A 144,179-nucleotide genomic window follows, 5' to 3' on the forward strand; every position below is an offset into this window, starting at 1 on the left:
TAAGTGAGAAGATGAGCTTAAAGGATAGCATACAATCATGGCTGGCCATGTACCCTGCAAACTAAAAAGAAAAGTGACAAGTGCTCTCTCAACAAGTTTTTTGCTTGATCTTAGTGCTTATGACAAAGAAACAGAACTGAACTGATTTTCTGTGCACTCACTGGGATATATTATCCATGGATCACATTTAAAGTGGAACTAATAATTTTAAAACAACTGTCATAACTATGTGCATGTCTGCTGCCTGTAATGAATTCGATGACATGTACCCAGGGATACAATTTGCAAGAAGCATCAAAGATATGAGTAGTTCATGGTTCAAAAATAGCTGATCTTAGACCTCAAATGGCTAAAAACCCTGACGTCACTGAGCAAAAAGAAGCAAGATAAGAAAGCAACTACATATAGAACTAACATTTATGCTTGACTACAAACAGTGAAGACGTAACAAAATTGGTTAGCTGATGAGAGACCCTACAGGAATTTTTTGCAAAAACAGGAAAACAGTGTTAAACTGACATTTACTCAGCAAGCCACCAACCAGAAGTGCTTGGGGCACCCCCTACACTGAAGGAAAATGCCAGAGCTGTATAATGAATAGACTTTGATGGATCCCACTGACGTCCCAAAGGTTGCTCTGTTTCTATTTTTTATTTCTTTCATCTGATCTTCATCCATAATTTGACAAACTATTTTAAAGTGTCTATTTCCTTGTAATTTATACATTCCAGGCTTACCAAACACATTCATTATCTTCACCCAATCACCAATCACTTTTTTTTTTTTTTTTCCTGTGGTTTAACTGACACCATAATCTGAAATCCAGTCAGTTTAGAAATATCTCATGACCTTAAAAATAGCGACAAACATATTCCTGAAGACAAGATCCCTCCAATTTTTGTGCTCTTAAAGTCATGTTCTACCATGTCTTCCTTCTTTTTGCTCCGCTGACTGAAAGAGAAAGAGACATAACACACACACACACATATATATAAGCTATATAACTAAGAAAGGTTTTGCATAATTCTCCAAAATATTTTTCCGGGCACCAAGAGATAGGTCAATGGCTGGTGTGAGTCAATGTGATGTATGTCCCACTAAACTAGGGTAGCTTGTCTTGTTATCAAGAGTGACCCAGTCTTTTTCAGGATAAAGCTACAGTACTTTATTAAAACTCATCCATGATAAAGCTCTTATGTCTTCTACCTCCAGTGAAGCACAAACAGAAAAAAAAAAAAAAAATAGAAAAAAAATGATGACCCAGACAAAATGCAGCAGTATTTGACTTCTGAGCTCCCTCACTGTCTTGCATTTTTGTGGATCATGCATTGGTAGTTACCTGGCATACTTCTGAATTTTATCAGGTCTCTGTTTAATTTGAAGAGTATTTTTATTAAATTTGTAAGTCACTTGCTGTCTAACAATAGCATTAGCAAGCCTAGTTATCTTTTATATACTCTGAAGAAAGCCAGGTTAAACCTAGTAAATTGCTAGTGACCTACTTAGCACTTACAAAGGTCTTGTGTTACAGTCTACTGCTCCCTTACTACACTATGACTTAGAGTGCCTCCAGAAGGAATAGTTTCAAAACAAATATCACTCAGTCCAAGTCAAATCACAAGGCAGAAACTTGAAAACTCTGACTGCACCATTATCCCCCGAGGAAAAAGATGGCCTCTCAGACAACCAAGGCCCAGCATATCAGAAAATATTGCTGTGAGAAGTTTGAAGGGGGCTCAGAAATGAATATCATTGAACGTTCCTCAACAGCAAAGGCACACAGGGAGCATAAATCTCAAATGTAGATGATCAGTGATGAATGCATCACCATAATAAAGCTCTTTCTCTTTAGTGGGATAGGGGATTAGGGGAGAAAAGCTTTTGTGCAGCAAATGTTTTTTTTCCTGTATTGAAAGACGTGGCCAGCTGAAGAGAATCAAACATCTGGAAGATGCCATCTATGAGGAAAGATTTTCAAGTACTTAGACCGTTGTTTCAAAGAAGAAAAGAAAAAATTGTTTTCTGTGTTTGCTATGAATAGCATAAGTAATGGGCTTAAATTGTAGCAGTAGGGACTTAGCTTTCTAATAGAATGAGTAGTCTATGGGAACTGCAGCATCCCCATCATTTAAAGGATTACAGGAACAATTGTCTGTCAGGAGCAGTTTAAGTGCAGGTGAGTTTGCTTTAGGGACAAGGAAACAAACCAGGTGAGTTTCTATAGCCTGATTTGTTATAATTCTAAATGACAAAAAGCTGTTATCTAAAATCATCTCATTTCCCAGAACCAAAATTATTTTATGAGTATCCCAAGTTAACACAGAGGTATAATCAGTGTTTTCTTCAGGTCTTTCTTCATTAAAGAGCAGACTGAACTAATGAGCAGGGTTTATATTTCTGCATGTGCACTAGGGGAAGGATTCAGTTGCTCTTTCATCAATTTAGTGCCTTCTCAGCCACTCCACAGTTCCCTTCTTTTTGCCTAGTTGCTGCAACTAGGCAAATATTATGCCATGATATGCCGTGAGAGGCATATCTCTCTCATGGATCTGTGCCCTGCTGGGACATGGACAGCATGTAACCAAGACCAAGTCCCACCCTTGGTGTCTGAGCTCTTGTGATCAGCAGCAGCCTTTGGCATTGCCTGGCATCCTCCCAGCCCCGGGCCACCACATGAGATGTGGGTTTCATTGAAATCCTGTGTGAGATACCCTGGAGCCTGACAAGTTGTTTGCTTACAGCCAAACATATGAGTTGAGCTCCTTGTGTTTAAAGCAAGAATGGAGATGTAAAATGCTGCTTGATACCTACTGTATGTAACACATTTTGAGATCACGCTCTGTTTAAACAACCTCTCACAATAAATCATACTTCAAAGAATGTGTAGTTTTGTTTTACAACAATAGGGGTATACTGCAGCAAACATAATGTGCAAAGAAAATAATAAGAAAAAACTTCACATGCAATTTTGGGAGAAAACTAAATACTTTATGAGCTGGTGTACTTATCAGTATTCTGAATTCTATTCTGTCTGCTAGTCAGAGGAGAGATGAGGAAAGGTGAGAGGGACTTAGTTTGAGACAAATCTCTTTTTGTTGCAATAACATTTGAACTTATAGGTCTGCTAAGTACTAAGGTTAACACAGATTTAACCCACTAACATTAAATATTAATGTTTTATCTTTCTTTTGCATTTTAAATCAAGAATTAAAAATCTATTTGTTCCCAGAAACTATCCACAAAGACTGGAAATCTTTTCTTTTTTTTTAATAAAACTTTTTTTTTTTTTTTTTTTTTTTTTTTTTAAATTAACAGGAAAATCTTCAACATAATAGCTTTTGGATTCCCATAGCTTCCAAAATAAAAGCAGAGATCATTCACACTGAGCTCCCATTGACCTCATTTAGAACTCTTTATTAAGGTACTACTTATTAACAACAGGACAAACAAAACTATGTTGGTGTTTTTTCCATAATGACCTATCTATCTGGAAAAAAAAAAGTGTGAAAAAAAAAATATCTAGAATTCCAGAAAAGAACAAACCTGAAGGTCTTTTACTCTTTTATGAGTCAGAAGAAATAACTATTATGACTTAAGTACTTTGAAAATATAGACTCTAAAAAGAAATTGTGACTCCTAGATTTCTTTTTCCCTACCTTCTTTTTCAAATGTTTTCCAGTCATCTCAGAAACTCTTCTGAAGCCTTCACAAACTTAAAACTTAGTGAAGAGCAAATTCTGAAATAAAAATCTGATTTTTTACTTATTAAATAAATCCAAGTTTAAGTCCATGAAAGCCAACATTTCATGTCTGTGTCATTCCACATTCAAGTGTATTTTCCTAATGACAGTGAGAGGACAATATACACAATCCACCAGAAGTCCTTTTTTTTAATAATAATAATAATAATAATAATAAATAACAACAACCTTGAGAAGGATTCTCTAGACTTTATCTGTGTCAGGAGGTTTCTGGGCCACTTTTAGTACCAAAAGCTTGATTAAGCATGTCTGAGCATGGGTTCACAATTTCAAAGCTGAGTCACAGATGCCCGTTTTGTATTGTGTTTGTAAGGCAGACATGGGTCCAAAGCACTGTTAGTATTCCAGTATATGTTCACAATTCTTTCTTCCAGATATTCCATATCAAAGAGTGTAATAATGGCTCTGATTTTCAGCTGTTTCACATTTTGTGAGCTGGTATATGGAGTCAATCCTACTAAAGATAGTTCAACTAAAAACTACTTCTGCTGCACTGTGGAACAAGTTCATCCACTTTTCTACACTTGCATTTTCCAGCTTGAATTTTGAACCCTCGGAATCAAAATTATTCCTAGATGTATGTTGAAAATACAATGAAATTTCCAAATGTAGGAGAAAGTCGAGATCACTGGAATTAAGGACAGAATTCTGTAGATGAGCTCAAGAGCTCATCTAGTCCAACTTCTTATTCAAAGAAGGTCCAACAAAAACAGGTTTAATTTAACATATCTGAATAATGGGCAGCTATTTGAAAGTGTCCAAGACACATCCATTCTACAAAAATATACCTCTTTAAGAGTGTGTTTATGAATAGCAAAGCGAGAATATATTTTAACTAGAAAGTAAAGGGTGATTTATTTTCTACAAGAGATTAATTTTGTGCCGGAATGATCCAATGTACTCTGCAGAAGGAACATGAAGACAACAAGCACAGGAAGTAATAATTGAAGATTAAAGCTTTCGTTACCTTGAGTAGGTTAGCATGCACTTGTGCAGGTTCCAGTAATACAATTATAATTACACTGCATAAAGGTGCAAGAGCTGAAGTACCGTTTTATAGTTCTTATAGGCAGTTAGCCTTTTTTAATATCCTGTTTGAAGATTAAAGCTTGGATAATAACAAATAACTCTTGTTTCCTTCCTATCATACAATGGTGAAACACAATAAAGCTTCAATAATTAAAGAAATATGTAGACATCATGGTGATGAACATGGTACAAAGAAATTAATAAATTAGACAATTTGGTAAACTTCCTTTTCCAAACCTCAGCAAAATCATACGCATGAATGTGTAAAAAAGGAATTTCCTAAAGGAAGCTCACATTATTACAAGGTAACAGTTATTGAGTAACTACAAAGTGCTGTTAAGGAAGTCATGCATCCATCAGAGAATTGAATTTATGCTTCAATAAAGCACTAAATATTCGCATTGCATTTTAGAGTCAGAGGAAAGATGCTCTTGTGGGTTCATCCTGTCTTTTTGCAAAATCCCATTTCTAAGCTGTAGTTATAGACAATGCTTAGATTTGGAATATGAACATTCCTTTGTAATATTAAACTGCTACATGAGAAGTGTTACCATAATAGGTTTTTAAATCAATCACAGAAAGAAAAAAATATCTGAATTGAGAACTATATTTCTAAAATTTAACTTTAGTTCCTCTGAAGATTCTGACTGCCGTGACTGAGGAGAATAGAGAGGGATTTGCTCTGCTACTTGAAGGATACATGACCTTCCTGAAGCTGTATTTATATTTCTCCAAAAACAATAATAGGCTTTTGCTCCTTAGAGAGAATAAAGAAAAGGTATGTCTCTCTATTGGAAAATCCTTTGAACAAATCAGTTTTACCAAATCTTTGTGGTCTGGAGGAGGTTCTGCTTCCTGAGTGATGGAGATGTGGTTTATAAACAACCTGGCATTTAGTACACTCTAAAGCACCATTGATGTAAAGTCCTGGACCTCACAGGAAAGACTGTCCTACAGCACTGAAGTCAAGCTCAGGCTTGACTTTGGGGATCAGTTTTGCTGACAAGGTGCTGAGGGTGCTGGCAGACAGGGAATTGAGCATGAGCCAGCAGTGTGCCCTGGCAGCAAATAGCCAGCCAACAACATCCAGAGCTGTGTGGCAAGGAGCACGACCACAGATGGAGCAAGGTGATCATTCCCCTTTAGTCAGCATTCATGGGAGTATCATGTTCAGATCTGGAGTGGTGTTAATGGAGGGCCACCAGGATGGTCAGATGCTGGAGAACTCACTCTGGGAGGAGGTGTTCAGGGACTAGGGTTAGTTCAGCCAAGGGCAGACATGGCTTTTTTGGTACCTAACACCAGCCCCTCAGCACCTATAAGGGAGGTCAGCAAGAAGATGGATCCAGATTCTTCAAAGCAAGGCATGGCAGGAGGATGAGAAATAATAACCAGAGATAAGCCTGAGCAACTTGGTTTGAGCACAGAAGTGACCCTGCTTTGAACAGGAGGTTGGACTAGACACCTCTTGATGTCTTTTCCAGGCTGATTTATCCTATAACCCTACCTGTTCCCAGAAAGAAACCAAATAGTAGAGAGGATTGCAGCTCAGCATGAGTCAACAATGTATTGCTGTTGCCAAAGCATCAAATATCATCCTGGCAGGTATAAAGAGGAGCAGATTTGCAAGACTAAAACAATATTTCTTCTTTTTTGTACTAGTGGTACTTCCCAAGCTGGAGCATGGTTTCCAACTTCAGGCAAAAAACGTCAAGACCAGCTCCTTGACCCTGCAAAAGTAGAGTATAATATCTGACTTTGAAGAACACATCCTGCAAAAGACAAAGATTAGGCAAAGGGAAGTAAGAATGGTCAGTTGTGTATGCAAAAAAGGATGTTAAACACACTTTGGGTGATTACTCAAAAAGGAAATGGAACGGTGGGGAAGACTCCTGTCTTCAAATGCATATGAGGCTCCTGCAGAAAAGAAACCAATAGTTTGCCCTCTTCTTGAATCACGAGTAGGAATAGCCTTAAATTGTAGCAATAGATTAAACAGCCACATATTCCCCCTTTTAAATGGTATTGTTTAGCCATACTCTACTCTGCGGTTATTTGTAAAGCCTCATTTATTGTTTGCTGACTCTTTATCTGTTCTCTAGTTAATATGTATTTTTATATAAATTGTATATATGTGCACTGTATATAATTCAAATAGCATTGCTCAGAGAAAGAATCATAGTTTTTCATTGAAGGATGTGCTGTTTCAAGAGAGAAAAAGTGACAAACCTCTTCATGGTACACATATTTCAGTATCTATAAAGAAAATAGCCACAAAAGACAAATGTCTTGTCCTCCATGACAGGGGGTGGGGGGTGGAGAGAAGTAAATCGTATGAGCTGGAAGGGACCCATAAGGATCATCAAGTCCAACTTCTGGCTCCACACAGGCACACCCGAAAATCAGACTATGTGTCTGACAGCGGGCTTGGTGCCGTGACCACTGCCCTGGGGAGCCTGTCCCAGTGCCCGACCACCCTCTGGGTGCAGAACCTTTCCCTAACCCCCGGCCTGACCCTCCCCTGTCCCAGCTCCATGCTGTTCCCTCGGGTCCTGTCGCTGTCCCCAGAGAGCAGAGCTCAGCGCCTGCCCCTCCGCTCCCCTCCTGAGGGAGCTGCAGGCCGCCATGAGGCCTCCCCTCAGCCTCCTCTGCTCTGGGCTGAAGAAACCATGGGACCTCAGCTGCAATTCTCTGCTATGTGTTGAATGAAAATCTTTCAGTTAAGCCTTAAGTCAAACCTTCAGCTGCTAGTTAGGTTTTGTTCAATCTTGATTTAAAAAAGGCTGACACACCCCCATGTCTAGAAGCAGGACAAAACCTCAGATTTTTGTATGACCCAAGTGAGCCCTTTTTTTTTTTTTTTTTTTTTTTTTTTGTCAGTGTACTGGATGAGGTACATGGTGAGGTTTTGGTAGTGGGGGGTTTCAGGGGTGGCCTCGGTGAGAATAGTCTAGAAGCTGTCCCATGTTAGATAAGGGCCAGGTCCAGTCTGCTCCAAAGGGACCTGCCAGTGGCCAGACCTGAGCCAGGGAGAGACGCTGGGTGGGCCTCTGGGAGAGCAGATTGAAAGGGTAAAAACAAAACAAAACAAAACAAAACAAAAACAAAAAACAAAAACAAACAAACAAACAAACAAAAAAACTGTGGTGTAACAGCAGCTGGAAGAGGCAGTCCTGCAGGCCCCCAGGTCAGTGCAGCAGGAGGGCAGGAGATGCTCCAGGCAGGCAGCACCAGTTCCCCTGCAGCCTGTGCAGAGGCCCCTGGTGGAGCAGGCTGTCCCCCTGCAGCCCATGGGTCTCACATGGAGCAGATCTCCACGCTGCAGCCCCCCCAGGGGTGGAGGAGCCCCCGGTGGAGCAGGTGGATGTGGCCTGGAGGAGGCTGCGGCCCATGGAGAGCCCCCGCAGGAGCAGGCCCAGGGCCGGAGCTGCAGTCCGTGGAGAGGAGCAGGGGGTCTGGGGGGAGCTGCCGCCCACCCGAGGGGGACCCATGCTGGAGCAGTTTGCTCCTGGGGGATGGACCCTGTGGGACGGAGCCGTGTGGGAGCAGTGCTTGGAGAGCTGCTGCCTGCGGGCAGCCCCAGCAGGCTCAGTTGGGGAAGGACGGCATCCCGTGGGAGGGAGTAAAAGTTGGAGCAGGGGCCGGGAATGACTGTGAAGGAGCAGGGGAGACAAAACATTAGGGACTGACCACAGCCCCTCTCCTCGTTCCCCTGTGCTGCTTGGGGGGAGGAGGTAGAGAAGGGTGGATGGGGGAAAGGTGATTTTAGTTTGATTTTAGTTTCCTACTGCTCTAGCCTGTTAGTAATAGGTAATAAATTATATTAATCTCCCTATGCTGAATCTGTTTTGCCTGTAATGATAATTGTTGAGTGATCTCCCTGTCCTTATCTCAACCCTTAAGCCCTTTTCATCATATTTTCTCCCCCTTTCCCTCTGAGAAGTGGGAGAGCAAGAGTGGTTGTGGTGGAGCTCAGCTGTCCAGCTGGTTAAAACCACCACAATCAGTTATGTCCAGAATAGAAGTCAGGGTTAGGTGGAACCAGATCCATCTTTTTTATTTATTTTTTTTTTCCACATAGCTTCCACTTGAGTTCTACCTAAAGGGAAATTATACACCTGTGGGGCTTTTCCTCTCTCCATACAGATTTCTACCATGCTGCCTGCATTGGGAAGGGGATGTTGCTTTACTCAGAACTGAGAAAACTGCTCCCATTCACTTTCTGAGTCCTCTGAATTTCCCAAGCTTTACGGGTTATTACCACTAACCACTGCAATCATTCCCATGGAACCCAAATGGCCTACTTTCCAACACAAAAGCTAAGGCATCTCTGAGGTCACAGCTAGGTGTACTGATAAGACAAGGTTGTAAAAAGAAACATCTACACTACCACTGAGTTCCTGGAGAAAAAGGACTTTGTCCCTCAGGGATGCAATGCTGTGCTACAGAGGAAGTTCTCCCACTGCAATGCTGGCAGATGGCAGCAGAGAAGACCCAGGGGCAGGAGACAAGGCAACCAGGAGAGGCTCCAAACGAAAAGCTGGATGTGGTGTTGGACACCTCAGTCATGACCTCCTCTGTTTAGTCATCTTCAGCTCAGAGGGCCATGTCTTTGAGTCTTTTATTCATTGGCATTTTCTGCTAGCTAGCTAGCTAACTAGATAGGCAACAGTTAATCACCATCTGACCCACCCTGCTTACTGGGCCAGTGAGATTGTGGCAGCTTGTTTTGCTTACTGACCAGATGAATTTGAAAAGTAAAATGTCATTGCTTGCATATTTGCTGTTGTTAACACCAAGAAGGCAAAAAGCCCTACCAGCTTTATATATCTATTACTTCTGTAGATAAACTCTAAGAAGGTGGGTTTTTTTGTTGTCGTTTTTTTTTTTTGTTTGTTTGTTTGTTTTTGTTTTTGTTTTTGTTTTTCCCCTTAACACTGGGCATTTATTGAGTTTCTGTCTAATCTTCAGCCAGGCAAATTGGAGGGCCAGGGAAGAATGTCACAATATATACCACAAACTGATCTTTGAAAAATACCAGTCTGGAGGTGGGAAAAAAAAAAAAAAAAAAAAGGTGCATACTGGTGCATTATGAAAAAGGCCCAAATTCCCATTTACTTCTTTATAAGGAATTGATCTAACTTGTGGTGAATAAAAATTGCACAACTGCATCTGAATGTTTTCTTTAATTCTAATTTGTAATGAATCCCTTTATGCTTCCTACGTTGTCATCTGTCTCAACAACATTAAATTTCAATTTGTTGACATCTGGTCCAGTCTAAATCAAATCAAAGATGTTTGACATTGCAGAGCTGTACGCAACAAGCTCCAGACAAACAGCAGAGGTTGGGCAGAATTTCTCAAACACTGCAACAGAACTCCCTCGTACTCAATTCACAATGAAAAATAATGTGATAATCAAGTATTAGAAGAGAAAGAATCAATAATTAAAAAGGGAAATCAGAGGTCTGGTTCTTTCTACTTTTTAGAACTTTTTTATAATTGTGAATTATAATAATTCCACTGAGGTCAGCAGAATTGATCTGGTAGAAAAAAAAAAAAATCACATTTTATCACTTTGAACAAAAGTTGGTTGATTTTTAATATTGATATGAATATTCTTTATTATTCACAAATGCATCATTCTAGTCCTCTTGTAAAACTGATATAAATAAGCTTCCTGTAGCCAAACTTTTCTACCTGAAATGTTGTCTTATGTAATGGATAAAACTTTCCTCAGGAAATCTGAAGCAGAGTCAGTAAAGCAAGTCAGAAACAGAAGGTTCCAAAGTAGGAAATGATCTCATGTCTTACAGATTGTCTTCTTTCTTACTAAAAATCCAAAATAGATTAGCTGAGTAATTTTTAAACCTTTAAGTCATTAAAATGACTGAAACATTTTCCAGAGTTACTTGGGAGGGAGAAGAGCTCTTTTCCACTATCAGAAGTTATTTTGTTCGTTAATGTCTGATTGAAGCTTTGTAAGGGCTTAAAGGTATGTAAATTTTTGGAGCCTGTATGAAATAATGTTTAGACTCTAGACAGGGAAGACAGAAACAAAAAGGGAGTGAAGATGTATAATGAGAAAAAATTAGGGTGGAAGTCAAGCACCCCTGCATTGTCATCTTGGCTCTGAAACATTTTGAAGTGAGCTTTCAGCTAGATATAAGTTCTTACTTCCGATTTTTCTTTTGTGAAATGTAAATAGATTATAGGTTTATGAGAATTAGTGTGCTTGTACAGTGCTTTAAAACTCATAAAGTAAATTTAAACAGAGGACATATCCATTAAAGAATGGAACAGGAAAGGTAATTGCACAGGCAAGATCTAGGAAGGGGAAGATTTAGGTGGCATTAATGTTTTCATTTCATCCAGTGCAGAGCTCCTGAGGAAAAGCTGTCTCTGTTAATTTCACTAAGGTAATTGTACCCTCCTGGCCCTGCAGACCCTTTTAGACTGTCCTTGTCCACATTAACCAGAGCACCATCCAACAGGATTTCTGGTCCCTTGTAGTATCTCCTGGGTTACATTTTGCAAAAGAATCTGCCTGCCTACACTGCATTGTAGGTTTTCCCCAGGTGGTTACAGAGGTTTAATAGGCAACATCCAAGACATCTGCAGTGAGATCTGTTCTCTCAAATAACACAGTCTTTACAGTATAATTTCATATGCAGTTTGAGCTCAGTTGTCATCATTCCCAAACTAGTGGCTGCAGTACTTCACTGAAATATCCTTTTCATTATGTGAGTTTACATTAGTCCACAATATACATAATGCTTTTTTGGGGAGTGGGGTTTGTGTCTGTTTGTTTGTTTGTTTAATTGAAGATTTCCATACCAAATTATTAGCTTTGAAAATGTAAAGATCCCCCTGAATGAAATAATAGTTATAAGAATATCACTGTAGTGCTAAATACAATCAAGAGAAAGAGTTGCATCTTTGCAAAGGCCAGTGGCATTTATCAATATGTTGTAAAAAGTATGAATGCATACCATCCTCTGGTAGAACTGACTGTGTGACTGAAAGAAAATAAAGTCCTTTTAGCAAATAGATCAACTCACAAAATGAAGTTCATGATTTTTCTCCAACACCCCAAAATGTGCTGAAAGACCCAGCTTTAGCCCAGAGGATGATACAAGCTCAGCAGCAGCTAATCTAACCTATGACCACCTACAGCTACAGGTGAAAGCTGTGGAGGGTGCATGAGGAAACATGATGATGAGCACCTACAACACTGTTAGCAATCTGATGGATAACTTTGAGCTAGCGTACAACTATTTCTGCAGAAAAGAAACATGCAGGATGGAAATGTGACCAAATCAGAAAATACTAGTATATATATGCAGAAGAGTGCTGTTCTCTACCCAATGCCACGGAGATGCCGCATGTCAAAGCCCCACAACAACCATGTACGCTACAGGCCTGTTAAGTGCAGCCGCTCTTCGCTGACCTCAGTTTCTAAAACAGAAATAAATAAATAAATAAAAAGCAACACAGACATACCTAGCAAGAAGAGCTCCACATGAAGACCCTAGGTGCAACAACCTATGTGAAGTGATTTTGTGGGCTCTAAGCAGCTGCAGACACCATCTCGCAGAAGGCCTGTGTCAAGACCAGAGCCTCTATTTGGTCTATTTTTAACTGTAAGAAGTGCACGTATGATTCAGTGTCATGAACCTCCCTACTCTCTTTACCTGTTGAAGGATGATGCCAATCCTGTATTCCCCCACCTTCCACCTCCAAGTGTGTTGAAAGATCTGCCTGTCATATTTTAAAACAGACCTCACCTTATGTTGAATAACAGCCACTAATATGATCCTAGGCCACCAGACTGTGTGGTTGGTCATAAGTGCCTGAAGCTATTGAGACTTCTTCAGTATGCCTGTTGGGGAGGAATGAACAACTCAGGCCCTTCACCCTCAAGTTATCAGCTGCCCCATAGTGGGTGATGGATGGGCAAGCATTGTCTAGAAGTGCTCCAGGCAAGGATCTGCTACCAAAAATCACTTCCCATAGAAACCTCCATGCAACCTTTGCTCCTGCAATCACCTGAGGAAGTTGCGTCTGTGAGGGAAGAGGGAAATAAAATAAAAAAAGAGTCTTGACATCCTGCTTTTCTTCCTTAGCCTCCAGGCTTCTATTTTGGGTAAAATGGGCAAATTCTTCTATTTTGGGTAGAATGGGCAAATGCTTCTTCACCGAGCATCTGCCGGGAGCTGAGGGGAAGGGGATGGATGGAAGTACGTCAGCTGGCTGCAGTCTTCTAAGGGTCAGTTCTGAGTCACCCAGTCATCATTGTTACCACTTAACAAACAGGATGACCAATGCCTTCCACAAATGACTAAGTGGCTATAACTTTTATTTTCACTTTTCTCTCTTCTTTTTATTGGGTCTGGTTTCTCGTGTCAACACTTCATAACTGTCTTTAAAGTCAAACTTTCAAAGAGTATCCTCCCAGACTCAGTTATACATGTTAAAGGGAATTGAATTTCCAACCTAACAGCCTGAAATTCAGCAGCACCAGGGCCACATCCTAGCTGAAGTATTTCTCTCTGGGCTGTCTTACTCTAGAAGCAGGTTGACTTGGTGGAGCACATGGAGGTACAGGACAACACATGCCCTCATTCCTACCTGCTCTCCCACATAAACATGTGTCAGAGGCTTGTCCTCTGCTGTGCTAGTGCACTGCTGGGTGGATTGCTAGGATTATTTGCATTACTCAAATAGCCACACTTCTGAGGAGAGGCTGAAGTGTGAGGCAGGAGTATCCTGGAGTCTAAATCCATTTTATATGTCACCTGCTGGACTGTGGTGCTTCCCAGAAAATACTTCCCAGAAAAAAAAACTAGCTGTTAACAGCATGATAGTTGCAAAAAATGGTCTGCAGAGGAACACGTGTTCTAAACACATTGTTATTAAGGAACCATGTAATTATAATATTTTGGTGATCTGATAATAATACCTCACTGAATTATCCAAAGTAATAACATCTCAATATATATATATATATATATTAGAATATTATATGTTCATCTTTTCTGCTTGAAAAATGCTGTTACTCTCAATGTTTCAGCATCATCAATTCAATTGAATAATCAATATTTTCCCTGGAAGAGCATTAAGAAGGTAGAATCAACATAATTTATTGTTCTTTAGCCACAAATCTATTGTGTGATGATCAATACTATGATAGGCTCAATTTAACATGACTATTATGGACTTACATACATGTATGTGACTGCTAGGTTTTAAACTTGACAGTAATAGCAAGAAACATAACATAAACTGGCATCTACACCTTTGCAATGTTGGAGCTAATACACCTTTCACTCAATGATCAAATGCTTCAATGTTCAATGAAATTATTGCAAAATTATGCTAATGAAAACCACAGGAAAATCAGGCCCCAAAATCATTCTTATAGCCCAGAAATTATGTAGACAGTTTGAACTGATCCTCATATTCTGTAAATCATATTGATACTTTGATTTACAGCAGCTGAAAAATCTGTCCCACCAAATATAAATTATAGGCTTCATCTGAGAGAAAAATCCCTGGGAGGCTTCAGCTGATATAGAATCTATGTTCTGTTTCAACGTGTTGAGTCTGTGTATTATCAGTGTATGTCAAAATCTTTAGTTGCTGAATAGCACACATTATACTCATGCGTAAGTAATGCATGGACAAGTTCAATAACCAAAGCTGTGGTCTCAGATCTCCCCTTTCCTTCCCAAACTGCAGCAGGGATTTCAAAATGAGTCTTTCTTTCCGCCTCCATGGCATTGCTCATATCTGCAAGCCTTTACCCCTGGCTTTCTGTCGTGGTGCACGACCCTTTTAACCTCTCTTCTTAACCTTCCAAAGTACCTTGGAAGTACAAAACTTGCTTTCCATGTTCTTGGGACAAAGCAGCACACTCAGCTCAGTTATCAGACGATGTCTATCATTCCAGTGCTTTTCTTCCTGGGTATTTTTAGGGATGTGTATCTTTCCTGAGAGATGGGTCAGATATATAAATATATGGTAATTTATTCACTCTAATTACTTTTTAAGTTCCTACAATCCATCTACCTAGAAAGTAGGTATACTATCCCTTGAGCAACTACAGAAATTGCTTACATTGCTTAAAACATTTGGAATGTGAATAATGCATTTTTACTTCTCAAACAGGCTTCAGTCACTGTAGACAGGAATAAGATGAGGCAATTCACCACAGTGTCCAGAGATGTCTTGACACCACAATCTGGGACTATGTCTGTTGTATTGCATAGCCTCCAGTGATTTCCCTTCACTTTACTGCTTTGGTTAGAGATCTGAATGTGAACCAAATATTACCCAATAAATTCTCATTGCCATAAAGGTAATTAAGATTGTGGGCCAAACTTTAATCATGTTTTAAATGTTGCAGTTTCAGGAAAGATCATTCTCTACTAAAAGTTCAACTGGTGGTGTTAGAGCAGTTTAGCCAGTTCTCTGTGGCTACCTCTACACAAGCAAATTACAAGTTACCTTAGTAGGCTCCTGGGCACTGAAATACCTTATCCTGTAGTGTTAGAGCCATTAGCCTGTACCGACTAGCTTTTTCCCAGATAATTGCTGTGTACTGTTCAAAAGTTAATACAGTTGGTGGAGATTGCCTTCAATGGGTCATGTGCACACAGCCCACCTCTTTGGGAGGTTTAGGGTGTTTGTCAGCATAGACATTGGCTGTCAGCCTCAATTACTATGAATGTTCCTGGGCATTTTCATTTTGCCATCTTAAGCACGGCTTAAAACTGTGTGTACTCTTAGCACATTAGCATATTGCAAAGCAGAATTTACCCTAAACACTACTGGATGGGCTTTAAGATAAAATAAATCATTTCCGTGAAAACTAGGACTAATATTGAGTCCAGGAACTGTTGCCACACTCAGCAGATAAACAATACTTTCTTAAACCTCTGTAACACACTCAAACATTTGATGTCTAAAAATGTAGCCTACATTATGAATACCTTAAGGCATAATACATATTACTACTACGGTGATTATTATTTCATGAAAAAAAAAAAATAATAAGCACGTATACTAGTTAGAATGCCTGGGCTGAAATGGCTGAAAGCTAAGGACATGTCCCTGTTACATAAAGCTTTAAAACTATTTCTTTTTCAAGTAAAGGGATGAGTATGCACATGTAGTCTGTCTTCAATCAATAATACAGCAATGTCATCATGGACAACCGCTTCAATAGATTAAAACACCCCCAACCTCTTTGTAATTCAACATGGTGGGAGGAGAAGGTCATGGCTTTATTCATTCCTCTATTAAAATTAAGAGGAAGATGTATTAACTTTGAATCCACATGATAATGTCTACAAGCCAGTATACTGGGCAATAGCTTTATATTTTAATTAAAAGAATAACTAGAAACTGAAAGACTCAAAGATATTTTCAGTGCAGTAATATTTAAAACTAAACAGTGATAAAACAAGATAATTCAAGGAATATGTAAGTTTGAAAAAGCACTGGTTAATACATCAATAAAAAGATAAATTCAATTATGTTTTCTCATCTTGAGCTCTAACATCTTCCTCAAATAACTTTTGGAAATTAATGATAACAACATAGGAGCACTGTGCTGGAATTTAGTGCAAACAGGAGTTAAAATCTTTATGCATGACAAATATCTGATGAAAGGTAAAAATCTACGGTACTTACATTATTTCAAGATCTTCTCTTTGCCTTCTCTTCTTTAGCAGAGGACCCTTACTTTAGATGCATGCGTGGGTACTGGTATTGTTGCTGGCATCATGAAAACTGTCAGAGTTCCTGAGATTAGATATGATTTTATACATATTTATAGCAGAGTAAAGAAAAGAACATCAATATAAAGGTAGCCAAAAGTTGGATGATTAAATTAATATGATAGCAAACTTGAAATCAGGGCCAAGTTTAGTACTCTGAATGTGAGGTGGCACCCATGACAAGAACTCTGATGTTCATTACAGCAAACCCGGCAGCAGGAATAAAAAATATCCAGAATCACTGCATAAGTGTGACTGTTTCTGAAAGGTTGTATCAGTGAGGGTTTCCACAAGGGAGGTCTGCACAGGCTTACTCTGAAATTGTGTTCAAACTGCCCTGGCCCAAGATCAAGAACCATGTGTGCATGAACAAAACTGCTGTCTGAAAAGCCTTTGCAGAGCAGGTAAGAAGACAGCTTCGTCTCTCTGCCCTGGTGGCTAAGTGCCGACTGATTTTGTGTTTTGTTTTGTTTTGTTTTAAGTAGAAAAGATTGTATGTACATGGGTTAAATGTGTGAAGGTGTAATGGTACATCTCTGGCCACCTGGGAGAAAGTGGCCAGTATGGCAAAGCACTGTGGTGATTCAGCTTCTCGGGCACTACCTGTGACAAGTTAAAAATTATATTTTAGTAAATTTATAGATTATAAATATGTTACATTTTATAAATACGTAATACAACTTGAAATTTGGGAAAGGAAACAAAAATGCCAGTTTAAAACTCTGTAAATCCAAAATAAATTCACAACTTCAGAAATTTTTATACGACCTGCCTACTTTTAGCTAGCTCCTGTCACAATAGTTGCAGAGAATAAAAACTAGTATTTTACATCTAACATACTTTGTATTAAGATTACGTAAATTCTCTATAGATAAATACAATAAATACACGTACAGAAAACCCTGGAATAGAAGTATTCTTAAACCTTATTTGCTGAATACACATTTAACTGTTTTAAAATAAAGAATGTATGTAAATGTGGCAATGAAAGCTTTCAGAAATATTTTGGAACTTTACAATTTTATTGAGAAATGTGTTGATTTCTTTGAAAGATAAATCTATTAAGTTCAAAATAAAGCAACAGTAATAAGTAATAATGTAAGTGATGGCTTTTTCTTTCCAGTTTATAATCCTTGCAAACCCATAGTAAGCTATATTTAATTTGTTCAGATAGAAGAGGAAAAGCTACAGTAACCTTCTACCATCCTCTCCACAATTAATATTTTTTACCCTCTTGTCATGTTAAAGGGAACTTACCAGAGTCCAACATTTGCCTGTTTAAGAGCCCTCCTAATGGTTTCACTGAGACAGCTTCACAACATTAAAAGTAATTAGTAGGGCAAGAGAATAGGCACTGATAAATACACTTCATGCAGTGTTACTATTGTTATTATTACTTATGGTAATAGTGCTAGCAAAATGTTATCCCAGATATTTCTCACCAAAAGGTGAAGGTGCAGAGCTTACCAGGGGGACTCCCTGTCTCAGTGGAGAAGAAGCACAGCCCATCAACTGCCTCTGTTAGGTATTAGGTATTAGGTATTAGGTATTAAGCAGTTTCAGCTTTCTTCCCCCTGCTTTTCTTTTTCCTCACTCTTTTTTTTTTTTTTTTTTTTTTTCCTAACACTAACTTTCTTAACACTAACAGTCTTTTGTATCTTAACCTTACCTTTTCCCACTCTGGGGTGATGTTTAGCATGATTTGGGTGAAGAGTTAAGTACTGTTAAGTCATATATGTCAAATATGTTTAGCATGTACTTCATTAAGCTCATTATCCTTCAAGGATGTTAATTTTAATATTCATTTAACAAATAATGAAGCAAAAGCTTTCACTCTGGGCACTGTGACCTTCAAGACTCTTCTGCCACCAGAAGTGTGCTGCCCTGCCACCACAAGATTCCTGCCTTCGGCAGCCTCTCATACCAAACTTGCAAACCTCCATCCACGAAGATTGCATAAGAGATAAACAGAAGCAAGATGCTCAACTCCCCTTTGCCCAGTGCTGGTGCTTATCAGTGATGCTAACAATTCTGACTATTCTTCATACCTCTGGAGGCTCAAGTCACAGGCATTTCTTCCACTGATTTTTTTTTTATTTTTTTTTTATTTTTTTTTCACAGTGAGTTACACTTACATACTATAAAATAACAAAACCATTTCTGCCTAGTTAGCAGTGCTTAAAGTTAATCCTGTGTTTTTACAAGAGCATAAATTTCTGTTTTCATTAGTCACATGATCAATGAATATGTGACGTATACCTGAGTGGGCTGTACAAGTGTACATAACTCACCTGCAGTAAGAAGTTACATCAATGGGTGAATCCTACATCAGAAAGAAACACTAAGATTTTGCTTCTTCTGATCTTCATCTGGTCTAAAAACTGTCTGAGGCATGAGCTGAGACTGGTTTTGTTGTTTCAGACAACCTTTTTTTTTTTTTTTTTTTTTTTGTACCTTTTATTATTTTTGGTATTATTATTGTTGTTGTTAATATGAGTTAACCACTTTAAAATATAACCAATTTAAACCAGAAATCTTTCTCCACGTTCATGTTCCCTAAAAGCTTCATTGCTTGTTTGGCACTGTGTACCGTAAAATAGAAGATGCACCTTTGATTTTCAACTTTAATTACTATGAAAAGCAGTTTGGATAGGAGAAGATAAAGCCCCAGAAATTGGAATCAGAAATTCCAGGATGTATTTGTAGCTGAAACCCTTAATGATCATGGACTAAGCATTTCATACCTCTCGGTTTCTTTACATTTAAAATAGAATAACAACACTCATCTCACTTGTGAAGTTCTTTGCAAGTTACAGATAAGAAAATTATATGTGATTTAGGTGTGGTTCTCTTATTCTATCCTTGATTTACGTTCCAATAAGAATGAAAGTGAGACACATCTCACAAAAATCAAGTTACTGCCACACTTGTTCACTTCTCATTCCTGCCTTACAAGTTAATATTTTTCATTATTATTATTGAGTACTTTGCATTTTTTTTCTCCTAGAGTAGTTCCTGAGTAAGGAGGGCATATGATCTAACTTTTTTAAATGTACACAACCAGCAGCTTTGATCTTGGTCACCAGGATTTATGAAATTAATATGTGAAATAGTAATTACTGAGATCTATTTTGCTTCAGTGTCAATATGTATAGATAGGACATTGATTTATTTATTTTTTAACATTAATCATATTCGAGACTATCATGTAAACAAAACTCAACATGCTAAATTACTGTCAATGCCAGAAATTTGGGAGAACCTAACTATAGTGAGCTGCTCTGTATGAGCTATGAAAATCTTGCTCTTGATTGAAACTACAGTGGAAGAGAGCCTTTATTCTGTCATGATATCTGATATACAGCAACGCAGTTTTCATTCCTTTGAGAAAAATACAATTCAAATTTTAATCTGTTTACAAGAGTACCAAGAACACTGCAGAACATTACTATTTCTGACGAGAAAATAAGTACTCTAACTATTAACATACTGAGAGTATAAATAGAAATATGTAAGAAGTGCACTCCTTACATCTTTCATGTCTGTTTCATAGCAGAGTGGAAGGACAATGGTAGTGGTGTAGGGCACTAAGACATATTAATAATTTATAATGTATTATATATATTTATATATTAATATACAAATATAAATACAGAAAATATAACAGCTATTTAATGAGGTGAAAAGACCAGAAAAACTATGAATTGCCTCGTTTTCCAAAACTCCCTATAAAATGTATTCAATGAGTCTGGAAGTCCTGCAGTATTTTTTTCTGATTTATTTATGTTTAATATCTGATATCTTACATGGTTTTTTACCCTACTTCAACAGGTTTTTCCCACTACAGCTTCTCATTACTTATCACATAATAGTGATTAGCCATAAAAAATTATAAAGACATGTGAGCAAGCCATAAACTTCCTGGGTTTTATTCTGGCACACATATTTATTAATTTTATTTTATTTTATTTTATTTTATTTTATTTTATTTTATTTTATTTTATTTTATTTTATTTTATTTTATTTTATTTTATTTTATTATTTTATTTTATTTTATTTTCATCTAGTAGTACATAAGTAAATGCATTGCAGAGAGTAAATGCTATTGTGCTGCCTCTTGTGAGATTGTTTTTTTGTTGTTGTTGTTGTTGCTTTTGGCAACACAAAGCTTTTTAATTTAAAAACATTATGTGTATTTTTACAAGCAGCTGGTGTTTAAAGTATGTTTGTAAGCAAATTGCAATTGATGTCTTCTCTGCTAATTTGGTACCCAGGGACAATCTTGAAAATTAGATCTACATATGACTAACAAAAATTTGTTGCACAATGTAATTAACTGAACCGAGGTAGACCCTCATAAAATGACACTAAATATGAGAGGTAAGTCTCAGAGGTCTTGTGTCATCGTGTTTGCATTATGATTCATGCCTGAGCAAGCTACCACCTAAGTAAGCCCTTTGAAGCAGCTTTCACCACTTTTGAGAAGGTGAACTGCGCACCCTGGTGGAAATACAGGAGATACAGGCAGAAAGCAAGAGTTTGAGGAAGCAGTAAATGTTGAAGCACCAGAACCATAGCTGGATCCATATAAAGGCCCTCGTGTGAAGCTGTAGCCACCGTGCATTACATCCTCCTGAAACACCCAGGAGCTTCTTCTGAGCCTGGTCCTTCTGCTGTGCTCTTCTCGGCCAGTGGTGCCGGCATGGGCCCATCCCCACACCTCTTCGAGGTCTCACAGGGGCCACTCATATAGATAAGTACGCACATAGAACATAGAGGGCTACTATGAAGAGCAGATGAAGACTGCCTGAACCTTATGTGCCCAGTGCACATGCTTTTGGTTAGATACTTTTGGTTAGAGCCAACGCTGACCTTCAGGATACTCTCGGTTTGAGCGAGTCCTTGGTGTATCTCGTGTAACTAGGCCATTTAGAGCAACATCAGCATCCAAACCTACCAGCCAGGTTTGGCTATAAGGTACCATCAAATGTCTAGAAACCCTTCCTCTGTTCCTCACTGTGCCCCAGAGGGACCAGCTATGCCACCTTGTTCCATGGTTCCCACCCCTACCCCTAGTCCTGCTCTGTGGCCCTGCTTTTCCCCTGCCCCAAGTCTCACATTAGCCTTTTTCCCTCCTCCTTTTCCCCTTGCCACGCACAGCTGTGTCAGCCAAGGTCAGCAGCACTTCTGGCACCTCCCCAGAACCAGTCCAGCAGCACTTAGGAAGCGGGAAATGGAGCAGAGGGTGTCCACAGTTCCCTCTGTGTCCTCAGTAAAGCCCCTGCCCAGCGAGGGGACATCCTTGGGACCATCTGTGAGGCCACAGGCTGGCTCTGCCACTACAGCTAACTGAGAGCTCAACTTGGCTTGTATCCCTCCCCAGCGCCAAACAAACGCCTGCAGAGTAGTCAGCAGACATGAGGAACTATGTTTTTTTGTTGTTGTTGAGTTTTGTTTTTAATTTTTACATCTTAATTTCTCAAAATACCTCCCAAGCCTTGTCTCATGTGAGTACAGTGCTGAAGTACAGTGAACACACTTCTGAACAAAAAGTGTGGAGCAAGACTAAACCTTAAGGGACAAACCCACAGCCGATGAACCATCTCAGTGGCCATTACAAAAATGTATTCTTTCGTTTGAACCTCATGAGTATTTCTGTGTGTGCCTACAAGTTCAAGGACACCCTTGTAGTTTTGTTTTCTGTTAGAAATATCAACACTTTGTTTCCCACCTCTCCTTGTGTGCCCCTGGACTTCTTCAGGGGAGAAACAACTCCAACAAGGTAATGTTAACACAAGTGGCCCTGACGTGACAAATTGTTCATCCTCAAGTAGAGACTCCCACTCTAGCAGGTCCCCACCTCTGTAACTCCTCATCCTCTATTCCAAAGATTAAATACATTAGAGGGATAACCTTTTCTGTCATGGGAAGTGTATTCCAAAATCAAGCATGTATTGCGGAAGTTGCCTGGTCCATCCTTTGATTTCAGGTAATGGCGTTTCAGCTCAAGACACCAGCTCCTCCAAAACACAAGAGAAACACTGTCTGGGAAGTTGTCTTATGTATTCCTGATAAGCCTTTTAGATATTTTGCAAATTGGCAGTGTTAGCTTCTGCTAGAAGACAAGTCCAAGTCACTCTGTAGCAGTCACACGGCTGATGCTTAAGCTGATCAGAAACCAGATATCAAATCCCTTTCTCTTCCCCAGGTGGAACAGTCCCAGCTCTCTCAGCCTTTCCTCACAGGAGAGGTGCTTCAGTCCCTTCATCATCTTTGTGGCTCTTTGCTGGACCCTTTGCTGTATGTCCACATCTCTTTTTTACAAGAGAGCCCAGAACTGGACAAAACGCCCCAGGTGTGGCCACACCAATGACGAGTAGAGGTGAAGAATCACCTCTCTCAACCTTTGTCCAGTGCAGCAAGAATACCATTAGCCTTCTCAGAAGCAAGGGCATATTACAGACATTTTTGTTCAGACCCATGCTGGTGAGATGGCTCTTAAACACTGCTTCAGAGTCATGGCTTTGCTCTCTGCTTGTCACTACATGGGCACAAGGTCGACAAAAGAAACTTTATGTTTTAGGTCAGACAATCACGTCTTGAAGAAGACATGTATTTAGCAGCAGTATAAAGCTTTTATAGAAAGTGCATATATTTGTTTAGGTGTAGCAAACAAATACATATTCTGATAAATATTTTTCAAACGAATGTCAAAATAAGTAAATAAATTCAAGGTATGGGATTTGTTCTTTTAATCACAGATTTAATGTAATCACCCTAGACCAGAGTAACTGGATGGATAGCTATAGTCAGCGGAAATGGAGGAAATATACTCTGAAGTGAGCAAGAAGGAAGTCAATGAATCTGGCCTCATGCAGTGTTTCAAGAGCACCATCTTGTGGTTTTCCCTTCCCAGAACATATTTTATATTTTTAAAATCTCTATACTACACCACAATTTCCTCAATAGGGATGTCAGCCCTTGGATTTAGGAGTATATATTCTGGGAGTTGATGAGGCAATTCTTATTGCCATCTTAATCTAGATCCTTTTTTTTTTTTTTTTTTTTTAAACTCTGTGAGTCAGGGAAGGATACACTATTTTACTATTTTTAGTCTTTACTATTAAATATTCTGAGCTTTTTTTTTTTTAAAAAAAAATTATTTTATTATTATTTATTATAGTGGTTGCTGCCAGAACTTTATGTTTTAAACATTTAATCAAACAAAACATTCAGCATTATAAAACCTAGCTTGTTTGCAGTGGAGCATTCAGCTACTGACAGAATATCAGCAGATTTGCCATGGGCTAGACATCAGTATCCCAGGAAAACAGGGAGGTTGTGTGCTAAACCAAGGTGCCAACAATTCTGCCAACAGTTGCATGGTTGAAGTAAGCTTTTATTTTTTAATTTATTTTTTTTTTTGGCTTGGTTCTTCCATGTCTCATGGTTCTCATGGCACAAAACCTGCTGCTGGAAGATAAATTACACTGATATGTGCATGCAAACTCATCCTTATTTTTAAAAGTGATTATATCATCAGTTTAATCAACATCTGACATTTCCTTAGTTTTTCTGGTTGCTGTGGTGGGACAGCTGAAAATGTCTTTAATGTTTTCCAAAAAGAAGTAAGCACCTCTTTGAACTGCTCAATAGCAACAGATGACCTCCTTGGGTTCTTCAGATTAACATCATCAGTGCAGGAGAGAAGAGTTGTCAAATGTGGATACTTACTGTTGATTTTCAAGTCCTAAATCCCTGCCTCTACCTCCCCCACAGGGAGAGGCAATCGGGGTGAAGGTAAGAACCATTCTGGAATCAAAGCTTTTCAGGCTGGGGGAATGGCTACTAACTGGGGTAATTTACAAAGCAGAAAAATGCCCTGCCCTTTCTTTCCATATAGATCCATGCCCAGAGATAAGCAAGTAACTTGGAGGAATTTGCATTGCACCAACCAGCTAAGGAACTCTTTCATCCTGCACTGGTAACACACACATTATGGGTTTCCTATGCTGTTCATAGTAGTCCTTGAATTTCCTGTAAAATTTTCCAAGCTTCCAGGAGTCACAGAATCGTTTAGGTTGGAAAAGACCCTGAAGATTATCAAGCCCATCAACCAGGTATTTATCACCCTTTGTAGATCTGAAAGGTGCAAGTACTCTGGCTAAGAAGCTTACCTTGCTCCTGCCATATCACTGGGGCCATGAGTTGGCAAGTCTGAAAGCATTTTTGACAACACAGCTGTAGTAATTGGACACTTATTGCGGTATTGTAGTAATTGGACACTTATTGCGGTATTGTAGTAATTGGACACTTATTATCTCTGTGTGGCAACTGCCATGCCATTCTCCTATGTTAGTTATTAATCTTGTTTTGATTACATATCAAAGGCAGGTTCAGGAAGAGCTCGGCACAGACATTAAGAATAATTTGCATATGCTACTGTGTTCCCACTTTTGGCACTTAATTCTTCAGCATTCGTGAGATCACAAGCTAGTACTAACGTGTAATGTCTCTAAAAATAGCAGCTTCCTCACTCAGCAGTAGATGCTGGTATGGAGATGGAGACTGACTGTCTACTCTGTTTTTTGTTTGTTTGTTTGTTTGTTTTACACCATTGACTGAACTGGAGCTATTTGTGAGGAGACCAAACATTATGTGGCATTCAAGAAGATGCATATGGTTTTCATATGGTTCCAATGCTATGCATCATTGGGAAAGATTTCAACTACTGGGCAAGATTATCATTAAGGAAGAAATAGCAGTGTGACCACCATAGATTCTCATGCTTCTGTTTAAAAATTTTGCATAGTTTTTTAACAGGTCCAGATCCTTAAGAAGCTATCACAAATGGACTCCTCTGGGATATGAAGCTCCCTGCTCTTAGCAGAAAGTAATTTATGATAAGGTTTTCCTAGTTTCTATGAACACATATTTGCTTGCTACACTTAAAAAAATATAGGTGCTTTCTATAAAAGCTACTAAATACAGATTCCTTCTTCAAGCAGTGATTGGCTGCACTAAAACATAAAGTTTCTTTTGCTCACCTTGTGCCCATGTAATGACAGGCAGAGAGCAAAGCCATGTCTCCAAAAGAGTGGTTAAGAATGCTGGTTAAAGTGGACTCTCATCAGTGTGTATAAATACCTGAAGAAGCAGTGAAGATAGAAGCAGGCTCTTTTCAGTGGTACACAGTGACAAACAGGACAAGAAGCAATGGACACTCACTGGAATATAAGAAGTTCCCTTTGGACAACAGAAGTCAATAATTCTTTACTGTGAGAGTGATGGAGCACTGGCATAGGTTTCTCATAGAGGTCGTGGACTCCCTCCTTGGAGATCTTCAAAAGCTGCTTGGACATGGCCCTGTGTTTCCTGTACTGTTCATGAACTTCCTATAAGATTTTCATAATTTCTAAAAATGGACCAACAGTCACAGAACCCACAGGTTGGAAAAGACCCGTAAGGTTATCAAGTCCAACTATTAACCTGACATACTGAGTGCCATCACCAAATCACGTCCCTAAGTGCCATGTTCACATGTCACTGAACTACTTTCAGGGATGGGGATTCCACCAGTTCCCTGGGCAGCCTGTTCCACTACCTAACCACCCTCCCTTTAAAGAAATTCTTCTTGACATTCAACCTAAACCTCTTCTGGCATGACTTGAGGCCATTTCCTTGCATCCTAACACTTGTCACCTGAGAAAAGGGACCAACACCCTCCTTGCTGCAATTTCCTTTCAGGTAACTAGCTGTAGAGTGTTATGATGTCTCCCCTCAACCTTCTCTGGTCCCACTTCCCTTGGGTGCCCTGAAATACCTCGTTTTCTAGTCTTTTCATCTGTTTTGTTGCTCTTCTTGAAACTCAATCCAGATATTCAATAACTTTCTCGTACTGATGGGCCCAAAAGTGCACACAATATTTCAGGTGCTGTATCACCAGTCACACTTTGCATTTCATTTCTTTTCAAACTCAGGTTGTTATTCAAAGCAGTTTATTGATTACTTTCCAGATTATCAGTTTATGCTTTTGGCTTAGGACTCATAGTTTCATATTTTGTAATAGATTTAACATAGGGTTCATATTTTTTTTTCCAGTAGACTATCCCTCCCACCCCACCCTGAAGTTAGGGAAAAATGTCCGTTTCTTCATATTGTTCATATCCCCATGATCACTGAAGCCACATAGCCTAATTCCTTCCCCTTAGCTGCAAGTAACAAGGAATTTTTCTCAAAATTCTGCATAAGCAAGCAGAATGCTTAAACAGATAAGTTTCTACAGGAGGGAAAAATAAAAAGCTGTCCTTCACTTTCTCTGTGTACAAGTTATTAGGCTTATTGGAAAGTAGATACAGCCTACATTAGTAAGTTCAAAACCTGAAAATCTATTAAGTTTGTAACATCCACATTCAGCTTCAAAACAGACAAACTTTAGAATCATAAAGCTTGGAAAAAACCTCCAAGATCATCTGGTCCAACCATCGCCCTAACACCAATGTCACCCACAAAACTGCATCCCTAAGCACCACGTCCAACCTTTCCTTGAACACCCCCAGGGACCGTGATGCCACCACCTCCCTGGGCAACCCGTCCCAGTGCCTGACTGCTCTTTCTGAGCAGAAATGTCTCCTAATTTCTAACCTGAACTTCCCCTGGCACAACTTGAGGACATTCCCTCTGGTCCTATCACTGGTTATCTGCGAGAACAGGCCAACTCCCAGCTCCCCACAGCTTCCTTTCAGGCAGTTGCATAGAGCAATAAGGTCTCCCCTGAACCTCCTCTTCCCCAGACTAAACCACCCCAGCTCCCTCAGCTGCTCCTCACAGGACTTGTGTTCCAGGCTCTTCACCAGCTTTGTAACCCTTCTCTGGTTCAGGGCTTTTCTTGAAAAACTTGCCTTTTTCTTTTACTGTGGAATAAGTATGAGTTTACCGGCAGCAAGCTACTTCTATAACAGCATCATAAATTCAGTCAATGCAACATCTGCTACAATGTGTTAGAACAGAAATTACCAGCAGTTACACTAACACACTTTAGGTGAGCTGCAGAAACACAGCATGAGAATGGATTTCAGAGGTTTTACACAAAAACAGGAGATTTGGTCATTATAAATATCAGAAATTTTAAGCAGCACTACTAGCAAAGATGAGAAATGAGTACATATGAATATGTATATAAATGAATATAAAGTTATCTGTTAAGACAACAAACAGAAAGCTCGGAGTTACTAACCAGATTGTTGAAAACAGCAATTTATTTTCACATTTACAAGACAAACAAAAAAATATTTAAAGTATTTACAAATATACACAAATATTAAAAATGTATATATAATTTGGAAAATATTGGCAGGTTTTTTTAGCAGTATTGCCATGATACAGTACTTTCTTTTTTTAAAGAAAAAAAAAAAGCTAGAAAGAGTAGAGTATCATCACAGTTCGAGGAAAAAATGTAGTTCCTGAATGAAGAATGAAGGAAGAAAAACAACATTTAAGTTTCAAATAAACCATCAGAGAAAATGGTATTACAAACATTCACATTTTAAAATTAAGGCAAAATCTTGAACAATAAAATCTAGAGTCCCACATAATTTTATTTTAAAAGGGATTTTTCTTAACGTTTAAAAGGGACCTCTCTTGACATTTTCACTATCAATGCTTTTAAAAGACTTTTGGAACAACAAAAGTAAACATTTAAATAAAACACAGCTTAGCTTTTTTCCTGTTGGCATCCAAGAATTGCCAAGATTACTTGCCAAAAGCTTTTTGTTTGATATTTTTGTGGTGAAGTTTTTGGAGACTGGAACATGGTAGACAAAAATTGTCAAAACAGTATTTAAAATGTTTCTAGAATCCATGCCCTGTATTTTTTTTTTTTTAACTTGGAAATCAGTAAGACATTTTAAAATGGTTATTTGTGACTATTCCTAGGAATGACTAAATGGAGCTGTAATATTAACTTTTTTTTTTTAAATATAGAATAATGTCAGAATTACATTTAGCATCTTTAGGCTTTGTTTTCTTTGCTGAAAAATTTACGTCCTAGAAATCTTTTATGGCACATCTGACAAAGTGTATCAGGATGGATCATAATCGCCGCAGATTCTGTTTGCTTTTCTTAGTCCCGGGAAGTGGCCCCATCTTAGAGTTTGATTTTACTGGCTTGCCGCTCACACAGTCACTGGAGCTGTGGTAGCAACACATGCATCTTGTGCAGAAGTCAAAGCCACAGCCTTCATAATTGCACGTTGCTCTTTGCAGGTAGGAGTCATACTTTGCAGGTGAGCCACAGCGATGGCAGACTTTAAGGCTTTCAGTGTTTTTCAAAGTCTTGGCAGCCTATTGAAAAAAAAATACACAAAAAGTCATAAGTGGGAGGTAAACACATTGCAAACACCCTCCAATATTAACCACGTGTGACAAAACAAATTGTAACTTCTCTCACTCTAGAAACTACAAATTTAGCTTAGTTATGGTTGCATCAAGTTCTGAAGGAGATTGAACAGAAGTTACCAGTTTTCAGTTACTTTGGACTGGTTTGGAGATAAGTAATTTATAATTCTTAAAGGACAGTCAGACTAAATGCAAACCAATAAGAAAAATAGCCAATCAAACTTCTGAATCCTTCAAATCTCATCCAAGGATGGTGATTTAGTCAACTTTAAAAAATAAAACAATCTGAATTCGACCGAATTAACATTTGCAAAGATAACAATTGAGTCCAGATATCTCAGCTGTGGGGTACTCACCTTGAGACACCAAATGGAAACAATTCCTACATTTACCCAAAGAATTTGTTTTTGACACAAAAATAGATCCACTGTTCAAAATAGCTCAACATTAGAGATTATGTCACTCAACTATTAAAAACAAAATGCTTTTATAATGTGTGTACTTATACCAAGTGTATACTTATACCAAGGCAAAATAAATTTAGATTGTTTTAGTGTACAGTTGCACTTTCAGATTTCTAATGCTACTAAGTGCTGTATATTAGTATTAGAGCACTTTGATCATATTTTTCAATACCATTATATCTTGTCTGTTTTATAAAAAAATAAAAGGTGAATGGAAATCTGTTAGCAGTTGTTGACCAAGTAAGTATCTTAATCAAAACTCCAAACATGGGACACACTACAAATGTGTAACTAAAAAGGTAATTGTTACTAGAATCCACGTGTCAGATCAGTGTCAGATAATTCTTTCAAAAAGAAGCACAGAATGAAGAGAATTATTAATTTGTTTCTTTTTTTTTTTTTTTAATAAGAACTAGTTTTATTATTTATTTATTTATTTTAAATAAAATGCCAATTGGTGTTGAAGCAAATTAACAGTTTTTGTGGGACTGTATAACTGGAAAACACGTGATTCATCATAAGTCCATGGGAAGTAAAAGGAAATGACTTAAAGTTTTCATGTCTGATCAAAGCCAAAATTTAAGCAAAAAAAAAAAAGTACTAAGCAATTGTGATGGTACCTAGACACCGAGAGAAAAAAAGATGCACAACTTCACAGTATGTGTTCTCCACTTTGTTTCTACCATTGTGTTAAAATAGAGTCAATAAGCAAAAGCTGGAAGCTATATTTAAGAGTTACAAGCACTTCAAATTGGAGATACTACTTTTAGAAATACACTTTACAACCTGATGGTGTGCCAGACAACATGTGAGAAATTAAAGATGAATGAAATACACCAGTTACCTCTGAAAACTCCATGAGCCTACTGTGATTCTTAGATGCTTTGGATCTGCTGCCTTTTTTACTTAGGCTGTTTGGCAGAGTTGCTCTCTGAACTGAAGCTAAAGCCGCCCGGTAGAGAACGTAGTCCCTTGTTGCAGCATGTTCTGATGTCTTAGTACCATCCTAACAAAGAGAAAACAAGAATCAAATTTGAGAATAGACTTATCTGGCAACAGTTTAGAGGATACAAAGTGACTTTTTGTCTAGCAGAAATCAAGAACTTATTTTTGTGATCTCTCCTCTGGCTAGGTTTCCAATAATAAAGTGTCATAGCAGGTAGTATGCTAACAATTTTACCTTAGCTTTCTTAGTTATTACTGTTAGAAACAAATAGAGTTGACCCCTATTTCTGACCACCATTTGCAACCATTTTATATTACTCAATGCAATTTAACTTCATAATGACACATTATTATTTAAGCAGATAACACACTGCAATGTTTTAAAGCACAAAGCAGTATGTCTAAATCTTTAGAGAGAATAGGAATGCTTGTACATTTTATTTCTAGGAAGTAAACTCCACCCTCCCCTCCACTGATTTTCTGTTTGCAATTCAGGTTAAAAAAGTGATACAATGCTAGGTGAAAATCAAACTTTATGGCATAAATTTTTATATTGGTGGCATCCAATGTTTTCATTACAACAACCTAGTATCATGAAGTACTAATGAAAACTCAGACTAATTAACTACCTCATTCTGTGACAGATGCCAAGCCTCGCTTCATTGTCTTCCCTTCTCTCAAAGAACAAAAGTACTCCTAATGTTCTGAGAGAGTCCTGCCTTGATAAGGTGAAAACACCAGTGTGGCTGGATCTTGTGTTTATTGTTTCATATGGCAAATAAGCAATAGGAGTAGCTTATAGTGCAAAAAGCTTTTTGGATGTCTGTAGCTAACATGTTGGACTTCAGAGACTGTTGACAGAAAGTATATGCAAAAAATCTGAGTCTCACAGTCAACCACTTAGTATCTTTGAGTATCTCTCCCTTCTGGATGAGTGGGGATGCTGAAGTAAACAAGCCTCTGCTGAGAGGATCTAGGGCTTGCTTAGTGGGCAGCGCTGGAACTGACACTGTCCTTTCTTCCTCTTTAAACAGGACATATGGAAGCTCTTAAGAACATCTGTATCTTGTATGATAATCTTCTCAGCTCTAATCTTCCTTGGGCTCCAAAGTCTGTTTATGGAACTACCATGAATTGACTAGCAACGCTTGAGATAAGGCATCCTAACAGGACAAACTCATACACTCAGTGACTAACTCTTCCCAACCTAAGAATCTCTTCTGTGAGGCTGGGAAGAGATATGGCTTAAAATATCCTACAAGCGCAGAAACTTACAGAAAGGTTTTTCACAGCTTTACTGTACATTTGGAAAGCCCATTTATCTTCTTGCAGAATCTTCTTCCACATTGTGCTGACTTTGGCAAAACTGTAATGACAATACAAACATGTCAGTTACCTTTTTAAGAAAGCTGGAAAGCTTGTTATTTAGCAGTGGAAATAGCTATTTATGCATTTTTTTCTTTCATACAGAAATGGGAAATGTTCACAATTACTGCCTTTACTTTCTAGGGAAAAGACATATTGCCCACAAATATTATGGATTACATCACCAGTTCTTGTTTTAGTATATTAACACATAATACTAACCCCTAAGAAAATGTCAAAAGTCACATCTAAAACATTAGGCCATCTGATTAGGTAATTTGCTTTCACCATGAAATACCTGAAGATCAAAATACTTACTTTATTAAGTCCATGTCACTGAGATGCCTTAAGATGTTTGCTAATATATGCTTCAGGTTCTTTTGAAAGAGTTCATCAAGAATGTCTATTCTATCTAACCCCATTTTCTTTCCAATTAGGTTGTGAAATTCAAACTTTCCCCTAAAACAAATTCTGTCTACAGCAGTCCAAGATTTGAGATTTCTTTTACCACTTTTTTTCAAAGTTGAGCAAATCATTTCTTCATAATGGATTACTGGCAACAAAGTCTTCTTTGAAAACTGTACTTGGTTTTGGTTCTTCAAAAGACAATGCTCTGGTGTGCCACAGAGATTTCCAGCCAAGGGTATACTATCTTCATGTTCTATTGTATCACTAAATTGATTACTTAACATAGAGGAATAACCACTGTCCTCGTTAAGTTTACTATTTTCCAGTGCCTCCACTTCACAGATCCCTTCATCGAGTCTTTGGTTTATTTGTTTGTTTTCTTTGTTATGTACAGGCCTTCCTTCATCTTCAACATCTAGATTTCTGGGGGCTGCAGGATATGATTCACTAAGGAGTATTTTCTGATGCTCTTCAGCACAGCTTTTACACAATCCTTCCTCATAATTTGAGGGGCAGGACTCTTCCAGTCTTGTTTTTCCAGCAGACTTTGATGGCACGAACCCAGTGCGAAGAGATGTACAACCAAAATCGCATTTCATTTTGAAAGAGTGGCTAATATTCGATTTCATTGCTTTGTTTGTATCCTGCAAGTGACAGTAAGGAAATTATTACAACATATTACAAACTGCAGCACAAACTGTTTTTGTTTCAAAGTGATCATGCCTTCCTTCTGAAAGTAGGGATTTTAATCTATTATCTAACTGCACCTCTAGCGGCTAAACACACAAAACCAGTGGAACTAAGGATTTGATCAGCCACACATTAAGTCTACCTGAGATCTTCTCTTAGAGTTTGACCTTGACACTGCACATAGGATGAGAAAAGTGAGTGGATGATTTACACTGCCGCCATTCCACCAGTACAGATTGGTTTCAGACACACCAATGCCTCCACTTCCTGCCCTTGATGCAATGATATGATGAGGACATTTGCAGTCCCTGCGAGGGACACTGGTGGCAGAGAGTCTAAAGGCCTCTGCCACAGTGAGTGACAGCAGAGTGCCCAGGCAAGGGGCAGAGCTAGGCTGGAGCTGCCCAAAGGGTTTGCATCCATGCCCAGAGGCAATGCTACTGGTGCAGGGCAGGTACCTGGCATTTTTAAAGGCGAGGAGGGTAGGTGGCACAGGAAAAACTTGGGTGCACTCACAGGCCCCGGTGAGTTCCGGGGTAGTGCAAGGAGCCTTAGACAATGGTCAAGGTGAAGCAGACAATGGTCAAGGTGAAGCGGGGTCCTGCTTACAAGCAGGATTAAGCGGGTGCAAGGGAAAGGCATGGGGACTGGTAGCTGATATAAGGAAATGGAGCCCTTCTTGCCCTGCTCCGCTCCCCTCCCCCCGAGCGTGGTGCTATCTATATTCGCGACCGCGGGGGATGGGCGAGGGCTGGAGGGGAGAGGGAAGCCATCGCTGCCGCCTTAGCCCTAAGGAGCGGGGATTATTGCCAATATACTGTGCAATCGGCACCGAAAAAAAAAAAAAAAAAAAAAAAGGTCTGAGCAGGTATTTTGGGAAGGGGATTTTAGCACTCCCAGTGGCGTGGAGCAAAGTAGGGGAGGACTGAGGATGTTTCATGATATTCCAGGGAAATACCCGCTTCTTCGTGCCCACGTTTGGGGGAGGATGGGGGGAAAGAGAGGACGGAACGCGCCCACGGCTTTGTACACCCGGAGCGAGGCGGGGGGCAGCGGAGCCCCCCAGAGCCCCCTCCCCGCCGCGGTGCGGCCGATTGTCCCCCCTCAGCCCGGCCCCGGGGGCTCCCAGGCCAGCCCCGACCCCCCTCCGGGCGGGCTCTGCGGCGGCCCCCTCAGGGCTGTCAGGGGTCCCGTTGGTGGCGGGTTTCCCCCCAAAATGGTGGCGGCGGGGCGGGCAGGGCTGGATGCCCCCCTCCGGCGGCACGGTCCCGCGGGCGGGAGAGAGGCAGCACGGTGCGCTGCGGCCCCTCCCCGCCCGCCCGCTGCCCGCCGGCGGGATCAGCGCTCCCCGGACCGGCGCGGGGCCGGCAGCGCCCCGCATGCGGCTCGGCTCCGGCGGCCGCCATCCAGCCCGGCGGGGGGATGCCCATCCGCGATGCCCCTGCCCGCCTCCCATCGCAGCGCGCCCGGAGCCCCGGACCCCTGAAGCCCCGCCGGAGCCCCGCACAGCCCCGGCGCAACCCCTCGGAGCCCCGCAGCAGCCCCGAGCCCCCGGCGGCGGCGGGGATGCCCCTCGCGGCGCGTCCCGGCGGGCGCTCACCTGCAGGGCTGCAGCCACCGCGTCCCGCGGGCAGTGAGTGCGCGGCCGCCCTCGCCGTGTACTTTTAAAAACTTTGAATTTGGTATCCAAAACCGCGCCGGCCAATCGGGGCCGGCGGCCCTGCCGACGCGGCCAATGGGGAAGGCCGGCAGGAGGCGGGGGCCAATCCGGGCCGCGGCGGGCGGGGCCGGCCCCGCTCCCGTTTTCCCTCCTTGGCAGGCGAGGAGCGAGCCGAGTGGCGGGGCGGTGGCGCGCGCGCGCCGAGGGCGGGGCCAAGGGCATCTCCCGCCCGGCCGCGGCTCCCGCCCGGCACCCGCCGCCACCCGGCACGGTCCGGCGCGGGCACCGCCACCGCCACCGGCCCCGCGCCCTGCCCCGCACCCTGCCCGCACTGCTCGCCCCTCACAGAGCGCCCGGCGGCGGGATGAGGACGGGGAGGCAGGAGAGCGCCTCCCGGCTCCGGTCCTGCCCGCCCTGCCCCGCAGGACCGTTCCCTCCCCGGTGGTCACAAAGAGCGAGAGGTTTCTGCGTTCCCGGGGAGCATCGGGCTCCCTGATGCTGCCCTCCTGCAGCCACGCTTATGGGCGAAGGGACGCGTCTGGGGCGTTCGCTTCAGCTCGGCAAGCACCAAGTGTGGATTCGGCCCCCCGGGAATTGCGCCTGGTGGCGGGGCTGACATCTCCCTGCCTCCCCCTGGCTGACAAGCTGCCGCTAGCACGTGGATGAAATGAAGTGAAATGCCTGCGTTTCCTCTAAAGTATGATGAACATCAGTAGCTGGCAGCAGACTGAGGTACAGGCTGTAAAGGACAGGATCCTACCACTGAAAATATCATCTCACGGCTCAGGAAGGCTGCATTTGCACCAAGACTACAAACAAGTCTCCCATTAAAATGAATACAGGGCCAAAAAGAGACTTCCAGGCTTTACGGTGTAAAGCCTGCCATGGCAGAGCAAGGAGGTGCAACACAGGGTATGGAAGTCCACCTCGTACAACACCGTCAGTTCAACATCCATTTTCAGACACCTCTGCCAGGACCACAAGATGTCTGGGTTTTCTCACACAGATCCAAGGGTGGCCACTCACAAGGCAGCTCACGGCTGTTGAGGAGGCAGACTAGAACAGGGAGGCTGTGAGCATGGTAGGATCTGGCCAGCAAGGCCACCAGCTGGAACATCACGGAAGGTTTTGAGGTGACAAAGACCCAAGCACTCCTGGGTTTTATGCAGTAGGCCAGTGGTTAGACCAGGTTAATGTCCTTTTATTTGCTTACAAAACGAGGAAGCTAGAGAGAAGAAATCTCAAACTCCTTCTATCATTTGGTATAAAATAACCTGGCTTTAAGTCAGAGAGAGTGTGACAATTGCTCTGTAGTTTCCAGTTTGCAGCACAGATCTGGTAGGAATAAAGACCTCAGTCCTGGACTCTGAGCTTCATGTGTAAAAAGGTATTGATTGGAGCAATGTTTATTTTTACTTTCTTAGGTACCAGCTGGAGTTGTACACCTTCTAGTAAATCTAGACAATGGTAAGGTCTCAAAGGAAAAACATACCTCACCTCATGCATACAGACACTCCAACATCTTAATGTAATGTATGCATCTTTAATTTGAAGATTTGGAATTTAATCGTTACCACGCAGTATTTCCTAGAAAATAAAGCTGACCAAGGTAATAAGTAATTCTCTCTACATGTATTTTTATGTGCTTGTGTTCCAACTGAAGTCTTATATGTAATAAAAGAAGATAAACCGGTAACAACCGGTTTTGTTTTTTCATTCCTCACTAAATTTTATCTAGCGTCCTCAAACAATGAGTTTCAATTAGCTCCTTGCAGCAAAGTGCTGCACTTACTTTGTTCCTACTCTGATTTCCTATAGTAATTTTAATTAGAAGTCTCAAAATAAATATCTGTATTCATGGTTCCACTCTTTCCTTGGGTTCTGATTTCTTGTCTGCTGGAATGCTTTCAAATACATTCCATGTGTATAAACACATGCATGCATATGATGCATGACGGGATAACATGGCATGGAGGCAGGTTTTGTGTTAGTATATTGATATTTGGGATTGGAAAATGTAGTCTTATTTACCCACAGATATAAGTATGTGCACATGTATCAGTAGATTAAAAAGGCAAGTGTTATTTTGCTTTCACAGAACACGTGTTTTAAGCTGCTGTTAAACTGAATAGGTCAAAACAATAAGATGCCACTCATGTTACGTAAACTTCAGAAAAATCAATAAAATAAGAGAAAAAAGAGAAAATAAGAAAAATCAATAAAATAAAACAAGAGTTGGACTTGATGATCCTTGAGGGTCCCTTCCAACTCAGATATTCTATGATTCTATGATTCTAAATAGAGAGCCAATTAAAACGAAGGAGAAATTGTACTCCAGAAATGGAGACTGAAGTCATACCAGCCTTCAAGATAACCAATTTGTAATGTTTCTTTTCAATTTTGACTAAAGAACAGAACCATTCTTTTCAAAAAGATTCCACATATCTTGTCATTTTGCTTCCAGAGCTCTTGTAGAACAAGGAACAATATTCGTAAACAGTTCTTCATGCCTGATTAATAAGGGCCAAAGGGCCATGAACACGTGAAGAGATACACTTTGAAGAATTTCCTCTCCCGTGTCACTTTTAAGTCATTAATGAGTCTTCAGATTAGTAGTATTTTCATTTATTTATCACTTTCTTCCTGTCACTCAAACAAAAAGGGATTTTTTGTTATTTCAGGTAAACTACTTGACACCATCAATGTTCAACTACTGTTTAAATAAAACCTGGAACTAGAAATAGCTTGTTTTCAATGCATACCTTTTCAGAGTGGTGTATCAACATCTTCTCAGTGGAGAAGGTTAAAAACTGCAGTTACTTCTGGACCAGTCAAATTTACTTGTGTACTTCTGCAGCGATAAAGTCTTTTACTCAGCAAGTAAGAAAATTGTTTATCAGTCATGAGGAAACAAGCTGTGGTGTCTTTCATGATCTGAAAAGTAGTTCTATTTTCTGGATGATACTCCAAAAAGTTCCTTTGGCAGACAAGCATCTACATCTGTTGAAATGGCTTGACAAAGAGCAAGGTTCATTTTTCATTTTCTGAAATAATTTCCATCAAAGATTCATAATCAGCGTGTTCCCTCAGAGTTTGTATCATTTCATCTAGCATTTCTTCCCCTAACATGAAACTCTCAACATGATGCACTGATCTGCTTATCCTGTGGTCAGTAATCCGGTCCTGTGGAAAGTTGTATGTTCTGATCTTCTCTGATCTTCCTTTAGTCCCAATCTATGAAACAAGAAGCAGCAGTTTATAAAACTGATTAAAAGCCTTCTTAGAAAAAGGATGAAATGTTGATTAAGCATTTAAAGCAAATGCTTTCTCCTCTTTTCATAAATATGTAATATATAGTACATAGACGAGTTCAGTACTCACACTTATTACACTTAAACACGTAAAAGATGGATTTTACTGTATTTTTTTCTAATACCATTCTAGTTCTTCACACTCTAATCCAGTTTGTTTCATTAGGTCTCTAGAATTTACACACCACTGAAACGTTAAGTCTGGCTAATACACAACCTTTATTGCTGAACGAAAAGGTAATTTTTTCCCCTCATGTAAGTCCTTAATGGATTCCTGTTCCTCTATAGTTCCGTTTACTATTTTTGGTTGAGCATAGAATAAAACATCCCAAAAAATATACATATGTAGAGTTCTATCTTTATAAAGTGAAACTTACTTGAATCTTTCGAACACTATTTCTCTTTTTGGTTTCTTCTTCCAGTTTAATGTTGTATAGTTTAGCACAAAGCATTTGCATAGCCTTTTCTTTGTTTCTAATTTGAGATCTTTCTTGCTGACATTCAGACGCAACCCCTGCCAAAAATATCATGAGATTTAACACTTAACTGTAACACAAGCTAGAAATGCCAAAACTCTTTTTCTTAATATTTTTATTATTTTAAAAATTAATATATATATATATATATATAAATTTTATCTTCCAACACCTATTTTGGAGTAGGAATGTGAAAGCCCAGCCTCATTAGTGTCTTATGATACATTTTGGGAGAGTGCAAACTTTGAGCCAGAAGACAAGAAATTTGATTTGTTGAACAACAAAATTTGTTGTACAACAGGTAGAAATGAAATAAGACACACAATGTGATCTGACTTATAGAAGATTCCTTTAGTACCTGTAGTTTTTGGCCTCAGTTCCAGAATATTTAGGATTTAAATAGCAGTAATATACACTAGGTAGTGAGTATACAGAATAGACCAAAGTGGGCACTGTTTTCTTAAAATAAAATTTTAAAAGTGTGGTTTTCCTCATCAAAATATATATACAATTTGACTTAAAACAAGAAGCAAACAGCCTTAAAAAAAAACACATAAAGGGAAGAAATATAGGAAGAAGATAAGAAGATAGTACAAGCTACATTTTTAACTGGATTTATTTTAAGCAACTCTAGTAAGATTATTTATATATGATATATGAAAGAGTTGTTTAACAACAACTTTTGGGGTCAAAATGAAGGCTTGTAAACAGAATTAGGAGGAGAGACACATAAGAAGGAGAAGAACTTTTGTAAGAGAAGAAAGATCAAGAAGAACAAAGATTCAAAAGATGGAACAAGACAAGTTCAGGAGATAAGGTGAAATCCAAAAAAAACCAAAAAAAAAACTATGAACCATCTCTATTGTATAATCACAAAAAAAGCAATATATCTTAAGATTTCTGTAACAAAAACTAATTGCCACCAGCAAAAACTAAGGTCTTTTTTTTTTTTTTTCTCCCCCAAACATGGAGACAATACAAAACTCTTGTAATCTGAAGCAACTTTTTGTCACCATATCTTAATCAGAATTCTACCATCTCCACTATTTACCTTCTACTTTACTGAGGTGATGCAACAAGTGTAGAATGGATTTACGTCTTCAATAAATATGAAGAAATGGGTGGCAAATATATGAATATGTGAAGATAAGCACGCTCAGGATTACCCTGAGGTTGTAAAACTTGACTAATGTTTGTGGTAGAGAAGAGGAAAAGTTAAAAAGCAATGAAAGTCAAGGCAGCTGTTGTGGATTGCTTAAAAGGAAGTAAAAAGCTTAGAAATGGCAATAAAAAAAGATATGATGGCTAAAATCAGGTAGTCGTTGAGGGCGTATCTTATCCGTCCTCTTACATTCCCTAACCTGAGCCCTGGGGGTGGACTTTCTAATTATGTCTGTAATCTATGGGAAAGGAGCCAGAAGACAAATGAAAGCTGGCATCCTAATGCAATAGATCATATTTAAGCCAACATTTTAATAAAGAAAAAGAGCCAACCTCTCTTTCATGGAATAGAAAAGAAAAGGCAAATCATCAGATTTAAACCTTTGTCTTTTTCATTAGTTAAAAGCTTAAATATAGCTTTTTTTTTCATGGAAATTGATTTGAATACTTCACGAGTGTCATGCTTAATGGCAAAATGGGTAGTTACCTACTAAAGCTTTCACTATTACAAACAGGTGGGTGCAAGACTTCTTATTTATTTTTTTTTTTTTACACAGTATTAGTGATATTTTTGCACACATAAAGCCTTTACAAAAACTCTACTGTTAGCCATGTTTGAAACTGTTGTTTCAAAATTCAAAAATCTGTTTGAAATTCAAATTTCAAACAGAAATTACAACAGTAGTTTTACAATGTAGATCTTATGGTAAGGAAAAAGTGAAGCACCTGTTGGAATATGAACTATCCGTACAGCACTATCTGTGGTATTGACATGCTGCCCTCCAGCTCCACTAGCTCTCTTTGTTTCTATTCGCAGATCTTTCGGATTAATTTTCAGCTTCATCTGTCATAGGAGAAAAAAAAAAAGTCAAATATGCATAGTTGTTTTATTTTATAAGTCACATTCAGGCAAGATCAAACTGTTTTTCTAGTTCATGAGTGGTAGCTCAGATTCACTTACTAAATGCTGGGAAATCAGAAAAGATAGTTTAAGATTTAACATTAATCTCTGCACCCTCTCCCAAACAACTTAATAAATATCTGAACTTGACTAGATTGGTTTCAGATAATACAGAACACAGTGATTTTCTGGTTCTGGAATGGGGTGGTGATCTCTATGAGGAAGGAATGAGACAACTTAGGGAGTGCAGGAAGGAATAACATTTTTTGACAGTTTGATAGGCCAACATGAAATAAAGATCCAAACAATGTTTTAATTCTTAGCCTGTTGGTTTTTAGCCAAGCAAATACAGTAAGAAAAGATTGTCACCCACACATTTTGGAAGGGAAAAGTGAGGATACTATAAAATTGTGGAAGAGGAAGTGCTAAAACAAATCTCTTTGAGCTCTCTAAACTAATTCAGTCCTTTTTAACTGTGTCAAGTTTTCCATTGAACATGCAAGGCACCATTACAGTAAATTAGTGACATAAACTGCTAGTGAGTTTTTTTGAGATTAAGATTTTGAGGAAAAAACAGAAATTCTTTATTTCCCTAGACAAAAATAAAAAAAATATGATATAAAATTTTAAGATTCAAAAACAAAAAAAAAAAACAAAAAAAAACAACAGTAATTAAGAGAGAATAGTAAGACCAACAGAAAAGATGTGGATATCAGCAACATGGCATTGCTTATGGTAACGTCTGTTATATTAAAATACCATTACCTCACTGGGTTGGGGTAATATTGCAACAGTCATTGTGCTGGTGTGAATGCGCCCTTGTTTTTCTGTCTTTGGCACACGCTGTACGCGATGCACTCCTCCTTCAAATTTCATGTACTTGTAAGCCTCAATACCTGCTATACTGGCAACTGCATGTCTTAGGCCACCTTAAATAAAAAAGAAAAACAGTTGTAAAACTAAGAAAAACTGTTTGTTCTATGCTTTTCTGTTTCAGGCTTTCTATTTAGCATCATTGTTGATTTATTATTTCTTAAATTTTATTAAGTTGTTTGTTTCTTAAAATTATGAATTCACCATTTAAATGCTTAGGCAGAATTAAACCCAAAATGTAAGGAAACTCTAAAACCAGACATACATACTCGCACAAAATGTTAAGTAAAGGACTGCCAAGTTCTTTGTAAAAAGTCCATTTTATTTTTTATATACATAAAAAGGTTGAGTCATGCACGCATGCAATCCTCCAACCATAGGAGAAGTCTAACACACACCAATATTAAGTTTATATAAAGATCAAATTTTGAAAGACACCTTCAGAAACTACATCCAACTCTTTTGACTGGTATTTGAGAACCTTACCATTTACTGGAAAAAAAAAACAAACTCAAAGTCTTTAACTTAGTGATGACTGATGTTACTCTTTCTTCCTCCCCTGTCTTTTTTTTTGCATCCTACCCACATCCCATCCTTGCTCTTTCATTTCATTTTACTCTTTTAATCTTTCAGAACGAGCAGAACTCTAGTTCCTGTCCCCCTTACCCACATGTCAAATGTTTTGCTGGATAGCAGTGTACTAAAAGCTAGCACCTACCCATCAGAATTGGAACTTGGAAGTAAGACCCAATATAATCATGGCTTCAAGACAAAGTTAGTTGCAATACTAGCTGATGGCATTCTATCTCTTTGTTTGACAGCGTGCAATCCCTTCAATTTTGCTAGTAAAACTGTTTGAAGGATTAGAGAACTGATGGCACTACAAATGAATATATTTTTTTCTTTGACACCTGCTTTGTTTTTTACTCTAAAAATCTTATATAACCTAAAATAACACCTTAAATAATTCACAGAGGTTGACTGCAGAGCTAGCATCAAAGCATACTTCCTCTGATATATATAAAAACAAGTACTAAAAAAAATATAATAAACAATTTCTGCACATGAGGAAGAAACCAAGCCACATCAGGAGTAAAAATAACTTGAATGTCCACAGTTCTATGTCACTCCTGACAAGCATTAATAATGTAATAAGCAGTTCATAGCAAAAGCTGATGTTCTCTCTTTTCTCCCTCACATGTAGTGGGATTGGTACATCTATCATGGGTATCATGTCTATTTGTCTATCTATTTATCAATCTGTCTATTTGAGCTGCATATGTGACTTATTCAGGAGAGTTTATGTTTGTGGAGATGATCACGTGACTGTGACAACGTTGGGCTTTACACAAGACTAAGTAACTGGCTTGAAAGACAGGCATTTATTTAGGTCATACTGCCTTACTGTTGATAATTAACTATTACCAACACATGGTAAACTCAGGTTTAATGTGAAACACAGTCAAATCCAATGAAAATTCAGCAAACCATTTACCCCAAAATCTTCAATATGGCAGATACCGCACAGGCCTGTCAAACACAGCTAGCTCTTACTAGCTCTGTGTTTGCCTCTTTTTTTAGTTAGAAGCGTCCCCCGCTGTTCTGAAAAGGTGAGATGCACAGGAAGGTGCATGTTTGCACTCCCTCATTTTTTTGTATGTCACCTTATACCCAGACTGAGACAAAGTCTGATACCTGTTTCCACATGCCACTAGCAAGCAGCAGCAGATAAACAATGACATGTGGGTTTATGCTTTAATGTATGCGTTAAACCTCAAAGGTACTATTTTGCAGTGTCATTCTTTGAGGGTAGGTCAATAATGTCAGTTAAGAGTGGATTCAGACAAATTCTTACTTGCAGCTTTGCTTAACATTCACCGTATTTACACATGCTCACATTCAAACTTCAGACAAATCCTGGAACTCTTTGAAAAGGAGAACTTGAAAAGGAAACTTGATGTTTTAACATAGGACCTTGCTTTTGCTCATGCAGTCTTTAAGAATTAAGCATGGATGAGATGCAACCCACTAGTATACCAGCAAATACCCTTAGCTCAGTTCTTACTCAACACAGTATGGACAAAGGGAAACTGAGGACTGGGAAAGTAGTGGCAATGCCATCTACAATGCTACTTACTACTTATTCCCAGCCTCTCAAGCTTTGAAAGATGCGTGTTCATACAAACGAGTAAGATCTGAAAATTCACTGCAAGAGGCAAACAAAGGATAGGGCTGCCTTTATTTTTCCTGTAAATTTACATCCCACCTTCCTAAATATTAATCTCATCACACAGGCAAGACAAAACACTTCAAATATATATATATGCATATATATATATAATAATGGATATATATATATATATCCATTAAAGACTAGCAGCTTCAAAAAGGAAAAATGGCTAGATATTTGTTAGATTTATATATGACTGATTTCCTGTATAAGGCATTAAAAAGAATGTCTCTGATGGTGTGGGTTCAATGTCTAAGATCTGTGCTTTCAGTTCTTGCCCCTCCCATGGCCACCGTGCAAATGGCCTCTTGACCATAAGAAAATGTATTAATAATAACATGTCTAGATAATAGACAATATTTAATTCAAGTCCCATGAAATTCAAGGTTGTATATTAACTGAATTAGCAGTAGCCACTCTAGGAGATTCTGAAACAGAAAAACTGAGTTAATGTGCTTGAACTTCAAGTAAGTGACTTAAGAACTCTAGAACAGAAGTTCCCATTTGAACATATTTACCAAAATAACACTTTTTAAAATTGAATTGTTAATGATTTTAAGAACTCGGAAATGCAAGTGAAATCCCGTAACAAATTATATCAGCATTATCTGACAGGTGAAAATATGGGTCTTCCTCTTTGGAAGTATTACAGACAACAAAATGAAGCCTGTGGCTAGACTTTCACGTTCCCAATTTATGATATTTGACTATATTCCTCCACGCAGTCCAATTTTAGTAATCTATTCACTACATTAACAGTGAATCAAGAACTACACTTCAGCAACAAAAGTTTTAAGGCACAGAAAGTCTCTCATTAGAAGAGCAAAGTTGTTCACCGACATGAGAAGTTCAATTAGGAGAGTCATGGATATTTATTTTTTGTAAATTTCTACGAGAACAGAAAAGATTCAAAGTACTTGAAAATACTACTTATGTAGTATCTTGTACTCTGTGAACAGAAGAGTTGGAAGATGCTATACATTCCTCAAAGTTTGCTAAAAGTACTTCTGCAACTAAATGTTGATTGAAAAGGCACGCGTTCTTACACTTTGCATACTCTGACATCCTGGCTTCTCCCATCTTCAAAGTTCCACAAGCAAACTGTATTCTTCATGTTTTTTCCAATGAAACCCAATTTTTAAAGAATTACTTTTCATTTTACCCATTACTTTTTATTGACACCTATTCATTAGAACTGTTAAGAACAAAAGTATAATTAAAACTATGAATTAACTGTCCATCATTATAAAAAAGAAAAGGATGCTGATGAAAGTACAAACACAGTTAAAGTTTCACAGCCATTCTGAGCTACAACTTGTAAACTGCACAAGTACCCACAGCACGATGTAGGTTACCAGAATGTGCTAGCTTTACTCACCACAGCATGTATGACAGCAAGCTTGCAGATCTGTTAACACAGAGTCAGCAGATCTGGCCTTCTGAGAACTGTGGCTAGCAATTTGTCAGTCAAAAAAACCTTACTCCCTGCCATCACTTGAGCACATCTCCATGTTTCAGACTGCTGTTTCGCAGTTAGCTTGAGCTGACTGAATCTTTTGCTGCCGGATGGAAAGGTCTTGATTTTCTAACTACCACCACTGGCAGCCACACATTTCTGCTTCCATTCTCCCCATAAGCATTTTTCCTCTTCTCCTGTGTTGGATAACCTGAAAATGAATTGGGTTTTTATGTGCTACTTGTCCATTGAATTAACTTGGTAATGAGACTTTCTGCACAGATGAAAGCGTCAGTGCAGAAAAGTTAGCAGCAGCACAGAGGCAGAAACCTGATTTCTGTAAAACAGCCTTACACACCAGCTGGATTACACTATAACGAATAAATAAATATCACTGCTTCTGTTTGTTATGTAAACCTATCAATCCCATCTCTGTAACACACTGCTACCTGAGATGACCAGCTTAACAGCTCATCATCATCAAAAGAACCAGTTTTCCATCTCCTTTCATTCAAACACATTGTTCCTTATTTTATGCTAGCTGAGAATTTGACTCAACTCAAACTAGGCAAAAGACAATTCCAGTCTGAGAAAGCACAGTCTTTGCCAGTTTAAGGGAAAGAACATCAGAAGAGGACTTTTTAAGGTAGGACTTAATGGAGTATGATTGCTTAGACAGGCACAAAGACAGTAAGTGAGAGAACAGAGAAAAATTTCTTTTCACAAGCATCATTAAGCTGCTAAACTTGACTACTTGTGAAATTTTACTCAAAGGCTTTCTTAAATAATTAGATGCCTTAGCTGTCTGCTGTCTCAACAGTTCCTCCACTTTGCAGATCCATTAGCTGTTATACAAGCACACATGCCTTATCCAAACATCCAATTTCCTTATATAAACCCTCAGTTGACATTTCAAAAAAATCAAGATGTTTTGGATTAAACACCAAGTCTAGTTTTAATTATACTGTTTGCTTCTCTGCCAAGAAATAATAAACAGACTTTCAGCCTGCCTCTAAACTGATCTATAAACACAAGAAGTATGTAACCTGTATTTGTAAAATTAATATAAAGCTAAAACACATCTACTCGACTTTCTGCATTTCCTTCCTCCAAACACTTAGTTTTATTTATGTTTTTGAAACTACTGAATGACAGTTTTTTTCCTCCATATTTTATCAGTACTTCTCAAATGTAATTTCACTCTCAAATACAGAAGCTAAGGAAAATTGTACCGTGACATCCTACTTCTGCTTCTAAAAATAAGTTACACAAATTAGTTTCCTGCACTTATGAAATTCCAATGGCCTAGGAATAAACATTTCAGCTTAAATTAAGAAGTTACACACTTTTTTTTATTGTTACTGACCTATTTCACTGGGAAAGTATTCTAATATTTCAAATTTCCACTTTTTATAGGCAGCGTATCGTTGATACATATTGAATATCTCTGACGTGAACAGCATGGCTTCCTGTCCTCCAACTCCAGCGGTTACTTCCATGACAAGATCACTGTTGTCTGTTTCTTCTGAAGGAATCAAAAGCAATACTATCTGTGAATGCAAAAACACCCATCTAAGATTTCCCTCTGGCAGTTCAGTCCAGAACTGAGATTATATAAAATGCCATGCAAGTCTGTAATTGATCTACTCTGCATTCTCCTGTATTAACTCACGGATTCTCCAAAGGGCTGGCCTCTCAGTGCTTTCTCACAACCCTTGCACTAATACAGTGAGGAAGAGGGAGGGGAGGATGCTGCACTGCAGAAAGGCTCCCTGTGTCTCTTTGTAGTAACAAAAGATTTCTTTTGAGACCCACAAAGCTTCAAAGAACTTTCTGTAAGTCAGAAGCTTTCATAAATTAGAAGCACCGCACCATTTGGACACCATAGGATACACAATGATTCTTGCAAGGAAATTAAGCATTTCCCTTCCCACCAAATTCTCTTTTAACCAAACATCCAGTTCAGAACTAAGAAGGTATGGATGCTCTGGAGTACATTCCTTCAACAGTAATTCTGCTCCATTATTTTTATGTATTTAAAGGAAAGATGGCTTTATTAACCCATAAAAAAAAATAGTAATTTTGCAGTCTGGATCAAAATTCTGGATGATTTATGAATGCTTTTCAATCGTCCTTCTTTACTAGCATCAGGTAATGCTTCTTTCTACTTCAGCCTTCTTTTACTTCCTTTAGTATATATATGTTATAAGATGACTGTTGTATTGATGTCAAAGGAATAAAAAACGTGACAATACCAGCTTCTACTTCATCTGTAAAATTAGGAGTATGTAACGGTTTGTTTACTTAAAGATGCGTATTTTATACAAAATACCATAGATACTATGTAGAAACTATATAAGGTAGCAGGCTACAGCAGTTACATAGTATTAAACTATTTTTTACAGAAAGACTAGTGTGGGGTACCATATAAGTTCATTTTTTTTTTTAAAGATAAAAGATGAACACCCACAAAGGCACACCCAGACCAGACAAAGCATAGCACCTACTTACTGAGATGTATTGATTTAAAGAATTTCAGATATAAAGTAGGCACTTACAGACCTATACACCATCTACAGATGGTATATAAGTCTATTTGCCATTTGCATTTTTCTTAGATTAACAGACACTGGTCAAGGATTATAGTTAGTGGAGGAGGGTGGGAATGGAAGTAAAAGAAGAGTTCATCACATACATCTTCTTTCAATTATGGCTATTTGGCTTATTTTAAGAATGGCAAAGAAATCGAGGCTTTTAAAGGGAATCTAACCTGGTGTTTCAGTTCAGCTATTTCTTCTTCACAGGAAATGATTTCACTTTCTGCAAGCTTCCGCAGATCTTCACTTTCATCTGGAATATTTGAGCATGGTTAATCCTCAGACTTAAATCAGTGCCACTCTCAGAAAATCTTCTGAAAAATAACCATACGAAGAACTTACTCTACTAAACAAACAAACAAAAAAACAAAACAAAACACAATAAACCTATCAGAAAATGAGATTAATCTGTAATTAATCAGAAAATGAGATGATCTGTAATGGAGATAAACAGTATGTACCAGTTTTCTGGTATTGTTCAAGTGGGAGATGCAGGAACATCTGAAGTACAGGTAGTTCCACTTCGACACAAGAAAAAAAATGTGTATGGTGGAGTTGGTCAAACACTGGAGCAGGTTGCCCAGAAAAGTTCTGGAGTCTCTACCCTTGGAGATATCCAAACCCTGGCCAGATACAACCCTGAGCAACACACAGTGCATGACCCTGCTCTGGGTTGGACTGGATGATCTCCAGAAAGGTCTTCCCATCTCTGCTGCTCTGAGATTCTAAGGAACTGCTTCCTGTATTTCCCTGCGATAGGAACATCAAGGATTTAGAAGGCATAAAAGTCCCACAATTAACACTCTTCATTAAAAGGACCATTACCCTATTACCATTTGTAAAAATCTCAAGTCAGTAGCAGTAACTTTAAGCATTCCATCTCCACCTAGTTATTCCAAAACAGCTTCAAAGCTTCTAACTTATCACTAAGAAGAAAAAAGGTATGAAAGAATCCTTGCATAATAAGAGGAACTTGAAATATTTAAAATGTCACTTGACTGATCACCACTACAGTTTAGAATTAGACTTGTTTTTCTATACCAAAGTTTCAATAAATTCTCTTTTCTCTCTCTTTTTTTTTTTTCCTGGTCAGGATCAATCTTCACATGGAAAAATAAAAATTCAGTTTAAGCTACCTCTGATCTGCACTGACTCACCTCATGTGCCCAGAAACAAACAAACAAACAAAAAAACTTCTCTGAAAATAAGAAAATGGCACTCGTATTGAAAGAGTGAGTGGAGGGACACGGGGACACATAACTGCAGCAGAAGAAAAGGAAAGACGCTAACCATTTCTTCTTTGTGCACAGTGAGCTTTTATATGAATTCAGCCAGGACTAGAGGTACGCTCTTACTGTAAATCCATACCTTTTATCACTGTAATTGCATTTAGTCACTAACACAAATTTAAAATAATTTTTTTTTTGAATTTACAGATCAAGTTTAATATCTGTTGTTTTTTTTCCCCAAATCACCTCTGCAAGAAGGAAACTGAAAAAAAAAAATAAGCACGTGTAAGTTGTTTATATAACAAGAATGCTTTACCTACAGCTGGTGTGAAGCATGTATGGTTGACTAGCTAACTGTAACACTTTAAACATGCAAACTCGATCACCTGCAACTACTTTTTTACTGACTGATCAAGGGCTAGACATTAAAGCTAACAGAAAAGAGGACAAGAATTAAAGAATTCTATGTCTAGTACTGTTAGACTAGAAATTTATTATGTGAGTATTAAGAAATAATCTATTTAATACCAGTTGCATTTTTTAATATGTAAAAGCAATATAAGCTTTAAAATCATTTAAGAGTAAAATGTAAAAATATTTTTAAGGATGAGCTAAAGAAATGCTCATAGTTACTGCCTAAAATTTTATGATCACTTCACTTTGATGAAGTTCTACATCAGGTTTTAATGACACCATCACCTTCAGCAGGTTCTGAAAGGGGATAAAAATCCTTCATTTCATTTCATTTCATGGGAATGGAAACTAACGGGTTCAGGTCAAGCGTGAGCTTGTTCAAAGGATGCATTTCCTATTTGAACAGCGGGATGGAAGAAAATAAGAAATACGATTTGTTTTCCAACAGCGTTTTAAAATTCTCGCTCCCAGGGGAGCCGCGCTGCTGCCACCTGCAGCCAGCGCGGAACCCAGCCCGCACCCCGGGGCGCGCCCCCGCGCCGGCACGTGCCCTCCCGTGTGCACGCGCAGAGATGCCAGCCAATCGCGCCGGGCTATGCAAATCGCCCCTCAGGCTATGCAAATCACCCCCCCCGCCCGCCCAGGAGGCCCAATGGCCCGCCCCCTCCCACCGCCCCCCCCCCCCCCTGCGGCGGCCTCTGGGGCGGGCCGGGGCCGGGCCGCTGGGCTCCGGTCCCCCCGCCTAGGCTCACCTTGCCCCGCCAGCTGCCGCGTGTCGCGCAGCTCCTGCTCCTTGTCGCGCAGCCGCTGGATCCGCGCCGCCAGCGCCGGCCCCGCCTCGCCGCTCGCCCGCGCCTCCAGGAGGCGGCTCAAGGCGTCGGTGGCGAACAGGCCGTCCAAGCAGGGCCGGCCGCTCAGGCTGCGCCGCGGCTGCGGCTGGCACGGCCCCGCCGCCGCGTTGCCCGCGGCGGGCGCTGCGCGGTAGCTCCGGGCGGACAGCGCCGCTGCCCGGCAGCCGTGCGCCGCGCGGAGGGCTCGCGACAGCAGCCGCATGCTGGCCCCCAGCCGCCGGACGGTGGCCCCGGCCGTCCTCCCTCGCCGGCCCCGGCCCTGCCGGAGACAGCCGAAGGCGCTCGGCCGTCTCCTTTCCGGACTTCCGGAAGCTGCCGAAGAGGCTCGGCCCCGAGCCCAAGCGTCGGCGCTCCGCTGGCGGAAACGGCCGAAGGGCTTCGGCTCCTTTCGGCTCCCTTCGGCTCGCGGGGCCGAGTCCCGGGGAGGGGAGGGCGCGCTCTGATTGGTCGGAGAGCCGCGGGGGCGGGGCCACGAGCTCCTGAGGGCGGAGGGGCTGGGGCGGGACGGGGCGGTTGTTCTGAGCAAAACAAAATTAAAAAAAATAAACAAAATATAAAAATAAAAACTCGCCGAATGTCCCGCACTGTATCGCGACTTTATAAAGGGATCCTGGGAAGAGAGCCCAAGGGGGTGCTGAGGGGGTTCGGCAAACGGGGCGGGGAGGGGGGGGTCTGGTTGGTGGGGGCCGCCTGGTGGTGAGGGGCAGCCTGGTGAGGGGCTGGGGCTGGGCTGCCTGTCCGCGGGGACCTTGGTTTGGGTAATGCCATCAATGAGAGCCTTAGCTAAACTCAGAGCGTGGTTTGAAGAATATACTTTATTATAAAAATGTGCAACTATCCATAAAAGTTTATTAGGCCTTTTATATTACAGTAACTGAAGGGATCAAAGTCAGGTCTTTGCCATTCTCTTGTTCCTGCTCATGTCTTAACAGAAGGAGGCAATCGGACTTTACAGCTAAGTTACACTGATGGAATAACAGCAACTTCAACATGTTAAATCAGCAAATTGTTATCTTCATGAGATAATACCAATGGTGCAATATCAAAAGTAAGGGCAGTGCTTGTGCGCCCAAGTGATTCCAGTAGTCAGAAATAAAAGCCTGAAGTCTTGTTCCACTGCAGGCATCCCAAAGCAATATAGACAACATGAACACTTGTGATTTGGAATATCAAACATTAAAATAAATGGTAGGATAAAAATATTTTCCTGTGATGCAAATGCACTGCTTTTGAGTAAGGTTCTGACAAATTATGCTGTAACAATATTTTATAAGTAAAATTACACTTGAAGACCTCTGTGGAGGATGTGCAGTGTTGGTAGCTAGCCTGGCATAAATAAATAGCCTGGACTGCTGCTCATGAACCTTTCTTACTGACAGCTTCCCTTATGCTCACTGCCACCAGCCTGTGACATTCCCTGTACGCCTTCTTTTCAGAGGGATGAAAATAAAAATGATTGAATTTTCACCCTTTCATACACCAAACACGTTGGTGTTCCGAGAACAATGAAAGAAATCATGAGAGTTTTAACTGCTGTAGAGATCACTGCCTGTGAAAGAAGTACACAGAGCTTGGGAAATTCAGAATAAAAAGTGATTTAATGTAAAGCTTCTGGGAATAATAATAATAATAAAAAAGTTTTGTGAGTAAATGACTGATTGTCAGCCTTTGAATCACCTTTATTGTATTTCTGTGTTAAATTGGAAGGATGGATTTCCAGAGAGTGATAGTTTATGGATAAAGGCAGGGGCAAAATCTGGCTTTTGGCATGACGTTAAGGTAATTGTTTCCCAAAAGTGCAGACAATGTTCATGTCAGTTCTTTTTTCAGCTGATGTTGGCACCATGATCGCATTGTCCTTTCATCCCGCAAAGGTCACATCTTCTGGCAGAAGTATTGAGGACCAAGGTGAATGGGGCTGAAGTTCTGTCACTGCAGTGTGTGCTCATGACAGAGGTGGACAGGGCTGAGAGTTTGTCACTGCAGCCACATCCTAGGCTGCTGTCAAGTGCTGCTTTTGGGTATCTCCAGAAATAGCAACTCAATGGGTTGAGAAAAATCCCATTTTGAAGTTGGTAGTTAGACTTGGTTCCAATCAGCTTGGGGCAGACACTGCAGCTGTGTATGTGCAGCCACAGCTCTTTGCTTTGTTGAATTTGATGAGGATTCAGGCTGCTGCAGACTGTGTTAAGGCTGTCAGGAGCAGGCTCACCTGCATTGTATACCTGTGACCTTTACTCCTGGTGGTGCAGGGAGCCGCTGAAGTTAGGAGGCTTTCTTGTATGAGCTTTGGTTTTGAGTCAGCACCGTGCAATACATATGCTAAATGGGTTTTGCAACACTCACTGGATATGGAAACTACCTGTTCCTTAGTGGGCTCATAGTGTGTTCAGTCCAGCAAGCTGCTCTCACAGAATGAGCTTCCTACCTCTTTTAGATGCTATTTCCGTGCTCAAGTGCTCCTTATGTTCGCATCTGATGCTAAGGGGAGTGAGTCTGGCATCAAGTGACTGTTCAAACCTGCTTAGTTATAGGGTGGGTCTGCCGTATATTGTTGGTTTAGACCACAAACTAGCAGACATGTTGCACGCTTGTAATTTAAGAGAGGGTATTATTAGCTTAAGTGTGATTTCAGCTCTCGGTGATCCTGTGATGGCTCAAGTGGATTCCGCAGGTGCACGGGCACGCTGTGTACCGCCAGGGGCACTGGACACCATACCGCCACACTTCCAGGGGATGCTGCCTGGGCTGAGCTGGCTGACGGGCACTGCAGTCACCTCTGTCAATGACTTCTCTTTTCTCCATCATACCTTCACTCTCCTCCATACCATATTTACCTTCAAGCTTGAACTTATCTGTGTTTTTGTTTTATCCTGGGTGTCCCAAATTATTTTTAGCTCAGTTACTTGAAATTTCACTGCAAACGGCTAAGTTGAACACGTGCGTAATACAACATAGACTGAGTTTCTTCGAAACCTAAGGGTCTCAGGAGTGTAACCAAGTGCTTATTTGTGGCTATTTGGTATTAGGCTCTGTTTGACAGAAAAGATTAAACACCAGGAAAAAAAATGAGAAAAAACATATCTCGCTTTCTGTAGTGCGCTTGCTATATACATTCTCATGAAAAACTGAAATACAAGGTAAATACATACATATTTTATTCCAGGCTATAGAATAAGTGTATTTAGGCAGTCTTTCAAAGTGTATTGTACACTGCATGCACAGTAAATCAGTTTAATAACTTGACTGTTTTACATTTTGTGTTCAAAGAACTGTATGACAGGCAATGAGATCATGTTATGGCACGATTTGTTGTCCATTTGGACTATATCCATTTTTTGCAGAAAATTTTGGGAAATCCAAACTAGTAGATGAAATGTCTATTAATCATTTTAATATGAGCATTTGCTCCAAGAAAGAAACTTCATACAAGTTATGGTCAATTTACAAATCCCTCCAACTAGAGGATTTAAGACAAGAAATTTTGAGCATGATTTCATTGCAGTATTACACTGAAGACTGGTGTAATATTTATCAAAATAATGAAACAGTTTCCAAATACAGGTTTTGGAATCCTTTGCTATAAATCAATATAATATTTTAGGGCCCACATGGTTAACTTTAAAAATGTCCTTGAAAGGATGACTTGTCTGTGTTGACAAGAACTTCTACCTATGTGAAGTATCTTATAAAGATAGGTTATGACTAGCAGGTCACCATCAAATAGTAACATTAAGAATATTCAAGTCTACATTTGTAAAGACTTTTGCATGCAGTTTTGTCTCTTACACATTGTTTAGATGTGTGAACTAAATGTTTTGTGCCTCAAACACCAACAAACTTGAAATTACACTGTATAAATATATACATATATGATGCTGTATATGTTTAGTACCACAGTAAATACAACTGTAATCAAATGATACTAGACATATGTAGACCATAGTTAAATTCCAGTTAAGAAAAGAAGCCAGAAAAAATCTTTTTTTTTCTAACAGTATTTCACAGTAGAAGGAGGCAGTCCTTTCTCACTGACTTCCCCCCTCCCTCAGGATTTGTAAACATCGTAGCTATTATTCTATCAGTATAATAATTGAATATTTTATTCATAATGGTAAGTAGCTAACCAACATGAATAAAGTTGTCATAACACAATAACACTTTCAGACAAAACAGTTATTTATTAAAAGAAACATTTATAAATATTTTGTCTTGCATTTTAAACTACATTTTCATAAATAACAATATTTAAAAGTGCTGAATATGGTAGGATAGTCAGCAACGCCACTGTAAACAGATTTGTTTTCCACTTTGCAGATTTTTTTTTAGATCCCATTTTGTCAAACACTACAACAGTTAAAATATTTGCATAGGGAATAGAGAATAGCCCTTTTAATCATCTCCTGAAGTCTATATAAATTACAAAACCAAATGAGTTTAAGAAACAGTTCGTTAAATTGTTCATATATATCCAAAAAAAGCACATAGGTTTCAAGTAAAAAGAATGATTAAAAAATTCCCCGAATTTGCTATTTGAAGCATGTTCAATAAATTAAAAAAAAAAAAAAAAAAAAAAAAAGAGAGAGAGAGAGAGAAAGAGGTAGTAAAATAAAGGGAAAAAAAAGGGAAAAAAAAAAAGCCCCAGGAAATATACTAAGACCTGCATCCTACCAGCTACTGTATAGAGCCAGAGCAGCCTCGGTAGCAGCGGCTTCATCAAGAGCTGGCACCAAGGGCTGCCTGCACGAAGCAGCTTGCTGGTTGGAGCCAAGTTTGTTGGGGCCAGATTCCACTCAGTTACACAACTGTAAAACCTTTCAGTCCCATCAAAAGCAATAGGATTATGCTGTGTTTAGTCCTAGGAAAGTGAGAAGAACTTTGCCTCTTAAGTCTTAGTACAAGACCAGAGTTATCAGTGTTAAATATATATATACAAACACACATGCATATATATATATTTAACAAGCATTCAAAGCAATCTCATGGTATATTATTAGCAGTTTGTGAGGGATGCTAATGCTCATTTGTCATGTATAAGGTAGGTATGAAGATGTTGGGATTTTTAAGTTCCAAGTCACTGTCTCTTTAAACATCAAAATGCATCCTAAAATTGGACATTTTTTGATAAAAAGGCCAAGCAAACATCTATTAAAAACACCATAGCAGCAAAGTGATTGAGTACTGTGCTGCCATAGCTCTGATTTAGGGCTTACTACAGGATTCTTTACCCAGGAAAGACACCCACTGAGTTTCGGTAGGCATTTTGCCTGGCTAAGGACTGCAGATTTAGGAGCCCTTGAAGTTTGGTTTAATATCACTCTCCAAACCCCTTGTTTTCAAGGAGTACTCAAACTCAATGAGGCTAGAAGTTAAGATAAATCTTCTTTAACCCACCACCTTGTAAAACATTACTTTGTTTAAAAACATTTTTTTGACTGGATTTAGCTCTCAAAAAGAATCTTACAGGACAGATGCAATTCATCAAAATGTTCTAAAATGCTCTAAAATGCTACATGTAGGCAGTCTTTTATTAAATTTCTTTATTCAAAAAACTAAATTATCAAGATTTTGTTTGTTTTTCTTTTTCTTTTTTTTTTTTTTTCTTCTTTTCTGAAGTACATAACATTATACAACAGTGTTAGAACTGGATAGCCAGTCTTTAATAAATCAATTACAGTATCTGACATCTGAAATGTACATTGAAAATCTTTGTTCTTTTAACAATTAAACAATATCAGCGCATAGATTGTGTCACCCAGATACGGATCCCTTTAAGTGGTTTGTGCTTTTTTTTTTCTCTCTTTCTTTTTGACATTGCAAACTCTGTAATGAAAATGCCACAGTTTTGGCAGTGAACAACCAGAGGAATCCTCCGCTTGAATTAATTTTAAATAAACAGTGATAAATAGCTCTTCTTTTTTTTTTTTTTTTTTTTTTTTTTTGTCTGTACAGAAATATTGGCTTCAAAAAGTCAGTGTATTGTACTCAGTAGAGCATATTGAGTAATGCTACACCTTAAAAATTGGCTTTTTTTCAGTTAGTGATGTTAAAAAATGCAAGCCTCTTTCTGGTTTGCTGCAGTTGTTTCTATGTACCATTAGACTGTATTGCACAAAAAAGTTCTTAAATACAGATATAATTTATGTTATTGGATTAAATATTGCAACAACTAAGTGGTAAGTGAAGCAGTTTTACCTTGCACATGCAGTGTGAGGATACACAAGGAGACTGTTCATAAAACTACAAATACATCATTGCAATCTTGACTGCAGTTGGGTGAAAGGAGTGTGAAACAAATGTATTTTGGCAAATCCATTGTTTCCCTCCCATGCCATCTCAAGCAAGGAGGACCTTGGTAAAAATGTAGACATAGACCATAATATGTATTTGTTTCTTCACAGTAGCCTGAGTAGAGCTAAACTGTAGTTCTCCAGGAACCCAGCTCCAGATGTTATTAAACTACTTTTCTTCCATCCCGCCCACCCAAAAAAAATCAAGTAATTTTATTTGAAAATTAAAACTAAGTTTCAGAAGTAGAGCCTGTAATACTTTCAACAAGAGACTTATAAATTTGAGAGTTCAAAAACCTTGGAAAAGAGTCTCTGTGCATTAGGGTGTATATCTGGAGTTGAGCATCTTCATACATATGAGGACTGGGATCCAGCAAGTTTCTGTTGATCACTTCTCTCACCCGGGAATCAAGACTAACCTGAAGAAGATGAGAATAGACTGATATTAAACAATAATGCTGGAAAGGATGTATACATCTCATCATTGCATAGGGCTCCACAGAACACCCAGAGGTTATCAGTTTCATAGTTTATTCAAGTTATGCTGTTTGTCTTTCACAGCCATCATTCTAAAATGACCACACACAACTACAAAGTCAGACAACTAACTCAATTTTGGTTCTGACCTGTTCTTTTCATCCATATTAAGAGCTGTAAAATTAAATTCCTCTCTTTAACAGAATACAGTGCTGCTAAATAAAGCTCTGTTATTATATCTTAATATGTTATTATATCTTAAAATGTTTTATCTTTTTACATATTTAGAAATATTTCTCACAAAGGCTTTTTTTTCTTTCTTTTTTTTTTTTTTTTCTTTTATAATTTGTGGTTGGATCTTTAGAAATTTCCCATTCAACATTTCCTATTCTGATTCATTTTTCTCTTAAAGACCTGTTAATATCTGGCAATTTATACTTTCGGGGTATCATGTGACCATATTGAAGTTGTTAGGGAGCTTCAACTTTAGCTTCTGAAGGTGACACATTGTCTTCCAGGCAATTTCTCACCCAGGTATTTTTTAGATTGACTTTGGTGCCTAGCTGACATACGGATGAATGGGCAGGCCCGCTGGGCTATGTGGCCAAGCTTAACAAGCTGGAGGGGTTACTCTGATTAAATGCTTTGAGACACAACAGCATGTGGGGGTATAGCTTATGTAGTTCTGAGCAGCAGTGTTGCAGCCTTGTCTTAGGAGTTTATTAAAATAATTTTAAATCCTAGACCAGTGCCTATCTGTAGCATGGAAATGACATGCTAAGATTGAAGCAATTGCTCCCCCCATGACACACACACATGCGCACACACAGGCACTTATTTTAGCAAGACCAGTTTATGCAGCTAGCTAATTGACTCCTCATTACCAAATAAAAGGGCTGGGACAAAAAAGCTCAAATTTGGCAGAATGGCAGTGTCATTTTGCCATTGAATATTGTAAAAGTTAATTGCAGTTATAGAGTGAAACAAAAATTAATTAGGAATCTGTTAATTCACATTGTAGTTTTTCTGTGACTCACTAGAGCCAGATGGCAAGAGTAGTTGCAATTATTAAAGTTATCTCCTTGGTAAACAGATGTACACAAGGTATTTGTTTAGTATACTAGGACTTTCTGCCTCAATGACTTCATCACTGAGCAAGTTCCTATGTCAAAGTCCTACTTTCAGTTCCTATGTCAAAAGGTTTCATCTGGAAGGGGATGCTGTGATGAACAAGAACTTTAAAGCTCCTATGCTGATCTAAAGCATTGCAAACTCTTCTTATTTGCCTCATGGAGCAAATAAGTAGCAATTGGGATGATGACATCCTCACACATCCAGAGGATGAAGTTTGTGAGCAGTTTTTTTTAAACCTTAAGTCAAGCAAAACTACTTTAGTGCTTAAATTGTATCTGCTGGTTCATGGAGGCTTAGAAAGACAACTGAGTGTTTAGTACATATATGTGTACTAGAGACACATATATATGATCAGGAATGCACATTATTTGCTTGCTATACTGGTAGTTGTCTCATTCCAAAGGCAAAATACACATGGTATCACAAGAGAAGGGAATGGAGTTATAAATGGCTGGTCGCTCCCTTCATAGTAATGAATTTTCAATTTATTACTAAAAGGTAAAATGTAGCAAGCCAAGTCCACAAGTGAGCATAAATTAGCATAATGCCATTGAGGAGAAAGTCAGATGTAAGACAAGACAGAGTTGCTAAAGGTACACGACATGGCCTAAGAAACTCTTCTACAATGCCTGTATATTTATTTATTATTCCAAACTGTGATTTGATAGGGGATGCTTTTACTCAACTTCAGGTGAAGATCATTTCAGTTTGAATATCGGAGGAAGTTATATATAATTTCCTAGATGTTATCATACCTTTCATTAGAGAAAATATGTGATCTCACTTCTTAGAGATCAACTTAGACTAGTTGATCCCACATAGGAATAACCAGAACAAGTTTTATTTTTTTTTTCCCGGCCAGATGTTGCAGCAGATAAATCTGTTCTGATTATGATTTAAATTCCTTTATGTTGTACAAGACACAAACTGTGAATTTATTTCATGACTGATTTGTTTCCTGTTAAATATTGAGTATTTTATTTGTCATATGATGCTGAAAATTTTGGTGCTGTTTCTCCATAAATCCATTTCTATGATGTATTTCTTGTTTTTGGCAGACACACTGCATTGTTAAAGTAGTATTCTCATTTCTCATCCTGCTTCTGGAATTTCCCTTTTATTCCTCTCATATGGAGAGCTTTGAGGAGTTGTGGCCAGTGATGGTAAATGGCTCAGCACCTGTCAGCACTTGTTCTATCCCTTGCTTTCATGATCTAAACTTCCATAATAAGTATTGCTCTCATCTGACAGATGAAGCAGACTTTCTGACCCTCCCTCTGGCAATCCAGGGTATAGCATATCTGCTCTGGAACATCAGGAAATGCAAATCTAACATTTACAGCTTTACCTCTTTTGGTGAAAGTATAGAAATGTAATCTTCATAAATAAGTCTTGCTTTTTCTTCAATAACTTTCTTGTTCTGTTCCTTCTTTAGATCTTCACATGCAAGCCAGAAAAGCAGGTTCTCTTCACTATACTCTGTTCGAAGAAACTCTCTAAAAAGGTTCCTCCCAGCTGGTGTTTTCATCATCTTGTCAAAATTCTGAGCCCAAGACAAAATTTCATCTGCAGTAGGGTTTTGGCTGCAAAAGCAAAGTATCATTACAAACATGCTTCTATTTTTGTAACAGTGTTTTCATACATTCATCCAAAATTCTCCTTTCAATTGCACTTTAGTCCAGCGTGAAAACTGGAAGCAACAAGGCTTCAGCAGTGACAAGAGAATTTTGTTCACTCTTCACTTGTGCATTCATTATCTCAATAGCCCACTAAAATATGTTTAATATTAAGAGATGTGCACTTGGCTTTCTGCAAGGTTTCTACTGGTATTGTTCACTATCAGACTCAAAGAAAATTCCAGCAACAGGACTGAATTTCTGCTTCTGCATTTAAAGGAGATGTGAATTGAGGCAGCTGACAATAGGTTCTTTTTCATGATGGGCTTGGAAGACACCTGATGTCCCTGCCTGCTTCTGATAGGGTTTGGCCAATCACTGCCTGCCACACGATTTGGTTCAGCAAGGACAAGAAAAACAAAAGGCTCTTGGCAGCCAAGAGCATACTAATGAGCCCCAACAAAATAGTAATTCAGAGAGCTTTTAAATTAGCATATTTCTCTGTGCTTGTACCTAAGGGTTGCTAAGCTTCTCTCTGTTTGGTGCTATTGACCTGAATGATGATCTATTGGCATGGGATGTGATGAATGTTTCTGGCAAAATTGAAGAGAGAAGAAATGGGAAAAAATCCCCATTCCCATTTTCTGAAAGAAGCTATTTGCAGAGCGGATGCATGGGATAAGTGAACAGAAGACTAATTCGGGTTACTAATCCACTAATGTACAAATCAACAGCCTGAGAAGGTCATACTCCAAGTTACTTAAAAACAATTAAAATTACTTAGCTCTGAGCGCTCATCCTCCCCTTCCTGATAGGATACAATGCAAGAGTTTTACTGGATGTTGTTAACAGTGTCTGTGCAATCATGTTGCACAATAAGTGACATTTGTCCATACGATTTCAAGTCCATTTGTCAACTCCTAGTCTGCATGCAAGGCAGACTGGATGACAGGAAGCTATTCATGGTAGTTAAGATCTAATAAATGAGAAAGTGTTCAACATTGAAACTATCCAGCAAAATAGTTGCAATCTGAATCAAAAATTATAAACATACAGATTTAAAGTTAAAAAGTCCTCTCTCTGAGGAGAATGAAGCAAGCCTGCTGAAGTAGATGGAGCTGGCAAGCAACTTGTGTTTGGAAAGCATCTTTACTACAGTTGGAAGTAAAAACAATATGAAGAAAAGTACACAATAAGACCATTTTGATAAGGTTTTGCTTATAAAGATATTTTTCCCCACTATATTGTATGTCATTTCGTTAAAAACTGCTTTCCTGTTCCTTCTCCAAAATGCTAGTTTCCTGAGGAGATTTGTGAAGAATACTCTTGTACTATACCACTATATCAGTTTAAGGAAAGATTTATGTGCAGAATCTCCAGTTTGATAAACTAAGGCTCATTTCTGTCTAAATAACTCATCCTGATATTGGGAAATAGAACAACTCCCTTTCTGAAGCCTTGAATTTAGTAGACATTGAAACCAACCAATACACTGCAGTAGGGCAGTGTCTGAATGCTCCCTGTTCCCAGGAAACAAAAGGTTGATACTTACATGGGATATTTGAACCTCTGGATGTTCACTCATCTCCTGCTCAGATGTAGCCCTAACATACAGCACATTCTAAGGCCTGATGTATGCTGGGAGAAGCACCATTAAGTTAAAAAGGAAGCATCATGTGTGGGGGACACAATGGACAGAATGAGACAAGGGCCATCCTGCAGCCATTGTGACCTTTGGCTCTCATCTCCCGCATTTTTGCAACAGCAACTGTCTGGCAGTTTCTGCAGAATCCACTAATTTAGTGGGTGGTGTAGACTGAAAGAGGTATAAACATGACAGTTTACCCAACAAGCCTTTCAAATGAATGGATCTATCAGCAACTGAACTGTGGAAGCTAGGATGTGCCTAGGAAGAGGCAGGAAAGGTGAGCACCCTCCCCATCAGCCAAGTAACTATTTTGCTCCATCATGCATGAGTTGATGAACTTGCAAAGCTGGTGAATTTGTGAGTTAATGAATTCATGAATAAATGAAGTTGTGAATCAGAATCTTAATGAGTTAGACCAGTCTCTTAAAAGGCTACTGAGATCCTTTTTTTTTTTTTTTTTTTTTTTAAACCTAACAAGCTCATGCAATGAAGTTTGATTCACAGAGTACCTTGTCCTGTAAATTTTACAAGTTCAGACAAACCAAGATACTAACCTTAGCTGATGGATGTTATCTGACATAAGTTTCACTAGAAGTGAATGCAAAAATATGTTTTGCCATGGGCTAAATTCAGGTGCTCTGAGTATGATCTGGAGTTACTGGTCCCCACTGGATTGCAGAAGGATCTTAAGTTATGTAGGATGCATTTTTATGTCATGGTTGAGCTGAATTAAAAATTTTGGAATTAATATTTAACTAAGTAATCTCTTTACCTGCTACCCCTGTGCATTTTCCTTGAGTTGAAGCACCTCAGATGAATACCAGCTTCAGTGTAGTTTGTGGTGGGGGAGAACTGGAGGCAAAAGAGGAGGGAGCAGAGAGATGGCATGGGTGGCAAACCTCTTTCTCCCAAAAGGCAAGGAGCTGTTAATTCATAGTTTTGAATTAACCACGTCCTTGTTTTGTGAAGCCACGCCCTTACTTTCTGTTAATATTCCTCTGACAGACATTTCAGGCTTCCTGTCCTCTGCCTACCACAGACAATGATGTTGAGAACACAGGATCTCAGCCATGCAGGCTGAGCTCCCTGACTAAACTCTGTTCTTCCTTTGCACGGCAAAGCTACAAGGCTGAGTGTTAAACCCTATGAAACATATAATCCTAGATGGAAATGTCACAAAGTACCATAGATATGTTGTGATGGAGGGCTCCTGTAAGTTCTCTGTAAGTAACTTGAATTCTGCGGTGCTCAGCATAATATAACTGAAGGAAATAAATAGTTAAACCATACTCCTATAAACCTAAAAAAAAAAATCTGTCAAATCAATTCACTAGATGTTCTTTGTCAGTAAGAACAACAACAAAGAAGTCTATACTACTTATAACTTGTGGAAATTTTTTGATTTTGACCTCTCAAAAATGACTGCGAGTAGCAATGGATAGCCTGAGATGATTGGATTGCTTTTAAAATCGGTCATATTCTCTAGAGTTAAGTTTTAATTCACCTTTTATGGGATTAGAGAAGTCAAGACCACTGATAGTTCAGCATATTTCCCAACAGAATAAATACAGGCCCAACCTTCAGACACAAACAGAAGCTCAGACTTTTAATGCACATTTGCCCAGCTTTCAGAGTATGTGTTTCCTTGGTTAATTCAGATGAAGCCATAGTCCAAGCTGTTCTACAAAAAGTAGCCATGTTAAAAATCTGACTATAAAGTACACTTTTGCCCAAGTTAGTTTTATTTCTTGTCTGGGTAAGCAGAAAAAAATGATCCCACAAATAGCATACACTTCCTATAGAGTCCCATAGATCAATGGAACCATTCTTGCACCTCCCATTTCTTCCCATCATTCTTTACCGACAAATGTGAAACTGTAAGTAAGCCTGAATGTCTCTGTTGGCATTTCATGTCAGGCCTAATTTTGCTTCCTTTTTTCTAGAAATTTTAGGAGGAAAAGTCATTAAAAGAATATTTCAGAAGCCTACAAAACCAAAACAAATTAGTTACAGGCAAATTAAAAAACATTTACTGGACAACAGTTTGACCAACTTACCATTCTTCTATGACTTGGATGCTCTCCATTTTGGTTGTATGTGTTGGCCTTCCTGCATTGTCTCCTCTATCTTCATTCCTAACAGTGAGGCTGCAATGTAGTACAACACTTTATTTTGTCTAGAGAAAGTTAATTTAAAACAATGACTACAGAAATGCAAACTTTCAAAAGATATAGATGTATGTAAAATGTCATTTTTCACTCTTACCCCTAGAATTTACACTCAGATTTTGGAGAGAACTTTTTTATGACATTTTTTTTCCCTGTAATAACTATGAATGTTAATTAACAGTTGGTATTAACATATGTGATTTTTATTTATTTATTTACAAGCTGAAAGACAGACAAAAACTTAGAGGTCACTGTTGGAGTGATTTCTCTTGGGAAATTTTGGATAATATTAGTAGCAATAAGGATAAGGAGGATAAGAATATCTGAGTCATTGATCAGGGATTGGTGCCCCAGCAGCTTTGGATGGTTGTTCATTCTTTACGAACATCCCCCTTTTTTACTCCAGGATATAGTGGCAGTAGATGGCTTGGAAACAGATCTCAGCTGTGGCTGCTGCTTATGATTTCCTCCTCTAACCCAAATTTCTTTTTCATTCCAAAAAGTTAAAGTTACTGACCTCTAAACAGAAAGGCCTCCATTAAAGTCATATTACTAGAAGCAATGAAAATAAAAACTTCCTTTAGGTAAAGATCTAGTTAATTGTATTTATTATCATTATTATTTGATTTTTTATTTTTGATTTTTCTTTCAAGCTGGTAACTTGCATCACTATTCTGTAAATCTCTTTTTAATTGGATTTGGTTCAGTAGTAGTGGCTTCCCCTGTGTGTGCTCCCTATGAGTGTTCTGGACCATGGTATTGCCAGCAAAAACAAAGTCCCTGATAACTTCTGAAATAAAGTGCATTTTGAAATAACATCAGTATTCATATTAGAAACCTGGTTCCAATAATTAAGCTTATGAAGTGAAACATAGAAAATGGAAATTTCCCTTCACTGTGTGTTTCCTGCATATTCAACTGAGGGAAAACAAGCAACCAAGCAAAAAATTCCCCCGTCCTAGTCCCAACAAAGCTCATATTTTGAATTTAGTATTCATTGTACAATGATGTTCTCAATCATTCCAAGTGGAGGTATGCAAATATATGTTGATAGCATAAGTGTCTCCCTCCCCCACTAATCGTAGTAACTTCCACTCAGTTCTAAGAAGAAATGCCAACTTTGAGACATTTTTAGCACAAATAACCTTTCTTCCTAGCCCTTCTGCATTGATGAGTTTCATCAACATGTTTTCAAGCATTTGGCAGAGTGAATAGGGGATCTCAACTACTCTTCTGAAAATTGGCAGTTTAAACTTGCATGTAAAGCAGAGCACATATTAAGACTTAAACATTACAAAGACATACACTTTCAAACAAAGCTGTTTGATGCTGATTGCTCCTTCACTTACCTGCCAAGACCTTAGTTCAGGCCCTTGGTCCTGCTTCCCCTGTTACAGCGTAGGAATGCAGCTCCAGTGCTGCTAAGGTGTTATGGTGTCATCAACTGCTGCAGGAGAAACAACACATCCTGAACTCTGGGGTTGGCAGGTAAAAAGCCTTTCCATCTCCTCTGACCTGTTGCTTGTCAGTCTATAGAGGGAACACCCATGAAAACCAATGGGAGTTCCATATATAGAAGGAGAAAAAAAGGGACCATCCACTTTCTGTCTTGTAATCTTTAAGTCCGCACATGTAACTGCTTAGGGTTTACTTTGCATCTGGTTGGAGCACAAAGTGACGGTGAAGGAGAAGCAGGAGAGGCACAAAGCTGCTCTCCCTCCTCCTCTTCAGTCCTCCACTAGAACAGCATTAATTTGTGCTCTCCTCTGGGTTCAGAGAACTAAACCATGGGGGCCATGGGGGCATGACACAGCAGAAGCAGCAAACAGTGTCAGCTGGGAATGCAGCATGGTGTTCACCTGAATTCTTCTAACAAAGGCTGCCCTTTTCTTTCCTCTATCACGTGAGCAGCAGCTAAACCATACTGAGATAATTTACTTATTGGACAGTAGACTTATTGCAAGGTTTGGATGCAGAGTCTTACTGGAAGTGGAAGGTGACTCATCTGAGAGCAGCTAATCTGCCCTGCTAATTTAATTTGATGTCTGGGGTCAGATATTGATGGCTGTGCTCATGCAAAATCTCTGCTAAACTTCAGAAAACCAATATGGGCTGATGAAAGGGGAATACAAGTAGTGAGTAGGGAATGAGAAAGAGAAATAGAGAAATGGACAAGAAATCCATGTTGGCCTCAATGCCTTTTTTTTTTTTTTTTTTTTTTTTTTTTTTTATCAGAGGAGTAATGGATAGGCCCTATGCATTTTGATTTTCTGCAAGACTACATGTTGGTAAAAGTTTGGGTTGTGGGCCAAGAATGCAACGTACAGTTTCTGATATTTATACCACTGTGTGATAGTGCAAAGGGCACACTTGGCCCTGATACCTTCATTTCAGCAGTCATAGCTGAAGTTCAGTGGCTGAAGTTAGTCATCACTGCAAAACAGGGAGGACTCTAAAAGAGGTGTTAGATGTGGTTGGAACAATTTCTCAAGTTTGGGTATTGTATTCAAAACTGTGCTAAATTTATAATATATCTTGGCACAGATTCTACATTATGTTTCTAGCGACAACAACTAGCCCTACATTTCAACTTTGATTTATATACATCTGTCAAGACTGGAGTTACATCGGATACATTATTTTTGCTATGTTTTTCCTGTGAAAGAAACCATCCTTTTTATACAGAAGTACATTCAATTCAGACATGTCTGTTTTCAGTCAAGGAACTGTTTCATGTTAAGTTAGAAAAAAAAAATTAAATATTTACACATTTGTGGCTGTAAAACTAATTTAAAAGCAGCCTTTAAATAACACTGATCACAATAACAGACTGCTACCTTTTACATCAAAATGACAACACTACATTGTTATTTGCTAAGTTGCTATCTTCATTTGAAAATACCCTATCTGCTCACATTTCTCTGTGGAATTCAAGCATACCCTTCATATACTACTCCATCATGGAAACTAGCTGATTATGGCAGAAGAATTATTTAGTGTAAAACTAAACTAAATAAAAGCTACAGGATAAAGATCAACAAATGGCCTTACATATTTAAGGCTCTCAGAAAAAGGAAATCGCTGAGAAGCCTTATTAAAAATAAAATAAAATAAAATAAAATAAAATAAAATAAAATAAAAGAGAGGTGTTCTAAGGAGATAGAAATTAACATCTATGGTACCAACCAACAGAGATCTTTAAAATGTAGGGACATAAATTATCTATAATAAAACTGCAACAAAACTACTAAAGGATTAAAAAGAGAGAGTTTGGGCTGCCTAATGGAAGAGTTAAGTGCAAAGCACAAGCAGTGTTTTGTTTTCTGTTCTTTTGGAAGATTTGTTCTACCCATATTTGTGCTGACTTTATTTATAAGTATAAATAAGTATAAGTACTTCAGTAAGCCCAAGTACTTGACCTTGATGTTGCTTTCAAATATATCTTGGGTTCTTGACACTTATAAAAATAATAGTTGCTTTAACTACTGCAACAATATTATTATGAGTAATTTATATTTGAAGTCAGTACAATTCTATTTTGCTACTTCACAAACTTTATAAGTAAAAATGTTAATGTCCAGGGATTGCTTAAAGAAGTATACGAATTGAAAATATTACCATATATAATGTTAAACTGGTCCGGGTTCCTAGCTGATGTGTTTTTAGAGAAAATAGTGGGATTCAGAAGACCAACATTTATTTATTTAGCTATATTAATCACCTGTTAATATCCGTGTTCAGAAATTAAATAGATGCTCTGTTGAGTAATTACTTTAATAAAAAAATACTGCAGCCCACTGGTGCACGGTGAGGTAAAAAAGGCAAGCTAATAGGATAAAATCATCAAGAGAGTTGGAGCAATTTAAGAGCAAGGACCTCACTGCCTGTCCTTCAAGGTGTTTCCTGCCGATGGTTTTAGCTTTTTTTAAAAGCTGCTTAATTTCTCTACTGCTGCACTCACCTATACTGCCACTAAGAAACTGAAAATTAGTTAGAGCTTGGACCTAATCTTTCATTCTGTGTATATCCAGTACATGAATAGCCTTTCACTGTTTTCCAAACATCAGATTCTTATATACCAGTAGCCGAAATCTGGTGAATCAATGAAATTACTGTTACGGCAAGAAAATTGCCATGGTGACAGGTGCTAAGACTGATACTCTGCCAGTGCATGGCTACCACTAGTTACTATTTACTCAGGTATTTTCTGGGTTATATGCATCATATGCAGTATATCATCCCAGTATTTTGCAATTATATCTGACATTGAAGGCTGACAATTAAAGCCTGTCCTCTTAGTGGCATTTATTGTGTTGCCATGAAGATAAGGAGTAGAAATCAAACTGGGACATTGTACACTTATTTGGTGGGCTGATGGCTTGCCATTCAGGAGATCAGTGCTCAATTTCTACTTCTTTGCTGATGATTATATTTTGGCCTAAATCTGTGCATGTAATGCAGTAGGGCCATGATCCTTTTAGTCACTGCTGTAACACAACTGCTTTTTTCATTTCAGCCCAAAGGCCACATAAGTCAGTTGCACACATATAATCTAAAGGCAGAATTTGGTTTCCAGGTGAAAATCAATATTCATTTCAGGGCCTCTGGATAACAGATAAATGTTCTGACATGTTTCACTGGTTTACCCTCTGAAAGACTATATCTTGCTGGCACTACTTTTCACCTATCCTACTCCTAGGAAATTTTGTTACCATTGGATTAAAAGACAAAATATTTTTAGGTCTTAGGTGCAAGACCCAGGAAGGATTGTTTTGATGCTTGAATCCAGCTTCCAGTTTAAGCAAACTATATGCGGGACTACCATAATTTAAATAATAGTGAAATAATAGGGATTGTATCACTAGAATAGCGATACATAGAATAGTGATTAGTGAGGTGTAGATTAAAAGAAAAGGTGTTTTTTTTTTGTGTGTGTGTGTGTGTTTTTGTGTGTGCGTTTTTTTTTTTTTTTAAGGAGAGGAAAGGAAAGGAAAGGAAAGGAAAGGAAAGGAAAGGAAAGGAAAGGAAAGGAAAGGAAAGGAAAGGAAAGGAAAGGAAAGGAAAGGAAAGGAAAGGAAAGGAAAGGAAAGGAAAGGAAAGGAAAGGAAAGGAAAGGAAAGGAAAGGAAAGGGGATAAAGAGAAGAAAAGGATAAAGAGTAGAAAAGGAAATGATAAAGAGAAAAGAAAAGAAAAGAAAAGAAAAGAAAAGAAAAGAAAAGAAAAGAAAAGAAAAGAAAAGAAAAGAAAAGAAAAGAAAAGAAAAGAAAAGAAAAGAAAAGAAAAGAAAAGAAAAGAAAAGAAAAGAAAAGAAAGAATGAGATAAAGATATATTTGAGATTTCAAAATTCCACTGGCAGACAATATATTGTGGCCCTTTACCTGACAATGTTGAGAAACTCAGGTCGAAGTTGCCAAACAGATTTAGCCATTAAATATTTTTTTCAGGATGGTCTGGAGGAGGAGAAGCCATTTGCTAAACCAGGAAGTTAGTAGATTCATTGAATGGTTTGAAACACCCTCACTGTGGGACTGCTGTGGGGTCTTTCAAGATGTTCTGGTGAAATGATTCCACTTGGTAAAAATAAGAGTGATGATGTGGAAATAAGAGACTCTTAATGGCAAAACATTGCATAATGAATAATTATATTTTATATAAAGTACAATATTTTTATACCATTGAGGGGAGAGCCTGAAAACAAGAACATATGATCACTGAATTTTCCTGAAAAGAGGAAAATGTGTTTTTGAGTACTCTGTGACAAAGATGGGCAGTAATCCTAGATCTCTGCCCAGCTGGGTAAATACCTTCACTCTTCAGTATAAAATGGTAGTTCCTTTTCCTGTCTCCAAGCTCTTTGATTCCTTCACTTTTTTTTTTTTTTTTTTTTTTTTTTTTTTTTAATAAATGTCTGATATAAAACATGCCATATGAACAGAAATATATTTTTCCTGGGTTTAATTTGTATGGAGAAAAAGTGCATGCTGGTATCTCCTGCCATTTTTGATTGTGCATCAATCTGATTAGACTTTTTTTCAGAAGTTTAATTCAACAGTCAGTCATTGAAAAATCAGCATATTTGCACAGCTCCGTTCAGCTGCTGAGGCAGGCTCTAGTAGCAGTCAGAGATGGATGTGGTCTCGTGATGCTGTATGGCAGTAAAAGAGACAACTATACTGGCACCCTTTAATTTCTTCATGAAACAAAGGATAAAGTTATTTTCTGACAACTTCTTTCTTCTGACAGATGGAATATAGAAACTTGAAGGCCGTGAAAACTATGCAGGGTTGTGTTTATGACCAGAGGAGTATAATGATTTTACTATATTGAATAAATCAATAAAAAGGAAAAATAACTGCAATATATTTGTGATCCATTTGTAAAGAACAATGAAGCTATGTTAATCTCAAAATAACTTAGGCAGAGCCTAGTCAGTAATGCTATCTTCTATCTCCCATTTAATGTTGCAAAAATAGGTATTTGTCAAAAGAAATTTAAGAGTTTGTTGTTGCTGTTTTTTTGATTTTTGGTAGCTGAGGAAAAGATGTTTCAAAGTTAGGAAGGGTTCATTTTTGATACAGTAAGTGAAAAAAGTCTAGAATAACTAGTTTGAGAAAAGCTTGAACTAGGGTAATGGATTTTATGAAGAAGTAATGCCCTGCACTAGATATTTTCATAGGGGATGCATGAGCCATCAAAGCCATGTCTTATCTCCGACCTCTTGAGAATTTATATTCTTGTCAGAAAGAATTGCAAGACAGGCATTTAGATTGTTGTAATACAAATATATTTAATATACAAATATGCAAAGCATAGAAACGCAGAGCAACATTGATTGTCTGCAAGAAACTGAAGTGGAAACGGTGATCAAGAGCTTTGGGAATCATTTACAGAATGATTACAGGCGATCAGAATCCGGTCTTAACTGAGGCAGCAGAACATGATCATTTTTGTCCAAAGGTAAAGCAGGAAAAAAAAAAAAAAAAGAAAAAGAAAAAAGTGAAGGAATTTATTTTAGAATTAGTGTCCTTCCTAGTTATTTAATAAAATAAGATTTACAGATCTACATTGAATTCAGTGAAGAAATATAGGATGTAAAATTTTATGTTGAATAAATGTTAGGATCTTAGAAAAAAATAGCTACATCCTATTTGAGGCAATGAATTGTCTCATACTTTAAACTAAATGAGGGAGATTGTGTCTAGTAGACTGCCAGAGGAAAGGAGGAAAGCAGCCTGTTGGGAAAAAGCCAACAATTACCATAAGGCTATAATCAGCCTACTTGGCAGTGTCCACTGAAACTATAAACTCCTTTCAAAAAGTCCAGGTACCTGTGGTGCTAAGTTTCCTGAGTGCCAGAGTTATATTTGCCTTAAGTGAAAAGATGGCGCAAGAGATATGTATGATACAAATTGTTTCTTGAAAAAAAATAATAATAATGATAATCAAAACAAACCTACACTCTACCTTGGACACAGCTATTTTAGAGTGAAAAAAATGTATCTGCAAGGAGAATTGAGGTCTCATTCTGCAAGCTTACTTCATATAAGAAAAAAAAAAAAAGTAGTAGTTTAGTTTTGTTTTTAAATAAAACAAGTATTTGCAAGGTTCAAAGGTTCTCTCATCCTGGAGATTTTATATTGCAGCTAAAAAAACCTCTAATATTTCAAAGCTTCAGAACCTCAGTGAGGGAAAGGAATGTGTAGTCACAAACTTCCAAGTTCATGTGTTCTGTTTAGTTCAGCTTGCACCATGATTGCAACATTCTGACCTGTAACCATAAAAGCCACAATGATAACTAGATGATAACTGATTACTGGCTTTTTTTTTTTTTTTTTTTTTTTTTTCCTCTCCTTATAGGTCACAAAAGGTAAAATTAAAATGAACCAGATGATAAAATAGATACTTTCTTTCTTCCAATGGCTAGAACACATTAAATTTCTCCCTTTCCAATTTTCCTTGGTGGTATTTTTTCTGTTTGATTCAGATTGGTATGTTGTAGTGTGGTGTACTTCAGATTTTTCCTTTTTTTCCATCTCTTTGTTTGAAGAACATACAGCTGAGATACGGTATGTAACAGACGGCTAGGCACTTGTGTGTGCTGCGAATGAGCTTTCAACTGAAAAGCTTAGTGCCTGCTCAAGATCCAGTAATAGTAAATGCAGGCAGACTTCTGGCTCCCATATGCATCTTTCAGCATACTGTAGATCCTGGGGGCCAATGGAAAACTCAACATGGAAATTTTCTGGTCGGATTTTCGCTAATAGGTACAGAAGTTGTTTCATAGTCCTACTATGTTTCATGTTCTACTGTGGTGTGGTAGGGAATACAGCTGACTGGCACTGAGTTTGTGTTGGGTATAAATTGACAGTTGAAGATAATTTACTTCTGAATTTGATTTTAAACATGTCATTTTCCACAAAACAGCATTACTGAAAAAGTAAGTTTCAGATTCATTAAATTTCATAATTTATTTTGATACTCTTAAAATCATTTTTCTTTAATTATACAGTAATCTGTAGCTTTGGTTTCATTCACTGCTAGTAGGTGCTAGTTACTGTGTAAAACTGCTAGTTACTGACAACAAACTATTCATTTATATTTATTTCCAGCTTTAATCAAAATTATGTATTTAATCAAAAATACATTTAAATTAATTATTGTGCTTAGATTTATTAAAGTGCTTGACTTTTAAAAGCTCTTTAAAAAGTTACATTCTGTAATAACAGATTTTTTTTTCCCCCCCAGTAATTTCTCTGATAATTAGAAAAGAGATCTTCTAATAAGAAAATAGTTAACAAGAAAATCCAAAAGCTATAACTCTTAATTTCATGATACATGGAGCCTACCAGTTTGTTATCTCTCAGAGTCCTGCTAATAATTTTTCACCTTCCATTAGAGTCATGTTTATGTTAAGCATTATTGAGAGAAGTTTGAAGAGCAATGCCTGAAAGAATCAAAATCCCCAAACACAACAAAAACTGCATTTGTTTCGTGTGTTATTTTGAAGTATCCTTGCTTCCCTAAACCAGTCATGAGATTCCTAGACAAGTGGCTGTGAAGTGTGTGAAGACAGGAGTGAAGGATCTGCATCCTTCCAATACCTAAAGGGGGCCTACAAGAAAGCAGGAAATGGACTCTGTCAGGGAGTGTAGTGACAGTAATGTACACTACTAAAGTGAGGAGTAATGGTTTTAAAGTATAAAAGGGTAGGTTTAGATTAGATATTAGGAAGAAATTATTTACTATGAGGTTGGAACAGATTGCCCAGAGAAACTGTGTATGCCCTGTCCCTGGAAGTATTCAAGGCCAGGCTGGATGGGGCTTTGAGCAACCTGGTCTGCTGGAGGTGTCCTTGCCCATGGCAGGGGCATTGGAATGAGATGGTCTTTAAGGTCCCTTCAAACTCAAAACATTCTATGATTCTATGATGATCTGTGGCCAAAAAATTCTGTGCCTACACACAAGTATCTTGGCCTGTTTGCTACAGTATCTCTAATATCTACAATGCAGCAGCAATCCAGATGTGACTAAGGAATTGCTGAAAATTAACCTGTGTTTGTTCCAGTGCTGCTTTTGCAGTGCTCTTTTTCTGTGTGAAGAGCTAGCTGCTTGTTTTGCAAGAAATTTGAGAGTTTAGAATGAAATACACTTAAAACACTGTAGATGAAGAGGAGGGGAGTCCTACCTTTCTTATGTAATTTTGAACTAAGGTATGTGAATCCTTTTCTTAAAAGGATTATCATAAGGTCAACCCTATTTTAATTCAGAAGCATGAACTTCCTCCTGAAAAATAAGAAATTTCTCAGTTTATCTGAGATTGTATATTTCCGGCATGCTTTGAAGGTGGGGGAGAGCAGGCTTTTCAATAGCAGTGCTTCCTTAATACCGTGCTGGATTCAGGGTAATTGGTCAAAGTCATTACAGATGCAACTACAGACCATAAAAGAAAAAAGAGATCAGTAAAAATTAAGGTTTAAGCTATCTGCATCATCGCAGTCTATTAAGGTCTGGTCAGTTAAGGCATTTAGCTCTGTTCTGATGCTCTTACTTTTGCTATGCTACTCCCTAGTTTGAGTAAAAGTGGAATTGAAACCAAGTGATCTAGTGCTTAAGAGTATAATCATCTCTTTGTTAATGGGAAGTCTTGGACAAGATTTTAGAGTTTATGTAAGATCATTATATAAGGTTATTAAATTGCATCCCACATGCCACTGTGAAGGTAAATCATCCTTACTGAAAAATGAATGCTAAGCTAAAGTAAATCACAGAGGCTCGGTAAAATCAGTACCTAAAAAGGTTTGAGCAAATCTGCAGCACTCCACTTTATTCCCTTTTCAGTATATTTAATAATTTAAGATGTAACAGATCTAAAATCTGATAACTCTTTCTGTTCATAAGGGACAGTTGAACTAATAGTCTCTTTTTAAAGCCATGAGCTATATCATCCTGCTGTATTTTCCATGAAAGTAGAAATCAGTATAAATTTGGCAGACAAAGCTTTCATATTTGTCCAAACTCTGCATTTTCCTATTGGAGCCCACAAAGAATTTGAAAGCAAGGCCTTGTAGAATAAAAAAATCAAGTGTTGAGTTTGATTGTTATCAAAGATTTATATTTGCAGTTTGATCTTTGATTAAAATTTTCAACTGACTCTTTCTGAACATTTTTGTGGAAAACATTTTTTTTTTTTCTGAACATTTTTGTGGAAAATGTTCAGAAGCAGTTTGATGGAGGAGAAGCTAACCTGCTACAAACCCCCTGACAGAAGGGACATACTCCTAAGATAACCACAAATATATCCACAACAACAAAAGTTTTGCAAACATTCAAGATCTGAGTTTAGTCTTTCTCCAGTCAAACACAGAATCACAGAACCATATCATGGCTGAGGTTGGCAGGCATCTCTGGAGGCCATCTAGTCCAACCCCAACTCAAGCAGGGACACCCAGAGAGGGCTGCCCAGCACCATGTCCAGGTGGCTTCTGAAGAGCTCCAAAGAGCCCCACAGCCCCACAACCTCTCTGGGCAACCTGTGCCAGTGCTTGGTCACCTGCACAGTACAGAAGTGCTTCCTGATGTTCAGAGGGAACCTCTTGTGTCCATTTCTTATTCTGAACCCTCTTGTTCTGGCTCTGGGCAACACTGAAAAGAGCCTGGCTCTGTCTTCATTGCACCTTCAGGTCTTTGCACACATTGATAAAAAAAGAGTAACAATATTTATATTTCAGAATTTTTTTTTTATTTATTTTTTTTTTTTTCAGTGAACGAGGGAGATATTCCCAGGGTCAATGAGAGTAAATTCAGGCTAAAGAATATGTGAAAACAGTCTTGTCTTTTTTATGGACAGTCTTTCAGAAAGCCAAGGCTTGCTGAACTTGCTTTTCTCCTCTCTTCTTGTGTGACTGATTTAATCTACCTAGCTACAGATACCGCAGCTCAGCAGGCAACCAAAGGCAGATGGAAACTACCAGTGTGCACTGTACTTGAACTTCTGAAATAAAGGACAGTATCTTCCTCAAAGTTAGACTAGTACTGAGCAAAATTTGCAACTGTGCAAAAAAAAAAAAATGTGATTTCCTAAACTCTCCTTTTTTTTTTTTCTTTTTTTTATTATTATTATTTTTTTTTTCTCAGAGGTATTTTGTTCTTAAAATCTTTAAGAAAAATATGCTTTCTGGTGGATTCTACTGCAAGGAGATTATATTACTTTTACATAATGGTAGCCACACCAGAAGCTATTACATCTTTTGGGAACTTTGAGTCTCCTCTAGGATCAATTTTTTACATTTTTTGGTCTCACATAAAGAATGTAACGTCTGTATACATAACAAATCCATTGATTCAATTTGACTAAGTTCCTTTACCACTGATTCTTAATATAATTACTCTGGCTTTGTTTTGTTACAGTAGGGTTGTTTTTTGCTTTAGGCAAGATTCAACTTAAGGGTGTATTTCTCTTGTCAGGTCACCCAACAGCTCACTAGTCTGGCTGTCAGCTTCATTCCTTGCTTCCGAATAAGATTACCATTCATATCCTGTTTTGTACAATGGATACGTCTAATTACTAGACAATCTGCAGTGTCCTCACTCCTGGCTACAGCTATTTTGCAAGCAATTCCTTCATATACTTGACACAATTAAAAGTGGCAGTTGTCTAGTGTTCAAAGAAATAGAAATTATGTGAGGGTAACTGGATGAATAAAAGCCCTCCAATCCATTAGTAAGCAAGTCTAATAGTCTCAGTTTATTCAGATAAATGAGTCTAGTCTTGATTTCAATAGTGTTTTTGATTATTTTTGTTTTAAAGGGATGAAAATAGCAGCAACAGTAAAGAATTCACTCTGACTAGGGTCACTCCTTTGCTTCTGTAGATTTAGTGGCTGTTTCTAAATGGGAGAAGGTGCATTGGAGCATTCATAATAAATTCATAATTTTTCATAAAGTGTTTTACAATTCTTCAATTATAAAGAGCTTTATGCATTTATCAAGTGGAATTCCTACCATGAGGCTTATGAATAGCTTATTTTATTTATGAAATTAACATGGGCCAAACTAGTTTATACTTATCCATGCTACAATCGTATACGATGGGGATCTTCCACTTAACGTTTGTCCACCTAAGAAGCTGGAATTACAACTGTCATGCCAGTCTGTATTTAATGCAGACAAGCTTCTCTTTTGATGGGTGCCAACTTCTGGGGTCCAGATATTGTTAAACAAATTGCTGAGCTGACAAGCGCTTTCAACGAATACCAAAAGGAACTGTAAAGAGCAAAAGGAATATCCATTGCTCCATAATGGGTGTTCAGTATCTGCCAGTATCAGGCCTAAATCAGCTACTTTGGAAGAGCCAGGATTACCATCTAGACCAGTAAGTGTGCTATGAAATTATTAAGAATGACTAGACAAGATTCTCATCTTCTTTGCCTTTCTGCCTCCCATAATGAATATCTGACCCACTTTCAAGTGCAAGGATTTCCATCATATAAGTGTTATCTACTAGAGGTGCAGACTCATTTCCATGATATTTTTTTCTCATTTTTTCTCTTAAAAGCGCTAGGCATTTATTTCTGTTTTAACTGACATTTTAAACCGATTTGGAATGATACATGGTTAAAAAATAAGCCATCATAAGATGGAAATTTTGCTGCTAACAGATTTAAGTAGCCTAATATTTTTCCCCTTCCAGCTCAGAACTGCAGGCTGCATTTATTCTTGCAGGGGTTGGGAGAGTTCTCTGGCACTGAGGCTTACTGACAACCCAGAGCTCAAAATAAAGACCATATCCAAAACAGGGGTGGGTTCTGCACATGCAATAGGTCTCTGTCTGTAACTGTGCCAAAACTGTCAGGGAGGTACCAACTGCTAACAATTTAACAGTATGGCTGATTGCTTGAGCCCATACTGGCCCCCGGACCTGTTTAGTTTGCTAATATAGATGCAGTCAATGTGTTTAATTTGAGTAAGATTTTGTTGGCTTTGTTTTTGCATTTAAATATTTAAGCCCTTCTTACACTGCATGATGAATAAAGCTCTGAGTATTTGCAATGTCACTTTTGCTCCTTTAAGATGACACCATCTATAACAAGCCTTAGTTGAGCTTGTATTTTGATCTCAGACACATTTTGATCTTTCACATCTTCATTTCTGTGTTCTTCCACAGACTCCTATGTTAATGCATCCTTCCTTAAATATATAATTGACAAATTTTCAATAAGGAAAAAAAAATAATTAAAACAAAACAAAACATCTGGGTAGATTTCAAAAGCTCCATACTCCTAACAACTGAAGATCACCAAAACTGTAACACAAACTGTACTCAGGCATCCTCAGCAATCATTTCTATTGCTCTTCCTTCCTTCCTTCCTTCCTTCCTTCCTTCCTTCCTTCCTTCCTTCCTTCCTTCCTTCCTTCCTTCCTTCCTTCCTTCCTTCCTTCCTTCCTTCCTTCCTTCCTTCCTTCCTTCCTTCCTTCCTTCCTTCCTTCCTTCCTTCCTTCCTTCCTTCCTTCCTTCCTTCCTTCCTTCCTTTCTTTCTTTCTTTCTTTCTTTCTTTCTTTCTTTCTTTCTTTCTTTCTTTCTTTCTTTCTTTCTTTCTTTCTTTCTTTCTTTCTTTCTTTCTTTCTTTCTTTCTTTCTTTCTTTCTTTCTTTCTTTCTTTCCACAGAAACAGTCAAGCTGTGCTCTAGTGACAGAAAATCTGTCCTGACATTATGAATCTTCCTTCAGACACCATTCTGCAGACATCAGGCTGAACAGCATTTTGGCACAGGCAGGTGGGAAACGGGCATGAGTGGCAAGGAAGAGCGAAGATGCTGATGCTCTGAAGCTATCCATCTCTTAAACAGCCTCCAAGAAGACATCAAGCTGCTGTACCCCAGTGGAGGTGATTCTACCTTCACTTTCTCCTCCTGTAGTCTCCTCAAGAGCAGCTGTCCCTGAATACACCCTGCATGCTGTGCCAGGACAGAATCAAGATCATTTTCTAAAGTTAACTAGATTTAGTCTGCTTTTTCCTTCTAAGGAGCTACTATCAGCATCTTATGTATTGCTGAATTAGAATGAGCCTTCTGTAATCCCAAATCCCCTCTGAACATGTTCTGATTGTTCTGATTTTTTTTTTTTTTATTTAATTCCATTTCCTTTGCAGAATTGTTTGCTTGAAATAGGACTATTTTCTGCAGTTAAACTCTGCTTTTTGATTGATAGATGTTTCTTATCTCAGCAATATTATGCACATAAGAATCTATGCATTTGGTTTATGAAGCTTCAGAAACATTTATTAAAAATTTGCTAATATATTATGTTTATGTTCTACCATTCTCTAACCTGCTTGTGTTTTCACAGATGGGTAGAAATGTCACTATATTATTAATTTATTTTTTACTGTATTTTATTATTTATTTATTCATTTATTTATTTTTTTTTTACTGTAATTATATGTATATGTAAATACATGAGCCTTCTCAATATGAAACAAACTTCATAGTTTAAGATATCAAAGACCTAATTTTGAAAGCTTGGCCAAGAGAACATAGAGCTGCTTTTGATGTTAATGAAGATTCCACCACTAGCTTGGGAGCAAAGTTAACAGCCTGGATGCATGATAAGCTATTGCTCCATTCCTCACATTAGTCTTCTATTTTACAGTGGGGAGGAACAAAGTTATCTCATACCTTTGAAAGTAGAAACATCTGTCAGTTTACATGGAGTTATGCTGAATTTATGGTGGTACATTTTTTTTTTTTTTCAAACCAGAGCTTTTGGCTAAAAATTCATTTGAAATAATGTGTATAAGCTGAACACGTGTGGTATCTTCTGTATCTTTGTTCTTCCACTATGATTTCATGGTAGCCCAGCAGCACATTAGTGACTACCCCTTGCAGACACTGGCAGAAATATATGCAGTGTGTGGCTTTCTGCCTTCTTCTAGAGAAACACAGGATTCTGTTCTACTTTACATGTCCCAGTGGGGCAATGACCTGCACCAAGGCCACTTCCGTGTGGCAAATGGTCTGTTGAGACTCCTTGCTGCGGGAGTCAGTGTGTGGTCCAAGGATGCACAATACCTTCAGCAACGGGCTTTGCAGGTAGGTGGGGGGAGGCTGAGAAGAAGACAGAGGGAAGATAGGAAGACAAAAGGTGATGGATGGAGTTGAAAATAGTGATTTCTGGGCTGCTTCCTGACTAGGGAAGATCAGATTAGCATTTCAGACCAGGGCTCCACAGTGATTGAGGCAGGCTTTCACATGAGATTTAACAAGTTAATTTTAAGTTTTCTGTAGTTGATTTTACTTTAAATTCTTTTGTCATTGTTGTTGTTGTTTTTTTTTTTTTTTTTTTTTTTTTTTTTTTTTTTTTTAATTTTCTGTATTCCTTTCAGTTTGCTGTTAGTGTTTTGATTTCCTGCCTTGGCCCTTTGCTATCTAGACGTAGATGAAGGAAAAATTGTGAAGTTTGCTGCAGTTAGCATACCTGAAACCCAATCTGTCATATGTTCACACTTAATGGCATTATTTACGTAGAAGAAATGTGCTCCCCTCTTTCAAACAGTGGCATTTCACATCTGTTTCACAGAGAGGTGCAGGAAATGGTCAAAATCTTTCTCTGCTCACTGCCTCTGGAGCTCTGGGATTGGACTTGCCCCAAATCACATCTGAGATAAATTTGTGTTCCGGTTCAATGGGAGAGCAGACTTCCAGGAATTATTAGGCTAAAACTGACAATCTGGCACAGTGTCACTGAAGGGTACAAGCCCAGAGGTTGGCAGGTCAGACTGTGATGCCCTGGGAGAGCTGTGTAAACAAGCATGTACAGAGCCACCTGTCCCCCACCTGCCCTTAGGAATGAAGCATCCATAAAACTCCTGAAAAATCACTTGCCCATTTGAATTACAAAGCAGAGAGAGACCATTACATATCATACCCATTAAGAAGACAGGATTCTCTTCTTTGATTTTTAACTTCAGAGATCATCCCTTTCATTTGCTTTAAAGGGAAAAGATACGCGTTACCTCTCAAATATTAACACAGTTTATGAAAGTATGAAACTTGCCAGGCTGCTTTCTGTCATGACCTCAGCACTCAGGATTGGTGGACTTAAAGATAAGGTGGTTTAAAACTAGTTTTCTAAAATATCACTTTCAGTAGCATCTGTGACAGGTTATGTAATGGATTTTGTACAGCGTTAAATTCTACCTGTCAGGAAAACTAGTGCTTTTTTCCTCAGGAAGCACCAGTGCTGCCCATTGCAATATGATAACCCGAGGCAAAACAAGTGAGGCTGTCTCACAGAAGCATATAGAAAAAGTTCCTGTGCTAGCTAAGCCCACTACCCCTCAGGATAAATTATTCTGCAGGGAAGAGAGGGAATGTTTTCATCTTTGACCTCTGTAACCACAAATGATAAAAACTGAAGGAAGTTCTGTGATGTTTGAAAGTATAAAAAGATTCAGAATTGAACATCTTTTCCTGTTAAATATATACATATATTTAGAATATCACCTTCTATTTCAGTAAAATAGAGTGCAATAGTCTATGCTTCCATATTCTACACTACAGCACCATAATTCCCAGTACACTTTTACACATTTGCTTTTCTCAGGTCTGACATTTTGAAAAAATACAACATAGGGAGTTGGGTATATCTGATTGTGATGCTAAAAACTTTAACAAAATGCCAGAGTGTCTCTGCTTGTACCAGTTCCCCTCTAGTCTACTCCTAGCATAAGAGTTCTGCTGCAGACATGCTTGGGAAGTAGAATATAGATTTTAGCTTTTGCACACATTTCAGAAAATGTGGCTATAATTTATTGCATTACATTGTTGGGATTCTTTTGTTTGTTTGTTTTTGTTTCCATTCTTTCTTTGATTCTTTCCCCTCCAAATTTTCTTCCAGAATTAAAAAAGATAAAGCAGCCCTGACTATAACCCCCAGAGATTGCCTTGTGTAGAGTCATGCAAAGTTTAGACACAATTTTTCAGTGGCAAACTAACACCAAATATGCCAGAAAACAAGTATTCATCTCAAAGTACTATAGGTGGGAAGTACAGATTTTTATTTTTATTTATTTTTATTTTTATTTTTATTTTTATTTTTATTTTTATTTTTATTTTTATTTTTATTTTTATTTTTATTTTTATTTTTATTTTTATTTTTATTTTTATTTTTATTAGAAGGGAGAGGTTTCTTTCCAACACAACTCTTGTTTACTGCCAAGCTGGCAAATACCCTATCTTCCTCAAGATCTCTTGGGTGTGGGAAATTAGTCACAGAAAGGTCACAAGAAATCAAATGGCGGGCCCGGTTTTTGTATGGGTCACGCTGCTGGACATGGGAACACCTCTCCCTCTTCCACAAGTTCTTCAGCAACTGCTGCAGGTCTCATTAAAATTCATTTTAAGGAAAAGGCCATCCAGCTCAGATACATGAATCAGGCTACAGAAGTAGGTATGATTGTGTGATCAGCTTCACTCATCCCGAGAAAGCTTTGTCATGTCCCCCAGGCTCTCATACAGAAAAGGTCTGGCAGGGCACATATTGTCTTCTGGACCTTCTGTGTATGGTGAAATAAGATAGGTCTTATTAGGCATCAGGGTGTCCAAGAGCTTTGAAATTCACTGAGCACCTTATAAAAGGAAGAGAGGATAAAAAGCTGTGACTTCTCTGGGTGGGAGAAAAAAAGAGGAAGCAAAGTAAAATTGGCAGATAGCCAATATCTCCATGTTTGCATCTTGAGATTATTTTGAAGAATGTGATTTACAAATGTTTGCAAGGGAGTGACTAGATTGATGTCTGCTCAGGAAGCTGAATTAGTGGACTGTTAAAGAAAGTGAAATAAAGGTCTTCCTCCACATTTACCTTGCCAGGCTGAGCTCAAAGCACTAAAGCCATAGCACTAAACACTAGTGCAGCTCTCTGAAGACAGTGAAATTGAGGAAATTGTAGATAGTCATTCTAGGACAGTTATGGCTACTTGAATCATTTAAGTTATACCTCAAGAGGAAGCCTTTTCTTATCTCCTCTATGGGAATGGTGTTTTGTGGTGGCTTAAGACACAGGGTGAGATTCAGTTTAGCACCTTAGGTACCTAACTTGTACTTATATACTAGACACTTCAGTGAGGCCGTCCTTCCAAAGTAAGCACATAAGGCTTATATCTGGTCAACAGAGAGAAGAAGGTTTTATAGAAGGCCTTCAGAGGCATATATTATTTGCCTCTGAAGTAAATGGACGAACTTTTGCTGTTGAGGACTTCTGAAGTACTGTATTTTTCCCACTAAGGAGGAACCACTTATGATTAGCTAGTCATACTCAGGAACCACCACTTAAAGGCTTAAAGTAGTTGAGCAACTTACTGACCATACCTATCGAAATAAAATGCCATCTTCTGGAATCTATTTATCTCCATCTTGGCAATCTGGGCGAACCCTGTTCCATCCATTTAAACTAAGCAATTTACTTTCATGACAATTATTTAAAATTTCAGGTTGGAAATCAGGAGAAATTTCTTCTCAGAAAGTGTAGTTAGGCATTAGAACAGGTTGCCCAGGGAGGTGGTGGAGTCTCCTTCCCTGGGGGTGTTTAAGGAAAGGCTGGACATGGTACTTAGGGTCATGGTTTAGTGGGTGATATTGGTGGTAGGGGGATGGTTGGGCCAGATGATCTTGGAGGTCTTTTCCAACCTTAATAATTCTATGATTCCATGATCTGTACCAATGGACATATTGGGTTTGTTTGGGATGGAGTTAATTGTCTTCATAGTAGATTGTATAGTGCTATGTTTTGGATTTGTGGAGAAAACAGTGTTGATAACACACCTACTGCTGAACAATGATTACACAGTCAAGGTTCTGTTTCTTACATTGCCTCACCAGCAAGTTAGTTGGGGCTGCACAGGAAGCTGGGAGGGGACACAGCCAGGACTGCTGACCCAAAACGACCAAAGTAATATCCCATACCTTATGACATCATGTTAAGCAATAAAACTGAGGGGAAGAAGGAGGAAGGGAGGACGTTTGTCATTATGGTGTTTATCTTTCTAAGTAACTGTTACACATGATGAGCCCAGCTTTCCTGGAAATGGCTGAACATCTGTCAGCCCATGGGAAGCAGTGAATGAATTCCTTGTTCTTCTTTGCTTGCGCATGCAGCCTTGTTTTACTTATTAAGCTGTCTTCATGTCAACGCACAAATTTTATGCCTTTCACCTTTCTAGTTCTCTCCCCAGCCACCTGGGAGGGAGGTCTGGGTGGGGCTCAGATGCCTTCTGGTATTAACTCACAATAATAGAAATGAGCTCCAGAAGTTTATTACGTTTAGGAAGGAATTATTAGAGAAAAAAAAAAAAAATTGTAAAAATATATACTGGATAATTTTAGGATTCAACCCGTTGCTGATAACAAGTCTCTGTTAGGCAAAGTATTATTTCTCCAAACAAAGGTGTGAATATTTGCCTATGCTGTTATGCAAACAGAAGACTTAATGACTATTCTGATTTTAACACAGGGTAGAACAAAAGGAAACAAACATCACATGATTCACAAAAGATATTTTTAGAATTGGAATGATTTGTATGGAGATACAAACTACTGAACTAGCTCTTCACATAGACACAAGGGAAAGCTTTATGCTAAAATCTGCCCTCCTCCCTCCCCCCTTTTCTATGAATAGTGAGGAAGTTGTGGCATTAAACGATAGTGATATAAGAGCTGTCCCTCAGTTACATAAGCTGGTGGAAAAACAGAGGAAAAACCTTCTTATCTTAATATTGACAGCTAAAGCATTATTATCACCATTAATAAAGCCAGCTACATTTCCAGACTGGTATCTCTTGAGAAATTCACGTTACTCAAAAATCCTTGTAGAACTAGGGAATTGCATTAGGTCCAGAGAACCTGTTACAATGATTGGTTAAGCCTTCCTGTTACATGACCCTAGATAATTACCTACTTGGAATCATCTATATAATGAGTGACTAGCAAAGTTTATGTGATTTTTTTTTCTTTTTTTTTTTTTTTTTCTTTTTAGGGTAAGTAACTGATGCAAGAACAGTAATTTGTACTCCACCTGGACAGCTCAAATTCACCAAACAAATTTGGCACCAGAACCAATTACTTCATTTTAACTCAGATTCGGAAGCATTTCATGCTGTCTTTTTCAAAATTTGTCTCGTCTCTTCTCTTTTGGGGTTTCCACTGTAGAATCACAGAAGATAGAGCTGGAAAAAGACTTATAATCTATTTTATCTCTTTGATTTTAGAAAATACAAGGGATATCACTACCTCCTTTGATTGCGTGTTTTGCCTTAATTCAGAATATTAGCTTAAACTGACAGAATTTCTGCATGTTCAGTGTAATCTACGTTATCAAAAAAAATTTATAATACTCAAACCCTACCATTCAACATTCCCTTCCCCCCTCCCCCCCCCAAAAAAAAAAAGACAGAATATCAACAACAAAAACTAAATACTAAATACTTCCAAACACTCAAGCATTTGGAAGGACGGAAGGACATCCTACAATTTAAAGCAAATACGTAATGGTATTGCATTCTAAGGTGTGGAGGAAGTTCAAGGGGCACAGAGCTCATGAAACATTGCAACAGAGTGCACCCATGGTACACCTATGTCTTGACTACTGCAACAGTTCTGGTCACACATCTCAGACGGGATAGTAAAAAGGGAAAGATATAGAGAGCGACACAAGTAGTTGGATAGATAGAAGAGGATAAACCAAGGTCTGGGTCAATTTCTGTATCACAGAGATTATAGAGGAGACTATGTAAGAAAACACACGTCAAGGGGGATATGACAGAGCCTTTCTAACAAATGATCAACCTGAGTACAATTATTCACTGTTCCTTATAATCATAGGAGCAAGGAGGCATCAAATGAAATTATTAAAACAAATAAGAGGGGTTAATAATTTACGCAGAACAGAGGTCTGCTGTAGAATTTATTTCTATGGGAAACTAGATGCCAAAAGTTTAGGTGAGTTACAGAAGTCACTTCAGAAAATCATATGGCAAGGTAATAAAAGAAAATTCCATCAAGGGCTACAAAAACCATAGATGGGCCAGGAAGTCCCTAAACTGCAGATTGCCAGAAGTTTTGAGTTTTGTTGGGGTAAACATGAGGATGTGGATGTTCACTTCTTTTATCCTTTCCTTCTAGCATCCACTACAGCATCCTGAGGTAGGATGCTGAACTAAATGGACCTTTGGTCTGTAATAGTGTAGCAAATCCTATATTGTGCCTTTGTCACAAGCAGAAGAAAACAGCAGCAAAACATCCTCCTGTTTCTTTCCATTAAAGGCACTTCTGCCCTTTTGCTCTATGGAATGAACACATTGCAAAGTATCTTTGTAAAAGCATGAGCACTCGTTCATCTTTGCTCCAAATATCCACTTACATGTATTTTTAAATGTACTGGAGCAAATAGCCTCTGATTTTAGACTGGGGCTAGAGGGCTGATTCAAGTGAAAATAACACAGATACACAGATGAATGGTCACTCCAAAGAGACTGAACTCTGTATGTAACAGGATGCACAGGCTCTGAACACTGCAGGTCAATTTCTTTTTCTTTCAACATTGACTGTGTTCATGAAAATAAGAAGTAAAGACTTAATGTTTTTCAAGACACTGAAAATTTTAAGCTATTTTTGAAACTGTCTTTAATTCTTTGACTTTCCAAACCAACACATTGTTCAGGAACAGACAGGCAACCATAATTACTGAGCCTTTTTTTTTTTTCATCAAAATTTTGACACACCAGTTAAAAGGTGAGGTAGAATTCAAGGCTTATGATTTCAGATTTACAGAATATATATATTTTAACAACTAAGAAGTAATAAAACTCCCCCCCCCCTTTTTCTTCCTGAATGAAAAGAACTACAATATCAAAAGTACAAGCAGAAAAAGTCCCAACACTTTGAACACAATATATAAAACGTTCATCATGAAGTCTCTCACATACAAGTTTCAGGGGTGAAATTTTCTTATTTAGTTATGATTTTGATAGGGTAAATATATCTTGAATGTACTATTCTTTCATCTTCCCCCTCACAAGATGTCCAATCAAATCAGGGAATTATTCAATTTTATTTTATTTTTGTGCATGTGAAATGTTCAAATTGTGCCTCTTGGCAGAAATCCTCTCCCAGAAGTTTGCATGTTCCCAGTACTTGGCTCTTTCCATTCTCATTGTTTACCTGTGGTGGATATGGAACCAAATATACTACAGGACATACCATGAACAGCTGCAGCAACAGCACCAACAAAAGCAACATGTGTTGTTGGGCCTTTGGTTTCCAGGTGCTTGAGACACAGCTGATGTTCCTTCATTTTGTGACTGCTGCCTCTTTCTCATTTCAGCTACTTCAGTGCCCAAGTGGCTATAAGAACACAGACATAAGAGATGTACAGAATTACTACAGACCGTCATAAAGTACATTCACATTTCTACAATAACCTCTAATTCTACTGGTTCTCACAGCTTGTGGCAATGAAAGCACATGGCCATCAACTTTGGTGGCCAAGTCATAATTCTCCTGTGATAAAAGCAGTTTCCAGAAGACCACATTTTGGTGACAAGTTTATGCTACTGTGCTTTCAAATCACATCTATTATCACTTTGAGTGGACTAACAGGACTGTTATTACCATGCTGAACACCAAGCTACACAGCTTGGATAGCACTTGGTAAGGACTGAGTCGTTCATTACCATATGACTATCACTGCTTTTTCCGTTTTACTAAAAATATGGCAAAATGGTTATATACTTCAAACATGAGCTGGAAAGTGATCTTTATTTTTTAAGCCAGTACTGACTTCGTTGGTCAATGTTGGACCAGAGAAATCAATATAAGTGTTGTAAAAGTCATGGGCAGCAATAGCTGTCTGTAAATAACAAGCCAAGATTACTATGTGTCGTAACTGAGATGTTTGCTACTTGAGAGCTATTTTCTGTAAATAATAGGAATAATATTTATTTACAAAATACTTTTTCAGCTTTGGGACTATTTTCTGGTGACAGATTTTCTTTTGCTCATTGCCAGTCCTTCCTAAATTTTATTAGGCCAAGATATTTTTCTTTCCAGTGACTTGCACTATGCAGCTAGAAGTAATATTCCACGCATTACTTAGTTTTCAAAAGAAGCTATAACTTTACTGCCAGGTTATGTTATTTAGGAAGGTTTAGATGCCAGAGTCCTTCTAATGGTTCATGTCTTCCTTGTACAACTATTGTTTTCCCAGAATAAGAGTAAATGCAAATTAGAATAAATTTGGTACTTCTGTCTCTGAAAAAGTGCAAACATTTCAGTATGGAGAGTGTTAAAGTGTTAAACAGAAGTTTAACAGTGTTAAACAGAAGTGGATTGAAGAGGGCCTGGTATGAGCAGCACATTCTCTGCTCTTTGCCCTCAGGCCTCCTGTTGCAGCCAGGAGTGCTGTGGAAAGTCAGGCTCTGGTTAATTTGCCACCTGTGTACATGATGCACAGGTAATGGAGAGATGTCTGTACTCCCTCTACATGCATTCAAAGAGCAGCTTTAAGAATTTGCATTTTACATGATTTCTAAAACTCCTGAATTTCTTCTGTAAAAGTGTACTTATAGATAAGTTACACACAACACCTTGTAGCAAGAACATTAAGTCTCAGAGCTTGAACCCATGCTGCAAAGCTCAGGGTTGGTGCTCATTTTAGTGTCTTGTGCAGCTAACTTTTTGGTATATGTTGAAAAACTGAGTCATTTCAGTGTTTTGGTTAAACTGAACAATGAACAGCCATTTTATATTTGTTTCACATAAAATGGTTTTGATTTAAGTGGAATTAAATTCCCACCACTTTGGGGATTTTCAGGAATACTTTCAGAATTTAAATACCTGTTTATGCTATTGATATTACTTCTTATGGTTTATAGTTGCTGAATTCTTGAAGATTAGAATTATATTTAAATATATATATCTATAATCTATTGTAAATATGTTGTTAACATGGAATACTTTGATAAAATTGAAAGAATGCCCATATTTCTACAGTAGGTAGGAAGGAAAGGAAAGTTGCAGCATAATGTGTAGCTTAGACAGTGACAGCATGGAGCCACTTTCTCCAAATTACAGTGCTGAACTTCTGCTGACTATGCATGATGTAGTTAAATTATTTCATAAATAGCTGTGCCATGCTGTGAATAGTACTTACTTCAGCAGGTGCAATGACTATGGGTAAAGAAATTAAAGCCAGATATTTTCACAGGGAACATTTGCTTCTTACAAAATAGAGATTCTTAAAATATTTCTACATAATCATAAAATGTATTAGTTTCAGAAACCAGTGAGATTACCCATATTTAGGCATTTATAGGGCTGTAATATTGAAATGAAAGCAGCCCATGTGATCAATCTCTATACCTGATATCATGCATTTCTTACACAATTTTAGCTACATATATAAAATATACTATTACCTTTGTTGAAAAAATGGCTAGAATCTCTTTCACTATAAATACAAGTTGGCAGGATAAAGGTTAGCCATGCAGACATAGTGATGACTGTTGTGACTTTTTTGTACTTTCACAATAACTAACACAGCACAAGCTGCTGCTGCTACTAAGATAGATGACCCTCTGCCTTTGCTTCTGCTGAGCTCACAGCCTCTCATTCCCTTGCTTGAGCCGTCCCATTCTCTGTGCAGGCAGCAGCATTTGTGCAGGCAAATTCACTTGGTGAATTGGATAAAACAGTAGACATGATTAAAAATTAATATAAAGGGGGTGGGAAACAAATTTAACTTGGTTCAGGTCCAAGTTTTGTTCACCTTGGGAAGATGTGAATACCTGGGGTGGAGCAAGGAAGGAAACAGAGCAGTACAGCACAAACATAAAGAAGGGGAAGTGAGAGTGGGGACTGCTGCTGACAGTCCTTGCTTATGCTGACATGAAATTATGGTGAAACTGATGGGAGATGTTCTGCTGCATAAAGGTAAAATCCATAACTTTAATTCCCAGTTCACAACCATGTCTGGGGACAGAGGCAGAAATGTGATTTCACAGGAGTGGTTCAGTGTCCCCAGCCCTGCCCAGCAACATCTACCATTGAAACTCCTTCAGTGTTCACCATTTGATATGGACTGCAATGGCCAACCTTGTCAGAGATTTGCAACTCTGGCAGTATATGGTAACAACACAAGAGCTGTGAGGAAATGTGCCTTCACTGCAGACTATTTCAGGAGGCATGGTTTCCTCCAAGGCTACTCATAGCCTACAGACTAGCCAGTCACTAGAATGATACTACGTGCTTTACTATGCTCTGGCCCTGCTCTGGAGTTTGAGGAGGGACATGACCCATCCTGTTCCTTACCATGCAGTCTCCAATCTGAAGTCTATGAGAAATACATGAAATCCACCCCGCTGTGCAAAACAATAATATGTTTACTGAGGATGAACGAGGATAGGTGGAAACTTTAGTTTCATGCTGATTTTATTTTAATGTTCCAGGTTGCATTTGCGAATATCAGATGTCATCTATGGAAAACTGTAATTGATTCTGTTAGATTACTTAGGATTCAGAAACAGGAACATCCTAATTCTTGGCTGTATTGACAGACTGAACCATAGATAGAGGATTTATATTTGGCGCCTTGGTCCAAGGTATGAAAAAGGAATTTAGAATCTTTAATTCAGCAATTAAGTCTAATGAGATAAACTGTTTTTCTGAAACCAAGTGTGAAAGTTAGTGCATAACTACAAAGGAGTAGAATACTGTGAAAAGATATTGAGCACACCTTATAGGATAGTAATACAAAATGTATCTACTATCCCCAAGACTTTTACCTTTTAGGTTTTTCAACATTTTCATTCTTCTCTAGCTTGACAATAATACCTGGTTGTGAAGGTGGACCTTTGTCCAGTAGAGGTATTATTTTTCCTTGATACTCTATATGATCTCTCAGACCATCATAACACAGGTTGAAGTTTCCTCTGCCAGTTTTACATCTGATTCTTTGCCTCCATTTCATGGCATAGTTTACTACCATTGTTATGATTTACCTTTGTGTTGATCAGAAATCAGAATAGTATTCTATTTTGCTTGACTGACTCATTCTATTGGGGGTAAGTAGGTATTATGGACCTCTGAGCAATACCATAATCATGGAGGATTTAATTCTGCGCATCTGCTTCCCCTACCCTGCAGCTGAGGAAAGGAACCCCAGGGTATAGCAACTGTTTATTATACTTGTTACAGACAGGTAGTTCATATAAACTGCAAAGCAAGAATATTTCTATAGCCCTATGAACATCCTCAATGCTCCAGTGTAAGAGGAATATGAAAACTAAAAAACCCTTAGAAATTTTAAGTTTGGCATAAGGCTTCCTGTCAGTTGTGGAACCGTTGGCACAAGGATCTATTTCTGTTTATATGGTGTAATTACTACTTATTCCACTGGGTACTCAGGAGTAATTATTCGAGAAATTCCCTTGTGCACAGAAAGAGTATCTTAGGAAGAGAGCTCAAAAAGGAATAGCTGACAGAACATTTGGTTTATTACATTTATACCTGGGCAGTTCTATTGAATACTAACTGCAGTAATTTCAAACTCTACACAGTGCTTCTTGAAGATGAAAAGAAGGCAATTTCTGAATGTTTCCACCTCCCTATTCCTCCATCTTCTGTAGAACTTATGCTAAGCTTTCAGAATGGTTCCCCCAGAAAGTCCCAAGGTGTTCAACGCAGCACAGAACACAGTCTACATTATTTCAGTGACTGTAGTGAAGTCTATTTTCTGATTAAATAAGAATATATATATATATATATATATATATATATATATATTTTCTTCTCTGACCTCAAAAGCCTGACATTAGTACCTGAAAATTACCTGAACTTTACTTTTGGCACTGACACATCCAGCCCTCTCTGCTAGTGTTGCAGCTTTCCCCTGCATATGACCCTCCTATAAGCATTTCTACTCTGAGGATTGAGAGGGCATACCATGGAGCGGTTCAGATGCTGGGAAGTCATAGAAGCATCTTGAAACTCCATTAGGGACAGATATTTTTTGATCATATCTTCTTGAGCCATTCCCTAATGTCTGTTTGGAAAAAGAGATATCATATAAGGGTGCAGATAAACACACACCATCATTTTCTACAGCAGGCAAGTGGTATTATGTCTTTTGTTGCAGGTAGGACACATAATGACTTAGCTTTCAGGACAGAATTGGAACAGAATCAGTTAGAGCAATCTGTCTTTTGTCAAACTTCTTCAATGGAAGAGAAAAAAAATCACGTTTCATCAGAAAGAAGCAGTCAATGACTTCAGGATATTGAAGGTGATTTACTCTGCAGGCTAGTAACCTAGCCATTAAAATACTTTCTTTGGGTGATCTAGCACATCAACTCTTCTGCATTGCTTTGCTTCTTTTAACGTTGATGATAAAGCACCAAAAGCTCAGCTGCATAGCTTGCATGAATTTAAACTTTTTATCAGTTTATACTAGCCCCAGATGCAACTCTACTGATGCTCACAGATGCTTGTGTTGTTCCTGAGATGCAAGAACAACCACCACACAGCAACAGCCTTTTATTTCTGCTGTCTTTATACTAGAGTGTCTTCAGTGTGCCACAAGCTAAATGAAGATAGACTGGAAGATTTTATTGAATGACTGTGAACTATAAAGTTTTTCATACACCTCTGGCAATATTGGCTGAATAGTGAAGTCAAGACAGAAGAGACATGAACATCCTTTGAAGTGCCCCTCACCACCTATGCAATCTTCATAGAGCAATGGCAATCATACTCTACCCAAGAGAAACCTTGACATGAATACATTCTCTACTTTGCCACTGGGTCATGATAACCACTCAATATTTCACAAATAAATGAATATAAAGTAATAGAGAAGGATAAGCTTACCAGAAGGAGAAGTGTAATTGAATTACCGTGGGCTCCATTTACTTATTCCAAGGTATTTGTAGTCTATTAAAAGACAATTAGAAGTTATTGGTAAAAATGGAACTTTAATTGCTTTGAAAATGCTTACTTGGAAAATGCCAATTAATTCCAGCACTATGGAAAGTTTGAAATGCTTGTATTGTTAAGAATGCTAATTTTTTGGAAGGAAAGATCAAACCAAGGGGAGGAGAATTGAAGACCCAAGTGCCTCCAGCAAAATATCTTGCTCTTCTATCAGTTACTGCAACTTAACAAGAAGCTTCAAGACCTGTACATCTTTTCTGTGCAGTTATCTTTCTCCTGCTCTGGCAATGTTTGACTCTTTCTAAAGTCTTTCAGAAGATCACAAACTGGACATTCTGTCCAGTGATGGAAGGAGAAGAAAAAGAAATTGTGTGGACACTTGGCAGAAAATTTTCAGACATTGTGCATTTTATTAGAATACAACACTGCTCCGTGAGTGTTCATTTAACCTGAAACTGTGCAATTTGGCTGAACATTCTAAAATTTTTGCCTTGTGCAGAGTAATATTCTTTTTATGACTTTGCCAGACAGCTTCTGTGCTCATAAAGGATGTCTGAGATTTCTTTTTATTGTTTTATGTTGAACTTAGTATGCTTAGGAAGCCCAGCTTAAATCTCTACAATCTCATCAAGTAGATATGCATTTGTACTTTTGAATCAGAGGTTACTGCTAAGAAACAAAACATTGAGCCTGACAGCAATGCATTATTGAAAAGTTTGAGATGCCTACATGTGGTTTTTTAAGGAACTGTTCTAAAATTATGATCAAGAGCACTCTACAGCCTTCAGGAACATTTTTATAAAAAGCAAAATGTAACACTCATCAGGAAACCTTTTATCTTTTTTAAGCATATTGCTTTTATTTATGTGTGTTTGAGAAACATCTGAGAATCTCATTTTATGCTATATATATATACCTATTGTTTGTGGCTAGCATGGTTGCCACTGATTTGGACACATCAAGCCACTACACTTTTGAAAACTGAAAAGATATTCTCCTCATAGAGAGGAAATACAGATTTTGACATATTGATAAATAATTAAAGAAGTGTTTGTTGAAGTCCATGACATTCCCCATAAAGGGGACACTAAGAAGACACTTGAGAACACGTACAGCTTTACTGCAAGCATTAGGGTTGTAATTTCCAAATAAGTTTCTCTATGCTTAAAGCCAGTTTTGTGTGTGAAAGAAAACAAAAATCAAAAACAAATAATAAACAAACAAACAAACAAACAAAAACACACACACACACACACAAAAAAAAAACAGAAGTAATTTTTGGGGATATGTGAACTGCATAGATTCTCTACAGTCTTCAGCAGAAATTTAAGAAAAATCATAGGACCAGTACAAGCCTTGGTACCAAATGTAGGGGAAAAATATTTGCATGTACAAGGCAAGTATCCAACAAGCTTTAATGTTGGTTGACTACATTTTCTGCACATAAGACCATTCAGATAGATTTCCGTAGGCAGAAATGACAGCAATTTTGCATAAATGACTACAGCATTTAATCAAATAAATGCACAAAACTTTCATTTAGGGTGCATGTGCTACTACAGGCTGAAAAGCAAAGAAGGCATTAAGGAAATGGTTTTAGGGTGAAAACAGATTTCATGAAATCACTTTGGACATGGTCCTAGTCTCTGAGGTGAAAAAAATCTACATTCTTCTCTGTAGAATGAACACTTGTGCTCTGTACTTCTTAATCACCTTTATTATTATTATTATTTAAAATTATCTTCAGAAATGGAAGTTGAAGCTTTAGATAGAAGTAGCCTCCAAAAGGGTTCTGTAGCATAGGTCTTTTGAAATAATGAGATTTGCTCATTGTGCTGACTTTAGGTTCACTGATTGACTTCTGAGGTATACTCTGACAGGATCTTTGTGTGCTTCAGCCTTCCTTGCCTCAGACACCCTCAAAAGAACAAAAATAAATAAATAGATAAATAAATAAGTGAGAGATTAGTGTGACAGGGAGAAGGTACTTGGTTAACACAGAAAACAAAACAAAACAAAACAAAAACAAAACAAACAAAAAAAAAAACAACAGGGAAAGGAACAGAAAGTGGCATGTGGGAGAAACAAGTTTAGGCATGTAGCATTGCGCTGGATGGCTTGGAATAGTGGGAGAAGGTTAATACAAGCACACCCTGTGGATAGGCTTGATGGGAGCCAGATGCAGCAAGTAGCTGCCAGTAAAAGGCAGCGGCAGATTATCCTCATGCTCTCCACATATCATAGCACCTGTGAACTTTATGACCACAGAACTAAGGACATATTTACCCTTGACAGGTAGTGCTCAGGCTGTGTGCATACACATCAGCTCCTTTGCCTCTTCCTGGTGCAGTTAGCATCCTCACTTCCCTCCAATCTATGCTACTTCTGTTGAACTTGTTGCAAGCTCCTGATATGTCTGGTCCTCCAGTTGGTGCTAATATTTGCTAACTTGAAGGAGAGGAGACTTCTACTTGGTACAGAGGACATGCTCTTTCCCATCATGCTGGCTTTTGGATCCACAGCAGTTAAAGCCTTGGCTCTTTCTACTGCACAGTGCTATTGGCATGGTTCTTGGTTCTACCTTGCTTGTTTTTCATTCATTTACCTTCTTACCACCTCCAGACAACAAATTTATGTTGCCTTTTCTGACTTCATCCTTACCTGTTAACCCTGTTTCAAGAGTTTCTGCAGGATATGTGTGAGGCTATTCTATTAGTAATGTTTCTATTACCACTCCACAGTTGCCTTTGTTTCCTTCTCCTTCACTCTCACCCCATGTCTGTAACTACTTTCAGTGACCTGTAGTCCATGGTAGCTTGGGCTTTTGGTGTCTAGCCCTTGGTGTGGGTAACCATTTGCTCACCTGCATAACAGGTCCAGATTTGTGGCAGTTCTATTTCTCCTCATTCCTACAGTTAAATCTCTGCCATGTCAAACTCTTCATTACGTTTGACTCTCATAGGCAGGTCTTGGCATATCAGTTTGTGCAGGGCTACAATTAACATCCAATAACGTACACAGGATAATTCAGCATGACACAGGAAGGATCCTTTCCATCCATTCTTTATCATCTGTCAATCTCTTGGTTATCTTTACTGCTGACAAGATCTTTTTGTGGTTTTGTTACTGTCTAGGTAAAGATGATTTGTACTAACTGATGCTAGGACTGGTGCTATGCCATGGGTGCAATAATATCATTGCATGAGGTAAGAGGATAAAGCACTGAGTGCTTTGCAAGGAAAAAATTCTAATCACAGTTTTGACTGTGTATCTTCCAGACTGCTAACTCATTTTGGGGATATGAACTAACAGTAACTCATATAATTAAAGACACACAGATGTGTTCTTGAATCCTTCCAGGCTTGGCTGCAACTTACTTAGCACTTCTTATTTAATTGTTATGCTTTTATCAGGGCTATATAGGTCATTATTTTTCAGTTTAGGGAGATATATTGATTTTTACCTGAATGGCTCTGCTGCCATGACTTTTTTAGATTGTAACATTAGGATGAAATACACCATCATTACCCCAATCTTTGCAATAAATTGTAATCAAATGTTCCTTGAATTTAGTGTTTTTAAAATTAGGGAATCTTGCATAATTTCAAAAATTGCCATGGTTCTTATAAGTTCTCATGCCAATTATCTTCTTGTCTTGTAATGTGTCTGTTCTCTCTGTGTTCCTAGGTGCTAGGTAAAACAAACAGACAAACAAACAAACAAAACAAAAACCCTCCTTTTTTTTTTTTTTTTTTTTTTTTTCCTTCTCCCTGTTACTCAGTATCAGGCACTATTACTGACAAGAATGTCTCAGACTTTTTCCATCTCCCTTTTCTCCTCCCCTCCTCCCCACAAATAATATAGCAAAGCTTTGTCCTCATTTCCTCATCCCTTTCTGCAGAAGCAGCTGTTGCTTCCACGGTTGGAGAATGCTTGTAGTCTGAACGCATGCATTTCCACTGGTCTCACTGTCTCCTGGTACTTCCTTTCTCTGTGTTGGATGCTGCTTTCCTGTTAGTCACACATCCCTCGTAGTGACTCTCACTTTACCATCTGCTGCTTCCAAGTTTCATGTCCTACATACAGGTCACATGAGGGGATTCCTTACTTATAAAAAGAATATGTCCCTTTTACTTATCAACAGCATGATTTGTGGAGGTGCCAAAGTTTCAGGGAACACTGTGGCCCCAGGATTCCTCACAGTTTCACCAGATCCCTGTAACTGATGCACTCACCCTTTCCACCCCAGGCTGCATGTCCCTGGTTGCTGGCTGGGCCCTCACTGTTGCAAGGAGATGCAGGAGCTGCTTGTCACAGCCACAGGGCAGTCATTTGGAGGAGCTTTTATCTGTCTTTTTGCTTTTGATGAGCAAGCAGCTTGTTCACCATAAATAAATAAATAAAATAAAATAAAATAAAATAAAATAAAATAAAATAAAATAAAATAAAATAAAATAATATAAAATATGGTCTGAAGTAAAAAGGGGAGCTGACAGCAGTAGGGAAATGGAAAGAAAATGAACAAATCTAGAAGGGACAATGTGGTTTTACCTGACTAAATCTTGGGTTAGAACCATTTTGGAGCAAGGAATGGAGTGGGTATCAGTTGGTTGGTTATGCGTCTTGTAAAGCCTAAACATTTTAATGGGAGACTTTTCTGGTATTTGCATGGAGATATAAAAAACATGTAGAGCTTTCAGCTTCTGTGTGCCTTGATATATATATATATATATTATATATTATATATATGTGTGTGTGTGTATATATATATATATATATATACACACACACACATATATATAATATGTATATATATATACATATATATATATACACATATATATATATATGCAAAACAAACATTTCACCAACAACATTTACTTTAGTCAGAAAAGTAAAAATTCTGTCTACGTCTTGTGGAAAAGCTGAGGCACACCCCACGTCTGACACATCTCTGGGCAGTGGAAACCACCAGTCTAGGCCCTGAAGTTGTTCTGTTCTAAGAGGCACTTCATAGCTCTGCTGTGCTACCGACGGCCTGCACAGCAACACTAGGCAGATGCTGCTGCAGCAAGACTTGCTGCAGCTCATCTGTCAAGGCCACTAGACAGCACAGGAGACAGAAAGAGATTTGTGGAAAAAAAAGAGAAAGCAGAGTTCCAGGTGAAGCCCTTTGCCATTACAAGAGATGTCTAGAACTTATTCACTACCTTTTTTCATGAGAATAAGCAGGTTTTCTTTCCTCTCCCTTGCCCTTGTTTTATCCCTTCCCTTGCTGGAAGGATTCCTGTGTATAAAGGGGCAAGCTCCTTTGTGTGTCTCATCACTTGAGTATCTGCCTCAGCTGACTGAATCCTCAGTAGCTTCAGGCTTATTATCTTGCCTGGAAGGCTTTTCAGGAGCTACGCTGTCCTACTGCCACAAATTGCTGCTGGTACTTTATAAGTGGTGGTGTACACTTGTAGCACAATCTTTCTCCCTAAACATGGAGGTATGATGCAAGGGGAACAGAATAAATGTCTAAATCATACAGAGAGGGGCTAACAATCGTACAGGTTTCTCTAAGTACATAGAGATTCCCAAAATGCCAGACTGAGGCAGGGAGTTTGAGACATTCTGAAGTGAGTATGGGAAGTCCCTAAAGTAAGTTAACATGCTGTCTGTTGGGAGGGATATGAGGATGTACAGAGAATGGAAACAAAAGCAAGTATTATTTCTTCCCTCCTTTATCTTCCTATGGTCATTCATTTAATGTCAGTTTTAAAAATACAGATTCACAACCATTCCAGTAAACAAAGTTTTGTAATAAGCTGCCCATGTATTCTTTCATATTCACCAACAGAAACGAATAAATTATGTCTTCCTGCAGGACCTGATAGCTATTGAACTATGAAAGACTTGCATAATCCTTCAGAATGGAAACAAGTAAACAAAAATGATATAAAGATTTTCTTCCTTTTTTTTTTTTTTTTTTTAACCTAAGAAACATGTCACTAACATACTCTTAACAAATAAATTCCTAATAAATCATTGCAATAAAAGCTCTTTTAGCTTTTGCACAAATACAATGCTAAAAACAATCTTTTTTTTTTTTTTTCTAGAAAAAAAATATTATAATTTTTCTTCTTGGGAAAAGAATATTTGAACTTGGGAAACATGCTCCAAGAGTAAGTAATGCTCCATAAGTTATTTTTACTCCTCTTTCTTTGTATGATGTTGTTCTTGAACAGAACAACAGAACAGAACAACATCATACAAAGAGTTGTTGTTTCGGTTGTTGTTCTTGTTGTTCTTGTTGTTCTTAAGTGTGTGCTCAGGGAAGGCTGCAGTGTTAGTGAGTTTATTTCAAAGCTAAAAAAAAGAGAGAAAGAATTGCAAATCAATTGATGCTCTGAAAAGAGCAAAATATATCCAAAGGCAGGAAAACCTTTTGAAGACCACTTATAAGGGAATTACAAAAACGGGTTACATAAAACGTCTATTTTTAATGCCTTATTTTTATAAAGTTTAAAGGCTGGAACTTGAAACTACTCAGCCATGGTATAACTTTCATGATTTATCATAATCCAAGTATACTCATTGTACTGGTATTAAAAAAATCTAACACTCAGACACAAGGGACAGAAAACATTCTATGGAAACTTGAAACCTTTGAAATCTCTGGGAACATGCAAATTTTGGTATGAAAGTGTCACGTCTAGCCAGATCTGTATATTTACAATCTCACTAGTCTTATACTGGGCATTAGAACAGATTTACAATTACCAGCTATATTACTGTGCAGCAAGGCATTCAAGTAGCTCTTGTGCTTGAGTATGCAATGGGATAAAGTGAAACAATTTAATTTAGATAAATAGATCCCCAAAGATCTATCAGCAGACGAGACCTCTTGGAACACTGTCTTCACAGATCTCTGAACAGAGCTTGATGTGAATGCCTGCTATATCACCTCTCTCCCTACCAAAATCCTGCTCGCTGGCAATGTAGTGTGTTTGATATCCTCTCATGTTTACTGCCACAGAGATTATAGGTTCCATGACAGAAGTTTATCAGCATCCTTATTTTTCCAGTATTACATATTGTTAAAAAAAATGAGTAAAAGAACTGTTCCCTCTAGACAGTGAAATATGCTTAAGTAGTTTTCTGGATGAATTTTAGAAAATTATATTTACAACAATTAGAGGACAAGGTACCATTTTCATTATTTAAAAGATATGTGCAAGAGCTCTGGAATTAATTTTATTTACTGGAAAACTATCTCTGTTTTAAGTATTAGACAAGGTTGCTGCTTCAGGAGGATGTTTTCTAAGGCTGCATGTTGTGAATTAGATCCCTCTGATATTGTTACTCTTTCACTAAGAAAATATACATACATATATATTTAGTTCAGTCCAGATAAATAAATGAGACTATTCTTTGGGACAAAAGATGATCATTTAACACAGCTGTGCATCCTCAGATCTCTACTTGTTAGGAGGTGTGCAATTAAATGCAGTAATAAATAGGAACAGAGGCTTCACAGAGAGACACTGAACACAGTCCTTCTCAATAAAAAAGACCACTGCTTTGTTTCAAAAACTCTCAGACTAAATGATGCTTTCATGTTATGTTTTATATTTGACTCATGCCTTTTGCAAAGTTTTGGCATATTCAGTAAATGCACAACTGGAAAAGCAAAACTCAGCATTTCTTCCCAACACACTTGACACATGTCAGCATGCCTAATGCCAGTCTGCCAGTCCTTGCTTGTTCTAATAAACATCTCTTGAAGTGGCTTTATTCCACATTATAGACAAGAATGGAAAATCCCAGCAAAGTTACTCAGCTATGTTTGGAGACAACTTGTGGAGAAGCATTGCCCAGAGGAGAAGTGGTGCCCAGAGGAGCTCACAGATGTGGAAACAAATGAGGCCACATGATGTGACAGGCATGGGTAGCACCCTCAGAGCAGTGGAGGCAGAGGTCTCTGGACGTATCTATTCTGAATGGAGGACAGCTGATAAAGAAGAAGAAAAGATATAACAGATATTAGCCCTTACAGGAACACTATTTTTTTCCCTCTCAGTGATATTATGGGTATTATTTTTTCCATGTTTTGTTTAGCTTTTCTTTAATGTTCAGCTTGCATATTACTATCTGTTGCCTTTCTCTTCTCTTCAACTGACTCGTGCACCAGCATGCAACTAACAGCGGAGATTCCACATATTTGCAACTAATAATCTGGTCATTTTTCTATTCCAGTGCTGACTAGTAAATATTCTTCTGTGCATTTGGTCAGATCATCAATTTATGTTCATCAGCTTTTCCTGAAGTTTGCACAGTCTTTCTAATGGCATATTCCAGCTCAGCTCCTTCATTATTTTCCATGCTGGACAACCACACTTGTGTTGTTTGCAGTCTGCTGTATATTAGTTCTAAATGCTGTTGTAATTCAAGCCTGTTTTTAAAATGCATTTTATAATTTTCCTCACTGTCCACACTATCAAATTCCTGCTTTATATTCAAAATTTCAGGCAGGGGCACTTCATTTACCCATCAATAATCATATTGCTAAGTTAATTCTGGGTCTTTCATCAGGCTGAGCACCTTGCCTCAAATTGTGGTCTTAGTTTGTTTTTACAAGGACCTTCCCCAAATTACCTTTAAAAATTAAACCAGTCAATAACTCCATTTCACTTGCATATGTAATTTCTTGCTCAAAAACACATTGTTTCTGAGGCTCTTTTCAGTGTATTTTTCACACTTTGAACGTAGTCTCATGTTTAACCATCTCTACTTCAATAAGCAAAAATAATGAAAAATGTGAGATTCTTGAGTATCATCTACTTTCAGAAATACAAATGTTTCTGCTTGACTTCTTTTTCTGATAGCTCCAGTTCCTGCCAAAATGAAGGCATGTCTGAAACTTCTTCATCAGCCTTCCCCATTTCCAGCGTTTCAGTTCCCAGTGGAGGATAATCTGCTCCTTTCTTCTTCTGAAGCTGGGGTCATTGTTTCCACTGCTACTTTGGCTGCTCTGAACCAGCATCTGGATGCAATCAACATCCCCCATAAAGCCACTGCATGACCCACCCCCCTTACCCCTAGAGCTGAACGTGTGAGGGGCCTCCAGTGAAGCCGTTGGGAATAAACTTCCCCTGCAAGGGCTGAGATAAGTCCATAAGCAATTCTTACTGCAGGAGGCACATGGCAACACAAGGGAGAGTTGTTTTTTCTATTTGTATGTAAATACATCTGCCACCCTTCCCTACCATGTAAAGACAGTGTTTTTAATGAGACACAAACAGGAAGTGGTTAAAGGAATGTTTCCAGGCAATTTATTCAAGTTGATTAATCATTACAGATAATCTGAACGCAGCTAATGAAAATGACGAGAACTCAGAAGTTGAGTACTCCTTTGACACCATTTGCTCCAACACAAAAGCTAATTCAGCTGTACAAAAATAAATGACTTATGAAAAATTATGTAGGTGATGTAGCTGGCCATTATCATTCAGTCTTGCATCAGGTATCTTACAGGCTTATCCATAAATACAACTTCCAAATAACCTGCACTAGCCTAAAATGTTTGTGGATGACTTGATAATATTCACAACTGTGTTTGCATTTTTCCCCAGAAAGATAGACACAAATTAAATGCTGATGATGATAGCAGATAGCAGACAAATCTCTTCACGGGTATTTTCAAGTTCCATAGTTTAGAAAATGCAAAAAATACTGCAGAAACAATTAGTTGTGTCTTGCTGTAAGTTACTGAACATTTAATCTGATTCTGACAAGGACTAATCAGAATTTCTCTGTGACTGTTGGAAAATGGCATTTTTGCAACATTACAGGTTCCTAAAGGGTGTGGTGGTGGTGGAAAGATTTTGCTAGTTATGCTCTAAATTTCTGGATGGGGGAACCCTCCTGCTTTTCAGACTTGTTCAGTTCAACATTAGACTGCTGCTGCCACTGATGCCATGCTTCATCAGTTTCCCAAGTGTTGGGAGCATTTGCTAGATTCATTTCCCATCATGAACTGTTTTCCCCTTGCTGCCTAAATCACATACTGTGTCACTGCAGTCTCCATACTGCAAGTGCATCATATGGGAAACAGTGGGTAGAGAAGATCTTGATGCAATAGAAAGGTACCATTATGCAATTAATGCCTTTAATACTTCAGCCAGAGTTGTTCATGTGATGCCTTGTTATTCTTAAATGTAAGTTCAGAAGTTTTGTGGCTACTTCAGTCATTCGAGACAGAATTGTTTAAGTAAGGCAGATCTCCATTGGATGTGTAGTCTCATTTTTTTCCCAAGTTAATCTGCTTTAGAGCCAGAAGAGGGGCTTAAAAACTTCATTGGCACTTCTATCAGTTGTGTGGTCTTTTAAAATTCAAATTAATCCAGAAGAGTAATTTTGCTGGAGTGGGTCCTTTTCTACTCACATCACTTATTATTTGAATTTCCTATATTCAAAGTATTTTTTTCTTTGTATTCCTCAATTTCCACTTTAGTGACAACAGGCCAAATTCGGAGTTCCCTGTTCAGTGGTAAACACAACCACTCTATTGACTCTCTTGCAGGTGTTCTTCCTCTGCAGCAGTGTCAGTAGGCCTAGGTTTTCCTCCACAAATTAGGAAGGTCATGTTTGTACGTGGCACATGTACAAACAAGATGAAGCAAAGAAGAATTATAATCGATTTATGGGAGTTACAAGGGATTCCTGTAACAGTAACATTCATGTCCTCTTTCAGAAGGAAATTCATGTCCTCTCAAGTCAGAAAAGTATCCTCATTTACCTTTGAGTATGTGACAGTGATCTATTGTCCTCTTGGTAAGTCTAGAGCTTTAATGTCAGTGACACCCAAGCAAAATAAAAACTTATTTTTACAGTTGAAAGAAAAACTTCAGACATGATAAAAACCTGAGCATCTACTATGCTTTTGTTTTACTGGTCCTTAAAATTCCCTCCAGAGATTGGTCTGTTTTAATGAGTTAAGTGTCTAGGGGGGCTCTGTCCATTTTGTCAGTTCTGCTTCAGAATTATACATGGTGGATTTCCTCCCAAGGATAGTTTGATTTCTGTTAAATAAAGAAATATTCACCATAGCTTCCAAACATAATTTATTCAAACTCTCTTGAAACGTATTGACTTGGGTGTTCAAAGTGAGTGATTTGTAGCAGTGAATAAATCCCTCCCTGGGGAACAAAGGTGTCTGCTGAAGATGAGACTTGGAGAGAATCCCAATGCAATCTCAAGTGCACAAGGAAAAGATTAATTATATCTGTCCCAAAAACACTTGTGGATAGAAAGCTGGAATTGCACAGAAGAGACTGAAATCACTATTGACCTCTTGCACATTAGCAGAAAAACAAAACAAAACAAAACAAACAAACAAAAAACAAACAAACAAAAAAACACATAAAACTAAAAAATATTTTTATTAAATATTAAATATTAATATTAATAATATTAATAATATTAAATAATATTAATAATATTAATAATATTAAATATTATTAAATAAAAATTCCTTTTTATTAAAAGGAATTTGATCTGGAGATATAAAAAGGTTTTAAAATCTCTTCAGCATCACATTTTCTCCCACTAGGAATGCAGAAATTCCCACTCACCCTACATGTACCAGACCCTTTTGTTACTGTTCTCACTGTACCTTTTTCACCTCCACAGGTAAAGCTCTTGCTGCAAGTACTGCTGCTGTCTCAGTGCACATTTCCACCTCTTCTGCTAGCAAAGCAGCTGTGGTAGCAGCAGCAGCAACAAAAGTGGTGGGAGGTACAGCAGCAGCAAAGAGCACCCCGATAGTTTCCTGAAAATTTAGCCTAAAAATGTGGAGATGCTTCATAAGCAAGGTTAATCTGTAATTGGCAAAGTATTTATTCTGGTAAAATATTACAAGAACTGGTAGGTCTCTGACTGTGTACTTACGTAGTTTTTTGTAGCCCTGCAATTAGCAGAACATAAGCTATTCAGTGGTCATCACCATCACTAAGGCTATTCAATGGAGTAAAGCTTTCCCTTTACTAAAGATTTCTACATTATTTATACATATATATATAGATACAGATACTAATGAAAATGAGATACTGATGACTGATTTTTCTTGTAAAATTTCAACTTTTTAGCCACTGGCATTGTGGATGTTGATATACTACTACTATGTCCTGCAGAGGACATATTAATAAGTGCAGTCAGGGCATTAAGCAATCCCAATTTGGCTATGCTAGATCCCCATGCTGTCACAGCAAACAAAATCAGTAATGCTTTATGCTCCCTATGAGATTTCTCTGCGAAAGGAGCTGCCTTATATAACATCACCTTAATTTTATGCTCATGGTCCTTAGCTTGCCATGTAAATATTGTATTTTTTTTTGCATAGTGTCCAACTGCCAGCCAATTCCCATGTCAATCTGGAATAAGCCTGGTCAGGAATTTTTCAATTAATTATAAATTAGAAAAGACCATGTTTGGCAAAACCAAAATTGACCGCTGAAACAATTGTTTATGACAGATGTCCTCTTAAAAAATATTTATTTGAAAGAAAGTTTGGAAGTTGCCAAAGTATCTCACTGAAATGTTTTTTGTTTTGCTTTGTTTCACTTTTTTTTTTTTTCCTACTTTTTTTTTTTTTTCCTTTCTAAACTGAGGCCAGCTTTGCAAAGGGAAACTTTTGCTTTGAAACTAATCAATTTATGTTGGAAAATGAAATAAAAGTATTCTAAAAAATCAATGTTTTCATTAATCCAAATTTATTTCCACATTTTCTATTTAGGAAGGGTTATTACATCTGAGACAGTTTTTTCACTATTTAGGACAGAAATATTTTGGAAAATGTTAAAGATTCTCAACGTAGGAAAAAAATGCTCCTGCCTCTGCCTCTAGACTGGAGCTTTTCAAGACCTTGTGTCTACTAGTTCCTATAGATTCTGGAGAGTTAAAAGTGGAATACAATCCTTTTATGATAATATCAATTTCCAAACTGCCTCTAAACCACTAATTTTCTAGATTTAAAAGTTGTATGCTCCTCTGTATTCCAATTTGTCTTGTTTTCAAGCAGTTATGCTGAAAAAACCCTGAGTGCTTCCACATGAATAGAGAAAACTGCTGGCATGATTAAAAATGGGAAAACAATTGAGAGGAGAAATCAGAGTTCAAGTTATAGAATTTGCAAGTAGTTGGGGAAAAACAAACAAGCAAACAAGCAACAAACTAATATTTAGAGAAGAAACTTAGAGTGCTTCTTGTATGCAAATATTTTTTTTTTTGTTTGTTTGTTTTAACGATGTGAACAAATACCTTAAATTCAGCTCTAATGAACAGATTATTACTTATTCAGTGGTGTACACCTCATTATTCTACAACAGAAAACAGTGTTCCCTCATAGAAAGTTATGAATGTAACTTAAAATAAATGCTAAAAAAAAAACTTTTTAGCTTACTAAAGCTTTTCAACTTAATAAAGTGAATGGCAAACAGTAGAAACAAAGGCACTGGGTTTATCCTTTCTTCTACAGCAAATACATATTAGCTAGGAAGCAACTTAGTTATTCTGTGTATCTCACAACAATAAGAAAAAGAATATTTAGACATTCAAACAATCTAATCTCTCCTGTTACAGTCATCTGGACTACCTCTCTGGATTAGCTCATCCCCCTTTGAGTACACCAGCAGGCAAGTATGATTGAACTGAAGAAATGGGATTCTCTGGGAAAAATGGGGATGAAAGGCCAGAGCTTTGCACAGTCAAGCATTGTCAAATAGTCAAGGAGTATACAGAGAATTATAATGCTACTGAAGTGACATTATCTTGTGGGAGAGGAGCAGCATGACAAAAGATGTTATAAATTTTCTTTTGTCTTTACCTCCCATGAAGAAAATAGATAATATGCACCCTACTTATTAAAATTTGCTTTCTGTTCTCCTTTCAGGACTGTTTCATTTGCCTAGGTGGAGCTCAAAGTGGCAAATACAGCAATGACTGTCATGAATTTGCATTTGATAGAGTCTTCCAGGTCACAAAGGTGTCCTAGAAAAGTTGGAGGAAGGCAGATCACTGTTTTTGCCCGTGGTCAGACATGAAATTCTGTAGCTGTCTAGAGGAACTACCATACAAAATGGACTGGCAGGAATAGCAGTTAGTGCTGATTTCAATTTTAATTTTTAAGAAGAAAATGATGAATAAATCAGATATTAACAGGAAATACATTTGACTATCATATTGCTACTTGCTTTGTATGAGAGCAGACTTGCTTAAGATATGCACCTAGCAGGAAGAGAGGCCACAGGATATGAGATTTACTGACTAACAGCAAGTCAGCCGTTAGCATCAGCTGGGCTGCATATACATGTATGTCTATATGTCAGAGACAGTAAAGTTAATTCCAAAACTGATACAATTTGTTATACCTAGCTTTGCTTTAATGTCAAGACTATGCTGAGTCATTTTCCAGTGATCTTGGCCAATCATCTATAAGATTTCACTTTTTATTGCTTTGTGTCTTTTTTCTTCTTATTATTTTTTTTTAATTCTTCAGGTGTTTACTTGTCTGAAGTTTCAGGTAAACCTGGGCAAAAAAACAATCTTATAGAACCATAGAATGGCTTGGGTTGGAAGGGACCTTAAAGACCACTTAGTTCCAATCCCCCTGCCATGGGCAGGGACACCTCCCACTAGATCATGTTGCTTAGGGCCTCATCCAACCTGGCCTTGAACACCTCCAGGGATGGGACATCTCTAGGCAACCCATGCCAGTGCCTTAACACCCTCTGAGTGAAGAAAATCTTCTACATGAGAACCATAAATTGCCATATAATTACTCCTGTCCATGGCAACAGAAAAGTGACCACAGTCAAGTTTACTCAACATTATAATAAGTTATTTAGTCCTGATTAAATCTCAGCACATGAATTGTCTGGAAGGAGTCCTTTCTAGATACCTGATTGGGTCAGGGTTGCGAAATTGAGTGATATACAATGACTGCTGCCTGAAAAGCGCTGTTTCAAAGATTGAGAAATTTCCCAAAAACTTATTTCATGAGATAAGGTATCTCTTATTTTCATACATTTTTTCTGGGGGCATTAAATTATAAATATATCTAGGAATTACTAATCACTATTCAACATCCCTTTACTCTTATACCAGAAAAAACGTATAAACTGGTGTTATAAAATGAAAAATGACTAATGAGCTTTAAACTTTACATGAGCTGTTGCAGAAGAAGTGCAATTTAAAGAGCAGCTATAGTGTACATCAAAAGGTAATCATTTTGACCAATGAAATGGTAAAGATGCCTAGGTATATTTCTGAGTTAACTCCAGCTATTATAAAGTCACCATTTTTTAGGCGAGAAAACAGCTTTCTTCACTACCCATCATCACATTGCACTTGCACAGAACTTTCATTAACCTCCCTGGGCCAAGATATTAACCAGGTTTTCAAATAACCCTAAAAGCAAGTTTTGGTTTCTTAGACCTGGCCACATAAATGTAAAAAGCAGCACAGAAGCATAGAAGATGTATTAGATGTATTTTCAGTGTACTTTTTTTTTTTTTTTTTTTTTTTTTTTTTTTAAGAATACATAAAAGTACTGAGTTAGGATGTAGAGCACAAGATTCTTGAATCACTCAAATTTCTCCAGTTAGGATTACATACATTTGATTCTAGATAATGTGAAAATGTATTTATTTATTTATTTTTTACTCCTATGAAGGATAAGGGAATAGAAAAGGGAATGCAGACAGACCTTATTCACCTGATAGTCAGGAAGCTCAATTTTGAGATGTCAAACTGTTAAAATGATTATTTCTGTAAAAACTCAAGCTTGGATATACTGTGCTTCCTAAAGGAGTCAGTATTACTACTAAGAAAATGCATAGTACAGTTTGCATCCTACTCCTTCCTCAAGAGGATGGCATATGACATGATGCAGGAATTTGCAGGTGTTCACCTTGTTTTCCTTTTCAGAGGTGGTTCTGTCAGCTGTCTCAGCACTTTCTACTCCCCTTCTCTATACTCCATCCTTCCTTATGCTGTTTCATTGCAATTCAGTAGGTGCTTATGCTTTAGCCACAGAGATGTCCACTCTAGAGCTCTAGTGGCAGTTTGTAGCCACTTGGCAAAAAGAAAGCTGGGTTATGCTTTATCATCATGCCAGGAAATTGCAATTTGAGTCTTTGAAAAGCAGTGCAGTTTTAACAGACTGACCACCTCAGATTTCAAGAATTATCTCAGTCTGGCTTCCTGCTGTAGCCATGCCTTCTTAGTAACTTAGCTCTGAAAGTCTACTACCTCAAGTGAATTTATGGAAACTAAGCTGCAGCCAAGAGAGTAATACTTTGGTCTTCAGCAACAAGTCAGGTTCTGTCACCTAAATGATATGAAAGAGACTCTTTTTTTTTTCTGTTCCATGCTGAATGGTGTACACTGTTACTCCCTAGCACATTTTCTTCAGTGACAGCTGACATTAGTCATCCTGTGAGCACACCTGTAGTTTACATAGATTGCTTTGGCACGCTTGCTTTAGGAAAGGTAGCGAGACAATGTTTTCAAACTCCTCACACACCCCAGAAAAATCCAAACCTCAAACCAACAACAAGCCTCACATACCACAGCTTTTTGGAATATTTTTTTTTTTTTTTTTTTTTCTTTTCTGGAGTAACCAATATATGGTCTTCCAACTAAAAATGGCCATTATCCTAACCTGGATACAGACTGAATATATCCCTCCTTCTGATACGGAGGATTTTTTTTTATTTTTTTTAATCAAATGGGGCCAATAATTGTGGTATACCAATAACAATGTGGTACTGGAAAAAAAAAAAAAAAGAAACTGTACAAACTGTACTAGATGGAAAAATTGAAATTATATATAAACAGGTAATCATTCAAGACACGCTTGGCAAATTTTTATGGTAAGAATGCTATCACTTTGGAAGATAACTTAATAGAGAGACAGTACAGGAAAGCCAGTTTACTTCTAATGGCATTGCTATGGTGTAATGGGGTTGAGATGGCTATATTCAAGACAGATGCTATTATTTGTTCTAGTTTTACCATAAGTGACACTATGATATTTCCAAAATCAAGGCTGAAAGCCCATTAAAAACGTCTTGCTGGCTTGACTCATAACAAAATGTAGGAATTGTTTTTTTTTTGTATCCTGCTGAATGGAGAAGCTTTCAGAACACTCAGCTTGATGATTCCTAGCTTTTACAGCAAAGTACAAGGCAAACTTAGCGGTCTAGTGATATGCTTTTATCGCCCTTTCTCTTTTAATGGTGTGTCTTTTTCCATCTAAGTTACTGAAGCAATGGATAGGAATGTTGCTTCCCCATTTATTCATTTATTCTTGGTTTTGTGCATTTGTGTCGCTTACATGGGAGGCTTATAGAAGATGGTCAGTCTGCTAGTCTCACACAAAGACATTTGCATGTTTTTGAACTGAAGAAATTAGTTCTGTGCTCCAGATGCAATCCAGATAATTGAAGTATAATTCAACATGAAAACCTATCTCTTATTGCACTTTGGTTTTAACAGTGTTCCTTTACAGTAAGCTCTCTGTATTGCTCTCACAGACCACACAGATTCTTAATTTGATTTGTCTTCCAGTGTTCATCTTCTCTGCTCTCTCATATCCTAAAATCTGACACTGTATGAGCAAGAAATTCCTTTCAGGAAAAAAAAAAAACAGCCATACAGGATTTATGTTTATATTGACTAGTTAGAAAATCTGTTGAGTGTGTCCAATTTTACACAGAAGGCAGCACGCAATCCTGCTGTAATTCACATCTGGCAGTGTGTCAGTAGAGGAGCCCAAGGCATTTTAAAAGTGTTCAGATTACATAAAAGAACATAACTTTTAAACTTTCTACAACAGCCATTCACCACAGCTTTAATAAATGATTACTAACGGAGGTTCCACTTGTGCCAAAGTTAGCCACTATACCCAACTGATCAGAAACAGCCAATAAACTGGAGAGAAAGCATAAGCCAGTAGGTGAGGGCTATCCTAAAATTTAGAAGTCTGACTAAATTTGTTGCTTACTGTCTGAATTCTATCAAGTTATTCCTTTCAATAGGAATTGGTGACTGTAGGTTGTGAAATGATGTATTGCAGTTCTTCCTGTATAAAATATATATTTTTTTGATTTAATGAAACAAATCTGTGATTTTAAATTCTTTCCAGTTTTGAATCAAATGACTCCAGACTTCTTACTTTTCTGTTGATTTCATTGACGTGTATGTAACTGTTTGCAGTTATATAGCTAGAGGATGCAAGAGATGCAGATGTAATTCCCTTTGCAGCTCGGGTTGGCCTTAAACATTGCTTTCTACATACAGGTGTAAGAACATGTGATTGAGTATTGGGTGAGCTGAAAGGAGTCTTTTTGACCAAATAGTCTAGCTCAGACTCCAGACATAGTGTTTTAAGATTCTGACTTGGACAACGAGAGACATAAGAATGACATAAGATGTGCAGACAACCAGATGTCATGGTTTTGGCTGGTATAGAGTCAATCTTCTTTGTAGAGGCTCATGCAGTGCTGTGTTTTGGATTTTTGATGAGAATAATGCTGAGAACACACCGATGTTTAGTTGCTGCAGAGCCGTGCTCACACAGAGCCATAGACTCTTTGGTTCCTCGTGCTGCCCTGCCAGGGATGAGGTTGGGGGTGCACCAGGAGCTGGCAGGGGACATGGCCAGGATGCCCAACCCAGAATAAACATCCCATACCATGTGATGTCATGTGCAGCAGTAAATCTGGAAAGGAAAGAAGGGGGGGGGGGGGTGTTGGGAGTGATGGTGTTTGTCTTTCCAAGAAACCATTATGCATGATGAGCTCTGCTGTCCTGGGAGTGGCAAAGCACCCGCCTGCCAATATGAAGCAGCAAACGGATTCCTTGTTTTGCCTTTCTTGTGTGCATGATTATTTATTTATTTATTTATTTATTTATTTATTTATTAATCCAGGTAAACTCTCTATCTCAACCCCTTAGTTCTTGCACTTTTACCTTTCTGATTCTCTCTCCTCCATCCCAGCTGGGGAGAGTGAGTGAGCAGCTCATTTAGTAGTGGTGCTGAGCTGCCTTCTAGGGCTAAAACAAAACACCAGAGAAAAACTTTACCTTACAAAACTTTGTGATTAGTGTTTAAATAAGCTATTGTGTGAGGCCATAATAGTGGACCTGTCTGCATTTAAGTCCTGGCTGGAATTACAAATGGTGCTGTACATTATTGTGTCAGTCTTATGATCACAACAGTTTTGAGCTCCCATATATGACTCCTGTCAGACTAATAATTTCACAGAGTAGGGGAACATACATGAAAGGTTAAAAAAAAAAAAAAAAAAAAGTGTTCTCTTTTCAGAAAGAAACAATCTCAAAATTGTCTGATACAACTCCCAGAAGAGTTCATCTCCTCATCTACAACAAATGGTATATCTGCAAAAATTCTTAGAAAAGGCATTCAGTGCATTCCCCATCCACGTTTGGTGAATATCTTCATCCAGATGAACTATCACAAGACTTGATTATATAGAAAAATAGAAATAGAAAATAGAAAAGAAAAAGGAAGAAACTTGTATTTAGAGGAAGAAATTAATCTTCTGTTTATGTACAGAAGATCTATGTACAGAAGATCTATGTACAGATAAATATCTTTTAGGGTGTCTGGTTGGGGTGAACATCCACTTAACTGCAGGTATTTGAAGAGAACTTGTCAGGGTATTTGTTGCATACAACATTTACTGTAGGTTTAGTCTTTGTCCCAGGCAGGGACACATATTTTGTTACTTTTAATGTGTTTGTTGTTGTTGTTGTTGTTTGTTTGTTTGTTTGCTTTTTTTTTTTTTTTTTTTGAGTTACAGTTTAAACAACTTTTATTAGCTATTCAATGAGTTAACAAAAAAAAAAAAAAAAGATCAAACACACTTAATTTCAAAAGTTAAAACTGGGGCCCAATAGAACTACAATGCAAGCAGAAAATAAATAAATGAATAAATAAATAAAATAATAATTAAAAAAAAAATCATACAGTGAATATGGGCATTTTTACCAAGATGAGGAAATGATAAAACCAAACCAATGCCTCCCTCTACTTCTAGACCACTGTGGCAATACTAGGCCCCCCCAGAGCTGATCTGCTCAGCTTGCTTGAAAATACCAGACCAGAGAACTCTGGCTGCAAAAACAAAACTAACACCTAGCTTTTAGAGGTGCTTTTGTCTCCTTGTGTGGAATACTGGGCATCTGCAATACATTGACAGGATTAGACATCTCAGATTGAATTGCCGAAGGCAGCACACTAAGCAGAAGCCTCTGCGGCATCTTTGGCTGGCTGAAGTCTGAGCTGCCAGTCCTCAAACTCCTGATTTCTGCTGATGTGTTTCTACCATGTGGTAAGCCAAATCAAGTAGATGTTGTGGCAAGAAACTGACTCTACAGTCATCAGCTGGAATGGTTCTCTGCACTGATTCACATGTGGCAGGGAGATAGAAGCAGCAGTTCTGGTCTGGACTGGATTAAGCTGGGGCACAACCATGAGTGGAGGATAGGTGACCAAAAGAGTACTTTAACCTGTCCCTTCCTGGAACTGAGAAACCCCGCCTGAACTGCAGAATGACTGAGATTTTTGGCCAAGGACCTCTCCTAGATTTGGGACTCTGAGTCATCTGTTTTAAAAACACATTAAGGAAGGGGCAGGTTATGCTTTGAAAAAGGGAAATTATAGATGTGCTTTCTTGCTTTTATTCAATATCATGAAGATTAAAGAATGTAGCTCCAATACTCTCTTTAGTACTTAGGGCAAAAATCAAGGTGTTCCTGCTCCCAAGTGAACGCTGTTGTGGTGGGTACTCTGCTGCCTGTCTGACTAAGGACTGTTTAATTGTTTGATGGGTTTTAGTTTTTTGTATGTTTGTTTTGGGTTTGTTTTTGGCTTTTGTTGTAGTGACAACAGAAATAGTGGAAAGGGACATTAAATTTCTTCAGGACACAATACTGGTGATTAAGACAAGCTTCTTTTGATTGGAAAGGAGAGGTTTGAACTCCTGAGATTCACATGATGTGGAACTGGGGCATCCTGTGGGACTCACATCTTGGCTGGAGCTGTCTGTCTTGCATAGTTTTATGGAAAAAAAAAAAAAAAAAAAAAGTGAAGAAAAAGTGAAGAAAATTTTAACAGTTTTTGTGAGGGCAGGGGGGGCTGTTAAACAACCACAGAAAATACTTCTGGCCAGGCTTCACCTCTGGCTGTGTTTTGGAATGACAGTTGATTTTTGACCTGTGTTTTGTGATGAGCTCAGCTGTTTTAGAAAATAAGAAGCACATTCTCAGCATGTCTCTTGGACCAGCCTCCTCTGGGATCTCAGGAAGAAAACTTTTCCTGATAAGAGCTGGTTGTGGCTTACTTAGCTGAAAGCAGTTTCAAGCATAACTGTTAGGAGATTAATAGGCACTCAAGGTACTTGACCTGGGAAATTTGGGTACCTGAGGTTGTGGGAGGAATGGGACGTTGAGGATTCTTGGATACAGAGGACTGAAAGCCAATTAAATAAATCCTAGTTTGGATTCCTAATGTTTATGTCAGACTTAGGCCAAAGTACATGCGGCAGATACTGCCATCACAGATTAAGTAAAGAAGATAAACTCTTAAACTCTTCCTTTCCTATTTCTATGCTATGCCAATTCAAGCTCTGCACATATACCTCATCCTACAAGGCTGAATGCAAATGGAATTTAATGCAATTACATTAAATTGTTTAATATATATATATTTTTTTTCATAAAAAGACAGTTATGCCTGTCTCTCCCCCTTCTATTTACCAGAGCAGCGATACGTTGGAAAACAATATTACCAATAGCTATGTTATTATATATTTATGCATTTTCCATAAACAGATTTGATGAGAAAAATATTAGAGAAATTTTGGATGGTGGAAAGTGTTTTTTGTTTGTTTGTGTGTTTTTGTTTTTGTTTTTGTTTTTGTTTTTTGTTTTGTTTTGTTTTGTTTTGTAGAGCAATGAAACAAAATCTATTTTGAAATGTTAACAGTATCAAATAGGATACAATGAAATTTTGAATTATCTATAAAAACCAAATAAACCCAGCAACAAAATCTTTGGGAGACTTGCAGTTGGTCTCCAGTAGAATCCCCACATAGAGCAAATTTAGGAATGGTATGAATATTTACTGCTATTAAAAGTTGTCTGCATTCTTTCTCTTCATGGATCTCCAGTTCCAAAGAAAGTACAGCTTTGGAAAAGTTAATCTTTCCATTCAAGAAGAATACATTTGTTCTTACTTACTCAAAGGTGTCTTAATTTGTGTGTAGGATAGGATCAAAAAAAAAAAAAAAAAAAAAAAAGAGAGAGAATATAAAATTGTTATCTGTTTGTTAGTTTTGACCTAGTTGAATGATACATACTTTTGAGTGCCTCAGGAAGAAATTTTAGTTTAGGGAAAATTTAACATTTTTGGTTGGTTGGTTGGTTGGTTCTGGTGTTGTCCATGTGTCATATTTTAATGCAGTTAAATTAACTCTTTTGAGTTTTAAACTACTTTTTAAAGCAGGACTTGAATAAAATCCTAGCTAATGTTCAGGCTGAACAAACATCTTGTTATAAGGACTGGATTACTCAAATGCTACAAACATCTTCTAATAATCAAAATATATTAGAAATAATCAGCTTTTATGTTGAAAAGTGACTGTAGTACTTTTCTTCCATTCCCCTCACTATAAAACTCTGCAGCATTTGCTTCTTCTTCTAGTACTTTAACATTAGTTTTCTTTTTCCCACAACATGTTCCTCTACTGCCTTATGTCTAAATTGCTATCTATGTAGTCAGCTTACTGTTGGTGAGATCTTGCTCTGTTCAGCCTCTTATCAACTAGCTAATGGCTTTCTTCTTCTTGATGTTGCACTGGCAAGTTAAATTCATTGGATAGAAAGAGAAACAGTCTTTCTTACCTCTCTAGATATTCCACTCTGTTCTGCACCAAAAATCTTTCAAACCACTTTGTTCCCAACCTTTTAAACTTCAGTCACCATCGATTCCTCTTGTTTATCATCTCATCTGTTGAAATACTGTCATTCATTTTTCTGAGCTCTAAAATCCCTCTCTCCTTCCCATCTCCACAGCACAAAGCCTCCTTCCTCCCTCTCATATTCATTTTTCAGCTCTCCTCTTTTTACTTTTACTACTTTACCCTCCTATTTAATACTTCCAGGTTTGTATCACTGTAGCCATCACTAAAATCCTCTTTTCTTCACTAACATCCAGGCTCATGTTCTCGCTTCAGTACCCATCATTACTGTCTATCATTATAGTCTCAATGCCTGATATGCCTGTATCTTGCATTCCTATGTTTTGAATGTCCCATTAACATCTCCTTGATGCCTCAGTTTTTGCTGGTTATTACTTCTGCTCTTGCAGAATTGTTTATTTTCCTGAAAGATCTGGATAAACAGTTCTGAGATGTACACATAATCTAAATCTTTCTGTAGACTGTCTCTGTCTATAATTCAATTTTCCTGCTCCCCAAGTTCAGCAGTTCTTGCCTCAGAATGTAAGCAGAAAAGCAGGTGGAGAGCCAGGGGCAACAGGCTCACACTGAATATATGACTGTGGAATAAAAAGTTCTTCAGATCATATAGAAGGGCTGTATGCCAGGCAATGAAACAATATTTAGCATCTCAATAGAAGATTCATCCTTCTTAATGAATAGGATAGACTTCTGTTCTGTGGCGCTGACTCAAGCACTTCCTGCTCAGGCAAGGAAATTTTTGTAGTTTTGTGGAAAGAACTAGTCAGAGTTAAATTGAGCTGTCTGCATGTTTTGTCATAAAGTAAGATTAAGCAGATTTTTCTGCTAGGGTGGAGGCCTGTATTCATGTTCATCTTTCCATGTGTGGAAACGCTGGAAGTTTTGCATTACGGTTCTTGATTTGGACTGACATGTTTTCTCATTGGCATCGACTTGTGGACAAGTACTATGATACTTTCATGGAGAGTATTTTTGATTTCATCCTTTAGGATGCAGGAGCACCGTAAGAAAGTATATTTCTGCTCTTATTGTCAGAAGTCACCCCTGGCCACTAACCGTCTATACCACTACAGATCAACTTCTAACCTTCCCATTCTCATTATTACTACTTTGGACAATTCTCAAAGACAATCAGAAAACTTCTTGAATTTTGTTTCTTTGGTTTTATCCTAATTTACAACATCATTATTGTAATTGTGCTATGACTGATGAGTTCTGGAGAGAGACTGACAAAGATTAGATATGCTTGCTAACAGTGTTCTGTGTAAATCCACACCTGAATTCTGATTTTGTGGAGTTGCAGATTAGTTCAGAATCCTAGCCAGAATAAGCATGTGCTGTGTATACTTTCTATCTGTTTTAAGAAGCTTTGCTTATAGGGGGACCAAAATCATATGTTCTAGCCAGCTGGATGTGTGGGAGGTTCCCATGCCCCATCTACATTGCTGTCTTGTGAACAAGACAAGATTTCTTGCATCTGTGTGTGGAAGCGTGATAAGAAGAGGACGAGACAGGCTCAGACACTGGCATGTTGGTGGGATGTGAAGTGCTTCATGGAGTAAACAGCCACTGGACACCCAAAAGGCAAGTGTTCATTGCTTGGGCACAGAGACCAACTCAGTGCTGTCTCCACATATTTTGTTTGGGTACCTGAGCTCCAGAATGTCCTTTAACAAATGGCATGTGCATAGCTACAACCTCAGGGTAGCTGCTTTTTTGATCAGGGGACTTGCCTCTGACACATGTAGATAATACTCATGACACACATTGGCCTCTGGTATGGCACCCATGCAACATCTTAAGAAGGAGATGTGGATGGAAGTGTTTTCAATGTGCTAATTGCACCAACCTTGAACATCACTCAGAAACAGTGAAAAGCATTCAAAGTCTGAAACAGTCTGAAGCCAAATTTAGATGGTTTCTGAAAGGCTTTAATGTTTGTTTGAACAATACAATATTATTATTATTATTATTTTACTATTAAAGAATTAACTGAAGTCGTGTTATAATTGCATTTTCCAGGGGCATTGCTGCCTGTTAATCACATCAGATACATGTATTCGAACATTATTCAGCTATCATAAGTTTGGGCCTGGCCAAATTTCATTTCCCAGTTAGGTTCCTGCCCTGAATATTTTCCTTATTGCATGTTAACAGCTAGGATGATAGCAAGGGGAATAAAATATATATCATGCTTACTGTCAGTTCAACCCTTTGCTTGGGTGTAAAGACAACTTTTGAGATGTGAGAGCGAAAGCTTTATAAATCCACATGGTCTGTTTCCATTAAAGTCTGCAAGTGGGTCAACATTACCTAATTCATAACACAATTCAACTTTAAGAATAATCATGAGCCAATTCATTCAAATGGCCCAGATTCTTCATTACCTTGACAAATGTTTAATTTATCCTGTGATTTGACTTTTCTTCTGAACAAGAAGCAACATATCAAAGTGGATGACATACTTTTTTGTCCTGTGCAATCTCATATGGAGGAACCAAAGCATTTGTACAGTTGTCATTGTTGGAACACTGCTCTTCTAGACTAACATCTAAGTATCTACGCTCATATTTTGTTTATCTAGTTCTACAAGACGCCAAAATTGAGAAGCACTTATAAGTAACTTACCGAAATTTCCTGATAAAGCAATTTTGTCTGACAAGAGAAAGTATATTAATGTTTAAGCTTTCCCACATCCAGATCAATGTGGAAATGTAATTTGGTGATAGAAAAACAAACAAACAAACAAACAAACAAACAAAACTTTCAGGCACCTCTAAACCTAGTAGTAAACAAGAATAAATTTGTTTTCTTTTGGGAGAGTGATTGAGAATTCTATTATCCCAGATTTTTTGGCTATTAAGTTAGCAAGACCTTGTTTTGTTTCTTTCTTTATTTATTAGGTTTGGAATGATTCCAAAAGCAACTGTATCAACTTTTAAAGAAATTGCATCCATTAAAGTTACATGAAGTCAGAAAAGCTTTTTGAATTAAGTATATCTTTAATACTAATTAAATATTTTTTTTTCCTGAGATATATGGATAGATCTTCCTATTTTTTTTCTCTCATGTCTTGTTTCTTTTTTATTTTCATTCTAATGCATATAGATAGAAAGATAGATACTAATATTAAATTTAAGGTTGGGAAAATACATGCAGAAGTTGATGTATTTTTTTCCATTTTTTTTCCCTAACTACTATTACACCTGAAATGTTTTTTCTTTTTCTTTCACATTGTATAACTTAGGATGGAAGTGGCTATGGGTCAGCTACCACCTTTCCTTCTGACAACCAGTCACTTGTTCACCTCACTAGTGGTGAATCATTATCAGCAGGCCTCACAGGATAGGTTGCAACTTCATCAGAAATAAGTATCAAGATATATCTTTCAGTTAGGTCCAGATTGTAGAAGTTCATGTAAGTTTTCTTACACAGATGACTTTATGAGTTTTGATGCCATTATTTACAGAAGGAAGGTTCTGTGTCACAGCACTGAAACTCAAGCAATACAGCTCTATGCTTTCTTAAGGTGTTAGGTGCATCTTAGCATGGAATCACCTTAAAATAAATGGGAGTGAGAGGATGACTGTGTAGTAGTCATGCAGCCTATTGCATTCCTACTACAGTGAGCTCCACAGATCAAGTTATGAAGAAAAAGGGCTGGAGGAGGTTTTTCATGAATGGAAGGAGTACTGTTGCCATGGCATTTGAGCCTTCTTTCTTCCAAGATATGGAGATTTTGCATTCTGAGGATTTCCTCCATCTTCTATGATCTGTTTGATCTGAGGAGCAATATGGGGAAAAATATTTAAACAGGAGCAAGATGAATATGTCAGATGGACAAATAAAAGGAAGGAAAAACAATTTAATATGTATTATTGCATAGGAACAAATGGAGAATAAGCTAGTTTTCAATGAATGTATCTGGAAATTAGAAAAAAAAAGGTTTTAAATGGGAGCTCTGGAACACCTTTTGAATAAGAATAGATGTAAGACCCTTCCTGCTTCTAATATTAAATTGATCCAGAATAGGAAGGAAAAGTAAGAACTGATGGTTGGAAACAGCTGGGGATTTGGATGCAATTAGCCAGGGTGTTCCCTTCAGTCTATGTTCTTATTTTCCAGTGTTCCTAAAACTACTCCTAAACCACCTGCTGGAATTGGCCATACTAATAAAAAGCAGCCTAATCCAGAGAGCTGCTGAGCACATGCTGCCAGCCTCATTTGATAGCAGTTGATTTGCTTGGCACCCTGCTGCTCTGTACCTCTGCTGCTCTGTACCTCTGAGGATAAGACTCTAGCACAATTTAAAGTAGTCTCTCACCTATGTGGATTAAGGTTTGATACAGATTGGAAAAAATAAATAAATAAAAGTCTGTTTCATGAATATTGTTCAGCTTGGTTTTAAAACATGAAATACTGTCTGTAGGTGGTTCCCATTGGTATCTCACTGCACGGGGTGCAGTTCAAGTCAGGGTGTCTCTGGCATTCAGTCCCTTTGCTGCATATGATCTCACTGTCCAGCAGAATAGTTTCTATTTAACACAGCCTAAATAGAGCTCTCATAATCACATGTTTGAAATATGACTGGTGGCATTGCATGTAAGAATAGTTTCTGCCATAGAAGTCCGTTGAAGTTAATGGAAAAATGCCTTATACATTAATAGCAATTGAATTATTTGGACAGTTAAAACCCCTGTGAACCTTAAACCATGTGAATTCCAGCTACAACTCAGTCTGCAATAAATTACACTTTCAGACAAATTTAGTCTTCTTATATTAAAATTCTTTTAAACCATATTTACTTGAATTCAAAGAGACCTTTCCCCCTATCTGTAAAGGGACATGTAGTGACTTACTTCTTTTCACTAAGAAAAAACCTGCTTTACATTTACTTGGGCCATCAATGTACTTCAGGGCAAATATACTGGAGAAGTTGACTGGGAGTAACTTATGCTACAGCCCATGGATGTATTCTGTCACTGTGCTATGCACAAGACAATTTATTCAAAATATCTTAGACTGCATTAAAAATAAATATCCATATAATATACATATTAATATAGTATATCCTGATATAGGCTGATGAAAACACCTCCCCTAGGCCAAGCACAGATTAAGCCAAAGAATGTATAGTGTTATCATTCAGAGTAATTTTGGGTTAGCAAATGTATTGTGTATTCATTAGCAGAATTAGGCATGTGTTGACTTGTTAGTCCACTCTTAGCCCTCTTGTTGCTAGTAAATGAATAAAAAAAAAATATTATAACTGTGATCTCATAGGATCTTTTGTCACACACTAAAAAAAAAAAACAAACACGAAGCCAAAATATATATGCAGAAAATTATTTTATTTTTAATTTAGTAAAGCTAGAACAAGTGTTATCTGACTGACTTTACTGTATTGGGAATTATATAGGCAAATCTATAGGTAATGGTTTAATGAATCATGCACACATATACAAAAAAAAAAAAGAAAAAAAAAAACAACACATGAAACAAACAACCAACCAACCAACAAAAAAAAAACAACAAACAAGACCAAAACTAAACAAACCCAACAGATTTTTTTTTTTTTTTAAAGAACTGATGAGCCAAATATCAGTAGATATATGCAGAAGGTATCATGCCATCAACTATGTTTCCATTCTCTTCTTCCAATTTACAAAATGTAGGGTTACATTGCTCAATTATCCAAAGCTACCATGTTTTTGAAGTTTCTTTCTTCCTGTTGAGGGATGTTTTTCTAACAGGACAATAACTAATACTTTTAATATTGATATGCAGGTTACATATTCAAGACATCAGTGTAATTATATTGGATGGAAACATGTGGGCTTTGCTCTGGTCGTTTTCAGAATGTCTAAGAACATTTGAACAGAAAGACTGACTTCTGAGTCAAATGCGAATTCCCATTTTTGTCCTGTATCTTAAGATCTCGCTGATATTTTACATCTGATCATTACTTTGGTAAAAAAGAAAGCTGTTAAATTGAGTGTGAGTCAAGATTCTTGGTGTTAAATTCTGACTCTTGAACATCTTTTCAACAAGAAATTTGATTCCTGCTCTTTATATTCAATTTATGCATCTGCCAGTACTTTACTGTGTGATCCTGGGTAATCACTTAATTAATAGGTATCTGTATTTCTTTTCCATGAAATAGAAGTGCTGTTTACTATGTCCTAGAACACAGAGGTGATGTGGTTCTTTGAAAAATGAGCTTGAAGCAAAAATGGCATGATGGGACAATTATCTTAAAAGACTTCCTAGGTCTGAAACCCAGAAATCTGGAAAAACAGTATTAATAAGGATGGCCTTTTCATAATGTGCTTTGTATTCATTCTCAGTGCTTACTAAATAGTCTAGATTCTCAAGATTGTTATAATATGAAAAATAGTACCCTCCTCTTTTACTGTTTGGAGCTTTCTGGACTCCTTGTTTTCTTAAAAGTTCCTGAAATGTCACCAGCTTTTACACCCTGTGTAAATGAAACCAGGTCACAGTGCTTGTCACAGCACAGCGTTTGGCCAGTTTGTCACAGCCTGGCCAAGAAAAATGCTCAGTAGAAATCAAGTCACACAAGGTATATCATTTTCCTATTATATCATGCACATACAGATATGAGCCACACCCCTTTTCTAAACTTTACACTTCCTTGCTGAATATGTTTGAACAATTCTCCTCTATGCTATGTGTGAAAGAAATTAATATTAAACATAAAAACATCACCACCACATCTGACAGATTTGATAGAATATTATTAATAATCATATGAAAAACTTGAGTGAACTTAATAATAATTAAAGGCATTCCATATGAGTTATGGTAAATAAAAAATTGAAACTACATAGCTATATATTTTACATAAGGTTATCAATTTGATGGCTGAATTTGGTGGCTATAGCGCCAATGTAAATAAATTGACTTCTGTTAGTACATATGATTGTAGAATAAATATGATAAAAATTAACTTGGTAAACATTAAATGTATTAAAAACTGATAAATCTTGGTCTGAAATCAAAAATAGGGAATAACTTTTAGGCAAGTGTGTTTCTATTTGGGTCTTGCAGGAATATGTTCTTTTATTCAGCTTAACAACCTTCCCTCTACTATGAACGAAACAAAAGGAACCATAAAAATTGCTAATGCTAATGTTTGTAGTAGGCGAATATTGAGGGCACAACGTAGGCTAACAAGGGCAAATCACTGGCTTAAGGTGATCTGGAACCATTGGTAACAAAGTCACAGCAAACAGGGATTTCCTTTGGTTGAATCTAACAACACATATCAAAGGAGAAAAGATGCAGGCCAAAGCCAGAGGCTGGAAGCTCCATCCTGAAAAGATGTGACATATCTATATTGGAAAGCTAAGCAATTCCAGGACTTCTTCTCTGGCTCTGAGGCCAAATGGCCAATTTAGTTATATTCCTATAATTAGACTGCCCTGCTCTGAATAACAGGACTGCTTCATGCAGGCATTTTATTGGGAATGCTCCCTGGACTGCACTAGTTTTCTAGCCAGGGCTGGGACCACTCTAACAATGTTGTATGCAGATGGTCAGATTCTGGTGCACAAGTTCAGGCTTCTGTTGTTTTACAAGACATAACCTGGGAATCTAACAGGAACTGAGTCACAGCAAGTAAAAGAAGTGCTCAGTGCAATACTGCACCTGGAAGAGCTGTCCCCCCTTAGCTACATAAAATTGAAAACGTAGCCATGTGAAAGCTGTACTAATGCTGTATTTTTCACTGACTGCTATTGACATACAGTTGGGAAGTCCATAGATGAAGGGGAATATTGATCAATTGGAGCAGGTTTAAGAACAGCTAAGACATTGGCTGAAGGAGTATGGAACATATTTCATGGTAAATGCCCTCAGAAGCCATTTAGTTTAAAAAAATATACAAAAATCAGGAGTGGATATCTCTGTTTCTGAGCAGCCTATATTACATGATGCAAGATGGCAAACAGATAGTAGAGGTAAAATAAGGTCATTTTCTTCCACAGGGTACAGTGCTGCTTTAACTAGATTTTTTCCAGTGTTCAACTTATGTCAGGTCTCTCTACCATACATTGCAATTTGCAGTAAAGACATGCTCTTTGAGACAGATATTTGATACAGGATGGTTCTTCTGCAAACAGAACCCAGGACAAATCCCATAAACAGTCATATTTCTCTATAGTGAATCTTTGTATACTCAATTGTTGACCTATGCCCAGTTGTACATCACCGTACCACTCAAAGATGCCATTTTCAAGACGTTTAGATGTAGAGCTTAGGGATATGGTTTAGTGGGGACTGCTAGCGTTAGGTCAGAGGTTGGACTCGATGATCTTGAGGTCTCTTCCAACCTAGAAAAATTCTGTGATTCTGTGATTCATAATTTATAAAGCTGCTGCATTTACTGGGTAGAGGTGTTCCCTCTCTCCTTTTCTATGTCCTCACCACACGAGTACTGTCTTGACTTTTTTCAGTAGCTCTATGACCTGGTTTTACATATGAAATAATCAGATATTGAATTTGAAAATATCCTTGTCTATTCTGGTCAGCATGATGCTTACCATGCAGCTAAGACTCTGATTACTATTACCTTTTTTTTTTTTTTTTTTTTTTCCCCCACATTATCTGGGTCAAAAAGTGTTTTTAAAGACCTTTGAATACATAATAAATATAACAGTGAAAAAAAAACAAAAAACAAAAAACAAAAAAAACAAACAGGACAAACTAAACTCTTGTTACAAGATTATGAGATATATCAAGCTGAATGAGTTAGATTATCAGATCATTATATGACAACTGCATTCCAACAAACTAGTTCAGAGTTAAGTGTGAAAATAATTTGTGCGTGTACTTTTGAACCATTGTGAACGAACAATAAAAAATAGGTTACACATCTCAATCCTCTCTTCCCAAACTCATCTTAAAAGCTGTGAAAATTTTCTGATTAATATTTTAGAGATTTTTCATTTCTGAAGACATTAAGACTTGGAAGTAAAACTACCTTTTGGACACAAAGTAATTAGGTCCACACTTCCCACCTACATTCATTAAACCTGGGCTCCTTGTGAAGCTCATGTAAAGGAAGTTATTACTCACTGCTCTTATTTTTCATTTGATGCAAACAATTGAGAAAGCCACATCTACACCACCCAAAGGTGTGGTGCAATATGAATGCTGGAGACTGGGTGCTGCCTGCAGGGCTGGGTAAGAGCACCCTAATAAGGTGGATTGGCTAAGAAATTGCTAATTTCAGAAAGTCACTCTCATTGCATAAAGAATAAATAGTAACCACACTATTAAACATGTATTGCATGTTTTCCGCTTATTTAGGCTTTTAGGAGATCAGTATGTATATGGTGACAATAGTTGGTAGCATGAGAAATGTAAGGACTTCCTTAAGATCCTCACCTTAGATGCAGTGTGTCTAGGGCTAGCTGAACACTTGCCTCTTGGAGTGCCCTTCATTTTGAGCCCTCTCATCTGAAAGCTGTCTGAACTGCAATAGGCATATAAGTGTTGTGCTAAGGATAGCCTGACAGCCTTAATCCATGATTCCTATGGTCTAATTGCTTTATCTTTGAACACATGGGGTTATTTTACTGCAACTATCACGAGTCACTGATAAATGAAGACGTTGTTACAGCACACCACAGCACAGCAAAATATAACATAGTAAAACATAACACAGCAAAACAGCCCAAATCATATTCAGCCTTCCTAAAACAGACTATCAGCAAGTCTTGCTTGGACTTGCACTGAACTAAAATTACAGACCAAAGTGACATATTCAATTGACTTTTACAGCAAGAAGCCATGATAGAGTGATGCCTTTAAAGGCAGCATTTTCTCAGTTATACTCTCTGATGGCCAGCACATATAGAGTTAGGTCTATATAGAGTCATCCAGCTTGTGATCTCTCCCTCATATTTCAGCAAGCACAGAGCTGGCATCACTGGAAGAAGAGCCAAGATGATTTAAATGAAGCTGCTTTGGTAGCAGAAGCTGCATAGCTGTGTTAATGCATCACTCACTAATTTACTCCCTTTCTCACTGATGAAACTAGGCTAGTTATTTTGTATTTTTGTATGGAGAAGGATTATGCGGAGCAGTTGTAGTGTTGAAGATGTCTGAGTGTCTTTAAGTGCAATATGTAATACTTGGCTTTAAGATTTAAGAAGTTATTAATTTTTTATTTCTAGCCTATCTCCCTACCTGTAATTCCCCATATACATTTTGGCTAGAAATCTACCAATTTCTAAGAACTTATTGCCATTTGATTACACAATAAATAATTTATGAAAATTGTGATTGTATGAAAGGTAAGAAACATTTCATTAATATTTTGTAAACAAGGAACCCAAAGACAAAACTATCACTCAAAACATTAAGATATGATAGATTCAGTATTAAATCAGTTTGCATTACTTTGTTTTTTTTTTTTTTTGTTTTGTTTTGTTTTTTAATTTAAGCCCAGATTCATTAATATACCAGAACAGCACAAATTATTCAAAGCACAGCATTTAAATTGAGTTTACATCTATTTTGCATCACCAGAGCAGTGCAGAACTGCTGAAGCATGTGAACCCAGCCCCTACTTTGGAGGACCCACATTAAGCCATGGCCCAGGTTGCATGGTGGCTGGGCAGGAGCAACAGTACAGACCCTGAGTTCATTGGTTTGTGTGCTTTATGTGTTCCCACAGGTTCCTGCCACAGTTACACTGCATGGCTGCTTCCTTTGTGTACATTAGAGGCAGCAACTGTGCCAAGGGAGGCCTTCTGAGAGCAGATACCCAGCTTCGGGTAGGGGCACAATTATTATTATTTTTTTCGTCTGAAAAAAGGAGATCTCTGAAGCAGCAAACTTCCAGTGGGGCTGCATGACACCGGCATGCAGCCCCCCTGCCTCAGTGCTGCTGTAGCCAGGACTTGCCAGGGTGCTGAGCTGAAAGGCTCCGTTCCTTCAGGGGGTGCAGTAGCCCCCCAGGAGCCAGCAAAGCTACTCACACAAGCCTACTTACAGCCTGTATGGTTATAGCCATTAGCTATAGCCAGGAATAGGTAAACTTAATTACAACTTATTCTATTCATTTGTTTTTATACCCTATGCACAAGCTTTTAATTAACAATATGGAAAGTTTGATTGCATTATTTCATTACAAAGACTACTTAGGACAAACAAGAGGTCAATAGAAATGCTAAATTTCTTGAATGATTTCATTTTTAACTAATTTTAACTGAAGCTAATTAGCACATTAATTTTATGTTCTTAGAAAACTCATTATACATTCCCAGAACAAGCACTACAACTATGGTGAGGATATATTTTTCATCAAAAATGCTGAAGTTGAGATATTGGGTACAAGTGCAAAATAAATCCATACCTGAAATCATGGGGATGTTATAAGGGAGCTAATGGAACTGCGACCAGCATCTCTGTAAGAGCTAACACTGTTTCATTTAGTACACTTATTGAGTACTCATAGGAATCTCCCCATGCCCAAAAGGCATGCACGTGAAGCATACAAGTAAGAACGTGGTTTCATTTGCTCATTATAGAAGCAGAAAAAAGTTTAATCTTATTTAAAAGGTAGTAGGATTATATTTTTTTCACACGTGCATTTTTGATGATGGAAAGTTTATATTTGTATGTTTGCCACATATATGTATACCTACACATACATATACATACATGCCATATATAAGAGGAAGACCATTCTCATACTTATTTTGAGACTGGCTAATGTATGAGACTGACTGACATCCCTTATATCCTGTCTTCATAATCATAGCACTTAGTCTCTTCTTTTAGTTTGTTGGAAGGTGAAGATTACAGCATCTGAGGTTGCCAATATTTTATCTTTTGTGAAGGACTTCTCAGCTAGCGTGAGTTTCTACTGTTCCTCATGGGCCCACAATTTGCTGTGGATTATACTGTTCCAAGTTGTGTCCGCAGCTGATTTCAAACAGTGGGAACTTCCGGATCTTTGGGTCCATGTGGTGCTTTTGTAGCTCTCTGGGCTCTTATTCTTTTATTACTCTTGCGATGAACTCAAAGAGAGCCTAGCAGTGAGATCGGGGGAGCTTTCTGACATGTTAATCTGACCAATACTAGTGATTCTTAAGGATGATTCAAACCCAGCAGCACTCGTGGGGAGAAGACCTCATGTCACAAGTCCTTCCAAATCAGTTAGATTTTATGGAACATTTAAACTTTACTTATGAAACCATGCACATCATTCAATATGCACATTCCTTATAATGAGCTTTACGCAGGTGAATTAATTAGCAGAGATGTTACACAAATGTGTAGAGTTCATAGACATATGTAGCTTCCATTTTGTATTTAGTATAATTCTTAAAAAAAAATGCAGTTGAAAATAAAACATTTTATCTTCTGCTCAGGATAAGTAGAAAACTGGATTAGGACAGGATTTCTTTTTCACCAAACTGTCAGTCAGACTTTGATTCAAATCAATAGTGCAGAGAGTTAATTTTCAGCAGACAGCTTTTCAGTAGCCTTTTTGAAATGAGTTCATGGGTTCACAGCAATTTTTTGTGCACAAGTATCCGTGTTGAATAACAAGAAAAAGAATGACTATTCTTATCTGTAGATTTCAACAGGAAGACTGAGAGCTTAATATGGCTTTACACTCCTAGGCAGACCTCCTAACTCAGTGTTAGATGAAATGACGGGACTTGTACTGCCAGTGCTGTACCTGCTCTGGAGTGAGAGGACACTGCTAGCAACTTGTGCAGGCACAGTGTGCGCTCTTTGTCACACACTGAATGAAATTATCAGGCAGCAGGTTCATAGCAAACAAAAGGAAGTACTTTTTCACACAAATCATAATTAAATTGTGGCACTCATTGCCACAGAATGTGGTTGAGACCAAAGTATAAATGGATTAAAAAAAGGGAGCACAGAAAGTCAGGGGCTTATTACACATGATGGTCTGGAAGCAAACTCCAGGTTAAGAAATCCCTGTACTACGGCTTGCTTGAACTTAAAAGGATATGCCGGGAAAAAAAAAACACTGTATACCAGCCCTGTTTCTTACGTTTTTCTCCCTTCAGCATCTGCTAATGACTGCAGTCAGAGCCAGGATATTGGACTAGATGTCCAACTCACTATAGCAATTCTTTTGATCGTATGCTTTTAATCAAATTATGTTCCTATTTTGGCTACTTAGAAGGATCTAAGGCCCTGATTGAGAAAGGCATTTCAATGTCTGACTCTCACGTATTTTAGGGAGGTAAATACTTGTGTCTATCATGGCCTGCAGTTCTGAAGCCGTAAACTTACTGGGGTGGGGCACATGTGTCTTTTGTTCGGACTTTGCTTATTCCAAGTATGGAATCAAATGAAAATACATATTTGATAACAGTGATAACAGTGCGTAACACCGTGTCTTTATAACGGTGAAATAATTTGTTTGCTTAAACGACTTGGGCCACGGGAAAATTCCCTAGTGATTTACGTAAGGATGATGCCACTACCATCCACTGATTTGAATAAGGATTAACTTCCTTGATACAACTCCCCAAATTTGCAGTGCTTGTATATTACATTTTTTGAAAGCTATTTATCACCTGTTACCCATAATACTAGTGCCAGACGATATGTAACTTACTTACATTTACCTAGCAGGGTATTTGAGATTTCATCCATTTTGCAAAAGCATCTGGCTGCAAACCTGAGACACACATCGGTGAAAATCCACATACGGAAATGAGGAAACTGAATGCTGAAAATCCTAAATTTTACCCCTGCCGATGCTAAGCCTGACGGCGCGGGTAGGGTCCCCTGATGAATCAACAAGGGGCACCTATAAATTGTGCAACGCGGGCTTGACAGCCGAGCAAGCGAGGCGACCTCAGCCTGCTTAAAACCGCGGGCGGGTTCATCCCGGGGAGAGGTGAGGAACCGCAGCGCACGGCGGCTTTGGGAGGCTGGCGGGGATTGCAGCATCCCCCCGCCGCACCGGCAGCGGCAGCAGCCGGGATTTCCCCGGGTTCAGGGAAGCCCCGCGCCGCCCGGGGCCGCGCCGCCGTGCGAGGACCGGGGCCGGGGCAGCGAGGGTCCCACCGGGAGCAGCCCCAGCCCCGCCACTCGCTCCCCCCGCCGCCGTGCCGCCCCCGCCGGTGTATACCGGGAAGGTGGCCAGGGCAGGAGGCTGGCGGTGCCGCAGGGCAGCGCGGCGGGGGCGGCCCCCGGGGGCTCCCCGGCCCGGTGGGGGCGGCCGAGACGAGGGCTTGGGGTGGGGGCAACAGGGGAGTGGGAAGCAACTCTCGGCTTCGGAGCAACGACTCGGATGTTCGCCTGCACCTTACGCCGGCTCCTCGGATGAAAACGGTAATAGCGATAATAATGCTAATTGCTGCCCGCCGCCCGCCAAGCAGAGCCGCGATACGCGGGGGAAGGTCAGGAGGGAAGGGAGGCAGGAGGAGCGCTGCCTCAGCTGCGAGCCGGCGGCTGTCACACCGCCAGCCCATGCCCCCGGCTTCCCCGGGGGCGGCACGGTCCCCCTCCCTTCCCGTGTCGCCCCCCTTTTCCACGTCCCCGCCCCGGGCTGGGCAGCATCGCCCGGCTCGGCGGATGCCCCACGGCACCCCGGGCACCAACCGGGGGGGCGGCGGGGGAGGGAGCGGGCAGAGCCCGGCGGCACCTCTCCCCACCCCTTTGTGCATCGCGGGCACAGAGCCGCGCACACACACACAGGCACATACACACACATATACACACACACACACACAGAAACACCACCTTGCAGCCTCGGCGCCGCAGCCGCCCGTTGTTACACATACACACACACACACACACTGACACACACACACACACAGCCGGTCTCCCCATTTTCAGCCTCACTCCACCGCCCTCCATCCATATCCCCTCTCACCTCCCTCCTCTTTTCCTCCCCTCCTCCCCTTTATTTTTTTTTTTTTTCATTTTTTTTTTCTCCCCCCCCTCCACCCTCCCACCCCGCGCATCAGTCCGAAGCAGACATTTTGCTGCCGTTCCGCACGGTTCAGGCTGAAACCCCAGCGGAGCGCCTTACCCACCCCCGCCCGGCTGCGTGCGGTTGGCGCTGAGCGATCCCGGGAAGGGCTGCGGCGGCTCGTCCTAGCGGAGCTGGGCTGCTGCCATCCGCCCAACTTCAGCACCCAGCCGGCAGGGAGAGGAGACGGCGGCGGGCGGGCGGGCGGGGAGGGAAGGAGGGAAGGAGGCAGAGCAGGGAGGAAGGGCGGGAGGCAGGGAGGCAGCGAGGGGAGGGTGCGAGGAGCGGAGGCTGGGAGCCTCGGCACATGCGCTCTGCCACCGAAGCGGGAGTTTCCCCGCTTGGCCCCGGCGGGTGAGTCACGGCACGGCTCGGCTCGACACGGCTCTGCACTGCACGGCACGGCACGGCACGGCTCGGCACGGCCCCGCCGCCCGCCGGCTGCGGGGATGCTCGGGGGATGCTCGCGGGGATGCCCTCGGTGCAACCCCCGGCACGGCCGCGCCTCCGCGGGGCTCCTGGGTGGGGGTCCCCGGGGCTGCGAGGGCGGCGGGGGCCGCGGTGAGCCCCCCTCCTTCCCCCCCAGGTTTCCCCCAGCCCTGCGGTGGCCGTGCCGGTGGCCTGGGAGTGCCCTGCGGCAGGCAGCCAGGAGCCGCGGTGGCGAGGGGTGGCTGGGCTGCGGCTTAGTTTTTTTTTTCTTGTCCCCATATTGGTTTGTAAAAAAAAGAGAAGTAGGTGTTTAAAACGCTATCCAACTCTTCCTTCCGCTCGTGCAGGCAAGAGCAGTGCAGGGATTTAGAGCCTGATTAACTTTTTGATGTCAGGCACCTGAAGAACAACGCCTGGATAAAGAACCAGCGTGGAACTGTCAGTTGTGACCGTAAGAAACAACACCAGGATGTTCTGAAAATCTGGCTTCGAATCCTGAATCCTGCCAGATCTTGCCAGTCATTTTTTCCCCAGCTTCCCAAACTCTGGTTTCCAAATTTTGTCTCGACAGAGAACGTTACTTAGCTTCCCTGCTGCACCTTAAAAATCTGGAGCCTGATATGCCTGAAGGCAACGGCACTGGAAAAAATACATATTTGGCACCTGGATCCTGTCAAATCATGCCACGAATCCAGAAATGTTAATATCTCAAGAGAGAACACATTGCTGCATTTACCACTCAGTCAAAACAATCTGGCAAGATGGTACAAAAAGGCACAAGGCTGGATTAAGGTGGTACTGTGCCTCGCCAGCAACCCATACTGATTCTCTTCACAACACCGATCTAGACACTTGTGCATCTCAGCTAGATCTCAAAGTAGAGTGTGCTAAAACTGAAGCCAGATCTGTGTGTGTATTAGTAGGGCTGAAATTAAAAGGTTTGAAAGCAGTCCAGAGGGGAAGCAAACCGTCACTCCTATTTTCTTCTGATCCTGATCCTCATGGCAGAGAAATCTGAGAACTGGAATACATAACTCTGCTTGATACCAAAGGTTATTGGCTAAGTGAAGGCCATGATGGAAACTTCATATCATGTTTCCATCCAAAGTAGCCTTTCAGTTTTCCACAGGCAAAATTTTTCCAGTCATTTCTTCTGTGGCTTACAGGTGCTCATACATTGTCACCTTTTCCCTGGCAATTGTCCCCTTCTTCTCCTACAGCCTTCTCTTGATTTGTTCAGCCATTTTAAACATAATAAAGCAAGAACAGGAGACCTTTAGTTTGATATTTAAGCTTCTGTTTAGGACTTGAAGAAGATCTTGAGAGCCCGATTTTTTTTTATTTTATTTTTTTTCCCCTCCAACTATGCCAAGTGTCTTCATAAAAATGCTACCTATACATAGAGTTTTGCCCTCAGAATTTTTAGTTACATGCATAAATAAAGATGTAGGTGTAACTCCAAGTTAAACAACCACGTGGATGGCAATTTGGAAATCTTTATGGAAATTTAGCTCACGTTCTGTTTCTTCCAAAATAGTACTCAGAGTTTTGAAAAAGAAAAAAAATACTTATGAAGCGTTAACAGTTTTGAATATGCTTCAAGCTCATCTTCGCTGTTCACAGACAGTTAAAGAGAAGTTAAAACTGCCTTGTCTTTACACAGTCCACACCCTGTATTGAAGTAGGGTATCCCTTCTTTCAAGAATACAACAAATGTGTAAATTAGATTTTCTGATCCTCCAAGAAGGCAGAGCTTGGGAGAAATTCAGAAAAGAGCGTATTTCATTGTCAAAAACATCCAAACCAAGAACACATATACACAGAGATGTAAATAGGAAAAGCAATTAGAAGGCTCACTAAGAAATGTGCTTCCCAGCACTAGGAATCACGTCTGCTGCTCCAGTACTGATGGCATTTGACAGGTTGTGTCCTGGTACAACAAGCAACAGCATAACACTGCCCGGTTGCTCCTTGGATTCTCCAAAATGAAAGACAGTTTTATATTCTGCCAAACCAGTGTTTCGAGCTTTGCATATCTGCAAAGTTTAAAGAAAAAAAAAGTGTAATTAGACATTGCTCTCCAGAAGGATGAACGATTAAGAGTGAGTGATGAAGGACAACTAGGAAGAATGAATGTTCAGAATTTCATATTTGTTCTATTCTGAGTCTCTTAACAGGTTTTGCTTAGTGATGATTAAAAAAATAAAATAAAAAGTATGTTACTATACATTAGGTATATTGACATTTAGTATAGAATTAAATTTAAAGAGCATTGATGCTATTCTAAGCCTCAGTTCAGGAAAGTCTCCCTTTTTAGGAAATATTCCTAAAAGGAATATACTTAAAGGTCATACACTGGAGCTTATTAATTTCATACTGAAGACAGTAAGCCTTTAGAGCTTCCGTAATATTAGGACAACAGTTTTGACAACAGTTTTGTTCTGACTATGAAACCCATCAATCAAGAGTCTTCTCCCAAAGATTTAGTAAGTACATAGGAAGTATATGCAGGTGTTCAACATATGTATATATACGTATATACACCAGAATGTCCATATATGTATATCAATATACTATATATATATATCCACATACCAGAAAAAAAAAAATCACAATTTTAGAATTTTATGTTAGAAAATGCTATGCTTCGCTTATTTAAATGAATAAAAGATTTCAGATTTCTATGACTTTCTTAATGTTTCCCACAGCCATTCCTATTTACCGCAGCTTCCTGCACTGAAGCCATTCCTTGTTGTTCTTTGAACTCCTGTTTATAAATACACTTACTTTCAATAGCTGTTCAGCCACTCTGTTCAGACCACTGACTAATCCTTTTGCCTATTATAGACCCCTGCAATTGTGTTCAATGACTTTTTCTTCCAGGCCTTTCTATCTTCTCTCCCTAGTTCCTGTGTCTTGTTCCATGCTTCTTTGCATTTCTTAACCCAAACAATTTCCCTGTTACCATGCATTCGTTATTTTTTAATTGAAACCTGTTGTCATCATTTTTTCCAATGAATTGTCACTGACTTTTGAGAAAAATGAAAAGGACATAGTAATGCATTTTAAAATATTTTTTTTTTTAAAAAAAGCTAGAACACTGTGTACACAAGAAGGCTTTCTGGTATAAAGATTACATATAAATATAATAAAATCATTATACACCAACTTTTGATCTTTGATGTCAAGATGCCTATTACTTTAATGAACATGAAGTTAGGTTCCTTATTTTCCAGTATAAAGGCTCCATGATTGTTAGTTGACTAACAATCTAGTTAACTTCAGACAACTTCATATCTTACCTGTACAATACAAGATGTTTAAAATTTCCCATGGTCATAAACTCATCAAGATTACATTCCGTAAATAGTAGTCTCTGCCCCTCTTCAACATTAAAAGAATCAATGGCTATCATTAAAACAAATCAATAGTCAAAACCTCAAATTGATCAAAAAGTCATGACTTTCTTTCATTTCTCCAGTGTTGCTTCGATGTGATTCAAAATGAATTATTTTAAATATGTCTGAGCCCCTAATGATATACTTTTTTTTTTTTTTTCCTTTTTCTGTAAGCAGCATATTGCAGCAGCTCAAAGGTGCTTACATTTGTACCATCAACTAGGCAATGAGTTAGAAAAATGTTTTGTAGTTACAGAGGTGAGACCATATGTTTAAGGTCTGCCTCATGCAAAATACTGATTTGAATCTTAGCTATGCCTATGAGACAGCCATGGCTGTTATTAACCATCAGAGTAGCTAATGCTATTTGGTACTGTTAGAGTTCAGAGAATTAAAAAGACCTTGCTATGCTGCTATGCAGAAAAATATGGAAAAAAAAAAAAAAAAAAAAAGAACAAACAAACAAATCCCAACTCCTCCTCTTTTGCACAAACAAATAAGTTGAAGAAGTGATCCTTTTGGCTGTTTGGATGAAGAGATGGCTTGCAAAAGGTGAGTAACGCTACAGCATCTCAAAGTTACCAAGATTTATTCTGCAGTGGCAATAGATTGAACAAATTCAGAGTCTGTCCCTGAGAGTCCAGTTTCAGATTTCCCTCAAGCAACATTGATAATTTGGCTTGTTTATATGCAGAAACAAAGGCTTTAGAGGTCCCCTTATTAAAGAACTGCTCTTTGCAGATGGCAGTGCACTTGTAGCTCACTCAGAGCAAGACCCAGAGATAATGACATCTTGTTTTGCAGCTGTTTCTGTTAACTTTGGCTGAGCAATCAGTATTTCAAAGGCTGGTATTATGTGCCAACAGGCACCAAAACCCTGAAGTCTGTTGACTCAAAGGGGAAGAAAAATGTCACTGGCACTAAACTGAATAAACCAGACTGAACTACAGCTCTGGTGTTTGAGATAGCTTCCTGTGGGCTTAAGCTATCCTGGTAACCCTTTGATGCTAGCTCAGTAATAAGTTGGTTTTATCATTTACCATTTCAACAAGTTGGTTTTATCATTTACCATTTCAACAAGTAAATTCTACAACAAGCTATATAAGCTAGTTTACTTCAGTAACTAAGTGATCTGATCACTCTGCAGTGAAACACATCTGCTCTTTGAGTGAAAGTGAACAGAAAGGACCAGGAGATGGTAAGTAATTTATATATATATATATATATGTTTAAAGACTAGTAGTCAGAAAAGCCACTTTTATCTCCTAAGAAATGACACTTGGGTGGGAAGAAGTATGTAGTATTTTGGATGTGAATTCATTCTAGTGAATGATAATCCTGGGGTTATGAATTTTGAAAAATTAATAAAAACTTGTCAGGATCAAGGTTAAGGTGCAGCTCATAAAATACAGATTTTTACTTAGCTGGCTTTTCCACAAACTCTTTAGCATTTCTATCTAATGATGACATCCTTGATTACTCCTAAACACCACAGGGCATATCATAATGCTATTTATCTAAGCCCTTGTTTAGTCTTAATAAAAGCAGAACAAACAAAGTTTGAAAATGAGTCAAGAGTCAAGAAAGTCCTGAACATGTATTTGTTCTCAGTAAATGGGACTTTAAGTGTAAAGGTAATTCCATATTTAAGAAGATAAAAAAGTATAGCATATAATACATTGTTTTCTTTAATGGGAGTTTGTATTTTCTATTGTGCTTTACATGATTGATAATTTTATATATAATCATATAATCTTTACTGTAGGTAAATTTTAAACACAAATATTTATGCTTTGTATATTCTATTTTTACTTAGTTTATTTCATGTTTCCATGGAGATCATAATTAAGATGAAGATAAAGGTGAGAGTGCAGACAACAACTGGTAAAGAAGCCCTTCCACCTCATAACACAATAGTGATTATATATGTTTTCACTGTGGAAATTAAAAAAAAAAAAAAAAAAAAAAAAAGACTTAAACCTCCAAGCATTTGAAACCAGAAAGTATGGGTGAATATAAGACCAACTCTTCAAATTGGCAAATATTTCAGGTGGAGATTTGTGCATAAATATAGGACAAGGTAGAAGTGCTGGAATAAAAGTGCATATTTTATTTCATGGAAGGGTTTGGCTAGTATCTATTATAAGTGCAAGCAATGTGGCCAGTGTAATGTGAAGAAATTAATGTTGCATCCAATAGTTAAATTAACCTATTTCTTTCTATAATACACATAATTCTTCTGTCAGAGTTGTTAGAAGCAACCAAACTTGGATTAGAAACACACATGAATGTTCAGCCAGAGTTTCTAAGAGGACAGAGAACCTTTTTTTTTTTTTTTCAAGGAAAATAAACAAAGAAATATCATAACAAGGATATCTGGAAATAGAAGGTGATGATATTTCTTATAAAATTGCTTAACTTGTAGCTTTTGGTATTCACATGGCTTAATTATGTATATGTTTGCCAAGTCAGGTCTATGTGATGTAGAAGGCAGTGAGGTGAGGGTCTGGTCTGATGCTGAGACCTCTCATTTCCTCAGCACTCTTTGAGGCAGGTTTTGCAGCTTGTAGCCTCGGAGATTTTATGAAACAGCTGAAGGATCAGGGTGAGCAGCTTCCTGTGCTATTGAGGATACATGACTCTCTCCTCCATCCCCACCACGTTTGGCAGGATTTTATTAACTCAGCCCAGAGCCCCCACCATCTGGAACATCTGATGGGCCACTTTCCTGCCTGGTGCTGGCATGACCCACAGGCTGGCATCAGTGGTTTGCATATTCCCAGAGTCCCAGGCACATGTGTGAGTCCCAGACAGCAAGGCAGTGCCCTGTGTTTGTCACCTGTGGCTGCACCTCCAGGCGGTGATTCAGCTTTGGTCTTTTTTTCTGCTGCCAGCCTTGTTGAGTTCAGCAGTCAATGCCACATCCCCTGGCAAGGGCACATCTGTGTCCTTGTTTCCCTCTTTGTCAGCCTGTATTGAAAAATCCTCCCAAAGTCATACGGATTTCCTTGGCTAGAAGTCAGCATCTGATAGCAGCTTGAATAGGTTCCTCACCACAAACTAGACACCTTTCCCTTCTTTTCTTGGATCGGCTCCACAAGCTGTACACTTAACAGGTTCCTGCAGTTGTGGTGAGTCCCAGAGCAGTGTGTGTGTGGGAAATACTGGGAGAAAAGCTTATGTGAATGGGTCTCTGTCCATGCTTCTCAGTCTGTCAAAGCACAGCTGTCCTCCCCTTCTGAAGCATCTGTTCATCTGGCTTTTGCATCAATGAAGTATCCAGATGAAAAAATAATAATAATCTGAGCTGGTTGTTCTTCCTCCTCTTCACCGAGAGATGGAAGCAGAGCACTCCCTCTCCGGTGCCAGAGCGCTGTGCTCTCTACCTGTGCCACTCACAGCACTTCAGGTGGGGAAAAATTTGGTGATATGAATCGACACGGTCGATCACTCGGTATTCAGAAACACGTTCCTGTTGGGAGGATGCCTAACCTTTCTACCGGTATTTGTATTTGCATGTAGAGAGCTCCATTCCCTGGTCGGTATTTGCTATACCTTTTTGCATAAGCAGGAACTTTCTGAAGTAGAGCTTGTATACAGTCACAGAGAGGCAACAGAGTGACTTAGGTAAGTAATCACTAGCAGAAGTGTCAAAGAATGGCTAAATTGTCCTTGTGAATGATGCCTCAAATATTCTGTAACATGTCCTTTTATTGTACTTTTTTTCCAATGAATAATAAATGGAAATGTGAACTTCATTCTTTATCTGGTATTTGTCTCATCTACAAATACTTTCAGATAATTTACTGTGTTTAAGTACTTGTCAACAAAGTCTGAAAAAATTTTTTGTCCTTGTTTGCTTTGATAAAGAATTACTTCCAGGAAAAACAAAATGAAGCAAACTTTTTTCAAAGCAACACTAAAATTACTGTTTTGCTTCAATATAAGTTTTCTGAAGAAAAATGGGAATTTGATGACAAATTTCTGAGTTCTGGAACATTCTCACAAAAATCAAGAGTTTTCCTGTCAGATTTTTTCCTGCACAACCAAATGAAACTGGATTGATTCAAACACTGGGAGGTGAGGATGTCTGTGACTTCTGCTTCCTTTTCACAGGACCATCTTGACCACATGCATCTGATCAGGGGACAGTGCTACTAAACCTCTCCTACCCAAAACTTGATCCATTTTTTAAAAAAACACCTCATTGACTACCGGTACAGTGCTGCTACACTCAGCTCAAAATTTGCATAAATTCTGAACGTTCTTGTGTGGCTTGCATTTCGCCAATTTCATTTATTTTCTCAGTTGCAGGTGTTAGTGTTTGTAGGATGTGTTCTGTTTCCCTTCTCCCCACAGCCATTCTGTGAGGTAACCCCAGGCTGAGAAGAAGTGATGTATGCCACACTCCCCTTTCCCAGCCTCACAACTTCAAGCCCAGGCCAGAAACATCAATGAGGCTTTGAGAGATTTGCAGCAGGTGAAAAAAAAGGGCAATGGGTGTAGGTCTGATGATTTTCAAAATAATGATTTAAAAATATACTGGTTTGTGCAAAATGTCTTTTTTTTTTTTTTTTTTTGTAGCTCCATTTGGACTTGTTTAGCTTTTTGTTTCTGTTATTACCTCTCACTGTCTTACTGGCCTCTAACTTTATTGCTCCTTTTGAAAGAAGGGAAACTGCACTGTAACTAACAAGAGAAAGTGGTAGTACTTTTTTTCAGCTATGTATCATTTTAAATGAAACCAAATCCTGAAGCAGAGGTGTAACAGCAGCTGTATTCAAGCATTTATTTATTTATTTATTTATTTTTACGGCAATTTCATGTCCTAGATGTATAGTTTATTTAGAGGGGAAAAGAGGAAAATGTCTGCCTTATCGGCACAACTGAAAAAATTTACATTTGAGTATGCCATCAATGCAAATTATAAGACCTGTGAGTTTGTCACTCAGCTAGGCACCATGATTTAATGGGCTGAGCACATGACTGGAAGCTAAGAGTCTGTGCGTAGTTACTATTCATATATGGTGATTATGTACCTGTCAAAACTCACTTCCCTAAGTAGACTACTGGATTAGTCTTTATTTATTTAAAGACTTTTAGACTAGTCTATATTTATTTAAACATGATAAAGCAATTCTGAAATTATACCCAGACAGCCACCTAAGCTCATTATTTCCTTTTTAGTCTCTCTCCCTTGAAGAATTTCCTGTATTTGTTATCTTCTTCTGTTGCTCTTGTTTTAAATTAACATGTCATTTCTTTCAAGCAAGATTCCATCTTTATTTTCTAAAGCACAACATATGTCTACAGAACTATAAAAAAGGAAAGAGCTTGCCATTGTGTCATCTGTTTAATATTGCACTGATGGATATAATCCATAAACATGACTACAATAATATTGTACAGAGAAATGTGACTTCACATTCTTTGCTGTAGAGGAATCAGGAATCACTCTGAACATCTAAAATGAAATTAGCCAAGCCCCTCTGTCCCTTTTGAAACTTGCTACAATCAAATCTAGGGCATATTACTGTAAATCCTGAGAAATTCTATTTAACTCAACACAATCTAGAATGATAGTATAGTCATTGTGGTGTGAAGATCTCATATAATAAAATATAACTGATAATCACTATGAAATCTGTGTCTGTATGATGTCATAATCAGCCAACCAATTTCTTCTTTTTCCCCTCCATGAAGCACAACATCTGGTCAAACCTTGTTTGTCTCAAAACTAAGAAAGAAAGCACTGTAAACAAGCTGGAGACAACACGTAAGTAAAATTAAAAAAAAATAAAAATAAAAATAAAAAGATTATTTGCTTGTTATCTAAATGTCTGAAGCCTAATAGTTCAATAAATGGCATGAAGCTGATATTGCACTGTAAAGTACTTTAGACACAATAAAGAAAGTGAAACAAAGTCTTTTGAGAAGAATGATACCATTGTTTTCAAGAGCATTTTAATGCCTGTCAGAATCTAGAAGGTAGCAGATCAGAACTTGAACAGCAAACTTATCCTGAAAAAAAGAATGTTTAAAAATGTCACCTTCTAACGAAAAAAGTCTGTTTCCTAGATATAATCAGAGCTATAGTGGAGGTAAAGCATCTGGAAATTTCACCATGCTAAGGAACACTACAAAGAATTCCTAAGCATTTCTTTATGAATCAAATCAAAGCACATAAAATGAAATAACTTCAAAGCATCTTGAACCATAGAGCCTCTTTTATGCTGAACAACTGTTATTTACAAGATTCAGGCAATACTTATAACCCGTATGCCATCAGAGGCAGGTAGAAAAGGTTGCCAACTTAAAAAAAAAAAAAAAATCACGCTTCAGAAATTACTTATTATTTTGGCTCAACAACCTCAGACACCCAAAGCCCAAACATTCTTAGGGAAGAGGCAGGGAAGAAGCTCATGAGTTCTGGAAAGGCCAGCCTTCTAGAAATATCTTAAGTTGGTCACTCTAACTCATGATTATTTAAAAACCATGGTCCCAGTTAGATCTCAACTGCAAAGTTATAAATTCAAAAAACTCACACCAACCTTAACATAATTGATTAAGCAGTTACACTATTACAATTTAGATCAGGAGAGGATTTACAGGAAATTTTACATCCTGTAGGCAGAAATTTGAAAATATATCTTTTTACATACAAATCCCTTAGTAGAAGAAGACATCATGAGAGAAAGGGACCTCTGGAGTACACGTCTTTAAATAGACAAATAAATAAATAAATAAAGACTTCTCTTTTTATTCCCTGGATTTATAATAATGCTAATAGGAAGAAAATAGGATTACCCATTGCTTTGGTTTAATTCTGCATGCAGCTCAGTACCACACAGCTGCTTGCTTGTTCTCCCCAGGTAGGATGGAGAGAGAATTGGAAAGGTAAAGGTGTGAGAACTCATCGGTTGAGATACAGAAAAATTTAACACATAAATCAAAAGCTGCATGCACAAGCAAGGAAAAATAAAGAATCTTTTTTCTGCTTCCCACCAGCAGGCAGGTGTTCAGCCACTTCCAGGAAAGCAGGGATCATCACACGTAACAGTTACTTGGGAAGACAAACACCATCACTCTGAATGTCCCCATCCTTCCTGACCCCAGCTTTTACTGCTGAGCATGATGCCATATGGTATAGAATATCCATCTGGTTTTTCTGTGTCAGTTCTACTGCCTGCATCCTCTTCCAGCTCCTAGTGCACCCCCAGCCTCCTCACTGGCAGGGCAGTGTGGGGAGCAGAAGAGTCCTTGGCTCTGTGTGAACACCGCTCTGCAATAACTAAAATGTCAGCATGTTATCACCATTATTTTAATCAAAAATACAAAACACAGCTTCATATGAGCCTCTATGAAGAAAACTAACACTATCTCAGCAAAAATCATGTCATCTGTGTATCTTAAAAAATTTCTGTTTTGTTTGTCACAATGTTACACACAAATCAGCTTCTAACAGGCATATATATCCACTGGATGTAGGAGAAAATACTACAAATGCATGTGTGCAGAGTTACAAAATGCATTTGGTGCTCCTCAGAGAACGATGAGTTCTGCTCATGTTAGAAGTCGAGCTGCATTCCTGACCTCTTCTGCTTTTTGACAAGCCCCATCTCCTAAGCTATGACCAAGCTTGACATTGTCATTGACTGTCTTCTTCAACAGCATATTTTATAGGCTATTAGGCCACATGCTATTTTGGAACTCAGTACGACAAAATGTGTCTAACATTTCTAGTAACGCTGGCAGCTAGAATAGCATTTATAAGTCTCTGCAGCACCAGACACTCTGCTTGTCCATACAGAAAATGGCAGGGAAGTTTTTAATCACCGAAGCTCTTCAGCCCTGGCCCATCTATCAATTTGTTGTTAGTGAAAGGTAAGTCCAAATGTAAGGTAATATCAGAAGAGTGAATCATCTGTTACTGTATGTGATTTCTTTATAAAGTTTGTATGAAAAGTGAAATAGTAATTTCACTATTAAGTCAGTCTTTTTTTCCTTACCCATACAGGCTGCCCTCATCTTTGCTATAGAGAGCTATTGTATCAGAATTGGAAATGAGGTTTAAGACAATAATGACATGATCAAGATACAATAGATGCAATTGCAAGAGTGAGATAATTTTACTGATGAGAAAGAAAAATATCAGAGGAAAATATATAAATGGACTTAAACTTTATCAAGGTGAACATTTTCTTAACAATATTTAAAAAAAAATACATTTTCTTGAACATTATGAAGTTGTTTCCCTCCTCTCCCAAGGACATTGAAATCAGGACACCTGTCATCATGTACATCAGCAGATTTGGTCCTGAGGATGTGTAAGTATAAAAATTGGGATGGATAGCTACAACAACTGCTGGAATTTGTATCTGTATTTGTTGTTCATGGTCTCAAAAATGAACCGATAATTCAGTGTTTCCCCATCCCATATATGATTATTGTTTGTCCATTATGAAAGAATAATATCACTCTAAATTCTAGTAAATAATTCAAATTATTCAAAGAAGTCCTTCACATTCAATTTTTCTCTTTGGTCTATAATAATGATACTTTTCACTGACAATCCCACGTTGTTTTCCTTGCCTCATTTAGATCCCAGTGTTCATTCCTGAATGTTTACAGTGAATAAAAATTGGGTCTGGGGTTTGAAAATCTGTCTCAAAGAACAGTATGTCAACAAACTAGAAGCCTTTCCAGCTCAATTATAAAGCTCATTTATTCAACCTTTTCTTTCACAACAGGCAGTAAATAAGCATGTCTGCTTCTTCTTCTTTTATTTTTTATTTATTTTTATTTTTAAATATGCATTTACCTTTTCTATTTATGTGAATATCACAATATCCCTCCCACACAACACTGACATAACATTTCTTTGTAGGAGAGGAACAGAGGAAACTTCGCATGACAGACATTACTCTTCTTTGTTTAAATCTTAACTTGGAAAGTGTTCTGATGTTGTGATGATTGGCACAGAATGAATAGGAAAAGACAACAGAGTAATTCTACTACTTCTGCCACCCTCTTACTCCCACAGAAGTCCATAGGGTGTAAGTGAGGGCAAAATTCATCCAACATGTCCTGAAATGAACTTTGATCTTCCTCCAAATAGATCTGATTGGAGTAGAATTGTGACCTTAATTCTTCATATGATGTTATGTAGTGCTGTTTTTGTTTTATAAACATTAAAGGTAAGAGACTTACCCAAAAATGCAGAGATAACACTCCTAAAATGAAGATCAAGAGGTACACTCCTTCCATTAAACCACATTTACAGTTTTACTTAAACCTCACTACTAAATTTCAGTAAATTTCACTTTGATTTTGAAATCCTGATTTCTTATATGTTGTATTTATGAAAAACAAAAAGAAAAAAAAAAAGAGATGGTTTAAAAGTACTATGTAAGGCAAACTATAGTCCTCCAGTCATGCCTACAATACATCTTTTCCTACACTTTATCCACAATAGCTGTAGGAGAAAAATAGTAGATTCAATGCCTTTTTATTTAAGATTGTTTTTCCAGCCTCATCCTTCTTCCTTATACAGAGAAAGGCCAACTGCACTTTAACATGGTAAAACCCTTAATAGCTTTGTGCAGAGTTATAGGGCCTCTGCCAAGTTTACAATAAAAAATTAAAAACTAACAAAAACAAAAACAAACAAAAAAAAACAACAAAGCGCAGCATAGATTGTCTTGAGTAATATAATTCAAAAATATTTTAAATCAACCATTTAGGTTCAGTGTTAATGTCAGGTTTGCCATTTGCATCTTGCTCTTCTTGGACAATGAAACTGAATTCATGAGAGTTACTTCAGTTTTGCTGATAGTTATGTCTCTAGGGTATTTACTGCAAAATATTTGACATTTAATAGCTTGTTCCTGCAAGGCACCAAATCCCTCCTCCAGGGCACTGAACTTCTTAAACTCTTGCAGCATTTTGAGAGAGTAAGGAGAGAACCTGGGAAATAAACGTGGTTCACTGTCTTGGTTATTAAAGCTGACTTCTTTAAGCATTATATAGGTAAAACCGTATTTAATATAGTCCTTGATATGTTTCTAGGGGTCGTTGATGTTAGTAAATCTATCAGGCTTTAACATTGTGAATTAGTGAAAAAGTGAGGTGGGAGAAATATATCCTCCCTATTAAAGCTTTGTCCCTAAAAGAGCCCCAGTACCTTCAGAAATCCAGCCAAAAAGCAGACTGAGAAAAATGAGTGAAAGCAGCAGGAATTTAAAAAGCAAATGCTACATCAAAGGGACAGGAAGGAACTGAAATAACACTGCTGTGATTGCAACTGGGCACAGTCCCAGGAGCTTGGGGAACAAGCACCTCCAATAAACAGAGCTGTTTCTGTACCAAGTGCTTATGAAGGCTTGGTGAAACACGGAAATGTGCTCTGTAAAAGGTGAGCATGCTGGTATTTCATCATCACAGGCATTTCACTCCTCAGTCATCAGCAAATATAAAGACCAATAAGGGCA

The 144,179-nt window shown here is 38.3% G+C and overlaps 3 protein-coding genes across 5 annotated transcripts; all 3 read right to left on the reverse strand.

Annotated features, from left to right (window-relative positions):
• Positions 1-27,951: 27,951 nt before the first annotated feature.
• On the reverse strand, positions 27,952-37,332 carry FBXO5 (F-box protein 5). The gene is made up of 5 exons (XM_084284957.1): positions 37,264-37,332; positions 32,062-32,795; positions 31,654-31,744; positions 30,278-30,439; positions 27,952-28,915 (listed from the first exon to the last, which is right to left on the reverse strand). The coding sequence occupies exons 1-5, from the start codon at positions 37,285-37,287 to the stop codon at positions 28,664-28,666; spliced, it is 1,263 nt and encodes a 420-aa protein (XP_084141083.1). The 5' UTR covers positions 37,288-37,332; the 3' UTR covers positions 27,952-28,663.
• MTRF1L (mitochondrial translation release factor 1 like) lies at positions 35,778-50,302 on the reverse strand. 2 transcript variants are annotated; one of them, XM_084284958.1, is made up of 7 exons: positions 49,902-50,302; positions 47,680-47,759; positions 46,276-46,459; positions 41,116-41,279; positions 40,176-40,293; positions 38,190-38,326; positions 35,778-37,735 (listed from the first exon to the last, which is right to left on the reverse strand). In XM_084284958.1, the coding sequence occupies exons 1-7, from the start codon at positions 50,200-50,202 to the stop codon at positions 37,532-37,534; spliced, it is 1,188 nt and encodes a 395-aa protein (XP_084141084.1). In that variant the 5' UTR covers positions 50,203-50,302; the 3' UTR covers positions 35,778-37,531. The 2 variants fall into 2 exon arrangements, with proteins under 2 accessions (XP_084141084.1, XP_084141085.1); XM_084284959.1 differs by having other exon boundaries at positions 47,680-47,820; positions 49,902-50,033.
• A 6,218-nt stretch (positions 50,303-56,520) lies between these two features.
• On the reverse strand, positions 56,521-86,223 carry RGS17 (regulator of G protein signaling 17; the record flags this gene model as incomplete). Of its 2 annotated transcripts, none has more annotated exons than XM_084285009.1 (4): positions 56,521-56,709; positions 59,250-59,484; positions 63,223-63,312; positions 86,084-86,223. In XM_084285009.1, the coding sequence occupies 4 exons, from the start codon at positions 86,200-86,202 to the stop codon at positions 56,521-56,523; spliced, it is 633 nt and encodes a 210-aa protein (XP_084141135.1). The 2 variants fall into 2 exon arrangements, with proteins under 2 accessions (XP_084141135.1, XP_084141134.1); XM_084285008.1 differs by having other exon boundaries at positions 63,223-63,300; positions 86,084-86,202.
• Between the last annotated feature and the right edge of the window lie 57,956 nt (positions 86,224-144,179).

The sequence above is a fragment of the Netta rufina genome (genome assembly GCF_964035555.1).
Source record: "Netta rufina genome assembly, chromosome: 3".
Taxonomy (NCBI): Eukaryota; Metazoa; Chordata; class Aves; order Anseriformes; family Anatidae; genus Netta; species Netta rufina.

Bases quoted from the DNA above. Each gene is read 5' to 3' on its own strand.
- MTRF1L (XM_084284958.1), bottom strand. From the start codon at position 50,202: ATGCGGCTGCTGTCGCGAGCCCTCCGCGCGGCGCACGGCTGCCGGGCA. The intron at 41,280-46,275 runs GTCAGTAACAAT...TTTTTATTTAAG, and splicing joins ATACTTTCCCAGTGAAATAG to GTGGCCTAAGACATGCAGTT. The intron at 37,736-38,189 runs GTAAGTTTCACT...CTTGTTTCATAG, and splicing joins ATAGTGTTCGAAAGATTCAA to ATTGGGACTAAAGGAAGATC.
- FBXO5 (XM_084284957.1), bottom strand. From the start codon at position 37,287: ATGTTGATACACCACTCTGAAAAG. The intron at 30,440-31,653 runs GTAAGTTTCTGC...TCTCTTTGTTAG, and splicing joins AAGCTGTGAAAAACCTTTCT to GATGGTACTAAGACATCAGA. The intron at 28,916-30,277 runs GTAACTGGTGTA...TTTTTTCAATAG, and splicing joins GGCTCATGGAGTTTTCAGAG to GCTGCCAAGACTTTGAAAAA.